Source organism: Urocampus carinirostris, chromosome 4 (assembly GCF_059441175.1).
Source record: "Urocampus carinirostris isolate Australia breed hairy pipefish chromosome 4, RoL_Ucar_1.0, whole genome shotgun sequence".
Classification (NCBI taxonomy): domain Eukaryota; kingdom Metazoa; phylum Chordata; class Actinopteri; order Syngnathiformes; family Syngnathidae; genus Urocampus; species Urocampus carinirostris.
In genome coordinates this window covers 52,000,442-52,117,817 of record NC_142352.1, presented here as the reverse complement: position 1 = coordinate 52,117,817, position 117,376 = coordinate 52,000,442, and the positions used below count along the sequence as shown (strand labels likewise).

At 41.2% G+C, this 117,376-nt stretch overlaps 4 protein-coding genes across 8 annotated transcripts; 3 read left to right on the top strand and 1 right to left on the bottom strand.

Moving 5' to 3' along the window:
• The first annotated feature begins 12,532 nt into the window (after positions 1-12,532).
• rhoua (ras homolog family member Ua) lies at positions 12,533-22,201 on the top strand. 2 transcript variants are annotated; one of them, XM_088334876.1, is made up of 4 exons: positions 12,533-13,088; positions 16,754-16,809; positions 18,663-18,851; positions 19,655-22,201. In XM_088334876.1, exons 1-4 carry the CDS (start codon positions 12,836-12,838, stop codon positions 19,937-19,939), a joined length of 783 nt encoding a protein of 260 aa, XP_088191002.1. In that variant the 5' UTR covers positions 12,533-12,835; the 3' UTR covers positions 19,940-22,201. The 2 variants fall into 2 exon arrangements, with proteins under 2 accessions (XP_088191002.1, XP_088191001.1); XM_088334875.1 differs by having other exon boundaries at positions 12,543-13,088; positions 16,751-16,809.
• Positions 22,202-34,677: 12,476 nt separating this feature from the next.
• On the bottom strand, positions 34,678-51,218 carry ppm1g (protein phosphatase, Mg2+/Mn2+ dependent, 1G). Of its 4 annotated transcripts, none has more exons than XM_088334874.1 (15): positions 51,082-51,218; positions 50,685-50,808; positions 50,432-50,501; positions 50,159-50,244; positions 49,955-50,084; positions 49,749-49,860; positions 48,010-48,218; positions 47,762-47,931; positions 47,576-47,707; positions 46,740-46,842; positions 42,653-42,813; positions 42,518-42,548; positions 41,770-41,899; positions 41,560-41,659; positions 34,678-34,934 (listed from the first exon to the last, which is right to left on the bottom strand). In XM_088334874.1, the coding sequence occupies exons 2-15, from the start codon at positions 50,793-50,795 to the stop codon at positions 34,881-34,883; spliced, it is 1,599 nt and encodes a 532-aa protein (XP_088191000.1). In that variant the 5' UTR covers positions 50,796-50,808; positions 51,082-51,218; the 3' UTR covers positions 34,678-34,880. The 4 variants fall into 4 exon arrangements, with proteins under 4 accessions (XP_088191000.1, XP_088190996.1, XP_088190997.1 ...); XM_088334870.1 differs by lacking the exon at positions 34,678-34,934 and adding an exon at positions 36,820-37,982; XM_088334871.1 differs by lacking the exon at positions 34,678-34,934 and adding an exon at positions 36,820-37,982 and having other exon boundaries at positions 47,762-47,928.
• A 10,789-nt stretch (positions 51,219-62,007) lies between these two features.
• LOC148368147 (zinc finger BED domain-containing protein 4-like) lies at positions 62,008-64,007 on the top strand. Its single transcript, XM_088333306.1, has 2 exons — positions 62,008-63,037; positions 63,243-64,007. The coding sequence occupies exons 1-2, from the start codon at positions 62,008-62,010 to the stop codon at positions 63,632-63,634; spliced, it is 1,422 nt and encodes a 473-aa protein (XP_088189432.1). The 3' UTR covers positions 63,635-64,007.
• A 2,036-nt stretch (positions 64,008-66,043) lies between these two features.
• On the top strand, positions 66,044-69,691 carry mis12 (MIS12 kinetochore complex component). The gene is made up of 2 exons (XM_088333305.1): positions 66,044-66,514; positions 68,205-69,691. Exons 1-2 carry the CDS (start codon positions 66,125-66,127, stop codon positions 68,454-68,456), a joined length of 642 nt encoding a protein of 213 aa, XP_088189431.1. The 5' UTR covers positions 66,044-66,124; the 3' UTR covers positions 68,457-69,691.
• Positions 69,692-117,376: the final 47,685 nt, after the last annotated feature.

The following is a 117,376-nucleotide window of genomic DNA, read 5'->3' as shown; positions in this document are numbered from 1 at the left end:
TCATGTTGATGAGTTATGCTCACTTATACATGCTAAAAAGTGATGCTAACGGCTAAATGCTAACTTCTTCATGCTAAAAAATTTTGGTAATGGCTATATTTTAACGACTTCATATTTATAAATTATGCTAATGGCTTCATGTTGATGAGTTATGCTAACGGATAAATGATATAAAGTGATGTTAATGGCTAAATGCTAACTTTTCAATGCTAAAAGATTTTGGTCATGGCAATATTGTTACGACTTCATATTTACAAATTATGCTAATGGACTCATGTTGATGGGTTATGCTAATAAGTACATGCTAAAAAGTGATGCTAACAGCTAAATGCTAACTTCTTCATGCTAAAAAATTTGGTAATGGCAACATTTTAACGACTTCATATTTACAAATTATGCCAATGGCCTCAGGCTGATGAGTTATGCTAACCGGTAGATGCTAAAAAGTGATGCTAACGGCTAAACCCTAACTTCTTCATGCTAAAAAATTTTGATAATGGCTATATTTTAACGACTTCATATTTACAAATTATTCTAATGTCCTCGTGTTATTGAGTTATGCTAACAGATGCATGCTAAAAAGTGATGCTAAAGGCTAAATGCTAACTGCTTCATGCTAAAACATTATGCTAATGGACACATGCTAACAAATTAGCAAAATGAATGGGCTCAATGGATTCCGGATGGGCCAACTCAAATCGAACGGCCCATTCTATTTGAACATGTATATTTTAAAAGTTTTTAAAGTGTAATAACTGTGTTATTACTATGTTTTTACCATGAATGTGAATTTTGGACCTCCTCAAGGCATATCCTTGTTGTTAACAATTATAGGCCCATCCGAAATGACCTTGCCAGTACCGGGGGGGGGTTGTGTGGGGGTGTGAAGGGGCGGAGTCCCCCCACAGAACCAGGTAAAAAAATGACAGAAACATCACTCTGGGTTAAAAAAAATTATGCTAACTCATAATCCTAACAACCGGGGTTATACATTCATGACGGGACCATCTTCCAGATCAAGCACAACTATTATAATCCCCCGAGATATTATTATTATTAGTTGTGATTGCTTCAGCAAGGCACAACTACATTGCCAAGTGCTGTAAGCACAGGGCAATGTAGTTGTGCTTGCGAAGCAGGCACAACTATTATAATCCCCGAGATCTTTTTATCATTATTTTATCTATCTTCTTCCGCCGAAATTTAACGGGTATCTCCTCCCAGAGCTTTTGGAGTAACCCAACGATTCATGTACCAAAAATTCTGGCCCGACCGGGACTCTTGTGGGTTGTCTTTTGACAGCGATGCCCATCCGCTCTAATGTATTTGAGAGTCTCCCATCCGGAATACATGGGCCCATTCAATATAATGGGGAGCCATAGTAAACAAAGCTTTTCCCAAGGGTAGTCATAGGAACCAGGGACTGTCCAGGGTGGCTCGAGGGGGCCAGACCCACAATACTTTTAACCATGGGTAAATGGTGAATTCCATAGCCAGCCCAAACATTAGCGCAAGCTAGCTGTAAACACTGTTGGTGATCAGTATTAGCGATGAGAGGTTGATGCTATGCTTACTCATGCTAGCAGTAAAAACTGTTGGTGACAAGTTTTCGCGCAAGCTAGCTGTAAACACTGTCGGCAATGCTAACTTCTTCATAGTAAAACATTTTGGTAATGGCTACATTTTAACAACTTCATATATACAAATTATGCTAATGGCCTCATGTTAATGAGATATGCTAACAGATAAATTTTAAAAAGTGATGCTAACGCCTAAATGCTAACTTCTTTATGCTAAAACATTTTGGTAATGGCATTATTTTATCGGTTTCATATTTACAAATTATGCTAATGGTTACATGTTGACGAGTTATGCTAATGGATACCTGTTAAAAAGTGATGCTAATTATTTAATGCTAACTTCTTCATGCTAAAACATTATGCTAATGGACACATGCTAACAAATTAGCAAAATGAATGGGCTCAATGGATTCCGGATGGGCCAACTCAAATCGAACGGCCCATTCTATTTGAACATGTATATTTTAAAAGTTTTTAAAGTGTAATAACAGTGTTATTACTATGTTTTTTGGGAATTTTGGACCTCCACAAGGCATATCCTTGTTGTTAAGGATTATAGGCCCATCCGAATTGAACTTTCCAGTACCGGGGGGGTGTTTGGGGGGGGGGGGGGGGTGGAGTCCCCCCACAGAATTAAGTAAAAAAAAAAACAGAAACATCTCTCTGGGTTACAAAATTTATGCTAACTCATAATGCTTACAACCGGGGTTATATATACATGACGGGATCATCTTCCAAATCAATCACGACTCTTACAATTGCCGCGGGAATTGTCTAGTTATATCTATCTTCTTCCGCCGAAATTTAACGGGGATCTCCTCCCAGAGCTTTTGGAGTAACCCAACGATTCATGTACCAAAAATTCCGGCCCGACCGGGACTCTTGTGGGTTGACTTTCGACAGCGATACAAGTCACCGGGGGCCCACAAGGGCCCCCGGAGACGAAAAAAAGTCCCTATCCGCGCTAATGTATTTTGAGAGTCACCCATCCGTAATACATGGGCCCATTCATTTCTATGGGTAGTCATGGAAACGAGGGCTTTTTTAGAGGTTAGTAGGAACTAAGCAGGGACTGTCCAAGGTGGCTTGAGGGGGCCCGACCCACAATACCTTTAACCATGGGTAAATGGTGAATTCCAAAGAGTGGATGCTTACGAGAGGAGGCTAACAGCTATGTGCGCCGCTAGCAAGTATTAGCGATGAGAGGTTAAAGCTATGCTTACTCATGCTAGCTCTAGAAACTATTGGTGACGAGCTGGGCTAGCTGTAAACACTGTCCGCAATGGGTTGGGCTGGTGCAGCCAGCACAAGTATTAGCGCAAGCTAGCTTAAAACACTGTCGACAATGGGTTGGGCTAGCGCAGCCCAAGTATTAGCGATGAGAGGTTGATGCTATGCTTACTCATTCTAGCTATAAAAACTGTTGGTGACAGTCGGCAATGGGTTTGGCTGGCGCAGCCAGCCCAAGTATTAGCGCAAGCTAGCTGTTAACACTGTTGGCAATGTGTTGGGCTGGTGTAGCCAGTCCAAGTATTAGCGCAAGCTAGCTGTAAACACTGTCGGCAATGGGTTTGGCTGGCGCAGCCAGCCCGAGTATTAGTGCAAGCTAGCTGTAAACACTGTCGGCAATGCTTACTTCTTCATACTAAAATTCTTTGATAATGGCTATATTTTAACAACTTTATGTTTACAAATCATGCTAATGGAATCATTTTAATGAGTAATGGTAATGGATACTTACTAAAAAGTGATGCTAACGGCTAAATGTTAACTTCTTCATGCTGTATTTACAATTTATGCTAATGGATTCATGTTGATGAGTTATGCTAATGAGTACATGCTAAAAAGTGATGCTAACGGCTAAATGCTAACTGTTTCATGCTAAAAATTTTTGGTAATGGCTATATTTTAACGACTTCATATTTACATGGCCTCGTGTTGATAAGTTATGCTGAATATTTTGTTTGTTTGTTTGTACATGATTCAATTGTTTGTTTGTTTGTAAATGATTCAAATTGAATCTTTTCTTCCGGCGCCGTCACGAATGGCAGCCACTCCAGCAGCTCCCGTGTTATTTTCGATTGTTCTCGATTGTTCTCAGCTCAGGGATGCTGCTGGAAATGTGAATTTCCCTTCGGGGATGAACAAAGTATCTATCTATCTATCTATCTATCTATCTATCTATCTAATAGATACATGCTAAAAAGTGATGCTAAATGCTAACTTCTTCATGCTAAAGAATTTGGGGCGCCTCAGAATCCAAGACACTGGCCAGAGTAACATTCAAATAATTCATGAGTGAGTCAATACAGCCTTTATATAAAGGAAACGGCGCAACTAAGCCTGGAAGATCAGAGAGCTCAGAAACGGCCGCTAAATCCTTTAGTTTCTTTAATACAACATTTAGCCAGCACCTCAAATGTAACTAAATAATGATCAGAAATAACATTAGTACACGGTAACACCATCACATTTGAGGTTGAAACTCCTCAATTCAGAACCAAATCCAATTTTTCCATCTTTATGAGTCGGCAAATAGATCAATCTATTAAAACCAAATGTGTCAATTGGAGACCAAAATGCAAAAGCAAGCGAAGTGAGTGGAAAATTAATGTGAATGTTAAAGTCTCCCATAATTATTATTTTGTCTGCATAGGTTACTCGGTTATAAAACAGTTCAGATAATTCATCCAAGAAAACTGAGGTTGGTCCTGGTGCGCAATAAATAGTTACTACAAATATCGACATGAAAGAGGACCGCATGACAAGAGCCTCAAATGCCTTTTAATTATTAGGGGCACAGGCAGTAAATTTGAGTATAATTTCAGAAATAAGCGCAACACCGCCACCATTCTTCAAAGAGCATGCTCACATAATTAGGGGGAGAAGCTTCATTTAGAGGTAAATACTCATCCGGTCTCAACCAGGTTTCACACAGCCCAATCAGGTTAAGTTTGTGATCACGGATAAGATAATTAACGAGTAAAGCTTTAAGAGCAAGCGTTCTAATATTTAAAAGTTATCATCATGCATCATGAGTAATTTCACATGGAAATCCAAATGAAACAAATAACTATCACATAGTCCACTGTCTTCTCTATGAACAGATATTAAATAAGGTAATTAACCTCTCAAAATGTTGTCCAAATGTGGAGACAATTCTAAAGAATATGTGATGCTGGTCAATAGAAGGCTCTTACAGCCAGTCAAAAGAGTAAAATGTTAGGTTTGTGTATCTATTCAATATTAAGTAATTATTCAGAACACATTCTAAAATTTCTTGTCATCAAGTTGCATTGGCCTATTAGTGAGCAACTTGTGTCTAATTTGGTCATGTGGCCTAATGTTTTAGGGACTGTAGAGCAAACCAAAGCCCTGATCACATTAAGGGCAGAACATGACAAAGAATTCACAAAGAAAAAAGTTCACAACGAAACAACTGTGGAAGTGAGTACCCTAACATAACAGTTCTACAATCACGTTGTGCATTAACCCACTCTAATGTCATAGGACAGCTGTCTAAGTGACGGCCTGGAGGGGAGAATAACAGGACAACAGTCAGCAAATAAATGGGAAAAATTAAAAATTAAATACAAGGTGATCCAAAATTCAATGTGATTCTTCCTAACCTGATACTTATCATTATCCTGTCTCCCCTCCTCACTCGACCCTTTTCAGTTTGCCTACCGGACAAACCGCTCCACCGGGGATGCCATCTCCTCTGCTCTTCACTTGAGCCTGACACAACTAGAGGAGAAGAACACCCATGTGCGGATGCTGTTCCTGGACTTCAGTTCAGCATTCAACACCATCATCCCACAACACCTGGAAGACAAACTGAGACTCCTGGGCTTCAACACCCCCTTGCGGAACTGGCTGCTGGACTTCCTCACTGACAGACCCCAGTCAGTGCGGCTTGGTGAGAACATCTCCGATGTCATCACCCCCGGCACGGGCTCCCCCAAGGCTGTATCCTGAGCCCCCTGCTGTTCACCCTGATGACACACGACTGCGTCCCTACGTCAGCCACAAACCACATCATGAAGTTTGCAGACGACACAACAGTGGTGGACCTCATCAGGGACGACAACGACCTGGCCTACAGAGAGGAGGTGGAGCAGCTGGTGGGCTGGTGCAGAGTCAACAGCCGGTCGTGAATGTTGTCAAAACTAAAGAGATCATTATCGACTTCAGGAAAAACCAGCCCAACCATCCCTTACTTCTCATCAACAACGAGGCTGTGGAGGTTGTCAGCAGCACCAAGTTCCTAGGGGTGCACATCACAGGCAAACTCACCTGGTCCGTGAACACTGCATCACTGGTGAAGAGGGCACAGCAGCGCCTGTACTTCCTGCGGAGGATTAGGAGAGCCCACCTGCCCCCGCCCACCCTTATCACATTCTACAGGGGCACCATAGAGAGAATCCTGACTAGCTGTATCTCTGTGTGGTGTGGAGGCTGCAGTGCCTCCGACTGGGGTAGTGGGAGTAGGGTATACACGTGTACAAGAATGACAATAAAGTACCGTATATCTGAATCTGAATCTTATTTAGATCCTGTTTCAAATACATACATAATATATTACAGTGTCATGTCACTGTGGGTGTTGTGATTGAAGAACCTAAAAATGCCAGGCACTTCTGATGGGGAACAGGCTGCATCAAACTGGCATTTTTTTAGGCCATGCATGCAGTTATCAGTGGCAGGCCATCCATTGAACCCACCATTAGTGGTGGCGTCATTCACCCCACCTGAACCCACAGAACCACGAACGGTAAGTTGAGAGGAGCAGGGATTGAACCCATCAGTAAAGTTTTCTTTATGTACAACAGTATATGACAGACCATGAACCCAATACACAGTTGTACAATACACCGGCATCAATTAGTTAACTAATTTTAACTAATTAAAACTATTTTCAAGTTGACCTAACTTTATAATGCAGGGCTTGCGCTTTGTGAGGCGAGTCGATCTCTTCTGGCATTCCCAGATGTTTCATTGGGGTCAGGAAGTTCGAGAATTGGCAGCTGCAGGCCCATATTGTCCTCCGATACATCCTGATCTGGTTCTAGGATGTCCCTGTTGTCTCTGCACACATTATGCAGAAAAGCATAGGATGCTATCACTTTAGGTGCAAATGTGGGTCTAAATTCCAGAGCCTTAAACAGTGTGGACCTGCAACGGATTTTCATGATCCCAAAAGCTCCCACTATGAATGACCGTCCTTTAGAATGGTGGGGATCTTTGTTGCATCCTGCCATTAAGTAGTTTCCTGTAAGGTGTGATGAGACAGATCGGTGTCTCTAAACATGGGTATCCTCCATCACCCAACAGGAAGTACCCGCTTGGTCGATACTTTTGAGCAGTATAATAGGAGCTGCTCTTTAAAATCCGTGTATGATTGACAGACCCTGGATATCCCATAAATTTATCCAAGAACCACCCTGAGGAGTCACATATGGCCTGCATGTTTATAGAATAGAAGACTTTGTAGTTCAGGTAGTCCAATCTATGGAGTGATGGGGGCTTAATACGAGTGTGGCATCCATCAATTGCACCGACAGCTGTCTTCAGGATGGTTGTACCACATAGTTGTCCAATCCCATGACCAACAGTGTCCATATCTGCAGGGCTTGGAAAGTGTATGGCTTTGGGCAAATTCTTACATATTGACTGTGAAACCCAATGGACAATTCTGTGTACGGTGTACCTGGGTACACTGAAGACCCGTGACACAACACGGTAGGACGGACCGTGGGCCAGCCAGTACACATAGATCAGGACCTCCATCTCATGGCCCCAGCCGTGGTCCTGTTCCCTCGTCAGCAGCTCCTGCAGGGCCTGTAAGGCCTTCTTCTTCAGCCTGAAGTCCTGGATGAGTTCTTCCTCTACATCGAGCCATAAGCGCAGGATGGGAACATTCCTGTCCAACATACAGTAGCTTAGGGGACGGCCACTCACGAACAAGATAGGTAAGACCAACTATTTAGGCATTAATGTGGGCATAGAAAAGAAAAAGACAGCTTTAACCGTTTACTGTGACTGAATGCATCTTGAGAAATGTAGAAATTATCTATGTTTAGGTCTAATGACAACTCTGTTAAGTTAATTCATTTAAGAACACAGGTGTTTGAGTGCTACAGGGAAGGTTTGGGAACAATATTACGTCAACTGTCAGGTGGACTGTTCTTGCGTTTGTTTACTTTTCATCGTGTCACACGTTAAACACCCCTACCTTATGTCTTAAAATGGCAATAAGGTACTAATGAGTTAGTTGTCATTTATTTCTACACAATCATAGGGTATTTTGTGAAGGTGGGTTGTACGTTAACCCTTACTGTATTTGACCAATCGCGCAATTTTTTTTTCATGTGTGGACGTACCTTCTAAAGATGAATCAGTGCTACATAGCGCCAAAGCCATCTTCGGTTTAGCGCATTTCTCCACCGTTGATTGAAGGGACGGAGAAAGGTGATGAGCGCCCAGGCAATCGGTAATACCACAGATGTAGTTTATTTTATCTAGTGATTATTGCTGAGGAAATTATTTGTGTCATTTTGTAAACCTCGATCCATTTTGAGAATGCGTCAACGACAATCATGAACATGTGGCCCATAAACGGCCCTGCAAAGTCAATAATAATAATAATAATAATAATTTCCTTTGTATTGTCATTCTTTGTTAGAACGAAATGTCGATACACCTGACCCTTTGTAGCGAGCCGATGCAGCCGCAGCCAACAGAGGGCGCCGCCATTTTACCAATGTTATAAGTCTTAGGTATGACTCGGCCGAGGCGCGAACCAGCGACCTCCCAGTCTCAAAGCGGGCGCCCTACCATCTAGGCTACTGAGCTGGTATGTGAAGTCTCTTCCACACATCTCCTGTAAATTCCCCGGGAAGCAATGGCTCGTGGCATGGCATGCTCTGCTCTATGAAATGAAATGAAATGAAATGAAAATGAAATGATGAAATGAAATGATCTGCATTTATATAGCGCTTTTCAAGTCAATGACTTCCCAAAGCGCTTTACATTGTGCTTCACATTTCCCAATAGCGGCCGTGATCTGTGCAGCCATGTAAGGCGCTAACCTGCTTATTGGGGGTATTGGGGGGTTCAGCGTCTTACCCAAGGACACTTCGACATGTAACACGGACAAGCCGGGATTCGAACTGGGATCCCTTAATCCTAAAACGATCGCTCTACCTCCTGAGCTACTGCCGCTCTAGCTGACATGTTTTACATCCTTTGAACATCACTTCAATATCTGCATAAATATGTGGGCACCAGACGTATAGCTGTCCAATTCCTTTCATTTTTACATGGCCAGGGTGCCCACTGTCAAGTCACATTTATTTATATAGCCCTTAATCACAAAAATGCCTCAAAGGACTGCAGAGAATTACAATTACACCATCGCCTGATCTTAAACTAACATGCGGGCAAGGAAAAACTCAAAACCTCAGCGTGAGGAAAAATGAAACCTTGAGAAGGGGCCTCACAAGTAGTAATCCCTCTTCCAGGATGACCAGGGTGGAATAGATTCAGCATTGAGTTACAGTACGCAAACGTAGGAAACATCAATAAAAGAGAACATGTTGAAATTTGTCTGTAAAGTGCTTGACAGCAACAAAACCCCGAGCCTGTAAACTAGTCCAGAAAGTCCATAAAAGCAACGACGGCAACAACGCAGCGTTGACCTGATTCAGGTCAGACGCTGGTCCGCTGACTCATCTCAAATCGTGGAACTGTAGAGTTCTTTAAGCACTGCGGTTCTGAGCTTCGCAGGTGTAATCAGTCTTGCGCCCCACAATACAAACCCCTGCTCCACAGAAAGTTCAGCATGTTTTCTGTGGTATGCTTCCAGTTCTTCAGGGGTTTCTTTTGGCCTGCCTTCCATGACGAATCTTTGCAGCTTTGAGAGTCCTGGTTACTTTGGCGATCCGCTTTGCAGTAAGCGGCACGCCCACCAGGTATTCACATATCAGTGCGTCAACGTAGGCGGAGATTGTCTCTATTCCAGCATCCTTAGTCTCAGATAATGGCACACGAGACAACCCGTCAGCATTGTCTTGCTTCTCCGACTGACAGTACACAATGTGGTAGTTGTATGCCAACAGAACGATTATCCATCTCCGGATCCGGGCTGAATTTATGCCCCCAGAGGTATTGATGAAACTTTTTAACGCCATACACAAGGCTTAGGGCCTCTTTTTCAATTTGTGAATACTTCTTCTCTGCTAGAGAGAGAGAAGGCATAGCATAGGCGATTGGATGCTCTTTTCCATCTGGTGTTGTGTGCTGGATTATAGCACCAATGTCATAAGCTGAGGCGTCCCATGCGAGGGTTCAATGACAGGCTCTGATCATAGTGCATTAGTACTTTGTCACTTGTCAGGAGTTCTTTACATTTATTAAATGCATCCTCCTCAGTATTCTTCCATTTCCATGTGACTTGTTCTTCAAGCAGATTGTATAGTGGTGCTAACACAGTACTTTGCTGTGGTAAAAAAGCGGCCGTAGTGGTTAACTAGGCCCAGGCAAGCCCGTAACCCTTTCACATTGGCAAGTGTGAGTGGATCGTGTATAGCTTTCAGCTTGTCTTCAGATTTGGGCCTTGTCAAACTCACACTTCGACTTTTTCACTCGCAGGCCATTCTCTTGCAAGTCTTGCAGGACTCCGTCGAGGTTTTTCAAAAGTTCTGCCTCATCTTTTCCCATTTTGAGGAGATCATCAAGGAAAACCACCACGTTCGGGTCCTTCATCAGGCTCTCCATCACACTCTGAAAGATGCTAACAGCAGAGTTAATACCAAAGCAAAGTCGGTTGTAAACAAACAAGGCCCTGTGAGTTTTGATTGTTGTGTATTTTTTTTGATTCCTCGTCAGGAAGCACATTTTGGTAAGTAGAGGCTGAGTGTATTTTTTAAAACAAATTGCCACCGCTCAGCGTTGCCAGCACTTCCTCAATGCGTGTCAGTGGGTAGATGTCAGTGTTGGTTACCTTGTTTACTGTCACCTTGTAATCGCTGCACAAGCGACAGAAACGACAGGAAAATCCCATTCACTGTGCTTCAAAGGACTGATGATGTTTTCATTTTCCAGTGGCTGTAAATCTTCTTCCACTTCATTGCAAATGGCAAGGGGTGGCTTTTTTGGAAGCTGGGCGTGGCATCAGTTTTGACAGAAATTCTGGCTTTGATATCCTTACATGTACCAACTCTTCTTTGAATACTTGACTGTGTTTTGCCAACACCTCGGGAATTGACTTAGGTGCTGAGGGTTGTTTTGCATTTTCACTGACCATTTTGAGTGCTTTACAATTCAACTTAATGCTGTCAAGCCAGTTCCTAACACAAAGTGCAGGTCTGTTGCCATCCAATACAAATATGGCAAATCAGCTGCCTGATCTTCAAAGGTCGCGTTGGCCACGAACTGTCTTTTTACTGAAATTGCCTGGTCAGTATAGGTCTTCAGCGAGATGTTGTTTCCTTCTAGTGGTGCGTTCAAGAATGACTCATAGTACAGCACCTCAGATATTATGCTGACTCCATCGCTGGTGTCAATTTCCATGTCAATATTTTTCCAGTTCACGGCAAACTTTGCTTTGAATGCACTTGTCTGTTTCATTTAAACAGAACACTCTTCTTCCTCTCTCCCATAATTTGCAGCCCTTTCTGAGTTTTTATTTTGCCCTCCTTCGTTCCTCGCAGCAGCCTGGCCACCTCTGCTTGCTTTCTGTATATGACCCACTTTGTCACATTTATGGCATTTAGCTGTTTTGAAGTTGCACTCATTCGGGCTATGTTTTTTTCCCTTTGCATCTATAGCACGCTGCTTGCGCTGAAGGAGAGATACTCTGCGTTTCATGTGCCTTGTGCACTGAAGAAGTTGGCTTGTTTTGTCGCGGTGAGCGGCCTCCACGTTGAGAGCAATCTCCCGGGCTCTGGCAAACGTGAGTTTGTCTGTGACAAGCAGCCTGCATTGGCATGTGTCATTGTCAATCCCACTGACAAACCCGTCGCGTAGAGCCTTTTCCAGTCGGTCTCCGAAATCACATCTTCAGTTCAGTGGCATACTAGGCTAATATTGCGCCTTGCTTCCGAACACACCGTCGAAATCTGAATTGCTCGGCTATGACCAGCAGCTTTGGTTCATAGCAATCTGACAAAATTCCCAAGATTTCATCGAAAGTCTTGTCCTTAGGTTTGAGAGGCTGAACTAAATTTCTAAGCAGTCTGTATGTGGAAGCACCAACAGAGCTTAGCAAGGTAGTTTACCGTTTCTCCTCGTCCACATCATGTGCCTCAAAAAAAGTTCCACACGCTCAACATAGCTATCCATTGTTCATTTTCAGAATTTAATTTGTCCGTTTTGGTGAAACTGGCCATCTTAACTGCACACTACAGCCGCATTTACCTCGTCGCCAATTAGTGGTGTATTGTAAATGATCACACACGTTGCACTCTGTTAACCACATTTACCGAACACTTGTCATCCGCATTACAACAAGCCAACTGGGACAAATTTTAGGCATGTGCAGAACAAGCTCAATATACCACAATGACGTCTGAATCGTGCATGTCTGACGCCATTGGATCAGATATTCAAGGAACGCAAGGCAAACACTGCCAGTTTCTTTATTCTTTGTTTTTCTTTTACATTATGTACCTTTCGTTTTATTCATATTTTGCGGTATCTAATTTTAATATGTACTTGTTTCATGCTCTAATGCTCTTTTAGGATTAATTTTTAAAAAAATCTCACTTTTGCGGGGCTTTGACCGAATTAAATTATTTGGTAAATGTACCACTGCAAAATTGTTTAACTCTCCAGATAGAGTTAACTTGTCCGCTCTTCGTGATTTTGAAAGTCCCCCCTCCTCTCATGCTCCCCGCCCCTTCTCTTCTGTTCTCTTCTCTTCTGTTCTCTTCTCTTCTCTTCTGTTCCCTTCTGTTCTCTTCTGTTCTCTTCTCTTCTCTCTCTTGCTCTCTCTTGCTCTCTCTCTCTGTCTCTCTCTCTCTCTCTCTTTCTCTCTCTCTCTCTCTCTCTCTCTCTCTCTCTCTCTCTCTCTCTCTCTCTCTCTCAATCCTATCTCACAGTGATGTCATTTGAAAGGGAGTTTTGTTCGGAACAACACTCTTATTAATGGACACTGACTTTCCAAGTAGTCAAAATGTGACTCAAAAGGAGGGGAAAACATGGGCTACGCGAAAAGTGGCCGTCGCCCCGGCACATTTTGTTAGGGCGGCTCCATGTCACCCTCGTCCCTGTGCCAGATGCCGCCGAAGACAGCGCCCGTGTCTCCCGCCCCGCCCGTGCCGCCGAGGAGGCTCTGGGATAAGGACAAAGCTTCGGGCAGGACGCGACGGGCTGCAAGAGCGGACAGGCGGGTGAAATGTGTCCTGGTAGGGGACGGGGCTGTGGGGAAAACAAGCCTGGTTGTCAGCTACACCACCAACGGGTACCCCACCGAGTACGTCCCCACTGCCTTTGACAACTTCTCGGGTAAGCTCATTACCATCTTCAGTGAAAATTTTGGCTTATAACCCACATGTTGTGTTCGGAATTGGCACCACTAAAAATTGTCATCGGGTCAATTTTGACTCTGGTCTAACTGTAACTCCTGACGACCAAAAAGGAATTAGCATCACGTTTAGCTAAAATCCTTAACTTTTAGGATTAATATACTTGTTACAGTATATTTGCTTTGACGAGTCATAAATGCACAAAACCATCAATTACTATTAATTGTATCCTTATTTTTAGCTGTATTATTTTGAATGCAAAGGAAGGATCTCCGCTATAAGTTTTTATTCTTAATTGATTTTCCAATCCAGCCAATATTTTCAGGATTTCTTGTATAAACTTAATGAATTTGCATTTTTACTGTTTGAGTAGATATGTATGACAGTAAACTGGCCAACCTCTCCTGAGATTGCGCAATCCCTCGTGAACTCTGTTCATGCTTGCAATTGGAACATTTCTGTTCCTGATTCTTCTGCTTTAATCACACGGTGTCCCTCCAAAATGTATACAGTGGGACCTCGCTTATTGCGGTTAATGGGGACCAAAACCACCCGCGATAAGTGAAAATCCGCAAAGTTGCGGCGCACCTTCAAAAAGAAAAAAAGAAAAAAGAAATAAATTAAAAAAAAAAAAAAAAAAATATATATATATATATATATATATATATATATATATATATATATATATATATATATATATATATATATATATATATATATATATATATATATATATATATATATATGGACAGCACGGCGGTGCAGTGGTTAGCGCATGTGCAGCACAGTTCATGTCTTGGGAACCCCCTGGGTGGGTTCAAATCCAACTCCAGACTTCCTGTGCGGAGTTTGTATGTTCTCCCCGTGCTTGCGTGGGTTTCCTCCGGGCACTCCGGTTTCCTCCCACATTCCAAAAACATGCATTTCAGGTGAATTGGCCGATCCAAATTGTCCCTAGGTGTAAATGAGCAAGTCAAGTCATTTTTATTTGTATAGCCCTTAATCACAAAAAGTCTCAAGTGAGTTGTCTGTCCCCGAGTGCCCTGCGATTTTATTTTTTCAATTATTATTCTTTAGACCCGGTTAATGGGGACCAAAACCACCCGCTAAAAGGGAAAATCTGTGAAGTAGCGACGCCCCTTCAAAAAAAAAATTTAAAAAAAAAATCTCATCTCATCTCATTATCTGCACCGCTTATCCTTATTATGGTCGCGGGGGGGCTGGAGCCCTTCCCAGCCATCTCCGGGCAGTGGGCAGGGGACACCCTGAACTGGTTGCCAGCCAATCGCAGCTGCAAATCACATTAGTTCTCGCAGCTAGCCGCGTTCTTCATCGACGCACGAGCCAAGTGATCCACCGCTAAGAGTCGTACAGCTGGGCGATTTTACGTGCGCCCGTTACGATCGGTGACAAATTCACGACAGGGTTTTTATTTGCGCTGCACCGCGGGTGCCGTTCGGTCGCTCCCGTGAGCGAGCCCCTAACCCGCGGTGCGGGTACTTTCGGGCGCGATACGACACCGACACAGTTACGGGAGTCCCGCGCACGTCCTCCGCCTTTCGCCCGCCGCGCACGGACGGCCGCCTGTCGTCACGCCACGCTACTGGGGTCGTCGGACGAGCGGGCTCCTCCCAGTTACGGGGGTAGCCCGATCACGCCCGCCGCCTTTTCTCGCGTCGCGCCGTGTGACGCCGCGTCCGCCGAACTCGCTCCGTCACGCGGCCCGGGTGTGACCCCCGCCGCGCCCCCGCCGCGCTGCGCATGAAAGTTGGATACTGATCATTGTTTGTGCAAAAAGCTCTGAAAAAAATATAGAAATGTGAAAATAAAGCTTAAGTGGTATGAAGTCCTCACGCAGATGCTCCAACATCCCTTTGTACTTCAGCTTTACTTTCACATTTTCTGAACATTTTGTTAGCACAAGTATAAGCCCATTTTCACTATTCTTACTCCTAACCTAATCTGATAAAAAGTCTATTGGCTATTTAAAGTTTAAGTTTTTCATCATTTTGGGACACCCTGTCAAAGGGATTTTCGCATTGCAATGCTTTACCATAACACGTGATAGTTTTCCCCTGATTTTCATAATAAAGAACCCTTAAGAAAGGTCCACAAATGTGGAAGTCCCCTTTCAAGGATGATCAGTTACAGAATGGGCTGAAAATTACACATAATTTAGACTAAACTGCATTTACAATTTAGGCCAGTCTCAAAGCACTAATTTGATAATATTTTTGCCTCTTTATTCTAACTTAGTTTTATCTTGTTCCCCTCTTTTAAGTATTTATCTCGTGTTTATCTTATCGTGGAGTGCCAGTTCTAATCTTGTTGCCAACAATGTCAAGTACGTTGTTAAAAACACCTCATGTACATATTTAATTTAAGAAGACAATAAAGCTTTTCTCCAAAGGAATGGTCAACTAGACTGTGGAGATTTTGATAACATAAACATCCACTAAATGTTTACCAGTTTTAAACAAGAGGTCCGAAAATAATGAGTTAGTTTTTTACGTCAAACACATCCTAATCAGAAAAAAAACTTCCCAAAATTGTTTGAAAAATTAAATTAGGTTGAAAAGAAAGTTTAAAAAAATAATACACTGCATTAAATACACATCTTTGAATTACTTTATTGGGACTACATACTAACATCTTTTGACATGGTAGACACAACAACATTTAGAGACCAAAATTTTGACCAAGTTGGCAGGGTTATGCACAACCCCATTTTAGACATTCATTTTTGGACTGAATCAACTTTACAACAGACCTGACCATAATTCAGCCAAAATTCAACTTCCAAAATACATCTGGTTCTGGGTGGGAACTTAAGGTAAGATCTTGGGCCTAGGCCCGAACCTGACCGGATGGTTCGGGTTTAAAATGTAGTGCATTCGGACCGGTCGGGCTTTTCTGTCGCTGTTTTCAGTTGAACTCAAAATGACTAAATCCAAATTAATTTTCCTCCTCGTTGTTGGGGTAAAAGACGCGCGGGTTCCTCCTACCACTTACCTCACGTCATATGTAATTTCTGCTTCTTGCCAAAAGTTTAAAATCTTTACAAACCTTTTTAGGCCCGATCTTACCTCTAGTGGAAACACTGTGTTTGACTCCATCCATCCATCCATTATCTGCACCGCTTATCCTCAATAGGGTCGCGGGGGTGCCGGAGCCCATCCCACCTATCTTCGGGGAGTGGGCAGGTGAGACCCTGAACTGGTTGCCAGCCAGTCGCAGGGCACACAGACAGACAACTTACTCGCTCATTCACACCTGGAGACAATTTTGGACTGGCCAATTAACCTGACATGTATGTTTTTGGAATGTGGGAGGAAACCGGAGTGCCCGGAGGAAACCCACGCAAGCACGGGGAGAACATGCAAACTCCATACCGGAAGGTTCGATCTCATGACCTCAGAACTGTGTCGCACAAGCGCTAATCACTGCGCTGTGTACTGCTGCCATGTTTGACTCCAAACTGTGTAAATCTCTTCTCAAATGTAGAAGATCCACCAGCCCTGCACTTCACTGGATTATGTTACTTTTCCCCTCTGCGCAGATACATTTTGAAGTCCCAGACTTCTGTGTGAATATGTTAAGTATTTTGTGGTGTTTTTATTCTGTGTCTGTGTTTGTGTGTAGCAGTGGTATCGGTGGACGGGCAGCCAGTCAAACTGCAACTGTGTGACACAGCTGGGCAGGTAATGGATCTAATACAAACACACACAGACACACACACACACACACACACACAAAGGCACACTTCCTGCAGCTTTATTTGTAATCAAGACAATGCCCCGACCCTGAGAGGAAAAACTCAGTCCGTCTTCCCTTTGTTTCAAAGCTATTCTCAACTCAGATGGTCATGTACTCTGCTGCCGTCTTCTATTTTTGTGCGGATATATCTGAAAAGAACTGTGCGTGCTTCGATGGTTGTAAAATGATGTTAAAAGTAGGCCATTGCAGTTGTATGTCATTGCAATAAAATATTTGTTATCAGTCAATATCAATAGTTATCACAATTATTATAACATTTCTTTCCTTCCCATTTTAAGTCTAAATTATGAAACCAGATGCAGCTTTAACTTATTTTTAATGGTAGAACAAATAAACATGGTGACACTACACACAGGATTTCACAAATACGAATAACATTAAATACAAATAAACGTTAACGAAATAAGGTAATTAATACGCAGAACCTTGTACATAATCTGAGGTAGACCTGCAATCCCCCAAAATTAAACAACCATAAATACAGACTAATTTTAATTTACACTCACCGACATATTAAATCACTTTGTGACTGCAATCTTATAGTATCTCACATTTTAAGAAAATGTTCAGTTAAAAAAAAGTTACAAATAAACAGAAAAAACAGCCATTGCTTTGAAGGTTTTAAGCCAAATGAATCAGTATCAGGCTTTAATGCTGCTCTGTGACTGGTCAGGATATCCCCACCTGTACCTTACATAGGGTAACTGGTTGCAGAGAAAAACAGGTAGCGCATTGCTAGCTAGCCATTTGTTGCTACTTGGACTTAACACTCACTGTTGCTTGTTAAACACCAGCTAGCACTCGTTTGAGACTGAATTGTTTTTTTTGTTTTTTTACTTCAATGTGTTCTAGCAAAGTATACTGTTTTAAATGGTGCAATGAATTTGTCATGTTGCCCATCTTGGTTGGGACATGTTGCCGGAAATGTTTGCAGTGCATGTCCCCACTCTGCTTTTTATCAGTAGCCAAAATACCTGCAAACAATTGAAGATGAGGGGCCTCACCTGTCTACGACTTTTAGCATGCTTTGAGTGGCTATGCTGAGTGTTGTTCTTCATCTTTTTAACGTTCTTTAGGACCGTATTGTAGTGCTTTCGCTTTCGCTTTCACTCTGTGTGAGCCGCTCTACCACTATTCCTGCCAAATCTTGGGCTTGTCCTCGTCTCCTGAATGTTGGTCTGGAATTTGTATTTTCTTGCTTTAGTGCCCCCGTTATCTGAGGTATTTGGGTGGTATAATTACAGTTAAAATTATCGACTTTTATTGAACGTTTTTATTATTCATGTTGGCAAAAATTACGTGACAATAATTACCGTGATGGTTTTATTGCCCATGCCTTATTAATAGTCAAGACAATTTAAAGGTTGGGCTTTTTTCTGGACAGCCGGCTGATTGAGTGTGCTTTTACTAGGGAGTCATTTTTTGGCTAGTGCATTTGCAGCTGTCTGCTTGACATCAAGTAAAGTATCAAATGGCACTGTAGCATGCCAAGTATTCATTGTGATTTTCTTAGAGGAACTACGTTAATCTTGATCATCCTCCCTATGAATGGGATCCAATGTGACCATTGAATGCACTAAATCAGTGGCGGAAATAAGATTTTACCGGAGTTTATGTCAATGTTCTAAAACCTAATACTAATTTGTTTACCAAAGGAGGAAACTCATCATTCATTTCCTCCATCTGTTCCTGCGTCATCCTCTCCTTGTCAAAACACTCCTTGCTGTAATTCCCCCGTCAATGATTGATGCCTTGTGGGTGTCCCCCTTCCCTGCAGGATGAGTTTGATCGGCTGCGTCCGCTCTGTTACGCTAGTGCTGATGTCTTCCTGCTGTGCTTCAGCGTGGTCAGTCCAGTCTCCTTCCAGAATGTCCCTGAGAAGTGGATCGCCGAGATACGACGGCACGCCCCCTTCGCCCCGCTCATTCTCGTTGGGACCCAGTGTGACCTCCGGGAAGATGTCAAGGTTTGACTGCTCTGTTCAATTGACTCCAGTGAGGCAAAAGTCAGAGTTTTTCACTATTACCTTTGCTAGTACAATATGTTATATAAACAAAAGGATTGAAGACACAAAATGTCCCTAAGGACCTGTAGGTGAAGGGTTTTAGTCCAATAGAGAGATGCTGAAATTGGACCCTGGACTTGGATTTTTGAAAGACTTAGGCCTATCATTTTGGAGACTTGGACTTTGACTTGTTCACATAAGGGTCAACTCATTCTTTTAATGGGACTCATGAAAAAAACTACACTCATCATGTTCATCTTTGTGCATTTGCAGGTGTTTCTTAGGGCTTCAGCTTTTATCTAAGTCAGACCCATGGAGTGAGACATGGAAGCTAAATAAGTAGACTTAGCTTAGACGTGTGTTTCAAAAACTTGAGACTTCAGACTTGACTTTGATTTTGAAGCTTGAGACTTCAGACTTGATTTGGACCTTGTCTAGAGTTGTATATCAGACACTTGAGATTTGATATTGATTTAAAAAAAACTTTATCTGCAAGCAAAACGCTTAGATTTGTTTATCCAGACCCAAGATTTGAAATGGATTAAAGACCTGGACTTGGCATACCTGTAGACTTGTGGGACTAAAATAAGACTTGCTGTAGATGTGGTTCAAAAATAAGATTTCATTTAGGCTAGGGCATAGAGACTTTTGCCTATCTCTGACTTGATGACATTCAATCATAGATAAGCACCAAGGTCTTTTTCATTCTATGAATTATTGCTTCAATTTACACGGTAAGTTATGACATTTTGTTTACTCCACAGATCTTGATAGACCTGGCTAAGTACAAAGAGAGGCCGGTGGACCCTGCACACGCTAGAGCGTGTGCGGCTGAGATTGGCGCAGTGGCCTACGTAGAGTGCTCGTCGCTGACCCAGAAGAATTTGAAGGAAATGTTTGACACCGCCATACTGGCCAGCCTTCAGAACTATAGCTCCAAAAAGCACTCACAAGGGAAACACAAACGGCATAGAAAGCAAATACAGAGGCCTGACAGGATAAAAAGCTTATGCAAGTCGTGGTGGAGAAGGTACTGCTGTGTGTCGTGAATAAGTCCAGATTACTACCTTAGGGCACTCTGAGGCAAACCTGAACACTCTTTGTTCCATCAACAAAGCCCGAGTCAAACCTTTTCAGAAATTGTAATGGAAAACCAAAGTTACATTTGTTGATCTCATTGTACATAAAGACCAAACTGCATTTTTATTTAACATTGGAAGCTAATCTAGGACTAACACAGACACTTTATAAGCTAATTTCAGCACAAACATTTGTTGGGATCTGTGTCTTGGCCTGCTGGATCAGCAAAATGAATTGGATGAGTTAAAAATTATATTCCCCAATTTCAATATAAGGAGATCTTAAAGGCTGTGTGTTTACGTGGTGTTGACCCCAAATCCAGTAGTTTGAGAAGTCAAACTGAAACCAAACCTACAGGATCTGACAGCGATCATACCAAAATGAATATAATGAAACCAAGTGGTGTCTGAACCAGAGTGTAGTTGACCAAAGTAAGTTGCATAAGTCCTGACAACCTAAAAATGATCTGTCACTGATATGTTTTGAAGAAGTTTTGAAAATGAGAAAGTACAGAAGTCTTGTGAGGCAACAAGGCGTTTCTTGTTAAAATGAGTCTGTGTCATGATTCTTCGCAATTAAGTTAATTAATCTTCTGCTTGTTGGCTGCACCTGCCTATCGGTTTTCCTATTTACATGTTTGTATTATCACAAGATCACGTCAGTTGCAAAGTGCAGACTGTTGATGCCCTACCTGTTGTATTGTTGCACACTGTATGAACAAATGTATGCAGACTTTCACAGACAGGAAATTAACCTAAAAGAAAAGGTGGTGACAATGCCACTTTGCAATTTTACCAGCAAGAAGAGATAAGGGTCTGAGCAACGTTCTATTATGGAAAGATTTAGTGTACATAATTGGGAACACTTTTAGAAAAAGCAAGCATGATACCTGAGAAAATCATTAATCTGCTCAAATTAAAATATTATGCTATAAAATAGAATTTTACTTTAGTTTATTGGGGTTGGTGTTTTTCAGCAGCAACCAAGAAAACCTTTTTCTCTGACTCAGGCTGGTCACTAGACAGAAATCAATATTGACAAAAACGAGAGTCGATTTGTAAAATGAAGCAGTGATTCTATCACTGGAATTGTTTGGTCATTCAGATTTTCCAGCTGCCACTGAATAGCTCCTTTGTGTCAATCCTGATAGTGATACATTGTTTTTCAGCAGGGAAAAGGGTGCACAAAGAGGCCTGTCTTGTAGTGTAGGTGCAGAAGCGCAGGGCAATTATGGAAATAGGCCATAGGTCTCACTCATTGATTGAGGGTTTTTAACTGCCAGCTTTTTTCCATTTTACTATTCTTGTTGATTATTTAGAGACAAGAGAACGATTCATATGGATTCTACAGTCAAATTATATCTAATTATTTCGACCATTTAATCAGCTATGCAAAGAAACACTAGGTTAATGCGACGAAGTCCAGATGTGTCAGTTAGACGGAGACAGTCCCATGGATGATACGTCTTTGCTATGTCCTGTCTTTGTGCAGGACCATTCCATTTTTCCCCAAATCCAGTTAGCAAACCAATCGTATGCCACGTGTTAGAATGATAATTTATACATCTAAACTCTGTGTAATTGCTAACAGCTTGGTTTGTGGTAAAGTGGAACTGCTTTTGTGTCGAAGAATACAGAAAATTGTAGTTGGACTGAAATGAGGTGCAGTATTGGCTAATCCATTCATTCAAAAATAAAACCATGGAAGTGACAGGTTATATGCCATGGTAGGGTTAGGACTTCTGAAAAAGACAATAAATGCTTGGACAAGATTTTACAAGAACAGAAATTAAAACTTAAGAGTATGTTGTATCAATGGAAGTCAGAGGCCCTTAATTAATTTCCTGATATAATTTATTGTATATTTGATTTTTGTTTTGTCTGTGTTTCAAAATCAGGTCATAGCTTCTTCGACATTTTATTTTATTTTATTTGACTCATCAAATGCACAAAGAACTACATTTAAAGGGGGTTGTTTATTAATGTAAGTTTATTAATAAAAATAATGGAAAATCAAGCTATCGTCCAAGTAGGGGCCCTTGTGGTGTGTGTGATTGCTCATATTTATTTTATTTTTTTGTAACTTTATTTTACAAAATCCCTGTAATCTTTGAAAGGGATTTTTTTGTCTCTCTGTTAAAAAACTATAATTCATATTTGTTAGGGCTCCAATGAAGATGGGTGTTAGTTTTGTACAAAAGTGTTGATGTAAAATACATTTGCTGCAATACATATAGTTTTGACTGTTCGATATGTGTTGCAAGTATAAATAATTATGCCTTGGAAGTGAATAACCAGCGGAAGGCCTTCTTGTTTCTGATTATTTTAGTTTACTGTAAATATAACGCTTTTGAAGCAAAGAGTTTCCCCAATCCTCACATACATGAACCCAGAACTCCGTAAGTATAATGGAGGTGATATTTCAGTTTTGTGATTAGCTATCAGTTAGACAGCCATGGTTGTAATCAGCAGATGCACAGCAATGTTTCAAAGCAGGAATGGAATAGAGAAGAGGACACATATGTTCTCCATCTCCCTGCCATATTGTAAACCTCTGCGTCTTTCAGAAACCCTCAGCGAGTTATCAAGTGCTTTATTTTCAAAGATGTCATGTAATAATCGTTTAGTTGCTTTGAGTGTGGTGTGGCAATGCACCGCAAATACAGTTTTGCCTTGGAACCAATCTGGTTCCCTCGGCTTTGCAGGAACCTTGTTCTGGTTGGATAGTGTTCATCTTTGAAGATGAACTATTACGCATTCCAAGTCACAAGATTCGGGCTGGGAAAAACACTGATAGCATGAAAATAAATCCTTCAGTGGTGACATTTGAACAATCTTACTAGAATTATTTACAGTTTTAACTATTTTACCATGGATTACGCATTGTACTGTATGTTTCTGTCACAAGGAGGGTGAGGGGGTGCCCGGACCAGAACGGAGGCAGGAGGCAGGAAGGAAGAACTCAATTGCGTGACGATCAAAAACTTTTATTTACCAAAATAAAAGTTGTCCAAAACTCAGGGACAAGACAGAACAAACAGGCTTTAACAAAAACGTGCAAACACAGGTTTCTTCCAACTCAACTAAACAGGACAAGGCATGACAGAACAGAAAAGGTATAATGAGCCAGCACCCGCAAAACCCACAATCCAGCCTTAAATAGCAGACACGCAATTAGTTGAACTGCTTCAGCTGGTGCCCAGGGGGCGGGGCAGACCGGTCGCCAAGGCAACCATAACAGAGCCCCCCTTTAAGGGACAGCTCCCGAGGTCCCAAAAAAGAAAAAATTACTACCTCGCGCCCCGGAATGGTTAGACGCTCACGATTGGGGCAACCCCGCTCCCTCCTCCGAACACGCAGGAACGGGGAGAGGCAGGCGCCATCTGCGTCGGGCGGATAGGAATCGGCGCTCGGCAGGGGGGGTCCGGCGGGCAAACTGGACAGGCGAAAACAGGACAGGCGGAGTCGGACTGGCAGGCAGCGAAGTCGGGGTCGGACTGGCAGGCAGCGGAGTCGGGGTCGGACTGGCATGCGGCGGAGTCGTAGTCGGACTGGCATGCGGCGGAGTCGTAGTCGGACTGGCATGCGGCGGAGTCGTAGTCGGACTGGCAGGCCGCGGAGTCGGACTGGCAGGCCGCGGAGTCGGAGTCGGACTGGCAGGTCGCGGAGTCGGAGTCGGACTGGCAGGACGGGGAGTTGGACCGGCAGGACGGGGAGTCGGACCGGCAGGACGGGGAGTCGGACCGGCAGGACGGGGAGTCGGACTGGCAGGACGGGGAGTCGGACTGGCAGGCGTCAAATCCTCCCGGGACCCCATTCAAGGCACAGCATAGGCCACGCCGGGCGGGGCCGTGGTTCGAACGGGCAGGGAAGGATACCTCAATGGGTGCTTGCCAAACGGCGTCCTCCAGCTCTCCCCAAATCGCGCAGGGATCGTTCGCTGAGTTCAAATGTTGGCTGGCTCATTCTGTCACGAGGCGGGTGAGGTGGTGCCCGGACCAGAATGGAGGCAGGAGGCAGGAAGGAAGAACTCAATTGCGTGACGATCAAAAACTTTTATTTACCAAAATAAAAGTTGTCCAAAACTCAGGGACAAGACAGAACAAACAGGCTTTAACAAAAACGTGCAAACACAGGTTTCTTCCAACTCAACTAAACAGGACAAGGCATGACAGAACAGAAAAGGTATAATGAGCCAGCACCCGCAAAACCCACAATCCAGCCTTAAATAGCAGACACGCAATTAGTTGAACTGCTTCAGCTGGTGCCCAGGGGGCAGGGCAGACCGGTCGCCAAGGCAACCATGACAGTTTCATAATATAGTTATTTTATAGCAGGATTAACATTTGACAGTTGTATGTCTCAAAGTTACCGCTGTTTTTTTCTTGTAATCACTTTTCAGTGGTCATTTGTTCATAATAAAACAAAACATTGGGGCACACACAATTTTCAGGATTGCACACACAAAAGACACATTGTAATCAAAGCGTGTAGTGAAAAGACGCATTGGGAAAACAAGCAGCAGCAATTGAAAAAACAGTAACATGACAGACCGCACGTGTGAACACACAAGTGTCACAAACCTTTTGAAAAGCTACCTTTTTGTTACTGGTCTTGAAGGGCTACCAATTTGATCTGTAGTTTTAAAATGGCATGTTTTGTTATTACTGAGTTGTTACTATGTTATTATTATGTTACTACCAGGTTGTAAATATAAGAAGTAGGGTTACAATAGGTTCAGTCAACCACTGCAACGTCATGCCAATATGCACATTTTCTGCAAAATCCAAATTGGCTATCGCTGGTAAGCAGATTTCCTAACTAGTCCGGAGGTGAGATAGTTGTTCTCATGTGGCTACCTGGTGTCTTTAGGCACCAATTTGGTGACCCCTATATTACGGAATATAAAGTATCCACACGGTACATATTTGATTTACAAAATACCAGAATATAATAGAATCGAAAAAAACAGAATCATCTTTCTTGACATTGATATCAACGTTGTGAAACATTGTATTTAACAAGATTAGACATGGTACTTTAGGGTAAAACATGTAATATAAAGACTTTGTAGGGAAAAGAGATAAAAGACTATCAGGATGAAAAGGCCAAAACAGTAATAATTACAACATAGAGCCTAGAAAACTGATCTAAGTAATAATAATTCTTAGTGTAGCATAATTATTTACCCAAATGTGGACAAATTGTTGAAATGTTTCTATAAACTTGGGGCGGCAGTAGCTCAGGAGGTAGAGAGCTCGTCTTGGGATCAAGGGATCCCAGTTCGAATCCCGGCTCGTCCGTGTTACATGTCGAAGTGTCCTTGGGTAAGACACTGAACCCCTAATACCCCCAATAAGCAGGTTAGCGCCTTACATGGCTGCAAGGCCGCTATTGGGAAATGTGGAGCACATTGTAAAGCACTTTGGGAAGTCATTGACTTGAAAAGCGCTATATAAAAATGCAGATAATAATAATAATAATAAATGTGTTGTTTTATAGTAGCCGTCACCAACGTGGCCCCTAAAGAATACCTGAGTAGTGCACAGACTGCTTCCGAAAATCGTGAAAATAGACAAAAAGACAACCCCCCCTCCAAATAACCAAACTTTATTTCCACTGAGAAGGAAGAAACAGATGAGAAAAATATATATTTTTGTTGTGCTGTTTATTGCTGCAAGATGTCACTTATGCTCACACGTTGCTAATTACTTTTTTAAAGTTACCTGCCCAACACTAGTCACCTGAGTCTTAGATCTACTTATCAGAACTGCTCACAGTGCATGGGAGAGTCCTTTGCTTTCCATCAGGTCACAAGTCTTTTCTCACAATCACAAGATTTTTTTCTAACGTAATGGCAATATTTTTTCAGTAACGGGGTAATCCAACGAATTATTTTTTTTCCGCCTTTACAATGCCATTTACCATTACTGCCGGTAAAAAGCGGTGCGTTACATACGTTTTTGTGCGTGTTTACATACATTTATGTGTGTTTTTACGTCCGTTTTCTTGCATGCATTCACTTCAATTTTTTCTTTGTATTTTTTGTATGTTTAATGTGTTTACATATGTTTTGTGTTTTTATGTATGTTTTTGTGTGTTTTTACGTACATTTTCGTGCATGCAGTTACGTACATTTCCTGTGTTTAAGTACGTTTTTATCTGTATTTACGTGCGTTTTATGTGTTTACGTACGTTTTTATGTGTGTATACATTTTATGTGTTTACATATATTTGGGTGTTTATGTACGTTTACGTGTGTGTCTACTTATGTTTTTTGACATGTTTACGTAAGTTTTTGTGTGTTTTTACGTACATTTTTGTGCGTGCGTTCATATTCATTTTGTGTGTATTTACATAAGTTTTTTGTTTGCGTCCAGTTTTGTGTGTGTTTACGTACATTTTGTTTACTTAAGTTTTTGTGTGTGTTTACTGTTTATTGTTGTTGCACTTCAAGCATAGGATAAATTTGTTGCTGCTGAGGTTCAATAAATATTACAACATAACACAACTACTACCTGTCTTCTCTTCATTATACAACTGACTCGAATAGTACTCAGAAAATTTCAAATTCTTTGACATACAACAACTAATTTTTAAAATAATGAAACTAGTTAGTTACTTTCCCTGGTAACTAGTTACTTTTATCAATTCAGGTATTACCTCAGTTTCTGTCAAGACCAGAACGGAGACAGGACCCACTTGCGTTACGTTTCTCTCAGTTTTATTGAAAGAAAGGAAAGGGTTGCACCCACGATCCGGTGATCGCCCTATGAGGTAAGCAGGTCGCTCTGAACGCGGAAATGGGACTTCCGTGGGGAGCGATGGCAGTGTCGGGAACGGAAAAAATGGGTCAGTAGCCAGGAGAGCAAAAATGTGGTCGGGATCGGAAGCAAGTCGAAAGCCAGGAGAAGAGAATGGACATGGTCAGGATCAAAAAACAGGTCGAAGCCGGGAAACAGACGGGAGTAAAAACAGGTGGGAGTCAGGGTCTACTAAGCTTGCCGAGAGTACACTGATGTTCGCAGACGGACTAACAACACGTGACAAATAGACGTGAGTTTGAATAGTGACAGGGAGCCAATCAGAGTCTGAGGCAGTTGGCGCTAAAGGAGCGGGAACAGGTGCATCAGATCGGTCATCATGACAGTTTCTGTTTGGAAAAAGTAGTAACTATTACTAATTACTTTTTTAAAGTATTGTATTCACCTGAGCCAAAGAGAGTTCTATCTCCTAACCAGAGGTGCTCAGGAAATGGCAGCGTCCGTCGCTTCCCATCAGGTCACAAGACATGTCTGACAATCACAGGATTTTTTCCTGACAATGGATTTCCAAACTATGTTTCTTTTCATGGATACAGTGTTACAGAGTTTAGTGAGGCAAAACTATTAAGTTGAAGACAAAAATGGATTGTGATAGGTTACATGTGACTGCAGAGCAGCTGCTCTTTCACTAGAAAGATGTCCATGCGTTGGTCACATTTTGCAGATAGTCCAAGCTATTAATGGTGTTGTGTGTGGAAGCTCCGACCATGATAGTGAAGGTTTTTTTTTGATAAACTAACAATCCTTATAGATAAAAAAATTATGCGATGTGGGTATTTATCAAGATATGGTTAATCCAAACTCAGTTGCAAAAATAAAATAAATACAAAGTGACACGAGTCAGCAGCGATGCATTCAGTACTGATGTGAAAAGAAGGAAGGGGACCTGTACACCAGTGGCCAGCAACCTTTTCTGAACCACATACCGGTTTAATGTCTGACTATATTCTCGTGGCCTGGCCCAATAGTAACATTAGTAATAATATTCATAACAATTTTATTATTAAAATTAATAATAGTAAAAGCCTAAATTTGCTTCTACTAAGACTACCAGAGATCGGAATGACAAAAGGACAGCCATTAGATTTGATCTCATCATTGAACCTTTTTTATTCACAACGTACAACTTTGTATTGGCTGAACTCTTTCCCATAACGCTCTATTACTACGTTGTAAAACGTGGTACCGTGAGTAAAAATAAGACGATGAGATGAAATCTGATGCCTTTTCCTCTGATATCAACAATCCTATTGATCTAGTAGTTGGGAGTCAGTGCTTTCATCACCACAATCCGTGTTCGATCCCCTTGCTTCTATCCATCCATCCATTATCTGTACCGCTTATCCTCAGTAGGGTCGCGGAGGTGCTGGAGCCCATCCCAGCCATCTTCGGGCAGTGGGCAGGGGACACCCTGAACTGTCAGTGTGCCAGTCGCAGGGCACACAGAGACAGACAATTCGCTCGCTCATTCACACCTAGGGGCAATTTGGACCGGCCAATTAACCTAACATGCATGTTTTTGGAATGTGGGAGGAAACCGGAGTGCCCGGAAGGAAACCCACGCAAGCACGGGGAGAACATGCAAACTCCACACAGGAGGTTCGATCTCATAACCTCAGAATTGTGGCAAACGCGCGCTAACCAATGCGCCGCTGTGCGTTACACATGACAACTGCCTGCAAATACCACCCTATAATTATTTCGGATCTCACTCCGACATCAATGGACATTCCCCTTATTAACTACAGACCTGCCAACAAATCCTGGAAATTAAACTCCCAGTTACTTTCTGAACAGAAGTTCAACGATTGTCTCAGGGAGCAAATACAGGTTGTTTTTTTTTTTAAATAAATGACAGATCTGATATTAGTAGTGGTATTCTATGGGACTGTTTCAAGGCTTATATTCGTGGACAGGTCATCTAATTTGTATCTCTTTTTAAAAAAGAAGAAAGTGCTAAATTAGGAGACATCTCAAAACAAATAAGCAGTTTAGACACAATATATGCCACCAGTCCGTCACCCAAAATGTACAAAAAAGATTGCAATTACAGTCTTATTATGATTTATTATTAACTGAAAAATCTGTAATCCAGCTTTTCAAACGAGGCAAAGTTTTTTGGAACATGGCGACAAACCGATTACCAACTGGGTTTACAGACCTTCTCTGATTACCACTTTACTCTTCTGAGATGCAGTCAAATAATTGGCAAGCACCTAATGAGCTAGAGACACCCTTTCTAGCTGCTAGACCAAGGGTGTCAAACTAGTCAAGTCACATTCATTTATATAGCGATCACTCGTAATCCACTGTTTGAATGTTGCTTGGCCCATCGAAAATATTTTCCAAAATGTGTCCATCTCAGACATGAAAAGACCTTCATTGTATTTTTGGGTTCCATTGCAAATGGCTGTCAATCAGTTCAGGGTGACCCCTGCTCACTGCCCGAAGACTGCCGGGATGTGCTTGAGCAGACCTTGCTGTTGATAAGCGGCGCAGACAATGGATGATTGGATGTCTTGTTAATTTTCCAGCTGTGTCCCCCATCACAGCACACAGTATTTTGTTCATTTCTTTCGAGAGTCCATTGACTTTCAAAAAAATGTCTTTTATTTTTGTGGAAATTAAAATCCTGCTAAATCAATCATGCTTACATACTGGGATGTGTTGTTAAATAAACTGGACTATTCAATTGCCTAAATTTTTGCTCTGAGTTAAATGACCATGTAGACATTATCTCAGTTTTTATCCATTTATTTTCCATGCAATTATATTCTTGAATTTTCATGATCTGTCTCAAGATCGATTAATCTGCTATTTAAAATTCATATGATCTTTCTCAGGCTTGAATAATCTGCTCCCCATTGTCTTTTGAAAACGCTCTCTCCATAAGATAGACAAATTGTTTTTTAATTTAACCAAACTATAAATCAACATTTAACGTATTTGTTAATCGTTTGTCAATTGTAACATGCTCGTATTCAAATTCTTAACTATCACACTGCCTAAACATGAAAAATCTCAAAAAATGCCAAATTGAACTCAACGTGAAAAACTTTTTTAATTGTAAATTTCTCTCTATAATCATAATCAACTATTTTTTCTCATTGATTCAATGTAGAATGACACCTACTTGTCACTAATAAATTGCCTTATTGACTCGCATTTCATTATCAATACTCTTATGTTTTTTTTTTTTTTTCTTTTTTTAAAGAGATCACATCTCATTCAGTGATTGAAACAGAACAGGCATGTGATTAATAATTTTCAATCCTGCCTTTCTTTTCCTCTGTTAATAAGTCGTTATTTTCATTATTTTCAAACTCATTTGAAAGTTCTGATTATTTGAAATTATTCTCGTCATATCCATTTAATATCATTCCTATTCCCATTTACTTACCTCTGTGCTGTTACCTGCTTGGATCCCTTCTCCTTCTCTTGAGTCTGACTGCCTATTGTTCTGTCAATAACTTTATCATTTTCAAACTTGATATCGCCTTAATGTCACTTACTTTATCCTACTTTATCCTACTCGTCTTGGGATCAAGGGATCCCAGTTCGAATCCCGGCTCGTCCGTGTTACATGCCGAAGTGTCCTTGGGTAAGACACTGAACCCCTAATACCCCCAATAAGCAGGTTAGCGCCTTACATGGCTGCAAGGCCGCTATTGGGAAATGTGGAGCACATTTTAAAGCGCTTTGGGAAGTGATTGACTTGAAAAGCGCTATATAAATGCAGATCATTTACTTTCATTTACTTTTCGCTTTCCTGTTCTTTCTCCAAACTCGGTATCACCTTAATGTCACTTACTTTATCCTGCTTTTCACTTTCCTGTTCTTTCTCCAAACTCGATATCACCTTAATTCCTTCTTTTTCTAAGTCCTCTATGTTGAAAAATTACTAAATTTCTCAAAAAGTGTGACTAAAGCTAAGCTGTCCCTGACAGTGTTGCGAGTCTCTCCCTGTTTCTCTTTTTCCCCTAATGTTCACTTTCTTTTGCCCTCTCTTTCTCTCTTTTGCGCTCTCTTTTTACCTTCTTATGTAATTTTTCTCTTACTTTCTTTCCTTCTTTTATGCTCCTTGCCTCTCTCTGCTCACCTTCTCTCCCTTTCTCTTATCTTCCTGTATTTGTAACTTCCCTACCTGCTCTGCCAACAATCCGGTGACCATTCTCAACATAACATTCCTTCCTCACGTGCCCTCTCACAATGGCTCTCTTTTCTTTTATATAATGGAGTGATGCATTCCTCTAACTGTAATTTGTCCTTCAACTTATTAACCGCTGGCCTTCTGAGTTTCCCATCTAACTCATACAGTTTTGATTAATTTTCTCCATTTGGTCTTCCACTAGTCTTTCCAATTTCAATGTCACAAATATATCTGCCATTTTACTACATAAATACCAATCTTTACATTCTCTATCAAATTCACCCTCCAGTTTATTCATCTAGATTTAACACAGTTCAATGTTGAAAAGTGCAATTATTTTTCCCAATCAACGGTATTAAAGTTGAACTCACTTAATTTTCTCAATTCTATGTTTGCTAATGATGTCCCCACTGTCGCCGATTGATTCACACTACGTCCGTCGTCTTCTACCATTGCCAATTATTTTTCCATTTTACCTTTCTTACTTGTATTTATTTGAATTTTTCCTTCAAAACAATTATATCTACTACTTTAGCTTCACCGATTTAATGTGAAAATTACGTATATTGGCCCGCATCGAGTCATCTTACTCATTTGTACTCCAATCAATACATTTTTCTTCGATATTTTTGAAAAATAAAGTATTTATTAACTATTTTTCAATATTTTTGTATGAAAATGCCGTTATCTCAAATTAATCTATTCCAATTCACTCAATAAAATTTTTCCTACTCCTCCCAGTCCTTAATTTTCCAATTCTGAACTAAAAACAGGAATATTTGATCTTTTTTGGTATTAATCTAGAATTATCTTGAATTAACGTATCCAAAATCACTCACTCATGTTTTTCCCTAAATTTCTCACTCCTTAATGTATCGATTCTCAACTAAAAAAGACCGAAAAAAAATTTTGGGACAACTATTTCAGTAGCAAGTAAATCCCAGATTTTACACCTTACTACCATCCACACATTTCTTATACAATATCCAAATTGCCGCCGTTTTCCTCCGTTCAATTTAGTAGTCTCCAATTGTATACTTTAAGTAACAGGTACAGTGGGACCTCGCTACTTCGTGGTTCCACGTTCGCGGGTTCAGAGCTCCGCAGGTCTAAAAAGTAATAATAATAAAATCTCATCTTATCTCATCTCATCAGCCGTACCGCTTATCCTCATTAGGGTCGCGGGGGGGCTGGAGCCCATCCCAGCCATCTTCGGGCAGTGGGCAGGGGACACCCTGAACTGGTTGCCAGCCAATCGCAGGGCACACGGGGACAGACAACTCATTCGCTCATTCACACCTAGGGACAATTTGGACCGGCCAATTCACCTGAAATGCATGTTTTTGGAATGTGGGAGGAAACCGGAGTGCCCGGAGGAAACCCACGCAAGCACGGGGAGAACATACAAACTCCGCACAGAAAGTCTGGAGCTGGATTTGAACCCACGACAGGTTCCCATGACATGAACTGTGCCGCACAAGCGCTAACCACTGCGCCGCCGTGCTGCCCAATAATAAAATAGAATTTAAAAAAATAAATAAAAATAAATAATTTTTTAAATATATTTTTATTTATGCATTTTTAAAGCGGCATCGCTACTTCGCAACTTTCACTTTGGTTTTGGTCCCCATTAACCGCGTCTAAAAAAAAATAAAAATAATAAAATAAAATAATTTATTTATTTTTTTTTAATTATTTTTCTTAAGCATTTTTGAAGGGGCGTCGCTACCTCACGGATTTTCACTTTTCGTGGGTGGATTTGGTCCCCATTAACCGGGTCTAAAAAATAATAATAATAAAATAAAATAATTTAAAAACAAAAACAAAAAAAATGTTTTTTTTAAGCATTTTTGAAAGGGCATCGCTACTTCGCGGATTTTCACTTTTCGCGGGTGGTTTTGGTTCCTATTAACAGCGATAACCGAGGGATTACTGTATTCTGCTTATCTTTCAGATGTGGCCACCAGAAGAAAAACAGGTGCAACTTGCGACGCCTTATTTAGCAGGTCATCACCTGGTTAGATGTGGACGGACGCTCAGGGATCAGAACCCTGTAATTATTTTCCTTTGGTCTTTCCCCCTCAATCACGTAGGGGTCACCATAAATTATTGGAATTTATCTATCAAAATCTATCGTTTACCAAATCGTTCAAATTAGTTATCTGACTCCGTTAACCAAACAAAACCTACATTCATCCAACAATTCTGCGCGCTCGTTAATTGAGAGAAAAAATGACCAGGAAAGCTGACATTTCACACGGGGCCCGATTTTTATTTTTCCTAACAAAAGAACTAAGTGTGCTCCATCCATGAGGTGACGTTGGAGTGTGTGCGGGAATTAAATAAAATGATCTGCATTTACATAGCACTTTTCAAGTCAATGACTACCCAAAGCGCTTTACAATGTGCTCCACATTTCCCAATAGCGGCCTTGCAGCCTGGTGCTAACCTGCTTATTGGGGGTATTAGGGGTTCAGTGTCTTACCCAAGGACACTTCGACATGTAACACAGACGAGCCAGGATTCGAACTGGATATACAGTTGCAAGTACATATTATACATGGTTACACATATTTACAAAGAAAGATGGTACACCGAGAGAGTTTCATCCCAAACGGTGCCTGTGACAGGTAGCAACACGCTAGCAACAGGCTCGCAACACAATAAACGGGTCTGTTAAAAAAACATACCGTACTTGTAAAAATCACGGTAAACCGTCCTCACCTTCCTCCTTAGAACTGAAGCCATCAAAGTTGTCTTCCTCAGTGTCGGAAAGAAACGTTGTCTTATAGACGTCCCACGCTCCCATCCACTCCTGATTCTGTGCCCTCCTCTCTGACCAGCTTTTGGGAACCCGTTGGTGATGGTGGATTTTTTGATGCTGCCCCACGCTGTCAGGATCCACAGGCAGACTTGCGAAAAAGTTGCCTTTCTCATGCGGCCAGTTTTAGTTAAAGATTTCTCGCCGCTAGTCAAGCCAAAAAGTTGCAGTCTTCCTCGGCGCATATATTCTACCGGTCTAAATCTTACCTTTTGTACTCGAGCGCCGCTGGCGGCCATTAGAAAAATTACATAAATTGGCCCCATCACTGAATAAGCCGCAGGGTTGAACATTTGGGAAAAAAGTAGCGGCTTATAGTCTGGAATTTACGGTACTATGTATAATCAAGGATCAGCCGATATGGGTTTTTCAGAAGCATTGAGAGGAAGGAGGCCAATAACAGATATTTGGAGCCAAAATGTATTTGCTGTAAAAGCTTAAAAATTGGCAAAAGATTTTTTTTTGGGTGGGGAAGTTCGGCTCTCAGTCTGTAGCATGAAGCTGGGGCTAGTAGATCCAGTAGAATGTGTTTTTACTGCTTGTTATTTGATGATTACATTGGCGATCAGACCTCATCAGTGACTGTGTGCATCTTTGACAACATGTAGGAGCAGCTTAATTGTCACCACATGTTGGGGAGTTGGCAGAGCTGTTTGCAGTGTGTGGAGTCGTAAAAAGCTTTTGCTTCAGTGGCTCGGTAACTGTTGCTTATTCAATCAGAAGGCACGGGGTGGGAGGACAGGAGAAGGGAGAAGTTGGAGTGACGGAGAGAGCTGTGCTGCTTCAGAGTGTCAGATTATAAAAATAGGTCACTGAGAATGTTGTCACTATCACAGGAGTTTTCTAGCTGTACTAAGTTTATTATTTTATCATCACATAATTACTTTGATAATCACATTATTCATTTTAGTTGTTGTAAATGCACATCATATTCATCCACATATTTTTGTGAAGTATTTACTTGTTGATCAGTAGACTGGCCTAGGACAGTTATTGTTGAGGTTTAGCCGGCTCACGTTAGCATGGTCACGTTAGCTAACCAACCTTTTGTTGTTATGTTGCTAACGCTAACGAACTGGTAGATGACAAAAAGCTGAGAATGGCCATGTGGCCTATTCATGGTGGAGTGGTCCTTTGATGATCACGGAGCAAACGGGAACAGCTGTGCATCTGAGGAGAAAAGGAGAAATGTAGTTTCATTTAGCATCAACACAGCCCGCCAAAACTGCCTCTGCACTTTCATCGCCGGAAAACGAGGGATGGGAAAGCGTGTCCCGGGATCAAGTGTCAACTGCTGCTTGTTGAGGACATCATTCAACAAGAGGTTGATTCCAAAGTATACGGGCAGAATAATCCTGGTGGGTCGATCTGGGACCAGGTAGTTTAACCCTAAGATCCTGAAGAGGCTAAACGCAATTTAGCCAAACTCATCACTGCGAAGCAGGTGCGGGATTTCTCTGCTTATCATGGCATCCTGTCACCGACTCACTTCAGCAATATTTCTTGTGTTTATTGGTGGCTTTTTCTGGCCTCTCATGGCAACTATAGCCGACCGTACATGTAGATTCATCCATGATTCTGCTACAATAACCATCTGGCTTCCCATGTATTGGGGACACTCAACAATCCATTTTTGGGATACATATGCCTACTTCACTGCAAAATCTTGTAACAATCCAATAGTTATTTATGTTCTTTGATGCCACATAGCACTAAGTTAAAGGTATGAAAAAAAACAAATGTTTTCAATCAATGTCCCACATGTTATCAATATTATCAAATAACTGCTGCCCCTCTCTATCGATTTTCAATTAATAAGGGAAAGTGTAGCATGCCATTTTTTCCTGTTTCAATTTAATATACCAGGCCCTGCCATTTGCACAGAAAGTGTCTCATCACACGCATCACGTACATGAGCAATGTTGTTATAAAAAAAACGCAATATTGATAATAGCCCAGTCAAATGAATAAAAACACTGACACCGATAACTGGCAAACTCCCATAAATCAGGGAAGAAAATCGATGGACTTCTAATATATAAGATATTGAAAGTGCTGTGAAAAAATATTTACACCCTTTCTTAACTGTGTTTTTCATATTTATCAATAAGAAATTTTTCAGATCAGCCAACCAAATTTAATACCACAGAGTCAATCCAAAGAAATACAAAATGCAGTTTTGAACTGTTGAATCCATTCATCAGGTGCAAAAAAGCAAAACCTATTTGGCTCTATGTGAAAAACTATTGACTTGATGGATTTGAAACCTTTTTGAAGAGTGGGCCAAAATGTCATTATCTTTTGTCATTAGCAATTGTAAAGATTTGATTATGTTATTGCTGCCAAGGCGGACCAACTTGCTATTAGGTTCAGTGGTAACAAAAGTTTCTTTGTCACATAGGGCCAGATAAGTTTTGATTTATTTTGTGACTTAAAACATGGAATCAACATTTCAAGCCTGCATTTTGTATGGTGTCTGTGTAATATTAAAATAGATTTGATGAAACCATTGTGATAAAAATGCAAAAAAAAAAAAAAAAAAAAACCCCACAGAAATCAGTAAGGGTGCAAATACTGTGCAGCACTGTGCAGACACACAGTTCGCGTTGACTTTACTTATGGGGCTTGTATAAACCTTTAAATGTTTTGCTACTCCAAACATGTTATTTTGTTCTAGTATGGCTCTTTCAACAATTTGGGTTGCCATCCTCTGGTCCAGGAGGTGCCTAACAGAACACAATGTCCTTTTAAATTGAGTAAAAGGTACCCACTGTTAAATGAGACATTCTTGTTCCAACAAAGACAGCAGATGCCTCAGATGCCAACGACATAATGTAAAATTAGAGATTTAAACCAAGTCGGTACACAATGCCTTGAGCTCTCATCTTTTGGAGACAACCTCATTTGATTAGGGGGTTAGGATGAACCATTTATTGTATTTAATGGTCAAAGGTCTTTGCCATTTTTTTATTATTGCTCAGTCAAAATAAAAACAAATGTCCAAAATATCTGATTAGTTTTAATGTTTCCATTCAACCCATCAATTAGGAAACACTTATTTAAAAACATTTATTTGAATGTACTTACATACTGGTGTCCAAAGAATACACACCAAAATGGTACACAGAATAACAAAGAAATTATGATTTTTCCCTTCACATATGAAGATTGGGGTCTTGAAACTATGTACAGGAGGGCAGAATAAGCATGTGGTATCCAAAGTTAGTCAAAATGAATTGCGGTGAGAAAAAAAGATCAAATGCAAAAAAAAATTGTGCCACCCAAAAACAAACTTTTGCATTATATCCACAAATGACAAAGTCTATGGAGAAAATACACTGTATAAGGAACATAGTAATGTCTCAGATTAGTGTAAGAGTTTAGGAGACAACAACTAGCTCATTTTAAACATTCAAGACAGGAAAGGGCTGATGAGGCTAAGAAAACAGTTAGGGGAGTCATGTTGAGAATTCATTCTGACGCAGCACTGAACTCATAAAACGGTCTCGTCACTGCCTGTGACAGCTAACATGTATAGCTTCTTTACCTTCTAACGGACCCAACTGTTACAAATCACAACATATATGGCATTGGCACAGGCGTTGACTGCTAAAACGGTATTGTGCAGGTGTTTGGTAAGTTGTGAACAGAAACCGGGAACATAGGATAAAACTCCCATAAAACTTGACAGTGGAAATGCCAGGTCAAGGGTAAATTAAATCTGTCGTAGGTTGGGGGGAAAAAAGGAAAGTCAACAAAATGTGGTACAAGTGTATATTGGGAAAAGATGATATATATTATATATATATCCACTGAATGGCAAAGAGAATCTTTCCAATAAGATAAATTGAAAAACCATGGCTGGCGTGAGTCTAAGGTAAGGATCCAGCTAAATAGAAAACATCGTTTAAGGGTGAAGTGAACTTTGAGTAAAGTCAGGATGTGAGTTCTAGTGACCAGCTCCTCTAGGCCTCAAACAGTTCCGCTTTAGCTCTGGTCACTTTTATGCTTTTTAATGTCATTGCCAATGTTCTCAGGCTGGTCTCCACCCTCTCTCGCCTCTTGCCCTTCCTCTTCCAGGTGCTTTCTTTTCATGGTGTCATCTGACAGTGCCAGAGAGTGGCAGCACTGTGGTCGGAAGTTGACGATCATGCAAGTCATGTTGTCACATCCTGTCCCATCCCCTGATGTGTCGGGGGCCAAACAATGGTCCAAAAGCTTAGAAGACAAACACGGAGGAATGAATACTTGCATTAAGGCTGCAACGATTAGTCAACACTGTCAACAAAAACCAATGGAATTGTCGACAATGGAATTGTTGAATATTGTCCCCAGACACGTTTTTTTTTCCAATAGAGTGAGGCATCTCTATACGATTATAATCTCTGCTGAGAGTTGCACATGCACAATAGTGTCTCTGTCGACCCCTAACCTTTATAGTTTTTGGGCATCTTGTTTCAGACTGATCATGATCTTTCTTTGATGAGTCAATTTTGAAATAGTAATATCTTAAATACATGGTGACATAGTTTAGACAACACTGCTTCTTAGCAGTCCAACGGCAGGCCAGCGGAATGTTAGGGGGGCGGCAGTAGCTCAGGAGGTAGAGCGCTCGTCTTGGGATCAAGGGATCCCAGTTTGAATCCCGGCTTGTCCGTGTTACATGTCGAAGTGTCCTTGGGTAAGACACTGAAACCCTAATAACCCCAATAAGCAGGATAGCGTCTTACATGGTTGCAATACAAGGCCGCTATTGGGAAATGTGAAGCACACTGTAAAACGCTTTGGGAAATCATTGACTTGAAAAGCGTTATATAAATGCAGATCATTTCATTTCATTTCATCATTAAGGGGCTAAGAGCATGACGGACATTTGAACAAAAGGAGTCTTACTCACCTCAGTAAGACTCAAGCCAATAGGTTTTGATGGCATACATTGTGCATTTTACATATGTATATTTCGCTATATAAAAAAAAAGACCCTCGAGTACACCAAGAAGCAGTGGCGCTCTCATTGGAAAAGTGTGTTATTCAAATTTAACCCACTCAGCGCAGTGCATACAGTATGAACATTGGGTATGAAACTCAGTGGAACAGACCTTCAAGTGACCCCGTGAAAGAAATGTTTAACACGAATGAGGAGACAGGTGAAAAAAGATGGGGTAGAAAGAAACAAGTCTCCTCCTCAAAGCTAAAACGAGGAAGTTTAACAAAGCGTATGCATTCACCGAGACCATGGTGGGAGACTAGCAAAAACCGGCGTGCTTGCCATGTTAAAAATGTTGGCAGCGGACCATATGAAGGATTTGGACTATTTGAATGAGTCCTACTCTACTTTTCAACATTTTTATAATCGAATAATTAAAAAAAAAAAAAAAAAAAAAAAAACACCAGCACAGCCATGAAATCACTCTCTATACTCCCCCCCGCTCTGTCTAGTGTAATGTGTTCCGTGGCCGAAACAGAGGTTTCAAGTAAGATACAACCAAATGGGCATGGTGTGGGAAAAAATACATAAAGGCTCTTTGAAGTCAGTTGGGCATGGTCAACACATACTTAGTGAAATATTTAATTTTACCACACAGCCCACCTTTAAAGACATTACACCCAAATCACTCTGGTAAGAGGCTTGAGTTTTGTCAGCAAGACCGTGCCGAAAAAAATGATTTGGCATGGACAATTTCTTCTTCTTAGGGGGTCCGTGACACAAACTAATTGAAGAGCACTGGTTTACAAGGATGAAATGTGTACTCAATTTAAATATATATTTTATTTGCCTGTTCCATGAAAACATTTATCAATGGAATTTTTTCTACTGACCGAGGTTTTTATTTAATTTTTCTACAAATGTTCAATAAAAAAGGTACTGTATTTATTGTGCCCATTTTTCTTGGGTTCATCATTTTTCACATAATTCAACGTCAAGCAGAACTTATGAAAAACATTTTTTTTGATTATTCGACCTACCATTTCAATAGTTGGCAACGAGTCAACTACTTAGTCGTTTTTTCCACCCTAACCTGCACTGCTAAAAATGTTTCTCCTAATGGCAAAAAAATGTTGCTCATTTTAAGTACAGTAATCCCTTGCCGTTTCAGTTTACTTTTTGCAGTTTCGCCAATAGGTGGATTATCATTGTGCATTGTGTTCCGCATCACTTTGAACCATCCGTAAAACGGCTTGAAATTGCACGACGAACGAGCAAATTCTCTTGCAATTTTATATTTGGTGAACTTAAGCAAGTAATTTAATGGTGGGAAGCCTTGATGAGCTGTTGTTTACAGTTCTCAACTTATATCGATAGCGACATGTCGGCAAGGGCGCAGATTTGACTTGAACGCAGGTGACCGGTTCCTATCAATATTGAGCAATCGTTTTATCCCTACCAATAGTATGAGATGAAAAAAGACGGATCAATCAACATCTCGTTCACCTAGTAGCACAGAAAGGGTAACATCATGTTCTCTGCTAACGCTCTGACTCATAGACCAATGTATAGGCTGTGCCTTTTCCCCATTTGATGTCAACCTATGTCCTTGCATGTTGGTGAAGGATTTTTTTTTGCCGGAAAAAAAAAAAAAAAACATCCAACAAAAAACACGACAACAATTGTCTATCCCTAGGTTTTTTCTCTTGAAAAATAGCACCTGCACCTCGGACTTGCTGCAGAAGGGAGTCAGGATGCAGTGTCTAATGATAGAGTATAATTTGACTTTAAAAAAAAAAAAAATAAATAACAGCCAAAAAGGTCATACTGTACAGTACTTTTATTGTCGTTTGTCACGATAACGTTCTTTATACCACATTCTTTATTTTTCAATAACCTTTATATGAGGGGTGACACTATAATCTGAAGCAAAAAGGTTGATAATGTCCTGAAATCATTTTAACACTGCTTAGATAAAAAAAAAAAAATGGTACAATATAACAGGGGTGGCAAACCTGGTCTTCGAGAGACGCATGTCCTGCATGTGTTAGGAGTTTCTCTTCCAATACAGGTGATTTTAATCACCTGTTTTTTCATCAAGCTCTCACAAAGCTTGCTAACAAGCTGAAAATGGGCACCACCTGTGTTGGAGTAGAGAAACCTCTAAAACATGCAGGACATGCGGCTCTCGGGGACTGCGTTGGCCACCCCTGCAATATAGCATCATGATTATCTTTAAATTTACAATTTTGACGGTACAGAAGTTAATTGGAAAAAAAAAAGTTTATAAAGTACAGTACTTATATTTATCAAACAAATACTTGAGCCAGCGAATAAGGTTGGCATGCAATCCCAACAATAAATGGGGAATTACTGTATAGATTTTTTTTCTCATTTGAAAATATTTATTCTATCCAAAATAAAATCAGAAAACAAATTGTCTTATCCAGCCTAGTTCAGATGATTTGATTTAGATAATTGACCTTTTAAATTTGCTTGGATTAGTCAAAAAAAAAAAAAAAAACCTTTAAAAAGGAAAATTGTGCAATTAAAAAAACCTACCAGTAGACAAAAAACTTGCCTAAAGTACAAATATTCTAATTAAGGAAAATGAAATGATCTGCATTTATATAGCGCTTTTCAAGTCAAGACTTCCTAACACAGTGTGCTTCACATTTCCCAATAGCGGCCATGCAGCCATGTAGGCGCTAACCTGCTTATTGGGGGCATTAGGGGCTCAGTGTCTTACCCAAGGACACTTCAACATGTAACACGGAAGAGCCGGGATTCGAACGGCAATCTCTTGATCCCAATACGAGCACTCTACCTCCTGAGCCACTGAGGTTTTTATATGATATCTTTATTCACCTCTTCCACAATGGACGAAAGAAGCCTGGCACTGCCGCTCTGGTCCGGCTTAATCCTCTCGCTGATGAAGTCGACCACCTCTTGACTGCTTAACACATTCCTGCACGTACATTTGAGAAAACTAGGCTAAGCGAAAGGTGAAAATATAAAAATGACAGAAATGCCACAAGATTATATAGCGGAGAGCGCTTGAAAAGTATCGCTTCCCACCAAATGCCGTCGCAAGCGATGACCATGAAGTCGTGGTCATCGTTGAGAGTCAGAACTTTCACGTCAGGCAGAGCCGAAATCATCTGCTCCTCAGCAGGCAAGGACTTGTTCCTCTTGTAGAAATGATCCCCTGAGATCAAACAATTTTATTCAATCATTAATTTTCATCAATCTAGAATCCACAGAGGTCGACAATGTATATTCATTAATGAGCAGTCCTTTTTATCTCGTTTATGACTACTGTGCAATGCATTATGTGGCCTTTGACCTGCCCCGGAACATCAAGTCTTTCCTTGGACACAAAACTATATTGTCAACTTCAAATGAATTGTTTTGATCTCACCCACTGAAGCACATAGTACCTAAATTCTCAAAACATTTTCAAATTTATATTATATTATATTTATATTCACAAAAGTTCAAAATTATTATAAGAAACTCACCATGTTTTTGGAAAGAGAAATGAAAAATCCAACGTGTGAACATTTTTGTTTAATATTTACAAAAAAATGAACAATTATTATTTGTCCTCCAGAGTTATGTCAGCAAGAACGTTTGCCAGCATTAATTACCTATATCTAAAATACAATACCAAATTACACCATTGTGCTTATTTTGATTACTTTCATTGGCCAAACAAAATGTGCGAAAAAAAACAAAGGTTTAGCACTCCCACCTTATAACATTTTTTTCTACTTCTCTCATCACGTGTAAAGACGAAACAAGATTAAGATAAATAATTGCTTACATAACACTTCACTGTCTGCAAGTCCACAAACCTAAAAAGCAGTAGGGAAAAAAAAAACTCAAAATAGTACAGCTTTCCATATGAAACTAGTATTATCTATCTAATTATCCTGCTGAGGTTATGGATTATTCTTACATGAGTATTTTTGACTAATAAACACACACCAATGGCTCTGGAGAGGTTCAATCCGCCGTTCACTCGTCCATCCACGGTTACTTTGCCTCCAGCCTTTTTAATGCGTGACAGCTCCAACTCATCTTCAGGCTTGTGGTCGTATGACATGTCCACAGCTTTCCCTTCAAAAATTTAAGACATAAGAGCAAAAAGTAAAAAGTAGAGTTTCTCATACAATAGGAAAATTCTGTATGCCAGGGATTATATTGCCCCGCCGGAAACTCAAACTTCTGTTGTTAAAAATGTTTTTAAATATGTATAAATGTGAATTAAAATTGAAATAACTTTTAGATTTATCATTACATAAATGATAGCAAACGCTGTGGTATTTGTGCTATGTATCTGTCATTCAGCGCCCACACTAAAGGCACTCAATCTCTGACTGTTGTTTTTGTGACCTTGACAAGCATCACATGACCCCCAAGTTGAACATTCTTCTACTCTTTGTGACCAGAAAGGTTAGCGCCTAGTGTTCCATAAAGGATCAAAACTTCACTCCTCCACCAACGTCCTCAAAGCACTGTAGATATTGCAGCAGTTCCCTCTTACCCAGCACCCTTGGGAACTTACTAACTTGGATGTTTGACTTAAAAGGCACATTTTTTGCAACTCTTTCTACCTGGCCTGCTGCAACCTGCCAGCCAGAAGAGAAATCCATGTCCCCACCCCTACAAAAATGAGAGGCTAACAGGAAGTGCAGTGCGGTGGGGACTTTATTTCCAACAACAAAAAGGACAATACCAGGAGTAATTTGTTTGGTTAAGTGGTCTGCTACTCTAGCAAAACCACAAACTTACATAACCAAAAAAACCCGCCCTGCAGAGAGCAACATGCAAAAAATGTGAAAATGTTGCTTTTTCTGGACAAAGACCTGCAAATGAGTTGACAATATGCAGTGGCGGCTTTAGGAGGCATGGGTGAGGCGGGCAGCCGCCTGGGGCGGGATTTTTACCGCAGCACATGGGGGCAGCACAAGAACTTTAATAATAATAGTAAATGTGCAGCACAACAGGGTTTTGTATTGTCCAACATATGACTTTGCATCTAGTCAAATGGGCATCCCTTCGTTGCAGCTTTGATGCACCCGCTTGCTGTGAAGACTGACTGGCTCTCTTAGAATGAACACCCAAGGGGTGTTGGGTTACAGGGAGAGGATTTACTTTATTAGTATACATAAATTAGTCAATGGCAGCTTCTGTCTTCCAAATAACACACATTATTCATAGCTTTGAAACTACAAGCCAACTGCCGTGCTTTTTTTCTGAACTGTGTGAAATGGATCAAATATGTGATAAAAAATCGTATGAATGGCTATTGCACAGGGTGTAATTTAGTGTAGAACTGCCACTGACAATACGACAATAGCGTGAATGAGAGACAATTGGCATTACTTTCAAAATATTGTGCAGTGACGCGTAATTTATTTCTCTAGGGGACATTGTTATAAAGACGGCTCCCTTACTTACGACCATTCGACTTACAATAAAGGGTAGATATGAATATTTTTTTCGGGATGTCGAACAATATCCAGACATTGCTGTAAGTTGGATTTTGTATTGTGTGCACCTTTTTCACAGTACAGGACATTACTGTAGCACTTCTTTCCACCGCGATGGGCGTGTGGCACTGTAAGAGTCGCCCAGTATCTACCGGAAAGAAAAAAAATCTGCTTCCTCTTCCTAGTTCGTGTGTAAACGCTCTATATTGTCTATACATTCTTTTACATTTTTATTGTTTAATATCTCGTGCGTCGATTTAATTTGGTTGATGTAAAGTGTAAAGAAGAGGCGAGCAGTTTTATTTAAAATGAAAGAAATATGGAAGCTTGAAGCTGTTGAGCAAATGGTTGAATCGCATTTTTTCAGCCACTTTCTACCACAAAGAAGGAAGTGGGCCTAACTGTTGAAGCTCATCTTCCAAAATAAGTTAAACTTAATTTTATTTATCTTTATATAGCATATTACTTTATGAAATGTTTACTTTTAGTACAAAAAATACAGGTTGCATAAAACTTAAACATACTTATATAAACCTTAAACATTCAAAAGATAGCACTGAAGCATCTTACGAACAAATTCAGCAGCCCTAACTTACGAACAAGACTGTTCCTAAGTTGAATTTGTTTGTAAGTTGCTCCAGTGCTATATTTTGTATGGAATGTATGCTTAAGGCTTGTATAAGTAACCTGTATTGTTTTGAAACTGGAAAATAAACGTTTAATAATATGCTCTATAACGTTACAAAGCAGACTGATTGATAAAGCATAGTACTGAAAATAGGCGTTGACATTCTGTGGTCTGTGAAGCCCTTTGATACTCCTTGTGATTAAGGGCTATACAAATAAACAAAACTTGACTATAAAGATAAGTTAAGTTTAAATGACTTTTGGAAGAGTTAGGCGACTTCCTCCTCCATGATAAAAAGTGGACGAAAAAAAGAGATCCAACCATTTTCTCAACCGCATCAAGCTTGCATATTCCACTTTCATTTCAAAATAAACTGCTCGTGTCTCCTTTAAGCTTTACACAATCATATCAAACGAATGCACAAGATATTAAACGATAAAAACGTCAAAGTTCTTAGCGTGCTAGAGATACAGAACACTTCGTGTGTTTACACACGAACTAAGAAGTAGAGGCCAAATTTCTTTTTCAGGAAGGATGCTGGGTGACCTCTCACAGCGCCACTCGGCGGAAAGAAGCACTTCAGCACTGTCCTCTACTCGTGCACACAATACAAAATCTAACTTACAGTAATGTCAGGATACTTTAAGACATCCCCCAAAAATTGTAACTCGAATGTTCGCAAGTAGGGGAGTGTCTACTGTATTTGTATTTTTGTTACATAGCTACTTTGTTTGACTCCCTTGGCTTTGGCTCTGAAATAATTGCAATAGAAATACTTGTATTAACACTGTATACTATTAAAGCTTGCAATGTAGTTATTTAAAAAAAAGACCAAAAATTTTAGTGCCTAAAATTTTTGTGCTCGGTTTATTATAATTATGAACTTACTCTAAAGGGGAGGGTTTAATTATTTAATGATCATGACGTTTTCAATCAAAATCTGGATGTATTTAATTGGACTGACACAATACAAATATTACATGTATCGCCCACCCCTACTGTAAACAATCTGAAAAGCAGCATCCTGTAATAGCAGCGGTACAGATATTTGGTACTGTGATTTACCAGATGTCCGGTGAGTATTACAATTAATCAAATTTAAAACTCCCAGAGGTGATTTGGTTTGTTTACCTGCAGATACTGCACATTATAATAGTACAGCCTCGACATGGGAGCTGCGCTACTGTTTTATCATTTTAATTCGAGGACGAGCAGACTTTTATTGCATTAAATTCCTGTCTCGTTTACCATGCTCTATGGGGGTGTGACTTGTTTGCTGTGTCATTGCCTTTCATAACAAGTGTACTTAGGATTCAAAAGTTTACTAGGACAAGCATTCATAGATTTAGCTTCTCGATTTTGCGATAGAAATGCATGAGACTGATGCATTAGAATTTAAAAATGTACAAAATTTACCTCCAGGTTGCATGCCTCCAGACACCCCCTACACTGAGCATGCACAGGGTTTCACTAAATTATATGGGGAAACACTGGAAAAGGAAGCCATGTATTCAAAAAGTTACATTGAAATGGGGGCAGCATGGCGGCGCAGTGGTTAGCGCTTGTGCGGCACAGTTCATGTCATGGGAACCTGTCGTGGGTTCAAATCCAGCTCCAGACTTTCTGTGCGGAGTTTGTATGTTCTCCCCGTGCTTGCGTGGGTTTCCTCCGGGCACTCCGGTTTCCTCCCACATTCCAAAGACATGCATTTCAGGTGAATTGGCCGGTCCAAATTGTCCCTAGGTGTGAATGAGCGAATGAGTTGTCTGTCCCTGTGTGCCCTGCGATTGGCTGGCAACCAGTTCAGGGTGTCCCCTGCCCACTGCCCGATGATTGCTGGGATGGGCTCCAGCCCCCCGCGACCCTACTGAGGATAAGCGGTACGGCTAATGAGATGAGACATTGAAATGGGTGATCATTACCTCGCTCTGAGACCACACAGCGGGAGTCACCTGCATTGGCCACAATGAGCTGCTTGCCTCGGATCAGTGCCACAACAGCAGTTGTGCCGCTGTCTGAGCCGGGCTGTAAAACCACACGCAAATCACACAAAATGACACTTGAAAACCACAACCGTTGATTTTCACTGAGAAACATTTTTCTAACTCAAGGGGAGTGTTTTTACTTTAAAACTATCCAAAACAATACAAGACACCATCTCCTTTTTAACCTCATTAGCCCGTCATCTGATCCTGCTAAAATGGAAAACGTCAGACTTACACTATGTGGATTAAATCAACCCTGCTTAGATCGAGAAAAAAATAACTTGAAGACTCTGCAAGATGGTCCAGTTTGTTTAACTTTGTGAGAAAAATGAGTTTCCCAGATATTCCAGATTGATCTACCTGTCTGGTGACTGTTCCAACCCCCTTTCTACTGCCTCATACATTTTGTGCTGCGCAAGATTAATAATCTTTTTTTATTTTTCTTACAATAATGCATTCGGGTGTGGGGAGCCACCCATTGCATCAGGTCCATTTACTCTATCTGATATTTTTAGGTTTGACGAGGTACAGGTTTGGTATTTTATGTTATATTCTAACCGTGGACTTATTATTGAACAAGCTAACTAGTCTTATGTATCACTCATGATCAAAAATCCAATTAAATGAATAAATAAAACTGAGAATTTCCCCGAAATAGGGGTTGGCAAGAATCCCCTTTCAAGAAATTAAAAATTTCCTGAATGAATCACACAATAATACAAAAAGAAAAGACTAATTGAAACGAGAATAACAACCATCTAAATATCACAAACCTCTTCCTTGCCGTCCATGCCAGGAAAACTTATTTCCTCATCTTCATCCTCAGAGTCTTCCTCCCCCTCTTCAGCATCCTCCTCCTCTAGTTCACTACTACCATCCTCCTCCTCCCCCTCTTCACTGCCATCCTAAACATCAACATTTTTTTAATCGTCTCAAATAATTGAACAGTGCTTGCACACCTCTTCGTCACTGCCATCCTCTTCTTCCCCCTCCACTTCAGACTCTTCGCTGTCGTCAAAGAATCTGGATTTTGAGTCACCTTCATTTTGAGAGGACGAAGAACACGAGGGGCCTGCGTCTGCAGCCTTTTCTTCTCCACTGGAGCCTCCTGAGCCGTCACATTCTGCTGCTGCAAAAAGTCACCAAGGTTAAAAATTCCATTGAAATGAGAAGACCCAAAGAGACAAACAGAATCAGGTTGACCTACCTGAGCCGGACGCTTCATTGCCAACTGTACGGCGGCACCCTTGTAGGTTGGAGGCCCAGCATTCGGCTCTGCCGACCACCTTCTCTGTACCATTGCTCTCTTCCTCTAACGCTCCGTTTACCATTTCTCCCTTCCTATGCCCCTCTTCACCTTCTCCCTTGTGTACAAAGGCATCCAGAGACTGGCCTAAAGCTTTATTAGCACTCATGCTGGAAGAAAACAAAGATTGAGAAAATTTGTAAATAAAAATATATCAAATACATAAACATCAAATAATTTGAGCACAAAATGTAATGCCCACATTTAAGAGAAAATATTCAATTGTTAAAGGAATTACAAAAGTCCCTTTTTCATTTAGGCACAGAATGTGTAATGTTCCTTCCCAAAATCATGCAGATAGTTTCCATAATATCCCACGCGCCATGGATCTCGAGATAATAATTCTCCAAGTTGACCGTTGGAATTCATATCCCTAGAACTGGGACATCAGCGGTCATCAAGAAATCTTAATGGCGGTCCGGTTAAAAAAAGCGATTTTAGCAATCAGTGAATGTATAGCGCTCATTTTCGCTTGGAGTAATTGGAACTTTGCTTAGGGTCGCTGCGGGGCTTCTGACTGTTTTGTCAGAGCCGTGTGCTTTGATCTCCAAAAGCTGAGCAATGATAGCAAGTGTTCCTTTTAAGCACATGCCTAATTTTAGGGATGTGATTGTGAGTTTTCCTTTCATGTTTTACGCCACGTGTCTGTCAGTTAATAGAATATTGTCCCAATAGTTCCCCGTTAGGGTAGGGGCCGGGTTCTGTTTGGTTTAGGTTAGCAGTCGGCTAGCTGGTTTGCCTATAGTGCTCATTGATTTATCTCCTGGCTGGGTTCATGTTTGTTGCTGCCATGGCTCACAGTTATCCTGGCTTCTTACAGGATGTTTTCAGTCAGATAGCCCCCCGTTTTTTTTTCTGACAGTAGGTTTTGGTTCGTCTTAATAGCATCCAGCTAGCAGCAGTAATCAAATAGTATATTAACAGCTGCGTTTCGTTGTTTGTTGCCCTAATCCTTTTATTGTTGGCTGCCTTCTGCATGCTTTTGGCCAGCCTCACATTTTTTCGTCTATGTGTCCCTGATAGCCATTTTTAGCAGCCAGCTAGCCTGCCGACTCCCCACTGGACCTGTTAGTTCTGTGTGTGTTAATTTTACCAGTTCACCACATTTGGCTGCCCGCCATTTCTTGCACCATTATCTCACCCACCTGCGACACAACGCATAGGCATTTACCACAAAAACTAGCAAAACTGAGATCATAACACTCAAAACCTTTTGGGCCAACATGTAAACCAAGATAGTGACTGGCTGGCTAGGGTGCTTCACACGACACCAGAAAGTCAAAGACGGAATAGTCTTCAAATCTCTGAAAATAATAGTATTATACCAATGGCCAGTATAGATATAATGCAAAGTTTTTTTCTCACATATAGTATGTTTTGGAATTTGGGTATCTTAAGCAGAAGATAAAAAACACTCAGATGCTATAATTTCTGAGTTGTAACCAGATGACTTGAGCAGTAATAAAATTCATTAAAGACATTACACAATTAAGAAGCTTGTTGTGCATGTTTTTAATAAGTGTGCCAATGTTTTTCAACACGGATATATAAAACATGCAGTATTACCATTTGGATGCAATAGAAATTGCTTCAGAATTGGTTCATTTCAAAGTTCAAAAGACATGAAACACCAAACTTGCCTGCTATGTGCAGCTTGCTTTTTAACATTCTTATTTTGTCCATAGCGGACAAGTAGCTCCTCGATCGTCATAGAGGCCTCCTCATGGAGCAAAGCCGCCTCATCTGTGTCGACTGGAAGAAGAGAAGTGAGGGCAGTAGAGAATGAGATTTTGCGATTGACTCAATGAACTAAGCACCACATAAAATTGAGGACATGTGCACTCACCATCGTCCTCGTCCGCCACAATTTTTGTTTGGGGCTCCTTGATAGGACGCCCGGCGATTTGCACCAGCTCCTTGATGACCTCTTCTGTTGTGATCCTGCAGTCAATAGCCAAGAAAGCATCCTCAAGTGCCTAGAAATAAGATGGACACGGCGTGATCTTAAGAGCCCCTGTACTGATGTGTTATTTTCAGAAACACGCCCAACCTTCTGTAGTTTGCCATCTTTGTAGGTTTTCTGTTCCTTAATGATGTCAGGAAGGTACTTTGAACAGTATAGAGCCACCTCCTCACCTAAAGGGGTGGGCAGTTATGCGATATGTATTATGGCAATAAGAACAAAACGAAAACAAAATACTGGCATTACAGGGAAGACATTGAACATCGCTATGATTGTAGTGCATAACTGCAATCAAACTTTTTAAGTGGTACAAGCATTAGATGGTGGTTAATTTGGATAAAAATAAATGCTTCAACTCACCTCCATGCCCATCGTACACAGAAAACATGGCAGTCTCCTCGTCAAATTCTGGGATACAATTGTGAGCATCCTGTTATACAAGCGCAACCATAAAATTAAACCAGTCTTCAATGATGTGCAGTGTTCTTCCACTATTTGCAATCAAACCGTGGTACAATAGAGTTACTTTAAAACGTGCTAAAACTGCAGTCGAAATATCATCAATCGTATCAATATGAGGAAAAATACGCTAATATAAATGCTGTAGGCTCACCTCCATGGAAACCCGCCAGCCTTGCATAGAGGAAAAGCCGTAGCTCATGGTGCTGTTGCCGCCATCTGAAGAGGTCTTGCTCGTGTTCGGTTGCGACAGATAAGCCCCCATGTTCACCAGTTTCCTGAAAAGAGGACAGCATGCAATAATCGTTACATTTGGCCTAACTGGTGCGGGTAGACACAGTCAGCGTCGCCCTTTTTTTCGGTTGCTAACCAGGTCGTTAGCGTTAGCAACGCAACAACAAAAAGTTGGCTAGCTAAGATGGCCATGCTAACGTTAGCAGGCTGAACTTAACAGCCCAATCTCTTTCCTCCCTCATACAAGCAGCTAGGCAATAAGAAAGGAAAAGCATATGATGAAATACGATCTCTATTTTTGAACTGGGAGAGCTTACACGTGGATGCAGGAGAGGGTGATTCACATAGGAAATGTTACACGTGTAAAAGCAAAAAGCCGCAAAGAAGAGTGAAGCTGGGAAATGGAGAACTGAGGGTAGACAAGGTGATACTGCGCATGTCCTGTTCCCCTCAAAATAAGGGGCGTGTGTGGTAAGTACGTCATGCCTGACAATTATAGTCTTTTTCAAAGAGGCAGCTGTGGGTCTGCCGAATCCAATTTTGTAATAAAAAGGACGAAAACCCCGTTTGTGTGTAGACATGTTTTTCTCGTTTACGGCATTCTCAGCGACAAATTTAAGATCAATTTAAAAAATACACGAACAAACAAATACACTCACAAATTAACAAAAGAAGTCAGACTATTATTACACCATCCCCTGATCTAAAACCTATATGAGGCATGGAAAAACAAATAATAAACAGATCTTGTCATCATAAAATAAAGGTTATTCATATGCTATAGAAAAGAAGAGTATTTTAAGCTTAGTTTTAAACATTTCCACTGAGGTTGCAGATTGAATCTTAGGGGGAAGAGCATTCCACAGCACCGGGGCCTGAATGGAGAACGCTGTCGAACCTGTGGATCTCTTCTTGGTTCTTGGGATCACTAGTAGACCAGAATTTTCAGAGCGAAGCCTCCGGACCGGAACATAGGGGGAAATTAAATCTGAAAGATATGAGGGAGCAAATCCATGCATGAGTTTGTATACTTCCAACGGAACCTTAAAATCACATCTTAAGCTAACAGGGAGCCAATGCAGGTTAGCAAAAATCGGGGTAATGTGATCAAACTTTCATGTCTTAGTTAAAAGCCTCGCTGCAGCGTTTTGTCCCAGCTGAAAGGCCCTTGATTTTGGACTTTGGGAGACCAGAGAGTAGTGCATTACAGTAATCGAGACGGGAGGAAAAAATGCATGAATTATAATCTCCGCATCCGACTGAGACAGCGAAGGGTGAATTTTTGCAATGTTGCGAAGATAGAAAAAAGCTGTTCTAGTAATATTCTTAACACGTGTTTAAAAGGACAGACTGGGGTCAAATATGACACCTAAATTTTTAAACTGTGTCTTTGTTTTTCTGAAACTTGGCTTAAACCATCACATCCTGATTCCTTAGTCCATCCGCCGGGATTTACGATTTTCTGTCAGGATCGGGACACAGATATCACAGGTAAATCCCGAGGAGGCGGGGTGTGTTTTTTGGTGAACGACAGCTGGTGTACTGATGCTCGGATTATATCCAGTGGATGTTCGGCTGATTTGGATTACGTGACCATTAAATACACTCCTTTCTATCTTCGTCGTGATTTCTCATCAGTGACCCTGACTGCAGTATATATATCCACCCCAGGGCCGACGTCGATGTCGCACTAAAAGGATTAGCAAGCGCCATATCCAAGTACGAAAACAAGGATCCCAACATCCTATCCATAGTATTAGGTGATTTCAACCAAGCCAATCTTTGTTCCGTACTACCAAACTATAAACAACAAGTTACATGCCCAACCCGTGGTGACAAGATCCTTGACTACTTTTATTGTTTAGTGAAGCAGGCGTACAAATCTGTCAACCGTTTAAGTCGGGAATTCCCATCACTCACGGTGCTACTCATACCCGCGTACAAACAACAGCAAGTTCCACCTACCAAACGTACCCATCTGACCTGGTCACCAGCTGATGTGGATAAACTGCATGGATGTTTGGGTCCGCGATAGGGTAGAGGTACAATTCGACACTCAGGACTCCGGAGCTCTATGGTCAACCTTGAAGCTCATAACTCGATACAAAGGACCAAAGAAGACGAATGGTAATGTACTCTACCCGATCAGCTCAATGACTTTTATGCCCGATTTGGCAAGGACAATAGTAGTACTCCAGTGCCAGCCCCGGTACCGAGGACGACAATGTCATGATTGCCGAAGTGAAGACACCTGTGGCAATCGTTTGGCACGCTGGAGCGCGCTCTCTGATTTGCTGACGTTCACTTCTTAAGCGGTCAGCGTCCAGACAAGGACGTCCGATCTTACTCCTGTGTTCCTGTGTGTTTCGCCAGATTATCAAGTACCAAAGACTACTCTCCTGTTTTGATTCCTGCCTTCGGTTCCGACCTTTTCTGCCCCGCGTTTACGAGCTACTCTCCTGCACTGGCCATCGACCTGCCCGCTAAGACGTATTGATTCTGCCTACCTGTCACGGGACTGCCGTCCGTCCAATCGCTGCGAACCTTCAGATCCCGCTAAGAGAAGTGCCACTTCCGCGTCACGAGCGACCTGCTCCCCACAGTCAACGATCACTGGATCGTGGGTGCCAGCTTACATCTCTTTTCAAATAAAACTAAGTAACTAACGCAATTGGGTTCCCGTCTCCGTTCCTGGTTCCTGACAGACAATCCTTTGATCATCAGTGAAGAGGAGGTAAGACGTGATTTCGGGAGGTTGAAAGAGAGGAAATCCCCAAGCCCCGATAAATTCTCACCCGGCCTTCTCAAAGAGTGTGCTTCTAAACTTGCCCCTGTCTTTACTGGCATTTTCAATTGGTCTTTGAGTTTAGCTACTGTACCCTCGTGTTGGAAGCGCGCCACAATTGTACCGGTCCCGAAGATGAACAATGTCTCATGTCTGAACGATTATAGACCCATAGCACTCACGTTCGTGATCATGAAAACTTTCGAGAAGATCGTATTGAAATTCATGAAGTCCTTTCTACCATCGAATCTAGATCCCTACCAATTCGCGTATCGTACTAATAGAAGTGTAGATGATGCCATTTCAATTTGTTTTCATAAGATTCCAAGTCATCTTGAGCATAGGAATTCATCCATTAGGGTTTTATTCATAGATTTTAGTTGGGCTTTTAACACTATCATTCCTTCTAAATTGCATTTTAAACTTCTTCATGACCTAAATTTTCCCGTTTTATTATCAAATTGGATTTTAGATTTCCTTCTCAATAGAGAACAGTCCGTTTGCATTGGTGAGAAAGATTCATGTTCTATTGTCCTCAACACTGGTATGCCTCAAGGCTGTCCATTGTCTCCAACTTTGTTTTCCCTATTCACTCATGATTGTCAACCTAATTCTGACCATTCACTATTCGCTAAATATGCAGACGACACCACAGTTACTGGCTTTATTTCAAATGGAGACGAAACTGAATACCGAGCAGAAATTGATTCATTTTCCACCAGGTGTCATGAGAGTAATCTGTTATTTAATGTAGGTAAAACTAAGGAGACTATAATAGATTTCCGTACTAAGCCTCCCCCGCATGTTCCACTGTCAATTAATGGTAGTGAGGTAGAACTGGTCCAGTCATTCCAGTTTCTGGGTACTTACTTGTCAGCTGACCTCACATGGACTGTCAATGCTACTGATATTCTAAAGTCAGCCAGACAAAGGCTCTACTTCCTTCGTCAACTCAAATCATTCAGAGTCCGTCAATCCATTCTAGTCAATTTTTATCCTGCTATCATTAGATCCTTTTGACAAATAAATAGGGAGGAGGTTTTGTGTATTTATTTATAGTAACTGTACTGTGGGTAAAAAACTTTTAACCGGATCATGGTGTCTGTATTTTTTTTAACTTTTTATTTCTCACACACACTTTAACATCGGTTTGATTCCTCCATCATACAGCAACACAAACAAAAAATATACACAATTGAGATACCCATAAATAACAAAAGAAACAACAACAAAAAAATGTTAATAAAATAAATATAATAAAAAGTGAGGTGTTAGACATCAAGTAAAAATTGTGTAAAAAGCTTCCTTCTTTTCTCGAATTGATCTAGTTTCAGTTGAAGTCTTGCAAGTGATTTTTTCCATAATGTACATTTGTTTTAATTTGTCTCTCCATTGTTTTATTGATTGTCCTTTTGAGTATGATATTAATAATTCCTCAACTTTAGTTGGCTCCTTACATATTTTCCCCCATTCATCATGTTTCTGGAGGTAATGCCTTAGTTGCAAATATTTGTAAAAGTCATTTCTAAGTAGGTCAAATTCTTGTTGGAGTTGTTCTAACGATTTCAATGCCTGTTCTTCGAACATTGGGTAATCAACATAATGCCTTTTTGGGCCCATTTTTCAAATCCTACATCCATAACCCCAGGTTTAAAGTCTGGGTTTATCGCTATTTTTGTAGCCCTATTCACAGACCTGGATATTTTTTTTTGTATTGTTGACCATGTTTTAATGGTTTCCTTAATCCATTCATTCTGGATTTTTAACTTCTTCCACATCACTGCTGATATGTATGGTAACGATTCCACAGGCACATTTGGACAAGACCGCTGCTCCATGTCCACCCATATTGTATCTTTGTCTGTAGTAATCCACAAAATAAGAGCTTTAATTTGAGGTGCCCAATGATAATATCTAATATTGGGTAGGTCTAGGCCCCCTTTTTTTAGAAGCTAACCGGGATTTGTATTTTATTCTTGGTTTCTTATTTTGCCAAATGAATTTTGTTATCAATTTATTTAACATTTTAAATGTGGATACCAGGATCAGAATAGGAAGCGATTAAAACAGAAATAACAGTCTTGGTAATATGTTCATTCTAATTGTTTCTACCCTCCCGATAAGGCTTAAGAGCAAAATTTCCCATCTTTCCAAATCCTTCCTTATTTCTTTCATCAACTTTCTATAATTTGCATCAAACGGCTGTGTGGAATGTGGTGTAAGAGTCACCCCCAAATGTTTAAATCCTTTATTTGTCCATTTGAAATCAAATCTTTCTATCACATCTGTTGGACATTTTTCTGATATCATTATTGATACTGATTTGCTCTCATTATTTAAATACCCAGCTACTTCTCTATATATTTTAAGGTTGTCCAGCAGTGGTGGTATTGATAAAGAGGGCTCTTTCAACATTACCAACAAGTCATCTGCAAACAGTGATATTTTATGTTCTTCTCCTCCTTCATCTAATATTCCCCTTATTTGCTCATTTTGTCTTATTGATTCCACGAGTAGTTCTATGGTATTTTTTAACAGAAAACACAAACTGTGAATGTCCATGCTGGTGCTGGGAGGCTGACCATACGCAAAATTTACACCTACGTAACAATTAGGCTAGACTTATCATATTTACAATCGATTAAATTCAGCTAAGATGAGGATTAATATCTGGTGATGATAATAAAGTCGGGCAGCACGGCGGTGCAGTGGTTAGCGCGTGTGCGGCACAGTTCAGAGGTCGTGGGAACCTCCTGAGTGGGTTCAAATCCAGCTCCCGGCCTTACTGTGCGGAGTTTGTATGTTCTCCCCGTGCTTGCGTGGATTTCCTCCGGGCACTCCGGTTTCCTCCCACATTCCAAAAACATGCATTTCAGGTGAATTGGCCGGTCCAAATTGTCCCTAGGTGTGACTGAGCGAGTGAGTTGTCTGTCCCCGTGTGCCCTGCGATTGGCTGGCAACCAGTCCAGGGTGTCCCCTGCCCAATGCCCGATGATTGCTGGGACGGGCTCCAGCATCCCCGCGACCCTACTGAGGATAAGCGGTGCAGCTGATGAGATGCGATGAGATAATAAAGTCATGGTATTGGGTTGTAAACAGTTGTTCAACACAACCACTGTACAACATACCCTCACTTTGGAATCAAATGAACAAAACCATTTCAAAGCAGTTCCCTTTTTCACATTTTATTTTTGTTTTACTTTTTTAGCATTTTTTATCTAATGTCTGTCGTATTTTTTTAGCATATACTGTCATTTGTTAAGGAAAAGAGAGTTTTAAAAATGTTATAATTTTGGGTTGATTTGGGGAGGCTTGACACACCCAAAAAGGGGCTTGTTACGTCCATGTCAGATATGTACATATCGTTTTTAGGCTGTGTTCAAACTGCACGGAAATCGGATTTCTTTGCACAGACACGACCGGAATCCGATTTGTTAAAGTCTGAACAGCACACATCGGGTTTTATTACACCAGACCCCAGGACCGTCCCAAGCCTTCATTGGGCCCTAAGCAAAATTATATTTGAGGCCCTCTATTTACTTGTTAATTTGCATCCATACTAGAACTCATTCCATGTACTACACCAGAGGTGGGCAACTATTTGGAGTCAGGGGTTGCATGTGACATGTTATATTTGTTTTTAAATCGATTGGTTTCATCAAATTGGCTTTGAAACGACCACAATTAAAGTTGTATATTAGGTCCCTGTTTCAAGCACTAGATTTGTTGTTTAGTTTGTTAAATATTACTGTAGTTTTTTTTTTCATTTTTTTTTAAATATTTCTGAAGTGGGATTTTTATTGAAGTTCTGTAGTTTTTTTGTAGTGTTACTGTAGTTTTTTTGTACTATTTTTGTAGTATTTCTGAAATATTTTTATGTAGTATTTCCATATAGTATTTATTTAGTATTTCTGTTGTACTTTTGTTGTATTTCGAAAGTAGATTTTTAGATGTATTTGTGTAGTGTTTCTGTAGTATTCTTTGGGGGTATTTTTGCACTATCTCTGTTGTATTTTGTAGTATTTCCATATAAGAATGTTTGTTGTATATCTGTAGTATTTCTGTAGTATCTTTGCAGTACAGTGTCACTGTAGTTTCATTTTTGTAGTAGTTTGTGATATTTACATAGGAGAGTTGTAGTATCGCCTTAGGTGTAATTTGCAGTATTTCTGTTGTAGTAGTATTTTTGTAGTAATATTTTATGAGTAGCTTTTTTTTTATCTCATAGCATAATGTATTGGTATGTTTTAGTACTTCAGTAAATGTATAAATGATGTATTCCCAAAGCAGTATTTTTTTACATTTTTTGTAGTATTTCAATAGTGGTATTTTTGTCACATTTCTTTAGTATTTTTGTAATATTACTGTTGTTGTCTTTTTGTAGAATATTCGGAGTAAATAATTCTACTGTAGTATTTTGTAATATGGTATTGGAAAGGTGAGATGGCACAACATTCATTTGGACAGGTAACTTAAAATTAGTTTTATCTGGTTATATCAGTATCAGAAATATTTTAACACTCCACTTATTGAAACATGAATATTTTGTTTGTTTGTTTGTACATGATTCAATTGTTTGTTTGTTTGTAAATGATTCAAATTGAATCTTTTCTTCCGGCGCCGTCACGAATGGCAGCCACTCCAGCAGCTCCCGTGTTATTTTCGATTGTTCTCGATTGTTCTCAGCTCAGGGATGCTGCTGGAAATGTGAATTTCCCTTCGGGGATGAACAAAGTATCTATCTATCTATCTATCTATCTATTACTCTAGTAGTATTTTTGTAGTAATTCTTTTCAGAATGAAAGCAAAATGATATATGAGGTTCTTGTTTTAAACCACTATATTTGATATTTAGTTTTGTAGTTATTGTGTAGTATTTTTGTTGTATTTCTGTAGAAGTATTTTTGAGTGGACACACAAAGTGACAATGGGGACAATTTTGGCACCCAAAAAGTTAACCACTCTTGGGGGCCCCCTAGTGGTTGCGGGGCCCTAAGCAGCCGCTTAGCTCGCTTGTGCCTTGACCCAGACCACTTTCATATGTGGTCCTCAGTCCTTTTGGAATGTGACTTTTGTGAATGTTCAAGGCGCAGTCATGCCACTTGCAACTAATCGGGAGGTGGGACTAATCATCAGACATGGGGACTTGAGACTTAGTGACTTGGACTCGAGTCGACTCGAGTCGCTGTTTTTATGACTTGTGACTTGACTTGGACTTGGCAATCTAAGACTCGGGACTTGACTTGACTTGAGCCACGATGACTTGAATGACTTGCGTGTTCATATATATATATATATTTCATTATTTAAATAATGTTGACAATTACAGTACGGGATGCGGGCTGAGAAACGCTCTCATGTCACGCCCACTCTGCCCATGCGCCACACACCTCCACGGCAACCACCTGAAGTCAGCATGTCTGCTCCGAGGGTAGTAACTTTTGGCTTCAAAAACTTCTGTGAAGAAGGTAAACGGCGAACAGCGCAGTGCAAATTTTGCAACGGGAAAATTTCGGACAGCCAGACCACCACCTCAAATTTCATCCGACATTTGAAGAGCCATTCTGCCCAGTAAGTGTTTGTCAGTGTTAATATCTGTTTGTCAATGTGTTAATATCTGGTGAGTTGGATGTTGGCTAATGTCTGTGAATATTGTCATTCACCCAGGTCATTTTATCCATACAGTTTAGTTGTAGGCAACTGGACTTCTAATTTGAGCTTGAGGAACTTCCATGAGGAACATCTACAGCTCAATCTCTAAAAAGTCCAGTTGCTTACTCTTTGGTTGTTAGCTAAGAGTGAGCGGCAGGGCGATTTAGCCGCTGCACAGGGGGGTTTCAGTTTATCATTGTGACATTCTTATGCAGAGACGAGAGGTTATCGTAACCTGCGTCAATGATGCTTCATTCATTTACTTTTATAAACATTGCAGTATGTTTGAGTAAAACGAATGCATTTGTGCTCATAGTGCCTCGTCTATCCTACAACGGGTAACGCAAAAGACAAGCCAGGCATATTGAGCTAGGAGCTACGGATAAACGGGCTGTCTAATTGAGAAAATAGGGTAGGCTAAGCGGTGAAGTTGAGAAGGACACGTGCACTGTACATGATCAAAAATCAGGGATGTGATTTGACCAAAGTGAAATTATCTGAAAATTAGGCGGGGGTCTGGGGGCCGCGGGCACCCAGCTAGGTCCAGGGCAGTGCCCTGGTGGGGGGAGAAGTGGGGCGAAGCCCCCCGGAGGTCATGGGTTTTCCGTGTTTTTAAGTACTTTCAATGCACTCAGATGACAAAGAAATAGACAAAACAACAGCATACATTTTCAATGTATTTTGAACTATCCCATATAAAATTACAGTTTAAGTCAACTCAAAATCAGTCACATTAAAAAACATTGGACTGCCTTTGCTATTAAAAACTATCACTGAGAATATCATCATATCTAACTCATGTGATTACTAAGTTAACACATAAATCATGTTGAAGAGTTCAAATTTCATGAACAAATAATTGTATCATGACCAAATGAAAAGTAACTCATATTAGAACATACCATAAATGTCTTTGTTATAGAAGAAGATGTTATCTATAAATGAAAGTACTGTAGTGGGTTGTACATAATTCACCCACGGAACCATTGTTTAGTTAGCGAGTTCCTAGGGGGACTCTTAATTCGGCCGGTTCTAGCCACTCTCGTGTTTGTTTTGTTATCGCCAGTTTAAATGTCATTAAAGCAGCTTTCGTTGGCACCTTTGTTTGACACTCCGCTTACGACTCCCGTCTCTGCTCGCTACATTGGATCACGTCGGGGTCACCAACATTTGTAGATAATTCCTTCTCTAACCAGTCCGATCGAAACTTGTTTTTTTACGATCTTAGCAATTTCTTTAACTCGCGGAGCATCTTTGCGTTCGATCTCGGACATCTTTCTTTAAACACTCGGCAAAAACGTGTGAGAAATGAACAATGGCATACTCCTACGCCTTTATAAGGAGCGCGTTTATTGGTCAACACGGAGACTTCAACCAATCGCAAGTACGTTTCATTTCAGTTACGGAAACACTAAAATGGAACGCTGTCGAGACGAAATCGTTTTTTTTACCATTTAAAAGAATCGGAAATTTTAAAATTTTATTTTTGGAGCGAAAGCGGAATTCCGCGAATTAGCGGAAAAATCACATCCCTGAAAAATGTGTCTTTGCCTTAATGTTATAGTCTCAATCTGCATATAATTTGGAAGTGTTGGCAAAAGGGCACCTTCCACGATTGGGGAGAGTGTGGGGTTGGCGGCAGCTGCAGGGGGATCCGCTCTTTTTCACAGGCATGCTGATCGTACATAGTCAAGTCAAAGTCAGTTTTATTTGCCAGTTCCTTCAAATGTACTTGACATAAAACGGAATCGAAATTACGTTCCACACTGTCCTATGCGTAGACATTGACAACAATAAAGTGCAATAAAAGTGCAACAATAAAGCCTGGCTATCGCGACTATTAATAAACTGTGATAAACGTGTGATAAACTCATCACACGAGTTTAGTCTGGCCAACCATCCGAGAGGCTGCGTTGATCAAATGCCTCTGTGTACTACTGGACTATGCTACAACCAATCAGACTACAACGTCATCACGCTAAAACCGCCTCAATCGTGCAGGCTAGATCAAAAGTTATGCCAGTAGTCTCCAAATCAAATAGTGACAATAATGTTAATCCAATCTTATAATTAAGACCACTAAGTCGACAATTATGGAAGTTTTTTTTGTAGTTTTTTTTTAGTAACTTTTTAGTATAAAAATAAATATTAGCTCATTATTTTCTTTAAAAAATTTGATTTCATGGTTGGAAATGTTAAATAAATTGTTTTATTTATTAACTATCACATGGTTAAGATATACCAGCTTTATGAGCATAAAAAAGTAAAAAAATGTGGTAAAAGCTTCAGTTACAGTTGATTTGATATTAAGTAATATCATCCAGAAGATAGATAAAAAAAAATACAGAAAGTTTCAAACAACTGTTTTTTTAACCATATGTCATGATTTCATGTCTGCCCAACCATACAGGACATCTCATTCTTGTTTTTGCATCTGCTTCACAGATATGCAGAGTATGAAAGGACAAGAAACGCCTGCACTGATACTACACAGCCTGCAATATCACAGTTCATCCAGTCTCGTCCTCTGGAAGCATATTCAGCAAATCATCCCAAACAGAAGTCCATAACCAATGCTATTGTTACAGATCTTGTGATTGGATGTAGCATGCCCCTTTCAATGACGGAAAATAAACATTTCAGGCACTTCATGTCTGTGGTCGACTCCAAATACCAGCCTATCTGCCGCAGAACAATAACTTCAACAATAGAATCACTTGTTGCAGACATGCAAGAAAAGATCAAAGTGATTCTTGCTGGTGTAGACCATGTGTCGGTTACCATAGACATTTGGTCAGATAGGAGGATGCGCGGCTTTTTGGGAGTCACTGGCCATGTCTTAACAACCTCAGAAGGAGTCATGCTGAAGTCATACCTGCTGGCATGCAGCAGATTCAAGGGATCTCACACAGGAGAGCGCATTGCTGAAGCCTTTGATTCCCTGTGTGAGGATTATGGCATTCGGAAAAAACTCGACTTCATAATCTGTGATAATGCTGCGAATATGAAGCGAGCATTTTCAGTCTGTTTTCCGAAGGATCAAGATGACGAAGTAACCGATGATGACAATCTGGATGATGAAGAATTGTGGGAAGACCTCTCCAGAGGTGACTGGGAGACTGTGGACCGCACAATCAACAGAGGAAGCCCTAAACGTCAGCAATGCTTTGCGCATACTCTGCAGTTAGCTGTTGGTGATGGTCTCAAGGATGCACGGATCATGAACAGTTCCTTTGCAAAATGCTCCAAGCTTAGCTCTCTCTTGCATACATCCAGCACCTTTAAAGATGCGTTTGAGGAGAAGTTTGATCAGCGAGGGATACCCGCTGCTGTAAACACACGGTGGAATTCAACTTTCCGACAAGTCAAGGCAGTGCTCTCATTCAGTCACCAGGACTTGTGCAGTGTTGTTCAGAACACGGGACACAGTGAGCTGGTCTTCTCAATTAGGGAGTGGAACTTGATGAAGGAACTTTGTGATGTGCAACAGCCATTTGCAGAGGCCACTGATCTTACTCAGGGAGAGAAGATTGTGACGATTAGCTCTGTCCTCCCCTGTGTATTGTCTCTTAACCACCACTTGGAAAGACTCAAGCCGCAAGTGCGCTTCCTGGGAAGCATGATCCATAGCCTGCAATTCTCTTTGAAGAAACGGTTCCGGGGAATCTTCGTTAATGTGAAGATGTTGTCAGCTGCATCAGGGGAAGAGCTGCCATTTGCAGACCCAGTCTACATCAGGTCAGCTGTCCTGGACCCGGCTTTCTCCATGATGTGGCTTCAGCATGATGTGCTTGTCACCGATGATGTCAAGAATAACATTGTTGACATGGTAAAAGGTCAGTGGATTTTTTTTTTTTAACGTGATGTACACTTAGGCGTGTCACCATTATCAAATTATGGAAATGTAATTCAAAACAGTTATATGAGTATTATAATCCATTTTAGAGATGATTTTGCAAGCGTATCAAACTGTGGATGTTCAATTTTGAATAATGCTCATGAGATCTTACGCTTGCCCTTTTTTTTCTTTGTTTTAATTAGATCTGATTCTACGTGAGGTGCAACCTCACACAACATCCCAGAGTCCTGAATTCCTAGAGGAGGAAAGCGAAAGCCAGCAAGAAGACAGCACTGGCCTATTCTCAGGCTACAAAAAACGCCGCAAGCAGGACCCAACCACCAACCCAGAGACACAACTAAATAACTATTTTTCTCTTTGTTGTGGGCAGCCTTGTCTGTCCTTCTGGGACGCAAACAGGGCTGTCCTCCCTGCCCTTTTTCCTGTTGCAATGAAAGCTTTGTCAGTGCCAGCCTCAAGTTCCCCAGTGGAAAGAGTCTTCAGCCATGGTGGAATCATTATGAGACCCCATCGAGCTCGGCTTGCAGATAAGACCCTGTCTAATCTTCTATTTTGCAAATGCAATACCTTGTAAAAAGGGAATGACTGATGGATATACAGTGACTGAGTGAGTGAGTTAATTTGTGTCATTGTGAGTGAGTGAGTGAGTGAGTGAGTGAGTGAGTGAGTGAGTGAGTGAGTGAGTGAGTGAGTGAGTGAGTGAGTGAGTGAGTGAGTGAGTGAGTGAGTGAGAGTGTGTGAGTGTGTGTGAGTGTGTGAGTGAGAGAGAGAGGAGAAATGTAACAAAGTTTAATAATAATAAGCTATTTGTTTTAGCTGTTATTTGTTTCCTCATAAAAAGGGATTGACTTATGGATATACTGTTTGAGTGAGTGACAGAAAGCGTGTGAGAGAGAAATCTGCAAAGAAAAGAGCAAGAGAAATGTGACAGTTTAATCCTCTGTAAGTTAGTATTTGTTTTAGCTGTTATTGTTACTTTGTAAAAGTAAAAAAAAAGTAAAAGTTTGGGTTTCGATCTACAGATCACTTTTTCTGTCAATAAATACCAAATACTGACGATATCACTGTTTGTTTGAGTCTATGATGTATTTTACTGAACATGAGTATTTAGGATACAAATATTTTATTACAGGTTAGGCACATTAGCCAAGGATGATTACTTGATTTCTTATATATTGCCTTTCACTTTATTAAGATCAGATTCTGAAGCTAAAATTACAACAGTACGCCAAAGGTGACTTGACTTGGACTTGACTTGACCTATCACAGGACTTGACTTGACTTGACTTGACACAGCCTGTGACTTGACTTGACTTGACTTGCCCAAGAAAAAAATACTTGGGACTTACTTGAGACTTGCACATGTGTGACTTGGTCCCATGTCTGCTAATCATAGAACTCAACAACCATGGTGGATGAACACACGGAAAGCATTCAATGGAGGGAAAGAGAGGTTTCATATTTAATTAATATTTGGGGGGGGGGGGGATTTTTTTAAGGGTCTTTTCACCCTCAACCTCAGCAAAATAACTTTTAAACTGCTCAATACGCTATGCCTTTAGTATCAATGTGTACTCCGTAGACACCAGGCTCTTTGCGTGTGACGTCAAGCGTTCTGCTTTGCGCATGCGGTAAACTACACACAGTAGATGTGTAAACCGTGAACACTCTCACAAAATTATCAGATTTCACAAAAAAATCTGAATTGAGCATTAAGCTATGAAGTGTGAACCTAGCCAAATTGGCCTGTGTCTGGTGTGGAAAAAAAATGATATCTGCCTTTCAGATGGACTGGTGCGTCATTTGAAAACTTAAGCCTGCAATCATGACTTTTAGCCAGGTGATAGCTCAGAGTAACACATGTTTGCGTGTATTTAGACACGTTCTGATAAACTGTTTAAGTAAGAAAACAGCACATAGGCACAATAGAAAAAAAAACATAAGAGCTCTTTGAACTCAGTTTATCACGTTTGGCGCGGTTGCCATGGCGCCCAGTTGGTCCCAGCCGAGTGGCACCTGATTCTGGCGCGGTTGCCTCGGTGCCCAGTTGGCCCCGCCCATGAACACCGGCTGAGACGCATTTGACTGATTGCTTTTGGAGTACTGTTATACTTGTTAAACTTCTGTCTGTGAGACTTCTGTTAAATCCTGTTAATCCTGCGAATCTGCCCATATTTGATCCTGTTTTGTTTTTGGTGTAATCCGTTTGTTTTTGGACATTCTTTTCTTTTGAGTGGATTTCTAATCCACTCCTACGACCATCGATTCCCGGATCGATTGTGAGCCCTCCTCCTCTTCCCCCAATAAATTGTAAGTACGTCTACGCAAAGGAGTCCTTATTTCCTGTTTCCCGCTCCGCGACACAGTTGAGCATTGCTAACACATATTCAACATTGAAATTTTTAACCGACATCACAAATTGGACACCCCACCTTTAACTTTCATTTTATAAGGACACCTCAAACTGCACAGACCACTGTTAACGGATTGAATACAGGTCGCGTTTTTGAAAAAAAAAAAAATAAAATATATATATATATATATATATATATATATATATATATATATATATATATATATATATATATATATATATTTTCCTGAAGTGTGAACCTACTAAAATGTTTTGTACCTGTAACCTGATTTGACATGTGTTTTTTTCCGTAGATTTTTTTGTCATTTAGTATTAGTTCTAAAAGAGTGTCTTTTTAATTTACACACAATCAATATTTTACGGGTATGTATAAATTTTTACAAATACAAAGCGTCTTTTTGTGGGTATGTCTTCGACAGTGATTTGTCTCCGAAGCTGTTGGTTGGTCAGTTGGACCAGGGTGTCGGTTTACCACGAGGGTGGTGTGTCTCGGACAAGGAAAGCCTGGTTGAGCCACACCCCTCCCAGGCCAACATTTGTTCCTACCTGGTACTGTACCGAATTTGAAAAGCAGCTTTCTGCTTTTAGCAGCCTTCCGCTTAGTGGCAGTAGAGCGCCGTAAAGTGTCCCGACAGCCAACATTACCTCGAAGAAAAGTTCGACGAACAGCGGGAAAAAATAAAAACAACTATGGACGCTGAAGATCACTGTGAGGGGACTGAAGTTCTCTCAGTGTCTTCTTTGCATGAATACGAGACGCAATTGTTTGGCTTTACGCCGCAGACGTTCATGTTTCGTCTCTCAAGCGCCTTTTTGGACTCTCTGTGCGACATTTTAAAGGTAGTGGAGGGAGTAAGTGTGCGACAACTGGGTAAAGGCCAGTCAGACCTGACAACCGAGGAGCAGCTTGTGGTCCAGTTTAGAAAATGTACCTTTAAACTACAAGCGTATTTGGGGGAGCGTTTCAAGCATTTGTCAGGGGAAATGGAGGAGCTGCTGGTCACCCATTGCTTCTCCGTCTCGTCAAACGTCCTGCTGGAGGAGGACCAATGTCACCGAAAACAGCCCCCGGATACACAGGCAAGTTATAGTACACATGTGTCAAACTCATAACGTTATATAGCGCTCTGATAATTTTCAAGCGTCTATAAATAAGTGGGGGCAAATAAGCACGTTGACCAAAAAATACTGTCCCCGCAATGGCTGTCCACTACAAAATCTGGTAAGTGACTGCTCAACGGCACGGCTGCGTTTTTCATATAAATGCCAATGAGCGACCTAGAGAAATTATTCAGAAAATGTCCAAGATGTTTTAATGATTGGTATATTTAGTGTAACAGTTACGTATTGAATACTGTACCTGAATGTGTAGCAACATATTTTAATGCTACTGTAGTGTTTGTGACTTGGATATGCAATCTTTTCAGAGTTTTTCTTTTACACCTGGCTCTTTGAAGGCAGCCATGGTTACGCTGATGGGGTCCTCAATCTTATGTCCATCCATCCATTTTCTGCATTGCTTATCCTTCAATACAGTCGTACCTTTACTTACTAATTTAATTCTTTCCGGGAGTCGATTTGTAACCCTGAAAAAATTAGTAAGTAGAGGCGACTTTTCAATGTGAATTCTCTAATCCGTTCCAAGAAATTCAATAGTATGTATATATTTTTTAAATAAATCTTAAAAACGCCTCCGAACATGAAACAAATACAAGTTGAAAAAACAATACTACACGAAACCTAAAAACGAGAGGCACACAATGTAAAAAAAATCAAAGAATAAAGGAATAATGAAAATATTCTCTTTTTTTGTAACTGGCCTCTTTGTTTACTGGTCCTCAGCAGTGTTTTTGCGCCCTGTTTCTTGAAGAACTGAACCAATGACGTCTGCATTTGCTGGCTTTTGACAATCCCTCGGAAATGCGCGAAGCAGACGTCATCATAATGAGCAATAGCCCAATCAGTCAAAACTTTTTCTGCTTGTAATCTGCATAATTTGATTTTCTTTTCGGTGTCCTTTTGTCCAGTTTCACTTTCGTTCGCTGAACGTTGCCGATATGCGCAAATCAGCGCTAAACTGTTCATTTAGGAACTGCACTTTCAGTGCTCATTTGATTTTAGGGACTCTGCCCCAAGTAAACCTCAAGCTGCGTGGTCTAGCCAAAATGCACAGTTTGGGGCTGAAGTACGCACGGCTGGAGTAAAGCTTCGTGTTTACTTTGGCAGTAAATACAAGCTTCGGGTTTACTTCTGGCTCGTTTATCCAACCAAGTAATTCTGTCGGGTTTATATACCCGCAACTCTGGCCGGGTTGGGCTGAATTTTTACATCTAACTCAAATGGTTAGAAAAACTAGTATATTTTTTTAAAAGATGCTTGTTTATATCATAGTTCATGTATTTTGGTTTATTTTTACATCAATATCGTTCTTTTTAATGAATGTTTTTTTTCTACCACCATACTTTAAGATTGTCAAACGATCATCATGTGGGCCGCAATTGGTCCCCGGGCTGCAAGTTTGAGTCCCTTGCCCTAGACTGTTCACCCACCGCGGGCTCACAAAATTTGATGCGAAACACTGCTCACTTTGATTAAATTCTCACCCCAAAAACACGGCACAGAAAATGCACTTTTATTTTAAAATCAAAAATCGCATGAAAATTGCAATACAGGTATTAAAAATCGCAACTAGGTTTTTTTCCAAAGTCGTGCAGTCGTAATAAATGCCCTCACCAATTCATATTATTAACTACATTCTCCTTATCTTTAGGAGTTGCTCAGACTGGAGTCTTCTTTAACAGAGCTACGCAGGGCTCATAAGGCCGAGGTGTATGCAAAACATGCTCTGCAAGCCGAGTTTGCTGAGCATGTGGCAGTACAAAAGAAGATGGATGGTGTCCTGGCCTGGCTCAGGGAAGGTTATCGTAACTACCAGGAAAGTTTCCAACCAGTGATTGTGTCTGTGGAGAAATTGCAGCAAATCATTGCGGAGGTCTGCAACAAGGCTCCAAATCTCAACTGAACCGACCGTGTACTGTATTAGGTTTAATTTGTCTGATGCAGACTCTTGCACTCTTTCAGTTAACAGAGGAAGATGTGTCCAAATTTCACGTTATTCATGTTTGTACATTGTAAGTGGCTTGAGTACCGTATTTTCTGCACTATAAGGCGCACCTAAAAGCCTTTATTTTTTTCAAAAGCTGACCATGCGCCTTATAATACAGTGCGCCTTATTTATGGATCAATTTTAAAATTGCAAAGTTTTCCAACTAACTTGCAGCCGCCGACTAGATTTTCCCCCGAACGCCAAGTAGTACGCGGTGTATGCTGAGATTTATTTACCGGCGTTTCATTGGCTAACCAATGTGTCAATCATCGTTTGAATCAATCACTATTGGCTAAAGTTATTCGGAGGTCAAGGGGCGGATCCTTTTTATCATTTACAGGCTGGCATTGGCTTAAACGGCAAACAAAGCCTGCAATTGGCCGAAAAAGATGTGTCAATCATCAGTTGAATCGATCACTATTGGCTAAAGTTATTCGGAGGTCAAGAGGCGGATCCTTTTTATCATTTACAGGCTGCCATTGGCTTAAACGGCGAAACAAAGCCTGCAATTGGCCGAAAAAGATAAATGCGTATAGCATGTGGCTGACGGCATAGAGAAAGCATTTTTTTCTATTCTGTATTTGTAGATATTGTATATTCTCCTGGATTTACTACCCTCACATTATTATGAACACAACGACTTCGGTGAGCTACTCCGGGTTTTATATTGTCCCTGTATCTTGTTTCAGACTGAACTCGATGTTTCTGTGATAAGCGGTGCAGATAATGGATGGAATGGAGTGTCTATTTTTAAATTAAACTCAATTCCAAGTGTTTATTGTCATATGCACAGTAAAGTTGCGAGCGAAAAAGAAAATAGATACTAAGGAATGGTTAGCATTTCTTGAATCCTAAGACTTTAACCTTCCGAATGATGGAACGATGCGTTTGAGTGACATCTTACGGACACCGCATCCGCACGTGTTCTCGACACGTATTTGCGTCTTTGCAAGCTTTCGGAATGTTAAGGGGGTAATAAGTTGGACTGAACTATCTGACTGTTTTGTCCATGTTCCCATTGTAGCGCCTTATAATCCGGTGCGTCTTATGTATGTCGAAAATAGGACCAAAAACTATTTTTTCGGGGTGCGCCCTAAAACCCGGTGCGTCTTATAGTGCGGAAAATACGGTACTTTTTTCTTCACAATAAACAATATTCAAGGCCTGTTCCCTATTTGTGAGCCTGGTCTTTATTAAATTTCCAAAATTGGGTGACTTAAAGGGACAGTATATAATATTTAATTCCTCCTAGTGGTCAAATAAAGACGTTCTTTCAATAAAAAGAACAACATTAATTCGAATACTAGGCAAAAATACATGAACTATCATACCAATATTAATTTTCACGCAAAATCATAGGTCGAGAGATTTTAGTTTCTTCTAAAAAGTAATCCCATGCGGAAGTCGACGCCATGTTCGTCTGAGGTCGCACTGCTACAGGTGCCCAGAACAACAAAAATGCTATGTGTCTTTAATATTACGCAAAGCTCGCCTCTGTGAATTTCCCTGCGGGGATGAATAAAGTATCTATCTATCTATCCTTAGCTTGACTTTGACATACGTAACATATTACACAGTACGTTTGGCATAATCCTACCAATGGCAAAACAAAAAATGTAGACATTCTTCCGGTCCACCCAAGTTAAAGTACAACAAATAAATATATTGGTTCTCTCTCAAAGCATTTAGAAGTCGCTCAGTATTAGATTTGGAATTTCAATCTGAAAGTCTAAAACACATTCTTAAATGGACGACTACACATATTCCCACCGCTCCCAAACTAAAGCGTCTCAATCAAAACCAGCGCAAGAGTACAAGGATTTATCTTGGAGCTGCATTTCCAAGATGAAGATATTTCAGTGGAAAACTACAGAAGTAAGGTGATGCTGCCTTCGCCAGCTATTTACTTGACCGGTAAAGTAGGATTTTTTTCTTCGTAGTTGTTGTTTATGGAGCTATACATAGTCAAAGTCAAGTCAAATTTATATAGCCCTTAATCACAAAAAATGTCTCAAAGGACTGCAAAGGATTACAATGACAATTACCTGATCTTAAACCAACATGCGGGCAAGAAACAACTCAAAACCTCAGCGTGAGGCGAAAGAGAAACCTTGAGAAGGGACCTCACAAGTGGTATCCCCGTTTCAGGATGACCAGGGTGAATTACATTTAGCATTACAGTACACAAACATAGTAAACACTAGGTAACATGTTGAAAATTTGTCCGGAAAGTGCATGACAGCAGCGACGCCCCCAGCCTGTAAACTAGTCCAGAAAGTCTATGAAGGCCACTACGCAGCTTCCCGTCTCTGCCAGCTGGTCCATGCAGGCGTTCACATGCTTCAGGTCAAACGCTGTTCCGCTGACTCATCTCAAATCGTCCTTCTCCTTCGTATCACCACCAGGTAGGCAGTTGGAAAAAGACAGGACAATACAGAATAAAAGGTGGGAATCAATCATAAACTTTGTATTAGAAGTGTGTCTTAAGCCTTGATTTACATATACATACAGTGAAGAAAATAAGTATTTGAACACCCTGCTATTTTGCTATTTCTACCACTTAGAAATCATGGAGGGGTCTGAAATTTTCATTGTAGGTGCATGTCCACTGTGAGAGAGATGAACTAAAAACAAAAATCCACAAATCAGACTTTTTAACAATTTATTTGTTTTATACAGCTGCAAATAAGTATTTGAACACCTGTATCGTCTAGAATTCTGACCCTGAAATACCTTAGTCTGCCCATCAGAAGTCCGCCTGCACTCCATGTATCATCCTAAATCAGATGCACATGTTTGAGGTCGTTAGCTGCATAAAGACACCTGTCCACCCCATAAAATCAGTTAGACTTTAACTTGTAACATGACGAAGACGAAAGAGCTAACCAAAGACACCAGAGACAAATTTGTGCACCTCCACAAGGCTGGAAAGGGCTACGGAGCAATTGCCAAGCAGCTTGGTGAAAAAAGGTCCACTGTTGGAGCAATCATTAGATAATGGAAGAAGCTAAACATGACGGTCAATCTCAATCGGAGTGGAGCCCCATGCAAGATATCACCTCTTGGGGTCTCTATGATTCTAAGAACGGCGTGGAATCAGCCCGGAACTACACGATAGGACTTGGCCAATATCCTGGAAAGAGATGGGACCACCGTATCCAAGGATACTGGAGGTAAGACGTCATGATTTGAAGTCATGCATGGCACGAAAGGTTCAGCTGCTTAAACCAGCACATGTCAAGGCCCGACTTAAGTTTGCATATGACCATTTGGATGATACAGAGGAGTCGTGGGAAAATGTTTTGTAGTCAGATGAGACCAAAAAAGAACTTTTTGGTCATAATTCCACAAAGCATGTTTGGAGGAAGAAGAATGAAGAGTACAATACGAAGAACACCATCCCTACTCTGAAGCATGGGGGTGGTAGCTTCATGCTTTGAGGGTGTTTTTCTGCATATGGGACTGGACGAGTGAACCGCATTAAAGAGAGGATGATTGGGGCCGTATACTGTATTGTGAGATTTTTGGGAACAACCTTCTGCCCTCAGTCAGAGCATTGAAGATGGGTCATGGAGTCCCGAAACACACAGCCAGGAAAACCAAGGAGCAGTTCCGTAAGAAGCATATCCAGGTTCTAGCATGGCCCAGCCAGTCTCCAAACCTGAACCCAATCTAAAATCTGGAGGGAGCTCAGAAGATCTGTGTGGAGGAGTGGGCCAAGATCCCGCCTGCAGTGTTTGCAAACCTGGTGAAAAACTACAGGAAACGTTTGACCTCTAATAGCAAACAATGGCTACTGTACCAAATATTAGCATTAATTCTCCTAGGTGTTCAAATACTTATTTGCAGCTGTATCACACGCGGTTGGCCGCGCGAAAAAGTTTTGAGCTGCTCAAAACTTTGAGCACGTGTTAACCGCGGGCGGCACACGAGGTAATGACGCGGTACGACGTGCTCTGGCCCCGGCCAGGGCGTGGTTACACATGGGTAGGACGGGAAATTTCAGCGGGTAATCGTGGGTGGAGCATGGTAATAGCATGTTCTGCGCCTGTATCACGGTGTTATTACGTGAAATTAGCGTGTTACGCGTGTGACGGTCAAACGCCTTTCTCCGCGTATATACAGCGCGATTTGCCGACCACACGTCAGTTGTGCTCGAGACGTCAAGGGGTGAACATAGATCTCCGTCACCGTAGTGACCTCATCTTAATCCATTTTTATTTCTTGACATTTCTTTTCATTTCATAACAAGATAATAAAATAAAAATGAAAAACTATTACAATAATAACATATTGGCTTCTTCGGTGCCATAGCTTGAAATCTTGATCTTCACGGGACTGTGTCTTGAGCGGTTATGATTTCTACAGCCCGGTGTTATGCCGAGAAATACATCCCTGCCGTGATTTGTATCCCCTCGCTACTACAACCACTTTTACCTAGTTTTATCTCACTTTTATATCACTTTTAGGGAATGTAATGGCGAACATATAACCAAAACCACTTCGTCTTGCATTTGTTGGGAATGTAATACAACTTAAACCATTCCGTCTTTGTTTTTGTTGTGAACGTAATCGAACGGTAATGCACACCGTATATAAAATCCTCCCCCCCTCGCGTGAACGCGCATTCTGCTGCGCTTACAACAAAAGCGATCGTATTCTATATAAAACGCTTATTAAAACAATAAAGCAAGCTAATTATAACAATTGGGAGATCGTAGTCTATATAACGCGTTTATTTAAACAAAAAAGTGTGATCGTATTCTACAAATGCGTTTGTTAACGCGGATGAAAAAGTCACCAACGTCAATGCACGCTTCCAACAAAAGCGATCGCAGCAGAATGCGTGTTCACGCGAGGGGGTGGGGGGGTAGGGGGGTTTGCGTAGGAGTCGGATTTGGGCACAACACCGGCTCGGGAGCTTTTATACCCGTGGTCCACACGAGAAAATGACGCGGAAATTACGCGATGAGGAAGCGGAACAGTCGCCGGCGTCGGTTTTGCGGGCATACCACCGCTGAACAGCGGGTTGGCCAATTTTGCGCATTTTCCATCGCGGGCAACCACGGGCAAAAAAAAAACCCAAATTTTAGCCGTGATTCAGCCGCAAACGGCTGTGTGACCGGCCCCTTAGCCTGAGTGAGCTGGCCATTGCTGAAGAAGACAATGACGAGGAGACATATTATGACCTCAGGAACAGTATGTACATAATGGTGTGTTGGACAAAATAATCTACTTACCTTTGTATGACAATTGTTTGTGTATGTGTGATAGAGAGAATGTGTTATAAATGTGGTGACATGATTCCTAAATTTAACAACGCAGTCGCGTTGTTAAATTTAGGAACGAAAAGTCAGATGATGAGTTCAACTCCCCGAAAACAACAGACACAAACTTTTGTCAAGCATTTCCAGTGGGACAGACAGGCATGCTCATTCACCTTTTTACGATAATAAAAATAAATGCACGTCTTCCCTTTCAAAGATGTCCGTCGGGGAGTTGTGAATCCTCAACTGGAAGTCCTTGAGCACACTAAAGATGCTTGTATTTGTATGTACATTAAAAGACATACCCTAATATTTTCTTCATTAGCCTGAGTGAGCTGGTCATTGCTGAAGAAGACAACGACGAGGAGACATATTATGACCTCAGGAACAGTATGTACGTAATGGTGTGTTATGGGGTTCAAACTTTATTCTCCTAAATATTATTTATTAAAATCCTGTGTCCTTCAGTATGAGCAGATGATTGTTCTGCAACACATGAGGGCATAGTCAGCTCAGATGAAGCCAATGAGCTATTGATCTCTGCAGTATGTAAATACTCAAAAACTGCTACACAGAATGGGAGGTGCAACCTCAATGGAAGTTTTTTTATTTAGATTTAAGACCCACTTCTATTCAATAGGTTACGATTGATGCGCACCTCATACTTTTCTTTTCTTGTCCTTTCTTTAGCTGCCTGGTTGGTGAAATAGGGGAGAAGAAGGACATGTCAAGATGCGCCAGCAGACCAGCACCTCGACCTGAAACATGTCATGGTCTGCATCAACCAGCTGCATTGTTGCTGTCATGGACTTTTTGGACAATTTTACAGCCTTGAGGCGTTGTTTCTGTTATGGACTTTTTGGACAATTTTACAGACTTGAGGCGTTATTTCTGTTATGCACTTTCCGGAAATTTTTTAACATATTACACATTGTTTTCTTATCTATCTATCTATCTTACACCACATCCCACACAGCTGTTTGATGCAAATCATGGAAAGTTGATGAAAGAAATAAAGAAGGATTTGGAAAGATGCAAAATTTTGCCTCAAGGCCTTATCGGAAGGGTAGAAACAATTAGAAAGAACATATTACCAAGACTATTATTTCTGTTTCAGTCTCTTCCTATTCTGATCCCGGGATCCACATCTAAAGTGTTAAATATATTGATATCAAAATTCCTTTGGCAGAATAAGAAACCTAAAATTAAATACAAAACCCTTTTAGCCTCCAAAGAAAAAGGGGGCCTGGACCTACCCAATATTAGATATTATTATTGGGCAGCTCAAATTAAAGCTCTTATTTTGTGGATTTCTAGAGACAAAGATACAATATGGGTGGACATGGAGCAGCGGTCTTGTCCAAATGTGCCCGTGGAATCATTACCATTCATATCAGTAGCGATGTGGAAGAGGTTAAAACTCCAGAATGAATGGATTAAGAGAACTATTAAAACTTGGTCAACAATACAAAAAAAAATATCCAGGTCTGTGAATAGGGCTACAAAAATAGCGATAAACCCAGACTTTAAACCTGGGGTTATGGATGTAGGATTTAAAAAATGGGCCCAAAAAGGAATTACCCAAGAGTTGACCTACCTAGAAATGATTTTAACAAATATTTGCAACTCAGGCATTACCTCCAGAAACATGTTGAATGGGGAAAAATATGTAAGGAGCCAACTAAAGTTGAGGAATTATTGATATCATACTCAAAAGGACAATTGATAAAGGGGGTTATCTCAAAATTGTATAAAGCTCTGCAAATGGATCTAAGTAATGATGAAATGGTGTTTAAGGAAAAATGGGAACAAGAAGCCAATGTAGTGATAAAAGACAACAAATGGGAGAAAACTTTGAAAGAGGGACACAAAATAAGCAGCAGTTCGACATGGAGGAAGTTTGAATGGAAAGTAAAATGGTAAACTTCTATACACACTCTGTCACTTCAAAGTATCAAAATACATCCAATCTATGTTGGCGTAAATTTCTGGAGAAGTATTCAGACAGAGATAAAATTTATTATTGGTTGGGAGTTGCGGTTTGACCCAGTGACCTATGTTTTAGGAATTTTGCCAGAAGAATTATTGACTGGTCAACATAAATATGTACCGTATTTTCCGCACTATAAGGCGCACCTAAAAGTCTTAATTTTTTTCAAAAGCTGACCATGCGCCTTATAACACGCCTTATATATGGCTCAATATTAAATTCGCAAGGTCTCGCAACTTACTCAACAGCCGCCGACTCGATTTTACCCCGAACGTGGAGTAGTCCGCGGTGTATGCTGGGATTTATATACCGGCGTTTCATTGGCTAACCAATGTGTCAATCATCATTTGAATCGATCACTATTGGCTGAAGTTATTCGGAGCCTCGGATTGGCTAGATGGCCAAAACAAACCCTGCAATCGGCCAAGTTTAGCAATGGCGTAGCAAGTCCGCGGTGTATGCTGGGATTTATATACCGGCGTTTCATTGGCTAACCAATGTGTCAATCATCATTTGAATCAATCGCTATTGGCTGAAGTTATTCGGAGCCTCGGATTGGCTAGATGGCCAAGACAAACCCTGCAATCGGCTGAGTTTAGCATTGGCGTAGCAAGCTTGCTAAAGTACCGGTACGCCATAAAGAAACATGTTTCATTAGTCTGTATTTGTAAATATTCTACTCTCCTGGATTTACTTCACTCACGGTTGTAAGAAGACCATGATTGCGTATCATTATTGAACGTGAGAACTTAGGTGAGTTATGCGGCTTTATATTTTCCCGGTATCTTGTTTTAGAACGATCTTGATGTTGCTGTGATGAGTTGAGTGAATTAAACTCAATTCCAAGTGTTTATTGTCATATGCACAGTAAAGTTGTGAGCGAAAAAGAAAATAGAAACATAGAAATGTTTGGCATATCTTGAATCCCAAGACTTCAACCTTCCGAATGATATTTGAAATGACGCATTTAAGTGACATCGTACGGACACCGCATCCGCACGTGTCTACGACACGTATTTGCTTCTTTGCAAGCTTTGGGAATGTTAAGGGGGTAATCAGTTTGACTGAATCATCTGACTGTTTTGTCGACGTTCCCATTGTAGCGCCTTATAATCCGGTGCGCCTTATCTATGGAAGATATAGGACCAAAAACTATTTTTTGGGGGTGCGCCCTATAACCCGGTGCGCCCTATAGTGCGGAAAATACGGTACTCAGGGTTATGCTTTTGGTAGCAAAGAAAATAATTACAGTTTTCTGGCTGAAACCACAACCTCCTGACATAAAACAATGAAGAGACTAAATAAATCAAAGAGACAAAATTTAAACACTATGGAAAAAAAAGACCTCAACTGAAATGAGATAAATTTGAGAAAAGAAGGAAGCTTGTCACACAATTTTTACTTAATGTCTAAACACCTCACCTTTCATTTTATTTCTTTTGTTAACATTTTTGTTTGTTTGTTATTTATGGGAATGTCAATTGTATATATTTTGTGGTTCATGTTGCTGTATGATGGGTGACCCAACCCTCTATCAAATTGTGTGTGAGAAATAAAAAGTAAAAAAAAAAAGAATTATAAATCACAATTATATCATGACACTAGAGGGCACCCTGCCATTGTAAAGCACATGTGTCAAACTCCCGGCCCACGGGCCACGTGGCCCGCCGTGTGATGTGCCCAAATCCGACTCCCGTACAAAATCCCCCCCCTCGCGTGAACGCGCATTCTGCTGCGCTTCCGACAAAAGCGATCGTATTCTATATAATACGCTTATTGAAACAATAAAGCGAGCTAATTTAAATAATTGGGCGATCGTAGTCTATATTAACGCGTTTATTTAAACAATAAAGTGCTATCGTATTCTACAAAATGTGTTTGTTAACGCGGATGAAAAAGTCACCAACGTCATTGTACGCTATGATTTCCGCGATCACAACTAATTGTGATTTGCCTTTATTTGATGTACTATAATAGCCTTATGCAATGTCTTTTTAATTGCGAATGAAACCCTGGTTGCATTGGATCCCGCGGAGTAAACAAATTGTTGTTGTTTTTTTTTCATTTAAAATCGGGCTTCCCTGCCTATACTGTTTGCAAAGTAAGACACGCTTTAAACCTATTATGTTTTTTTGGTTTTGGGATCCAGCTACAGAGAAATACCTCCACTTTGTGATGTGTTACTGAATATGTGTTCGACAAATCTAGTTTGTTTTTATTACAACTATTAATAATAATAATAGTAATATTATGAGAAACATCTGAAAGTTTTCAAATTCACTGTGCTGCCTTATTTATGCCACAGAAGGTTACTCTAGAAGTTACCAGTCTGTATCTCAAACAAAGTCTATTTTAGCAGGGGAGTCGGATTTCGCCAGGTAAAATGCCTGCCCAAATCCTCCCCCCCTGCTAACTCCTGAATAAAAACTCCAAATAACCCCAAATTCACTGTGCTGACTTATTTATGCCACAGAAGGTTACTCTAGAAGTTACAAGTCTGTATCTCAAACAGAGTCTGTTTTAGCAGGGGAGTCTGATTTTGCCAGGTAAAATGCCTGCCAAATCCTCCCCCCCTGTTAACTCCTGAATAAAAACTCCAAATAACCCTAAATTCACTGTGCTGACTTACTTATGCCACAGAAGGTTACTCTAAAAGTCACAAGTCTGTATCTCAAACAGTCTATTCTAGCAGGGGATTTTGCCAGGTAAAATGCCTGCCTAAACCCCCGGGCCCATCCCCCCCACCCCGAACTCCTGAATAAAAACTCCAAATAACCCAAAATTCACTGTGCTGACTTATTTATGCCAAAAAGGTTACTCTAGAAGTTACAAGTCTGTATCCCACACCCTTAACTTCTAAAAGAAAAGTCGGAAATACTCCAAAATCACCTAGGTGACTGATGTAAACAGAATGGTATCTTGCATCTGCTTCTGACTACCCCTTTCCGAACATGTTATGTGACATTATTTTGTTGTTGACTCATTGTTTTTGTCCTGTTTTTATTTTAATGTTCGAAATAAAAGTTTTCATTCATTCATTCATCCTAAAACAGAGATGTCAAACTTACAGCCCACGGGCCAGATATGGCCTGCCAGATGAACATGTTACATCCCTGCGTGGTATGCTCTGTTGTGATTCTGTTATTGTGTATTTGTTCTTATCAATTCCAGCTCCTGATAATGGCCCATTTGCCTCAATTTGACACCTATTGCAACAAGGCCTCGATTAGAGCTGGGCCCTTTTAAAAAGAAGATTTATAGAGGAACGTGGAAAAGGGCTGTGAAAATTACGGTTTGAGCAATTTCTGTTTTGCTACAATTTGCATCAACATTCTGTGCTCTTCCAACCAACTGTTTAGGCCAAGCCCTGTCCTTCGTTTGGCTTATTTTTTTGTGCATCAAATTAAAAAGTAACCAAGTGCCGTAGTTTTGATGTGCGTGTTTTTGTATATGAGGACATAACAAGCAATATAGAAAGTACAAAAAATTAAACATTTAAAAGTGGGTAAATCTGTAGTTTTAATGCTGTCTGCTGCGGCCACACCGTTTTCAGTTGTTACTGTAAAAAGACAATTTATTGACTATAAAGTTGTTATATTGTTCTTGGAATCTTTGAACTAATGATTCAAATTGAATCTTTTCTTCCGGCGCCGTCACAAATGGCAGCCACTCCAGCAGCTCCCGTGTTATTTTCGATTGTTCTCGATTGTTCTCAGCTCAGGGATGCTGCTGGAAATGTGAATTTCCCTTCGGGGATGAACAAAGTTATCTATCTATCTATCTATCTATCTATCTATCTATCTATCTATCTATCTATCTATCTATCTATCTATCTATCTATCTATCTATCTATCTATCTATCTATCTATCTATCTATCTATCTATCTATCTATCTATCTATCTATCTATCTATCTATCTATCTATCTAATCCTTGTAATTTTTTTAGAAAACTGCAAAAAAATTTGTGTTAGCAGGTCAGATTTGACCCGTTATTCAAATCAGCCCGAAAGTACTTTCAGATTAGTTACCTTTCAACATTTTCATTGAGATACAGACTTGTAACTTCTAGAGCAGGGGTGTCAACCTCATTTTAACCCGGGGGCCACACGATAGAACAAACATTCTGTCGGGGGCCGGACTAGTAGATTAAAGAGAAAGACAAAGAGATAAAGGAATAAGAGAAAGAGGGGGGGGGGGAGGAGAGAGCGGGACAAAGAAAGAGAGGGAGAGAGCTTGAGAAACAAAATATAAAAAGTCATGAGAGAGGGGGAAAAGAAAGGGAGAGGAAGAAAGAAATCCAAAGAGAAAAGAAAGTGCGAAGGGTATGAAGAGAGAAAGAGAAAAGAGAGAAAAGGAAAAAAGTAAGTTAGAGCAAAAGAGGTAAAAGACACAGGGAGAAAAAGAGACAAAGAGCAACAAGGAAGAGAAAAAGAGAGACACAGAGAGTGAAAGAGACAGAGACAGAGTAGGAGAAAAGGGGTGGAAGAGAAAGAGGGAAATAAATATAAGTACAGTACAGTGTCTTTGTTCGAGGCACCTGGCTTTGACAACATCAAGTTGACATATTTCAACCTGCAGCTTGTTTTTCTCTTGCGCTTCTCTGAGTGTTGTCTCGCGGGCCGGATTCAATCCCTTAGCGGGCCTGATCTGGCCCGCGGGCCGCCTGTTTGACACCTGTGTTCTAGAGTAACCTTCTGTGGCATAAATAAGTCAGCACAGTGAATTTGGTGTTATTTGGAGTTTTTATTCAGGAGTTAGCAGGGGGGGGTGAAGATTTGGGCAGGCATTTTACCTGGCAAAATCAGACTCCTCTGCTAAAATAGACTCTGTTTGAGATACAGACATGTAACTTCTAGAGTACCGGTAACCTTATTTGGCATAAATAAGTCAGCACAGTGAATTTGAAAACTTTCAGACGATTCTCATAATATTACTATTATTATTATTAATAGTAGTAATAAAAACGAACTAGATTTGTCGAACACATATTCAGTAACATATCACAAAGTGGAGGTATTCCTCTGTAGTTGGATCCCAAAACCAAAAAACATAATAGGTTTAAAGCGTCTTACTTTGCAAACAGTATAGGCAGGAAAGTCCGATTTTAAATGAAAAAAAGAACAAACCCAACAATTTGTTTACTCCGCGGGATCCAATGCAACCAGGGTTTCATTCACAATAAAAAAGACATTACATAAGGCTATTATAGTACATCAAATAAAGGCTATAGGTGTACAATTAGTTGTGATCGCGGAAATCATAGCGTACATTGACGTTGGTGACTTTTTCATCCGCGTTAACAAACGCATTTTGTAGAATACGATCGCGCTTTATTGTTTAAATAAACGCGTTATATAGACTACGATCGCCTAATTATTTAAATTAGCTCGCTCTTTTGTTTCAATAAGCGTATTATATAGAATACGATCGCTTTTGTCGGAAGCGCAGCAGAATGCGCGTTCACGCGAGGGGGGGAGGATTTTGTACGGGAGTCGGATTTGGGCACAACACTGGCCCGCAAGACCAATTTACATTATTGTTAGTAATGGCCCGTTCTCCAACATTATTGTTATCAATGGCCCGTTGTCCATCTCGTTCCAAATTTGAGCCATTAACACTGTTCAGATACACGCAAAGCCAAACCAAAACTGAATATGACAGTAGTACTTTTCAGAATATATTGGGCACGTTTTCTCTACGATTTACAGTCAAGGTGCCACACACACAAAAAAAAAACTCGTTTTGGCTGTACAACGCTAAAGAATCCTTTATATAAAAGCTCACTATATGATCCGTGTTCAGACACTTTTTGATGAATCCACGGAACAAATTTTAAATACGCCAAAACACCTGAAGAGAACTTAAATTATTTGATTGGGTGAGTGGGAGGGATGGGTGGAGCTATGCAAAAAGTGCAAGCACTCCCTCCCATCTCTCGCCCTACGCCAAAGGTAGGCACATCAGGCTCCCTGTTTGCAGAATGTTGTGACGTTTTTACAAAATAAATGCTTGTATCTGGTTTTGAAACCAATATGTATGAAAAAAAGGGTCAAAATGAGTTTAACCGATCTTGAGTAATTGCAAGAAAGAGACAAGTTTAGAGTGGTATGTTTGTTGCTTTTGGGACACGGGCTCTGGCATTATTCTCTTTTCATAATTTTTATCAAATCATCAAAAATAAATGTGCTGAAGACTAAGCTTTTGTCTGGGGCGCGGGTTTAGCAATTTAGTAAATTTGTCTCATAATATATGGTGTGGCTCTTTCCCAAAATAAAATTAATATATTTTGCTTTTATTGCTTTTTTTAAAAGGTTCCCGACCCCTGTTATATACTATATATATATATATATGTATATATATATATATATATATATATATATTATACTATACCTTTTTCGCCGCACTGAAAACACAATACTGCAAAGAACTACACAGTGTCTTGTTGCGATCAGAACAAATGACCAAATCAGAGTAATAAGAGCAAAGAAAACGAAATGATTAGAATTGTTATTTCTGAAAAATACATGTTTTATGTATATTTCCAGGTTTTGTAGCATTTTCTTATTTCTACTTTTGACAGGAGATATATTAAGGAGAACAACATCTTTTGGGATATTTATTTAAGTTTTTTTTAATATATACATTGACATAGGAGCAAAGGAATTTGAATGTTCTTTTAATGTTAAGTGGTTTAAGTTAAATTCTAAGTTCTATAATTTAACAAGCTATTTTTATTTAGAGCAAAATAATAAATACTGTATAAGTGATTTAAGGTTTAAATTTAATATTGTTGTCTGTTTTTAATTCATATTTATGTACCAAAAACATTAAGTTTAAGTGTGTCCAATAAATGTTTATCGTGGTTGGCCCGCGACCTTAAGTGTGTTTTGAATTTTGGCCCCTTATGCAATTGAGTTTGACATCCCTGTTGTAAAGGGACTGATGTCATGCGTCAACGGCTGAACTCTATTGGAAAATATGAAGCAAAATCTCTTGATAATGAGTCATGATCTTTAATTTTTGTAAATGTTGGACCAGAACTAGCTGCCAACATCCCTGAGTGCGGAATCAATCAATTCAAGTCACTGATAAAAATAAATTCAAATATGTTTTTGTGTCCAGTAATGGAATAAGAGATAATAGACGTGGTAAGCGCTTGTAGAAATAAAATATCTTCTGATTGTTTTAACATAGATATGGTATTAGTTAAGCAAATTATACATAGCATTGTGAAACCATTAACCTACATCTGCAATTTATCATTTCTAACTTTCCAAATAAAATGAAAACAGCAAAAGTGATACCAATATACAAAAATGGAAACAAACACATCTTCACAAATTACAGACTTGTATCTCTGCTTCTTCAGTTCTCCAAAATATTAGAGAAACCTTTTAGAAATAGACTAGAGACATTTATAGATGAGCATAAATTACTTAATTAGACTCGATATGGTTCTAGGGCTGACAGATCAACAAAAATGGCAGTTATTGATGCGATAGAAGAAATTACCAATAGCATAAGAAAGAAGAGATTTGCAGCTGGGATATTCATTGATTTAAAAAAGCATTTGATACTTTTAATCATAAATTACTATTCAAAAAAGCTGGAATGCTATGGCATCAGGGGAGTGGCCTTGGGATGGTTTGAAAGCTATTCAACTGGCAGGCGACAATATGTAAAAATGGGAGAGTTGACATCTTGATACTTAGACATTTATTGTGGAGTATAACAGGGCTCCGTCATGGGTCCAAAGCTTTTCAATTTATATATTAACGATATATTTTAATGTTTCCAAACTATTAAAATTAGCCATATGTGCAGATGACACTAACATTTTCTATTCCAACGATAATTATATTACTCTGGTAACAAATATTAATAGTGAATTAATTACCCTATAAACATGGTTGGATTTTAATAAATTAGCTTTTAATTTGAATAGAACTAAAGTGATATTCTTTGGTAACCACAGGGCAAATCTGGACCTGGCAGTAAAAGTGGATGGTGTTGCCATAGACATTGTATCAGAAATATTTTTTTTAGGAATTACAATAGACAGTACATTCAATTGGATAGCACATCAGACACATACAAACGAAGGTATATCAAATTATTTCAAATATTAATAAAGCCAAATTCCTTTTGAACTATAATGCACTGTATTTATTATATTGTTCTTTAGTCTTGCCATAATTAACGTATTGTGCAGAGGTTTGGGGCAATAATTACAAAAGTTCACTCCATCCCCTTTTTGCACTCCAAAACATGCAATAAGAATTATACACAAGGCAGGAAACTGTGATCATACCAATGTTTTATTTTATGCAGCCCGAATTATTAAAACTGTCTGATCTGGTGGAGTTTTCCCTTCCCAACTACTATTCAAAGTGAACAAAGACATACTGCCAGAGAAAATACAAAAATTATTCACACGAAATGACAGAAGTTATAACTTGAGGGGATGTAGTCAATTTAAGATACAACCAGTGAGAACCACGAGGAAAAGTATGTGTGTGTGTCTATATGTGGAGTTTAACTTATTGGATGGAACAAATTGGATGAGCGCAAACAATGTCCAAATATTCACCTGTTCAAATCTAGATACAAAAAAACAATATTGGCAAAGTACAGAGAGGAAGAAAATGGCGTCTGAATGATACAGCAGATGGCAGATGCAAGCAAATCAACATCTCATCTCATCTCATTAGCTTTACCGCTTATCCTTATTAGGGTCGCGGGGCAAATCAACATTGTTATTGTTATTATTATGTTATTATAATAATATTAATGATAATTATTTAACTGTCAATAATTGTTATTATTGTCATTATTGATGTCTTAAAGTGATTACTAGCATTATATGGTTAATAGATGGGCAAAACTAAACTAAATTAATCTGGTATTATTATAACTTTTATTACGATGATTATTATTATAACATTTATGTGACTATTATTGTTATTATTAGTAGTTATTGCAACGACTATCATGACTATTATGTTATTGTTATCACTATCATTATCAACTCTATGTCTATGCTTATTGCTACTGTTGAACATTGTAATTATATAACTGTCACCATCATATCATGCAAATCCATCACAATCTGGATCTATATTTATAAACAAAAAAACTATGAGTTGAATAAATTTGTGGGTGATGATGGTGAAAACTAAATCAATGGGGATACAATCACATAAATATACATCTTAAAAAGAACACAAAATTGACATACCTCCACATCTAAGAGTTGGGCAGCCATGTGGGAGCTTAATGCTGGAGGCATCTGAGGTACCTTGTCTTTTTAATGCATGGTTTAGGACACTTACGAACAGTGGTCCTGCTGCCTGGGGTTGGACCCCCTATAAGGTAGCAAAGATACTTGTATGCTGCACAACACACACCACATCGCAATCATTTTCACCATGAGCACCCAAGAGAACTACCGTATGTTATCATAATAGATACAATAGGTTCATTCCTTCATTCTGTCTCGTTAAAAGCGATGTCCGGATGAAATAGGAAAAATTTAAGTTACAATCAAACTTGTTTATTAAAGAAAAGCAAGTACATTGAAACAAGGCAAAATTGTGTTCTTGAATTGAATTACTTCCGCAGACTGAAGTGTGATCCTCCTTTTTATATGGTCTCGTGGATTCTGTTTAGGAAGATAGAAAAACCCATATGCACGTAAAAGGATTCTGATTGGACGATTTATTTGGATACATGGGGTAATATACACTGTTGGCCACTAAAGAGCACTCTAACCTAACAATAACCATGGAAAGAATTTTAGTACACTCTTCCCTTGAGGGCAAGCTAACATAACAATATACCTGAAGATTGTACCTTTTTCTAACAAATTCCTTTGAGTGATTAATGTGATACAATACAGCAGTTCATTGTTAGAGAATAGATAGGAGTCTTGAGAAAATACCCAATGGCCTTCAAGTTGTCCGTGCACCTGTTTGATAACAGATTGTTGAACATTGTTATTATATAACTGTCACTATCATGTCATGCAAATCCATCACAATCTGGATCTATATTTAGAAACAAAAAAACTTTGAGTTGAATACATTTGTGGGTGATGATGGTGAAAACTAAATCAATGGGGACCTGTTTCTGGACCCAATTCTGCCCTGTTCTGCCGTCCCGACATCCGACCTGTTTTGGCCCGCTACCTGCCTGACACCTGTTGCCGACCTTGTTTCCGAAATCGATACCGCCCTTGCTCTCCCGTCCCGGCTAACGACTATTATTCCTGCAAATCTACGACCATCCTCGCTCGACACGGAAGTGCCACTTCCGCGTTTCCAGCCACCTGCTACCCTTGTCTGTCAACCATCGGATCGTGGAAGCAAGCCCTACTCTCCCTCTTTATCAATTAAACTGAGTAAACGAACGTTACTGGGTCCTGTGTCTGTTTCTGGTCCGTGACAATATATCTTTTTTTTTTCATCCATTTCATGTTCACACCTATGTCCTATAGTCAAACGAAAATCAAGTAACGAGCCATAGGATGCAGCATAGTGCCACAGCATAGATAGAACATCCAGACTGTCAATGAAAAATTCCTAATTTTGAAAGAATGACGAATTAATCTGTTATCTTCTTTAATGACATATATATATATATATATATATATATATATGTGTGTGTGTGTGTGTGTGTGTGTGTGTGTGTGTTTCTAATGTGTAGCAAATATGGCTGGTAAGTAAATTATTCTAACAAACTATTGACCAATTGAATTAAAGAGCCGAGTTTATTCTTTCCAAAACTCGTCTCGCCTTTTTGGAGCACCACATATGTTTTTAGATCATTATGTCAGGAAAACGGATGAAAAACCTTGTTTACTTAATTTGAAGCGGGGGCGGCCAACCCAGTCCTCAAGAGCCGCATGCCCTGCATGTTTTTGGAGTTTCTCTGCTCAATTACAGGTGAGTCCAATCACCTGGGTCATTTTCAAGCTCCCACACAGCTTGCTAACGAGCTTTAAATTTGTATCCAATTAGTTGGGAAGGAAAAACCTTCAAAACATGCAGGACAAGCGGCTCTTGAGGAACGGGTTGGCCACTCTGTCACTCTGAAGGGTAGCTACACACACTTTAGGTAAATTCTTTTTACCGCTTTGATAGTTCAATATACACACACACTCTTAGATTTATGGAGTTTTTTTTTACTAATTATCTACTGAAGAAGCTTGAATAGAACACAAGACAATGATTAGAATATAAAACAAAACAAAACTAGAAGTTGAGAACTTAAACTAGTTCTATTTGGATAGATAACAACATTGGCTGGATTATTGCGTTCTTGTATTTTGATAGAGTTCCCCATTTTACATCACATCAATACCAATACCTAGCAACAATGAGCTATTCTGCTATTCTTATATCCTCGGCTGTAGAGCGATGAGCAATCCTGGTAGGCTTGAGAGCCAGTTAGGATGAGGACTACCGGATGCAGAGTGTTGAAGGAGAGGTTGACTGCTGGTGACTTGAGGCTTCTCTGAGGTCGCAGGCTTTGTCCCTCTGGTTTGGCCGTTAGCTTGATCAAGCTTGGCTGCCGACCTAGAAAGGCTCGCCGGCTGCCTGTTGAGCCTTGGTCCAGTTTTTTCCTGTTTGGACATCCGTCTTGCCCTGTGGCTGGCCAAAACCAGACTGCCCTTGCGAGGTGAGAGGTGTACCAGTTCTCGGTTCCGTTCTCCTGGGGGGGCGGACCCCCCTGTGGTGGAGTGGTCACAGCAACCTTTGATGCGCAAATGAAGCAGACGCCCACGCCCCCAACCTCACATTCCAGCACTATCAGTCAGATAACATATTATGCTACTTACTTCAAACACAGTATTCACCTCACAGGTTTTGACATTGTTTGGTCATTTTCTGACATTGCAAAACAAGATTCTGACCAAACGTTGAATACTCTACAAATGTCATGGACATATGAAACAAGAAATATATTAAATTGTTATATTTATTCAGTGTTAACGTTCTTTCTCATTTAACTTCACAATTTTAGGAATTTTCTTCTCAAAATCACTTAATTTTCACATTGAATTGTGAATATTATTAATAAAATTAGTATGTACCGTAAAATCCGGACTATAGAGTGCACCTGATTATAAGCCGCACCCACCACATTTTAAGAGGAAAACCGATTTTGTACTTACACAAGCCGCACCTGTATATGAGCCGCATACGCCCACATTGAAAAATGTAACTCAAAATTAACCCAAACCCGAATTTAGGTCCCGCGATTGAAACTGAATTTTGGTTTGAACAATTTTATTGACACTATTCACAGCAAATAAACAATGTGAGGTTTGAACAAATTTTCTCGACAATTTTAACAGCAATTAGGCACATCCACAATTTCGTTATATCTGACAATATGATGTTTTAACAATTTTTTAAGACATCGTTAACAGCAATTAAACACACAATTTCATTATATCATATCCCAACAATATGAGTTTTTATCGACACTTTTAACAGCAATTAAATACATTCACAATTTCATTATATCATATTCGAAAAATATGAGGTTTGAACAATTTTTATCGACACTTTTAACAGCAGTTAACCAATGTGTAAAGGGCAATACTATTGTGCAAGGGCATAGCTCTGTCTTCTCAAGTGGGATTCCATCCCACCCTCCCAAGCCGCATCCTCCAGTCCTCTGCCCGGGATGCTCAGATGGGTCCTCTCCCTTCTTACTTCTACCTTCCACAACCACCCGAATAACCAGGCCGTTGCTGCCGGGCCCCCCACAGTGGAGCTCCGGTTACTTCCCCCGGGTGGGTGCAGATGATTCTTCTTTATGGCTGCGTCCTAGGCTTGCCACTCGCAGATTGTATGGTATCTGCAGCCATTCGAAGCACAGCCACGGGGGGGATCTGCCTGCACCTCCTTACCAGCAGGTTTCTGGAGGTCCAGATGGCGACTCACCCCGTAAAGCACGTACTGTGCGTCAGGGACCTCCCCTGCTGGCAAGTCCGGGAATTTTCCTAGGTGGCCGGCCATTGCCCACAGGTCCTCAGCAGCGCTGCACTCACTAAAAAGGTGCTTCACCGACTCCTGGGCGCCACAGCCAGGGCATGTCGAAATTTCTGACATTCCTCGGTGGTGCATACGGCACTGACTGAGAGAACATAATGAGCCACCATCCATGACAGGTCCCGTAGTCTGTTTGGGAGGGCAGGATAATTCACGTTGCTCCAAACCGTTGTAGGCTCGCCAAACGCAAGCTCCTGTACAGGACTCACTGTTGCTCGCTTCTGCACAGTAGCAATAAGGGCCCTGTGGTTTTGTAAAGTGTGACATTCTTGTGTTTCTAAATCAAATTTCTTTAAAAAGTCCCGAATAAAGAGATGTGTTGGTGGCAAGTTAAAGGACGCTGGTATCAAATGATTGTTTGGTACAAGCTTTAGCTTCCGCAAGTACGAGCCTATCCAGAACCGGGTCATCGCTTGACTTTTCGGGTTGTTGGGTGGGCCCATAGTGTTTTGGAAGTGAAGGGAGACATATTTGCTTCCCAGGAAAAGCTGGAGGTCAGCCACTCCTTTCCCCCCTTTTTCCTTTTTCTTTTTCATTGTATCTCTTTTTATCCTTTCCCACTTTGAGCCCCAGATAAAGTGAAAGATGGCTTGGTCTAGTTGTAACAGCACGTTTCTTTTGGGCATAAAAACTAAACTGATTGATAAAAGCAGTGGGAGGATAATCGCTTTGATGATTAGGACCTTCCCCTCTATTGTCAGTTTTCTTAGTGTCCAAAAAACAAGTCTTTGCTTAACTTTCCCTGTCACATCGTCCCAGCAGGTCAGTACATAAAATATTAAAATCATCCATTGTCCCCCACTCCCTGGGATATTGATCCCTTCGACAAAAATCTATCTTTTCTTAAAATTTGTGCCAAAGGTTCAATGCAAAGAACATAGAGAAGGGGAGATAAAGGGCAACCCTGACGTACACCGCAGTTGATCTCTACTGCTTCCGATAAATTCCCGGTAATCATGAATTTGCTGTAGATGTCTCGATATAGCAGTCCCACCCACTTGATGTTTTTTTGGGGAAAACCACATTTTTGCAGTGCCCTGAAGAGGTATTGGTGCGAGACTCGATCAAAGGCTTTCACAAAGTCTAGGTTTGGGACCACTAGTCGCATGTTTCTGTCTCCCTCATAACAGATGGTGTCACGGATCAGCATGAGACTGTCGCTGATCTTCCTTCCTACGATGGCACAGGTTTGGTCCGGATCAACCAAGTCTCCCAATACTACAGACAATCGTGTTGCCAAAAGCTTGCTGAAGATTTTACAGTCCACCTTTAAAAGCGTTATGGGTCGCCAGTTTTTAAGTCAGTTTTGTCTCCTTTTTTGTGCAATAGAGTAACTATCCCAATTCTGAAACCGTCTGGCATGTTGTCTCGACTAGAAAATTCGTTAAAAACAGTAATCAGATCCAGTGCTAAAATATCCCAAAAAGTCTGATAAAATTCGAGGCTGAGCCCGTCCTCCCCGGGTGATTTGCCTTTTTTAAAAGTCTTTATGCAATCATTCATTTGGTCTTGGGTAAAGTCCGATGCTAAAAAGGGGTCTTGACGCACTGATCTCGAGATATGATCTAATACATGCCCCATTTCATTCTCATGTGTTTCTTACCTTTCATATAATTTTTTGTAGTAGTCTTTGACTAATTTGGTTATTTTACCACTTTCCTTTGTTCCTTTGAGATCCGATCTGCAACCTCAGTGGAAATGTATTAATCCAAGCTTAAAACTCACTTCTACTCTATAGCATATGAATAACCTAAACTGCTCATGTGTAATAACATGTGAAGCCCTTTGAGACTCTTTGTGATTAAGGGCTATACAAATAAAAATGACCTGACTTGACTTGACTTTCTTATTAGCCCGTTTTCGTTTTGGAGTTTAAAAAGCCCCTCACTTTTGCTCATAATTTTTTTTTAAAAATAGCGCATACATTTTTCCCCTTCTTGTATTTCTCTTTCTTTGCTTCCTGTTATGATGCCTTTGCTTTTTATTTCCGCCAAAGCGTTTAATTCTTGTTTGATCACTCTGATTTCATCATTAAAGTCCATCCCCTTTTGTGTTAGGGTAAAATAGCTTTGGAGTCTTCTTTGTAGTCCCCACGTGCGTTTCATCTCTTTAAGTTTCTTGTTTTTCCCTGCATTTATAAAAAAAATCTGCGTTCGTTTCTTTGACATCTCCCACCATTGTGCTCGTGAAATGTCCTTCATTAAAGTACACAGTCCAAAAATCCCAGCCAGCAAAATGAATGGAAAATGATATCAGTAGTTAAGGTTTGATGCAGACCTGCAGAGTCCGGGTCCCGTTGAAAGTAATCCAAGGAAAAAAGTGTATATTTACAAAGGTAAGGGTGGGAAAATATATATATTCACTATTGTCCGCCGCATACACAAACACGTCTCACCTTTACTCCACTTCCCGTCAGCCCGTATTTGCTGCTCCCCTTCTTTCTCATTTGCCCGTGCAAAACATAGCAGAATAAGTTTCTAAAATGAATACAAATAAATACATTACAAAAATATACAGTTGCAAATACATATTATACATGGTTACACATATTTACAAAGAAAGACAGTACACCGACAGAGTTTTCAAAGCTTTAATAATAATAACATAACTTTCATCCCAAACGGTGCCTGTGACAGGGCAGGTAATGGTAGCAACACGCTAGCAACACGCTCGCATCACAGTAAATGGGTCTGTTAAAAAAAACACACCGTACTTGTAAAAATCACGGTAAACCGTTCTCATCTTCCTCCTTAGAACTGAAGCCATCAAAGTCGTCTTCCTCAGTGTCGGAAAGAAACTTTGTCATATAGACGTCGTCCCACGCTCCCTTATTCCAAAACATGTTAGCAACACGCTCGCAACACAGTAAACGGGTCTGGTAAAGTTTACGTGCAGTAGCTCTGTTTCCTTCTTTATCGGACTGCTCGATTGCTTTTAGCTTGAAAGCTGCGTCATGTGCCTTTCTTTTTGCTAATTGCATGATGAGGGTATGTTTACGCTAATTTAATTTGTGCACAAGCCAAGAAGTTGCAGTCTTCCTCGGCGCATATATTCCACCGGTCTAAATCTTACCTTTTGTACTCGAGCGCCGCTGGCGGCTGTTAGAAGAATTACATAAATTGGCCGCATCACTGAAAAAGCCGCAGGGTTGAAAGTTTGGGAAAAAAGTGGCGGCTTATAGTCCGGAATTTACGGCAACTTGTTACTGTGCTGAGCGTCTACAGATGCACAATGAGGCACGCATTTTCTTGACTCTTGACAGAGGGCAATACTGAGACCAAGTATGCTGATTTGGCACCCACTTCAGCCCCAAACAATATAATTAGTAACAGTATTGGCACACTGACAGTTAGTCAAGCCATCAAGTAATTTTTTTCATAATGGAGGATTACCATCGTTGCTTTTATTTGAAAGGAACAGCACATTGACTTTATGAGTTAAGGTAAAACAATAAAACTTTTTTTTTTAAAGCTGTAGTTTATATATTGATTTCTTGCTCTCCCAATTTAATGATTAACAAGATTAGGCTAATTTATTTGTAAACCTGACTGTGTGACACCACAAAAGAACCAGGCCACACGCAACTAGATTAAAGCTAAAATTAAATTTATAAAATGATTGACCAAATTAAACACTCAATTTTTGACCCCTCTGCAATTTTCTCAACAGATTTAGAAAGAATTATATTATCAAGTCAAGCCTTTCCTGACTATGACCACAACAAACCAGCTAGGTAGCCTAGATGGTAGGGCACCCGCTCCGAGACTGGGAGGTCGCTGGTTCAAGCAAGATTGTAGACTTTGGTGCATTCTGCCCCCTAGCTGACGTTTTCTAATGCCTGCAAGAAGGCCCCTATTTTGCCAGCTCAAAATCTGATGGGCTAAACCAACAGCTTTATCAAACACTGATGTTATGTCTCACGGCCTTCAAAAGTCTTTGTGAAAGCCTCCAATCAGATTTCTGACCCTGGCAACAAGTGATCGCTGAAATATGATCGGTTAAATGCCTAAATATGAAAGCACACAACTGAAAGTAGCGCAATCGGGGTTGCAGTAAACCCCCATTCAGGATGAACATGGTGCAATAGATTTAGCATTGGGTAACAATACACAAAATGTAGTGAACATTAATAAAAAACAAAGGTATTACGTGAAAATACATCTTTTTAGAAAGTGCATGACAGCAACAACACCTCAAGCCTGTAAAATTGTCAAAAATAGTCCCTGACAGCAACGAAACCTTGAGCCTGTAAAATTGTCCAAAAAGTTTAGGATAGCAACGATGCAGCTTTCCATCTCCGCTGGCTGGTCGATGCAGACGTTGACATGCTTTAGGTCCAGATGCTGGTCCGCTGATTCATCTGGAATCGCCCTTCTCCCTCGTATCACCACCAGCCATCGGAAAGGACGGAAAAGAAAGGAATGAGATGGGCATCAATCAATAGATATTGAATAGAAGTGGGTCTTAAGTCTAGATTTTAAAACTTCCACTGAAGTTTCAGATCTTGTATCCGAAGGCAAATCATTTCACAGCACAGGGTCCCAGATGGAGAATGCTCTCAATCCTGCAGGCTTCTTCTTGGCTCTTGGAGACACAAATAGACCGGCATTTTTTTCAAGCAAAGGAAAATGGGGGAAATCAGCTCGGTAGCCTAGATGGTAGGGCGCCTGCTCCGAGACTGGGAGGCCGCTGGTTCAAGCCTCGGCCGAGTCATACCTAAGACTTACAACATTGGTAGTCATTGCCTCCCTGCTTAGTGCTCGGCATTAAGGGTTGGAATTGGGGGGTTTGGTCACCTAATGACTCCCAACACAGCAGTTGGGCCTAAAATGACGGCGCCCTGTTTGGCTGCGGCTGCATCGGCTTGCTACAGTTTAACTGTACGGGTCAGGTGTATCAACATTTCGTTCTGTGAGCATGGTTACAAAGAATGACAATAAAAGTAAATTCTTCTTCTTCTAAAAAGGCAGATTTTCAGATTTGGACAAAATGTGTTGTCAAACTATAATCTGCAGGCGAGAAGAAATTCGTGCTGAATCTGTTGGGTGAAAAATGCAAAAGTAAGGACAAAGTGCATTTCCATACAGAGTGACGTATATTAGTCCGGCATACTCATTTCAGCAATTATCTTAGATCCAGGTCAACTGTTTTGGAAGTGAATCTTAGCAACATTGTAAACAATGTATTTTATAACTGTGTAGTCTTTCGCCTTCATCTGCTATTTCCATTGGCAGAACTTGTGATTCATCTCTTTCAATGTCTGGATGCCCTAACTGTGGGATGTGTAAGCTGGGAAAGACGGGTGTGTACCTTATTGGACATGAGTGGATTCTTGTCTATGTACTCTACTGTTTAAAAGGTTGCGGTCGCTTAGAAATGTCCTGATTTATAATGAAACACACTGTGTTTTTGCAATGAAAATATCAAGAAAAAAATCTGATATACGCCCCATACACTGTAAATGTGGTAAATATATTTTACCTGAAATTTCTGTTTACAAATGCAATATATGCATAGATGTATAGAGGTCCTCTTCAGCACCAAGCACTCAAGCGATCTAGTAGCCTATTGTGTTTGCTAAATGCTACATACCAACTAGATGCTGCAGCCTGATTAAAAAAAAAATATTGTGGTCCATTGCATAATAGACAGAAGTGGTGTCCAGCAGGACTAGGTTTACAAAATATCTCGAGTCGGTTAGCCAGGAGGATATTATAGTAACCTTTAGGGCTTATTGGATAACCTCCAGAACATCATGCTCAGTCATACAATACATTAGTTGATTATATACCAAAATTTTGGAGATAAGGGGCCACTTGGAGATCGGCCTTAAGTTAACGAAAACAGTTTGGTCCAGGCCAGGTTTTTAAGGAAGTGGTTGCAATCCTGCGTGTTTGACATGCTTTTGACATGCCTTGTGTCCAAGTAAATTTTTACTTGTTTGATGTGGGGATGCCAAACCTCTTGAAATATTTATATTTATAAGGCTGAATAAAACATTCTCACGATATAACTATACAGTGATCATATAGTCATTTTGAACCCCAATGACTTGAAGGATTTTTATACATTTTACTATAAAGGATTTTATACAATCACAGAGAGGCTTGAGTTCAATGACAGGTCACGCCGTTCCAAATGCGAATATTTTGTTTAGTTCTGTTGATTATAGATTTCTGACGCAGATGGCGGGCAATGTTTCAGTGTTTCAAGCAAAGGTGCCCTTTTTTTCATGAAAATAATTTCGAGGCACTCTGTCCATGGAAAGTGTTGAGAGATTAGTTCCCTGCTCTATTTCATGTTTGTTTTTCAAAAGCTTAAATGTTTTTTTTTCATTTTGCAGTGTAATTGTACAAAGCTTCTTCAAACAAATTCAGTTATCAAATACACAGTACTAACTCATAAGCAGATAATTAATATATCAAAGGAAAAAGAAAAAGGACTGTGTTGCCAGTTACTGATATTGATGAATGTTACAGTATTTGGCTGGTCACTGGAAGAAAGCGACAATATTGAGCAATGGTATGCTTTTTTCCAAAGATAAGATTAGGCCATTTCCTGCAGCACACTCGACAAGGTCTCATGTGTCACGGCCAGTGTTTTAAAAAGATTGAAACAAGCAAATATAAATATTTTGGTGAAAATCACTGCACTGGCTTGCAACTAGTCAAGTCAAGTCATTTTTATTTGTATAGCCCTAAATCACGAAGCTTCACAGATTATTACACTATATTAAACAGACTATTTTTCAGCCGACGAGAAGAGTAGGTTATTCATATGCTATGGAGTAGAAGTGAGTTTTAAGCTTAGATTTAAACATTTCCACTGAGGTTGCAGATCGGATCTCAGGGGGAAGAGCATTCCACAGCACCGGTGCCCGGATGGAGAACGCTCTCGAACCAGCAGAACACTTCTTTGCTCTTGGGATCACCAGAAGACCGGCACTTCAGATCGTAGGCTTCGGACCGGGACATAGGGGCAAATCAGATCTGAAAGATAAGAGGGGCAAGTCCATGTATGATTTTGTATAATACTAAGAGAACCTTGAAATCACATCTAAGGCTAACTGGGAGCCAATGCAGGTTAGCCAAAATCGGTGTTATGTGATCGTACTTTTTTGTCCTAGTTAAAAGCCTCGCTGCGGCATTTTGTACCAGCTGAAGAGACTTGATTCTAGACTTCGGGAGACCAGAGAGTAGTGCATTACAGTAATCGAGACGGGAGGTAACAAACGCATGAATTATAATTTCCTCATCCGACTGAGACAGTATTGAACGGATTTTAGCAATGTTACGAAGATGGAAGAAAGCGGTGATGTGACATTTGTCAATGTTCACAGCAGTTTTTGAGAATAAGTCACGGCATTTAGATGGACGCAAGAAATTGAGTGACATCCACTCTTTTATCTCCATGAGGCAGGCCTCCAAATTTCCACAGTTTAGTGTGGGAGATTCCTCCAACGGAAGATATAGTTGAGTGTCGTCTGCGTAGCAGTGGAAGCTGATATTGTACTTGCGAATAATATCACCTAATTGAAGCATGTAAATGCTGAAAAGAAGTGGGCCAAGCACTGATCCCCGCGGAACACCACAGGTAACATTTAAGGGCTCAGATGTCATTTCACCATATTTAACACAGTGCGTCCTAGCTGAGAGGTAGGATCTGAACCACGAGAGGACGGTTCCTGAGAGACCAATCCATTTTTCCAACTATTCTAGTAGGAAATTGTGGTGCACTGTGTCAAAAGCAGCACTAAGATCCAGCAGCAGCAAAAGTGATGAAGCGCCAGAATCCATTGCCAGTAGGAGATCATTTGTTACCTTGATCAGAGCTGTCTCAGTGGAGTGGTTAGCCCTGAATCCTGATTGCATAGATTCAAAAAGGTTATTCTCGGATATGAAATCATTCAGCTGCTGTGCCACTACTTTTTCAAGTACTTTAGAAAGGAAAGGTATGTTTGACACAGGTCTATAATTACTTAAGATTTCTGGATCAAGGTTGGGTCGTTTCAGTGTGGATTTAATAACGGCGGACTTAAAAGCTGCTGGAACTACACCTGAGGAGAGTGATATGTTTATAATATTTAGAACTGAAGGTCCAAGGACGCCAAAAAGACTTTTAATAAGTGAACCTGGGAGCGGGTCGAACTGGCAAGTTGTCAGTTTGGCCGCATTCACCACCTGTTTGAGATCATCAAGTGACAGTTCACTAAAACTGGACAATTTCCCTGGACAGCCACCCTGTCGTGCATCTGTAGATTTCAGTCCTTTAATATGTGTGGTATTAATAATGTCTTTAGCAATTTCTTCCTGTATGCATTGAATCTTCTTAGTAAAGAAGACTATTAAGTCATGAGCAGAGTGCGTCAAACTATCTGCGATAGTCTGTTGCCTTGTAAGCGATGCTACAGTGTCAAAAAGGACTTTGGGATTGTTCTTTTGAGACGCAATCACCCTCGAAAGGTAGGCCGATTTTGCAGAGGCAAGGGCTGCTTTATACTTTACCAAGCTGTCACACCAGGTTTGATGGAAAACATCAAGCTTGGTAGCGCGCCATTTTCTTTCCAATTTCCTGCATTCTTGTTTAAGGGTTCTAGTTTCATCAGTAAACCAAGGCGTGCGTCTTTTAGGACGTGATTTTTGCTTTATGGGCGCTAATGAATCCAGGACACTAGTCAGGGTAGTATTGAACTCATCCATGAGTGAGTCAATCGAGCCATTGTATGAAGGAAAGGACACAATTGCTCCAGGAAGGAGTTCAAAGAGCTCAGAAACTGTGCCAGTGCTTATATTGCGTCCGCTACATCCTTCAGCTTTTTTAACACTACATTTAGCTAGCACCTCAAATGTAACTAAATAATGATCCGAGATAACGGTAGTACACGGTAACACCATAATGTTTGAGGTTAAAACTCCTTGAGTCAGAACCAAGTCTAGCGTGTTTCCATCTTTATGGGTTGGCAAATCAACCAGTTGATTAAAACCAAATGCATCAATTAGAGACCTAAACGCAATAGTAAGTGAACTGAGTGGGGAGTTCATATGAATGTTAAAGTCCCCCATAATTATAATTTTGTCTGCATAGGTTACTAGTTCAGACAAAAGTTCAGCAAATTCGTCCAAGAAAGTTGTGTATGGCCCAGGTGCACGATAGATAATTATTAAATAAATTGACAATGGAGAGGACCGCATCACAAGAGCCTCAAACGCCTTGTAATTATTAGAGGTACGAGGATTAAATTTGAGCGTTTTTTCAGAAATGAGCGCGACACCGCCACCCTTTTTCAACGTGCGTGCTACATGGCTACTCGCGTAGTCAGGGTGAAGCATAATTTAGCGCTAAATACTCATCCGTCACAAAGACCAATACAGTCAAGTTTATAATCACGAATAATGTTCTCAACAAGTAAAGCTTTAGGAGCAAGTGATCTAATATTTAAAAGACCAAATTTTAGCTTTGCTGAATCATTTGACTTAGCTGAAGTCTTTGTAGTCTTTGTAGAGATCGTCAAAAGATGTCGCCGTTCGGGCCGTTTGTGAGTGTTGATTATAAAGCGTTGGTTGTCCGGCGAGGAATGAATGGTGGAATTAGTCACATCCTCGCGTCCTTCTTGCTCCTTTGACATCGCACGCTTCACACATCTACCCGCACGGCAACCACGCTTCTGTTTTCTGTCTTTACGGCGCCGTTGTCGTCGTTTATTAGGAGGAATAGTTGTCCACAAGGATGCCGGATCTCTTTGAAGTTCGCTCGGTATATCATAGGCGGTGTAAAAAGTGCCCGAAAAGTCGAAATTTAGACGCCCACCCAACCGAATAAGTTCGTCCCTACTGTAAGTATTTTTGGCCACGCATGTGTCCAAAAAAGAAAGCAAAAAAGACAAGAGAACGGCAATAAATAGAAGATTAGCTGGAGAGCAACTAGCCGCAGCAGCATCCATGCGCGCCGCCATGTTGCAGCAACTAGTTAAGGGTGTCCGCTGCCTACTGCCCAAAGATAGCAGGGATTGGCTACAGCAACCCCCTGCGACCCTACTGAGGACAAGCGGTGCTGGTAATGGATGCATGGATGGAATGAGACAATCAGCTTGTCTTGTCTTGTGGCAGAGAGATCCATCCATTATCTGCACCGCTTACCCTCAGTAGGGTCGCGGGACTGCTGGAGCCCCTCCCAGCTATCTTTGGGCAGTGGGCAGGGGACACCCCGAACTGGTTGTCAGCCAGTCACAGGGCACACAGACAGACAACTCACTTGCTCATTCTCACCTAGGATCAATTTGGAAGGGCCAATAAACCTGAATTGCATGGTTTTGGAATGTGTGAGGAAACCGGAGTGCCCTGAGGAAACCCACACCAGCACGGGTAGAACATGCAAATTCCAGACAGAAAGGTTCGATCTAATGACCTCAGAACTGTGCCACACCCGCGGTAACCACTGCCCCGCCCTGTGGCAGAAAGTTGATTTTATATTATATCAACTTGTGACACAGTCCATTACTCTCAATACAAAAAAAAAAAAATATGAACTGGCATAAGTTGCGTTCGTATGCTGCATATTTATCAAGAATTTCATGTTTTGGAATAAGCAACAAAAAAAAAAAAACATAATTACTTCTAAAGGAATATGGAAGTTTGAATTTGGGTTTGTCTGTTGGACTGTGTTTTGTGCAAAAGTTTTCTGGAGCAGATTCTGACGTGGGGCAGCTCTCAGGCAGTGGGAGGTGACCAGCTGTCTGGGGGCCGAGGCGGAGGAGGTTGACGGGCCATTCTTCCGGGAACGGGAGACCAATGGGAGCGGGCTGCGCCGCGACAAGGCGGAGTCGACACGCCATTCTTCCGGGAACAGGAGACCAATGGGAACCAACAAAGTGGCGGAGGAGATGCTTTGCTGAGCAACCCGGAAGAAGGAGGAGAGTCGGCTTTTGGAAGGAGAGGCATGCAGAGCTGTATTGATTTGTGTGTTAGAAATAAATCCACTCGTGAGTGAAAATGCTGGCCTCTGAGAACTTTCTATGCAGAAAAGAGCGCGCAAAGTGATTGGATGAGTGGTGATTGGGAAAGGACACAAATTGGAGTCAGATTATTAATTGAAGTTTGTGTTGATTTAACAAGAAATTCCAACACTTCGCATATTAATTGAGTATAAGATAAAAAGTTTGTTTTAATATGATAGATCAATCATATTAGCTCTGACGCATAGCAAGGGTCTGGAACCTTTTTAAATTAAAAAACAATAATAGCAAAGTATTTCGATTTATTTTTGGGGGATTGCCACACCATATAATCGAAGACAAAAAAAGCAACAAAACCGCCACACTCGCTCTCCAGACAAAAGCCAAATCTTCAGCGCATTTTATTTCACTGCGTGACATTTGATGATTAAAATCAAATCTATGAAATCATAATAAAGCCAGAGCCTGTGTCCCATATCTTGTAGTTTCTTAAGATTGTTGTGATTTCCACCATCATTTTTGTTGTAAATAATGGTTTCAAAACAAGGTATGATAAAAGTTATATTGTAAAAATTTCACAAAATACTGCAAGAGAAGGATACAGATGTATTTAGGAGAGCGTGATTGCAGAAATCCGCCCACCGCTACCGCTTCTTTAATCAAATTGCTCTGGATGCTTGGCTGACATTTTCAGGGGTTTACAGTTTCTGCAGTTCTGCATGTTTAAATGCTGTTTCAACACTGAGTATAAATTGTTTAATGAGCTTCCATATACAGGGTTCCATAGAGACCTACAGCCAAAACAGGGTTGGTGTAACATAGTGACAATACACTGCAATGTGTCGCTTCTCGGGACATACAAGTCCAGCTGCCTTTCACATGCATAATCGTCGATTAGCCCCGACTGAATGAGCCTTGCCTGCCCGAAGGAGTGTGGCCCGGGCACGAGCCCAGGTTCGCCGACAGCGGCGTGTGTTCGCCGTAGCTGATGGACAGGAGACTTCCACTTCCTGGCTAGGGAACATAGGAGGTTGGTAGCCATATACGCACTGGAAAGGGGACATACCCGTGGAGGAGCTAACCAGAGAATTGTGGGCATACTCCACCCATGCCAATTGCCGAGCCCAAGACAACGGTTCACGAGAGACCATACAGCGAAGTGCTGTTTCCAGATCCTGGTTAACTCGCTCTGACTGACCGTTTGATTGAGGGTGGAACCCCGATGAGAGGATAACTGAGGCACCCAGCAGACGACAGAACTCCTTCCAAAAAACGGACGAGAATTGGGGACCCCGGTCAGAGACAACGTCCTGAGGGATGCCATGGAGGCGGAACACGTGTTGCTGAACTACCAACGCGGTTTCCTTGGCGGAGGGGAGCTTGGGTAGTGCCACGAAATGGACCATCTTACTGAACCTGTCCACGATAGTAAGTACGGTCGTCATCCCCTCAGATACTGGCAACCCCGTCACAAAGTCCAAGGCGATGTGGGACCATGGCCGGCGGGGAACCGGTAGAGGATGTAACAGACCGGCCGGACGTTGGTGGGAGGCTTTGTTCTGGGCACACACTTGACAGGCTGAGACATATTCCCTTACATCATTGGCCATGGAAGGCCACCAGAAGCGTCGGGACAAGAAACTGTGGGTCCGAGCCGACCCCGGATGGCAAGACAGGCGAGAATCGTGCCCCCATTGGAGGACCTCGACCGTAAGGGTTCGGGGACGAAAAGTCGACCCTCGGGACAGGAGCTGGGACCCGCTTGATCAGGTAGCACCTCTCTGACCCGGGATTCAATATCCCAGGAAACCGCCGCCACCATACGGGAAGCCGGAAGAACCGTCGCAGGACCCTGAGGTATCTCATTGAGATTCTGGAATTGCCGGGAGAGGGCGTCGGGCTTCACATTACGAGATCCGGGTCTGTAGGATAGAGTAAAGTTAAAACGGGTGAAGAACAGGAACCAACGTGACTGGCGGGGGTTTAGCCGCTTGGCCGATCTAATATATTCCAAATTTTTGTGGTCTGTCCAAACTATGAACGGCACTGTTACCCCCTCCAACCAATGCCGCCATTCTTCCAGGGCTAGCTTGACGGCCAACAACTCACGATCCCCCACGTCGTAGTTGCGCTCAGCCGGGGACAACCGCCGGGAAAAGAAGGCGCATGGGTGCATCTTCTGGTCCTTGTTTGACCGCTGGGACAAGACAGCACCCACTCCCACATCTGAGGCGTCCACCTCCACTACAAGTTGGCGTGCGGGGTCAGGTACCTGGAGTATGGGGGCCGTAGAGAAATGGTTCTTTAAACAGTTAAAAGCTGCATCGGCCGCGGGGGACCACCGGAATGGTTCCTTAGGGCTGGTGAGGAACGTGAGGGGAGCTGCCACCGAACTGTAGTTCCTGATGAACCTCCGGTAAAAGTTGGCAAATCCAAGGAATTGTTGGAGTTTCTTGCGAGACTCCGGGACAGGCCAAGAGGTGACAGCTGATACCTTGGCAGGATCCATCTGAAGGCTCCCCTCCGCCACGATGTAGCCCAGGAACGAAACCGTCTTGGCATGAAACTAGCACTTCTCCGCTTTAACAAATAGAGAGTTCTCCAGGAGACGACGGAGAACAAGCTGGACATGCTTTTGGTGCTCTTTGAGGGACTTCAAAAAAATCAAAATATCGTCCAGGTACACAAATACAAAGCGATTAAGCACATCTCGTAAAATGTCATTAATCAAAGATTGGAAAACGGCTGGGGCGTTGGTTAACCCGAACGGCATTACCAGGTACTCGTAGTGGCCGGTGGGTGTGTTGAATGCAGTCTTCCACTCATCTCCCTCCCGGATCCGGACTAAATGGTAGGCGTTACGCAGGTCAAGCTTAGTGAAGATCGTGGCCCCCTGTAGAAGTTCAAATGCAGAGGCAAGCAGTGGCAAGGGATAGCGATTTTTAACAGTGATGTCGTTAAGCCCTCGATAATCTATACAGGGTCGGAGTGACCCGTCCTTCTTTCCCACAAAGAAGAACCCCGCCCCCGCTGGGGAAGAGGAGGGCTGAATAATACCAGCCGCCAAGGCATCGGAAATGTACTCCTCCATGGCCTCCCTCTCGGGAATAGACAGGGAGTAGAGGCGCCCCCGAGGAGGAACGGACCCTGGCAGAAGGTCAATCGCGCAGTCGTAAGGTCTATGAGGGGGCAGGGAAGAGGCCTTAGCTTTACTGAAGACTTCCCGTAGGTGGTGGTAACAGACTGGGACCTTGGACAGATTGGGTGGAGCCCTTGTGGAAGCAGGGTGATCCGGGTAAGGAGCGGCTCGCAGACAGGTTTGGTGACAGTCCATGCCCTATTCTAGTATCGACCCAGTGCGCCAGTCGAAATGGGGGTTGTGTTGGACCAACCATGGATGACCCAGAACGAGGGGTTGGCTTGGGGAGTGAAGTAAATGGAATCGGATCTTCTTTCTATGTCCGACGAGCGTTGGCTTTTAACGGGCAATATACCACCCTATGACCCTGGCCGCCGCAGTAAAAACATAGCCGTTCGGAATGCCTTTGCTGGCGCTCTTTGACGGAGAGGGAGGTACGATCCACCTCCATCATCTCATAAGATGTGGTGGACTTGGTAGAGGGGTTCGGTACCTTACTAACTTCTTGACTTTGCCTGGTGACGAATTGGCTGGGACCTTCCCTCTCTCGGCGTCTCGCCTGGACCCTACGGTCGATCCGGGCGGTCAAGTCGATAGCTTCGTCAAGTGTTGCCGGAGGAGCGTGGGATACTAATTCATCCTTGAGATAACCGGACAAACTGTGGAGGTAGGCGTCGACCAGCGCCTCTTCGTTCCAGTGACTCTGGGCTGCTAGCGTACGAAAGTCAATAGCATAGTCGGCAATAGAACGTCTCCCCTGGCGGATGTTCATGATCGAACGGGCGGCGTCGACCGATGAGGAACCAGAGTCAAATACCTTGATCATTTCCTGGCCCAGTAGGCTAAAGGAGGTGCATGCTGTCGCCCCCCGTTCATATTCGTCCGTTCCCCAAAGGCGGGCTCTTCCAGTCAAATGATTTATTACATAAGCCACCTTCGTCTTTTCGTTCACAAAGCTGCGTGGCTGTAGGTCAAATATTAGTCGGCAATTCATGAGGAAGGGGCGGATCTGGGCGGGATCTCCACCGAATCTCTCCGGCGAACCCACTCGTGGTTCAACAATGCCGGTGCCGGACTGATCGGGAAGGGGCGGAGCCGGATTTTGTGGCCGGGCTGCTAGGGAAGTGTTGCTTTGCTGCTCGAACAATTGCTGGTGTCGCTGTACTTGCCGAACCAGGGTGGAAACGTCATGGGCTATTTGTTGTACCGCGCCTTCAGTGTGCAGTAGGCGCTGAAACGCGGATTGCTGCTCGGCATTTCCGCATTCTCCGGAGATCGGTGAAACTTCCGCTGGATCCATGTTATGGTTCGAGTGTTCTGTCATGAACCAGAACGGACACTCGGATCCAATTGCGTCAGTTTTAGGGTTTTTATTGACAAGGATCGTTGGAACAGGCTTGGGACGTCGGCTCTTGCTGGTCGAAAGCCTCTTCGGGCGGAACGGCAGCTCTGTGATGAAAAGAGTAAAATGCAACGTAGCGGGTAAGTCGGTGGCCGGGGCGGGAGAGTAGATCGTAAAACTTGTAACAGAAATAGGTCAGGCAACGAGAAGCAGGCATGAATCAGGCAAGGGAATTCGTGGGTACCTTGTATGTTGGAGTCACACTCAGAGATACGAGGAGTACACTCGAACGTCCATCTCTGGACGCTGACAGCTTAAGTGGGGAACACCATTCAATCAGGAAGCGCATTCCAGCGCGCCAGATGATTACCCCAGGTGGCTCCACTTAGGTAAGCACGAGAATTATATTAATATACTAACAAATATTAATAGTGAATTAAATAACTTAACAACATGGAGCGATATAAATAAATTATCTTTCAATTTAAACAAAGCTAATGTGATATTTTTTGGTAATCAGCAAGGAATAGATGTTTCGACTACTTTCTTGCGGTATTATAGAACAAAAAGTCAATGTAATTGGGGTAATTATAAATGGTCAGTTATATATAGTTTAATAAAGAGGCTTAACATAAATTGTAAAAAAAAAAAAAACGCAAGCCGCTAATTTCAATCACATGTAGGTTTTTTTCGCACCTGCTAACCAATGAGAATGTTTGTATTTTCAAGGATTGAATAAAGTACTTGCAAATGCTTGAAATTGATGACGTAGCTTCATGCCTAAAAATGATGCCGACACTGCTCTTCACTTTGCCAGTGCTTTTCTTCTTCCCTTGTAATTAACGGAAACTGGCATTAGTTCGTATGGTATTGTCCCATAAAGGATCATCGCCCACCGTGGGTCGCGTCCAAGAGGAGAGGTCCATGGTACACCTAAAAAGGGCCTTATGAAACGTGTATTATAGGGCAAGGGTTAGGGATCAAGTGTGGACATTATAATCGATAATGCAAAATATTAAGGTAGGGTTTACCAAAAGTCGCAGAAGAACTTCCTCCAACCGAAAATGTGAGCTACATATTACTATAATTTTTACCCAGCACCTATATGGGAGAGATTTGTCTAAAAAATATTTACACACCTATTGTTCATATCAACAAGAAGAGAGAGCCACAATCAAGAGTCTATTCAGGTTTCTTCTCACCTGTTAACCCAAGAAAATGATACCTCAAAAGGTAGACCATTCTCTTCCCTCCTTAGTGTCTTCTGTGGCAACGTCTGCTTTCTTCATTGCTCGTTCCCATTATGCAGTGGGAGTGCCCTTTGTGTTGCCTTGTGCAGGCTCATTGTTCTAGCCAATCATTGTCCCTTTCCAAGCTGTTCCCATGATGCACCACTAATGGCCAGAAGGCGCTGATAGAAGCTGGTGTCTCCAAAGCAATGACTGTCTTTGTAACAACTTTAATCCCCCAGGGAAAGATGACAATAAACAACCATTGGAGAAAAAAAAAAACAAACAACTAAGAAATAGAATCACCTCTGATGTGCCATAAATTTGAGATGCCGACAGAGCCAAAACAATTGATCGAGCCCTTCTCTGATAATATTACTTGAGTTGGTGTCAAGCAAAAAGTAAAGGTAGAGGGGTGAAGACAGAATCAGTAAGTCAACAAGAGAAATAGAGCTATGAGAAAGATCAGAGTAGAGTCCCTGGTGAAGGGCGACAGATGAAGTCGCTGAATAAGCTGTCTGTCATTGTGTGACTCGGGCTGCTGTGTTCACTTCGTTTGTTCACGAGCACGGAGAAATCTCAATTTTCCCAAAAGATTTAGCACTAAGATTGGGAATCATTGAAGCCCTGCATTGGGATTTTGACCTGGCGACGGATAATATGGTATACAGTATACTGTAGAAGTGGTCAGCAACCTTGTCTGTACCATTTTATGAAATGAAATGAAATGATCTGCATTTATATAGCGCTTTTCAAGTCAATGACTTCCCAAAGCGCTTTACAATGTGCTCCATCCATTCATTATCTGCACTGCTTATCCTCGCAGGCATGCTAGAGCCCATCCCAGTTATCTTCGGGCAGTGGGAAGGGGCCACCCTGAACTGGTTGCCAGCCAGTCGCTGGGCACACAGGGACAGACAATTCACTTGCTCATTCATACCTAAGGACAATGTGGACCTGACATACATGCTTTTGGAATGTGGGAGGAAACGGGAGTGCCCGGAGGAAACCCACCCAAGCACGGGGAGAACCTGCAAACTCCACACAGGAAGGTTTGATCCCATGACCTCAGAACTATGCCGCAGTCGCGCTACCCTCTCAGCTGCTGTGCCGCCCAGACAGGTTTAATGTCCCGCTATATTTTTGCTGCCCGGCCTAGCCCTAATAATAATACTAATACTACTACTACTAATGATAATAATAATAAGCGTAAAAATAATAATAATAATAATAATAATGATACGGACACCCCCCTACTTACCATCATTCGACTGAAGTAAAACGTTTGAACATTTTTTTCTTAAAATATTTCTGGTCATAGCTGTAAGTTACATTTTTTATTGTGTGAACATTTTTCCAAGTACAGGACATTACTGTGGTGCTTCTTTCTGCCACTACCGGCGTGTGGCGCTGTGAGAGGTCACCCAGCATCCACCTGGAAGTCAAAAAAATCAGCTTCCTCTTTCGAGTTCGTGTACTGAATCTCCAGCACGCTCAGAACATTGACGTTCTTGTTGTTTAATATCTCGTGCATCCAATCAATATGGTTGGTGTAAAGTGTGAAGAGGCGAGCCGTTTCATTTTAAATTAAAGTGGAATAAGAAAGCTTGATGCAGTCGAGAAAATGGTTGGAACGCTTTTTAGGCCACTTTTTACCACGGAGCAGGACCTCTTGAAGTACTTCTTCCAAGAGTAAGTTACACTATCTTTATCGAGCATATTCATCTCATCTCATCTCATTATCTGCACCGCTTATCCTCAGTAGGGTCGCGGGGGTGCTGGAGCCCATCCCAGCAATCATCACGCAGTGGGCAGGGGACACCCTGAACTGGTTGCCAGCCAATCGCATGGCACACAGGGACAGACAACTCGCTCGCTCATTCACACCTAGGGACAATTTGGACCGGCCAATCCACCTGAAATGCATGTCTTTGGAATGTGGGAGGAAACCGGAGTGCCCGGAGGAAACCCACGGAAGCACGGGAAGAACATACAAACTCCGCACAGGAAGTCCGGTAGCTGGATTTGAACCCACACAGGAGGTTCCCAAGACCTTAGAGCTGTGACGCACACGCGCTAACCACTGTGCCGCCGTGCTGCCATCGAGCATATTACTTTATGAAATGTTTTTTTTAGTACAAAACAATACAGGTTACTTATACAAGCCTTAATCACACTAAACCTTAAACATACAAAATATAGCACTGGAGCAAATTACGAACAGATTCAACTTACGAACAATCGTCTGGAATGACGTTCGTGTGTCGGACAGCATCTGTAGTAATAATCTATCCATCCATCTACCCTGATCGGATCCCTCGAGAGGGGTGACCGACAGCAAAAAACAAAGAAAAGATAAAGGAAAAGTAGCAAAAAACTCAAAAAAAATTGACCATGGTCTACCCAAATGCCCAAACACCCAAACAAGTTAAGCACCTTGGCACCCAAATTGGTCATGCTTTCGTCTCTCCAGATGAAATAGGACACAAGAAAGCAGCCATGTCACTTGGGTCAGGGTGACATAACACACTCTGTTCTGCAGCAGGGCCCGACAACTTTCACTGGTTTACCCCTGCTGCATTATAAAGATGTCCTGCCCATCCCTTAGAACGCCCCTAAACATTCCACTATCCTTTCACAACACCTCTCCACTCATTCCTATCACCAACAAAAGCTCTAGCTTCCACTTCATTTACATCTCTTTCCTCCAGTGCACTCATAACACCATCCAACCACGTAAATCGCAGTCTTGCTCTTGGTCTCCTTCCATTTACTTCTGCTCTGTAAATCCTCTTCAACATTTGCTCCTCATCCATCCTCTCAGTAGTTGGGGGGGGCAATAGCTCAGGCTTGTCCGTGTTACATGTCGAAGTGTCCTTGGGTAAGTCACTGAACCCCTAACACCTCCAATAAGCAGGTTAGCGCCTTACATGGCTGCAAGGCCGCTATTGGGAAATGTGGAGCACATTGTAAAGCGCTTTGGGAAGTCATTGACTTGAAAAGTGCTGTATAAATGCAGATCATTTCATTTCATTTCATTTCTCTCCATATTTCCAAACCAACCGAGTACTCTCTTATCCACACGCTTGCTCAGTTCCACTACTACTCCAGTTCTGTCTCTTACAATTTAATTTCTCAATCCATCCAATCTTGTCACTCCTAACATACTCCTCAAAAAAAATTTAATAGCCTTCTCAAATCTCTGTTCAGGCTCAAAGTCTCTGCACCATACAACACAGTCGGCACAATCACTCTCTCATACAGTCCTCTCTTAACGTCCATACTCATACTCTGGTTACTCATCACTCTCCTCAGAGCACCCAAAACCTTGCTTCCTCTATTTACTCTGTGCAATAACTCCATTCCACTAACTGCAGCCACATCACAACCCAAGTAACTAAATCTTTTAACTTCTTCGAGCACCTGTCCATCAACTTTATTTCCAACGCCATGTCCTCTCCATTTCCTAGACATTTCATCCCCTTTTTCTTGCCAACATTCACACACTACTTACACCTATCACACACTCTTCCAAACTCTATGACCAACCCTTTCAATTTCTCCTCAGAATCAGCCACAAGCGCTGTTTCATCTGCAAAAAACAACTGGCTTACCTGCCACACCATTCCACTGTTACCCATCATCTCTACACCTCTGCCAAATACTCTTGCAATCACCTCTCTCACCACACCATTCACGTACATATTAAACAGCCATGGCAACATCACACACCCCTGTCTCACACCAGTCAAGTCAAGTTAAGTCATGTTTATTTGTATAGCCCTTAATCACAAAGAGTCTCAAAGGGCTGCACGGATCAAAAACTATTGCAAACTATTATTACAGACTATTGTGACACCATCTCCTCATATAAAACCAACATGAGGGCAAATAATACACATATTATCAACACAAAATATAGATTATTCATATGCTGTAAAGTAGAAGTGTGTTTTAAGCTTAGATTCAAACAGTTCCACTGAGGTTGCAGATCGAATCTCAGGGGGCCGGGATGGAGAACGCTCTCGAACCTGTGGATCTCTTCTTGGCTCTTGGGTAGACCGATGTTTTCAGAGAAAAGCTCCTGATTTTGGACTTCGGGAGACCGGAGAATAGTGCATTACAGTAATCGAGACGGGAAGTAACAAACGCGTGAATTATAATCTCTGCATCTGACCGAGACAGCATAGGATGAATTTTAGCAATGTCGCGGAAATTGAAGAAAGCTGTTCTCGTAATATTCTTCACGTGTATTTGAAAGGACAGATCGGGGTCAAATATGACACCAAAATTTTTAACTGAGTCACTCTGGATGATATTACATTTGTCAATGTTCAGAGCATTTTTTGAGAACAAGTCACGGCATTTAGATGGACCAATAACTAGCATTTCGGTCTTTTCAGAGTTAAGGCGCAAGAAGTTGAGTGACGTCCACTCTTTTATCTCGGTGAGGCAGGCCTCCAAATTTCCACAATTTAGTGTGGCAGATTCCTCCATCGGAAGATATAGTTGAGTGTTATCTGCGTAGCAATGGAGACTGATATTATACTTTCGAATAATATCACCTAATGGAAGCATGTAAATGCTGAAAAAAAGGGGGCCAAGTACTGAATACTACAGGTAAGACTACAGGTCAGCTCAGATGTCATTTCACCATATTTAACACAGTGCGTCCTATCTGAGAGGTAAGATATGAACCATAAGAGCACGGTTCCTAAGAGACCAATCCATTTTTCCAACCGTTCTAGTAAAATATTATGGTCCACAGTGTCAAAAGCAGCACTAACGTCCAGCAGCAGCAAGAGTGATGAAGAGTCCATTGCCAGTAGAAGATCATTGGTTACCTTAATCAGGGCTGTCTCAGTAGAGTGGTTAGCCCTGAATCCTGATTGCATTGATTCAAAAAGATTGTTCTCGGATATAAAATCTTTCAGCTGCTGTGCCACAATTTTTTCAAGTACTTTAGAAAGAAACAATTGGTTTGACACGGGTTTATAATTACATAAGCTTTCTGGATCAACATCGGGTCGTTTCAGTGTAGGTTTAATAACAGCAGACTTAAAAGCGGCTGGAACTACACCTGAGGAGAGTGATATGTTTATAATATTCAGAACAGAAGGTCCAAGGACCCCAAAAAGACCTTTAATCAGCGAAACCGGAAGCGGGTCAAACAGGCAAGTAGTCGGTTTGACCGTATTCACCACCTGTTTAAGAGTATCAAGTGACAGATCACTAAATCGGGAAAAAATCCCTGCACTGCCACCATGTCGCGCATCTACAGATTTCAGCCATTTATTTTGTGATGTATTAACACTGTCTTCCCGTATGCGTTGAATCTTCTTAGTAAAGAAGACCATAAAGTCATGGGCTGAATGGGTAGAACTATCTGGGATAATCTGTTGCCTTGTTAGGAATGCTACAGTGTCGAAAAGGATTTTGGGGTTATTCTTTTGTGCCGCAATCACCTTCGAAAAATAGGCTGATTTTGCAGAGGCAAGGGCTGCTTTATACTTTAACAAGTTGTCACACCAGGTTTAACTCAGATTTCCTGCATTCTTGTTTAAGCGATCTAGTTTAATCAGGAAACCAAGGCGTGTGACTTTTAGGGCGTGATTTAAGCCGTATGGGCGCTACTGAAACCAGGACACTAGCCAGGGTCGCATTTAACTCATTCATGAGTGAGTCAATAGAGCCTTTATATAAAGGAAACGACGCAACTACTCCTAAAAGAAGATCAGAGCGCTCAGAAACTATGCCAGTACTTATATTGCATCCACTAAATCCTTCAGTTTTTTTAATACAGCATTTTAACATGCCAGCACCTCAAATGTAACTATATAATGATCAGAAATAACGGTAGTACACGGTAACACCGTCACGTTTGAGGTTGAAACCAAGAACCAAGTCTAGCGTTTTTCCATCTTTATGAGTCGGCATTTCAACCAGTTGATTAAAACCAAATGTATCAACTAGAAACGCAACAGTAAGTGAACTGGGTGGGGAGTTCATATGAATATTAAAGTCTCCCATAATTATTATTTTGTCTGCATAGGTTACTAGGTCAGACAACAGTTCAGAGAATTCTTCTAAGAAAACTGAGTATATATAAACTTTGTAATAAATGTACTCAACTGCATTGCTTCTTTCCAGCTCTATTTTTTTCAAAGTCCGAATACTCGGTCTGGTCCAGGAAAAGAAAATGCAGCGAAACATTGGAATTGTCTTTTCGCCTTCATTTGTTGACCCCGACGTTAACATCTCTGACCTCTGCGTCGGAGGACAGCTGAGACGGACAGCCGAGGAAACAGGATGTGGCCCCACATTTAAAATGGTGGAGAAAATGATTACCTTTTACAATTGCCTTCTGTTTGCTCGATTAGAGTCGAAGTAAGAGTTTTGTATTTTTATGCGCGTTCAATTGGCTCACGAGATTTTCCTGGTTGGAGAGAACAGTTGGGGTTTTGCGCAAAAGGTGACCTTATTTTGAAAAAGTTGGGGTGCCTCACCTGAATAAGTTCGCTTGGAGTACTCGTTCGGGCGTTCGAGAATTTAATCTCCACCAACACAAATCAGTGACTGAAACAGCTGAACCAGGCCATTTTGTCTACATATTTGAGACATTCACAAACAAAACATATGGACAATAGGACTGGTTGACAACATTTTCTTTTTAAAGAATATTTTGAGAATTGTAAGTTGATTTAAATCTAATTTTAGGAAACTATGTATTCATCAGCTGTGTGAAAGTATGAATGTGTAGTCCAAGTGGAGTGGTTCTTGCTTTGTTACTTTGACTGACTTATTGATTTTGTTTTTTGTTTTTTTTGACTTGACTGGACTACATGTTTGTGATTTTATGTTAACCATTCCTTCCTGCAGACACAAAGTAAAAAAGAAGGGTAAGTTATGCGCAGCGAGAACAATTCTTGGTTTTATTGTATGTTCACTTTGAATTAACCCTTAACATGATTGTAAATTAACAATTTCTTCTGGCATTTAGGTTGTGAAATGCATTTTGTTTAAGATTTTAACTGTCAGAAAGGAATTCAAAGCGTTTAAGTGTTATGCCTTTGAGATACAGGTCCAGACCCTGACATCCCATACGAACGGAAATTGGAACGTTGTCTTTTACAATGGGAACGCCAAAAAATATATAAAATGATTTGAAGCACTAAAGAATTATTGTGATATGATTTGCCTTGAGTGTTTAACTATTTCTGTTTTGTGAAAGAAATCCTGCAAAACTTGACCTGATTACACTAACCTGCTGTGATGCAAAAGGAAGAAGCAAAATATATAAAAGATAATTACACAATAATAATTGTAGAAAAATGTACAGTTCAATACTCTCCATCGGGTGCAAAAGGATCTCTGTAGGGATCATTGGAGGAGAAAGGGAGACTAAAGAAGAAAGACACACCACAGGAAATGGTGCACCTACAATCCAAACACTCACTACAAGCACCCACTACAACAACAAAAAAGGCAACAATCAAGCGACTCTAATATTTCTCCAGTGAGCTCATTTGATTTAGTGATGAAGATTGCTGAGCTGGAGGCTATTGCTCTTATCTGCACGACCTGTTGATCCATGGAGCTTTAAATCCACATTGTTGTGCAAAAAAAAACTACTGAAGGGAACTTGATTCTTTTCACTGACGGATATTGTGACTGGTCCTTTCCTTGTCACGGAGCAGACGGAGACGGCTTTGCGTCTAAGGGGAAAGGAGAGAAGGGGTTTCACCTATGATCCACATGGCCCGACAAAACCGCCTCTGGCTCTGCACTTACACTTGTCTTTCATCGACGGATGGGGAAAAAGTGTCACTGGATCAAGCATCAACTGCTGTTTATTCAGGACATCTATTCCACGGGTCAACCTGGGACAGGATGACTTTTCTGGCCTCTCATTGCATCGAGAGTACACATTGATTCATCCATGGTCCTGCTCTGGCGAAGATCTGGAGTCCCGTGTAAAAAATGCATACTGAATGCACAGTAGAGTGTTTAACACAGATGCTAGATTTCTAAAAAATGAAATCTGCCACTCTTTGAATGAGCATAATGTGCTTTGCGTACGTGGAATTGTTATGAATCATTTAATGCCACATGAGCAACACATAACATTATTTAGTGATAACATGGGAGGAGTTTGGCGAGGCCGTGGAAGCTGACTTCCGAACGGCTTCAAGGAAATTCTGGTCCACCATCCGACGTCTTAGGGGGGGAAGTGGTGTGTCATCGACACTGTGTATAGTGCCGATGGGGCGCTGCTGACCTCGACCCGGGACGTTGTGAATCGGTGGGCGGAGCACTTCGAAGACCTCCTCTATCCCACTGACAAGTCTTCCTCTGGGGAAGCAGAGCTGGAGGACTCTGAGTTGGACTCTCGCATCTCTGGGGTTGAAGTCACCGAGGTGGTCAAAAAGCTCGGAGTTCATTAAGGCTCTGGATGTTGTGGGTGTGTCATGGTTGACACGCCTCTGCAACATCGCGTGGACATCGGGGACAGTGCCTCTGGACTGGCAGACTGGGGTGGTGGTTCCCCTCTTTAAGAAGGGGGACCGGAGAGTGTGTTCCAACTACAACGGAATCACACTTCTCAGCCTCCCTGGTAAGGTCTATTCAGGGGTACTGGAGAGTAGGGTCCACCAGGAGGTCAAATCTCGGATTCAGGAGGAACAGTGTGGTTTTCGTCCTGGCCGTGGAACACTGGACCAGCTCTATACACTCTGCAGGGTCTTTGAGGGTGCATGGGAGTTTGCTTGTCTACATGTGTTTTGTGGACTTGGAGAAGGGATTCGACCGTGTTATTCGGGAGGCCCTGTGGGGGGTGCTTCGGGAGTATGGGGTACCGCACAGTCTTATCTGGGCTGTGCAGTCCCTGTATGCCCGGTGCCAGAGTCTGGTTCGCATTGCCGGCAGTAAGTCGGATTCGTTCCCGGTGAGGGTTGGACTACGCCAGGGCTGCCCTTTGTCACCGATTCTATTCATAACTTTTATGGACAGAATTTCTAGGCGCAGCCTTGGTGGGGATGGAGTCCAGTTATGGGGCCTCAGCATTGTGTCACTGCTTTTTGCAGATGACGTGGTGCTGTTGGCTTCCTCGGGCCGTGATCTTCAGCTCTAGCTGGAGCGATTCGCAGCCAAGTGTGAAGCGGCCGGGATGAGGATCTGCACCTCTCAGTCGGAAAAGGGTGGCATGCTCCCTCCGGGTTGGGGAAGAGATCTTGCCCCAAGTGGAGGAGTTCAAGTATCTTGGGGTCTTGTTCACGAGTGAGGGTAGGATGGAACGGGTCGACAGACGGGTCGGTGCAGCGTCTGCTGTCATTCGGACCCGGTCCGTGGTGGTGAAGAGGGAGCTGAGCCAAAAGGCAAAGCTCTCGATCTACCGGTCGATCTACGTTCCGACACTCACCCATGGTCATGAACTGTGGGTTAAGACAAAAAAAACACGATCACACGTGACTGAAATGAGTTTCTTCTGCAGGGTGTCTGGGTTCTCCCTTAGAGATAAGGTGAGAAGCTCAGTCAAACAGGAGGGACTCTGTGTAGAGCCACTGCTCCTCCGCTTTGAGAGGAGCCAGTTGAGGTGGCTCGGGCATCTGATAAGGATGCCTCCTGGACGTCTCCCTCCCGAGGTGTTCCGGGCATATCCCACCGGCAGGAGGCCCCGGGGGCGACTCAGGACACGCTGGAGAGACTATGTCTCTGGACTGGCCTGGGAACGCCTCGGGATCCCGTTGGATGAGCTGGAGGAGGTGGCTGGGGATAGGGACGTCTGGGCTTCCCTTTTAAGGCTGCTGCCCCCACGACACAACCTCGGATAAGCGAAAGATAATAGATGGATGGATGGATGAGATATTTTATGTCATTATATGTTTTTAGTCTATCAGTAGTGCTATTATTTCTGTTCAATTTTGAGGATGTCTTTGTATTCCGCGTTGATTACCTCATGTGTGATTCCTTTTCTCGGTTTCTTCATTTTCCTCATGCTGAGGTTTTGAAGTTTTCCCTTTCCCTTATGTAGGTTTCAGATCAGCGGATGGATGGCTGGTGCAATGGTGGTCTGTGCAGCCCTTTAAGATTTTTATAATACCGTGTTCAATTAATAGGAGGATAATGTAATTTCTCTTTGAATTTGATTTGTTCACATTGATATCTTTAAATTGTAAACTTTAATGAACAATCTGATTTAATTGTGGTTCTTCGAGTCAAACTCTAGAAGAGTTCAAGAGAGGTAAATGAAAATTGGACAAAGTTTCCCTTAAAGTATATTAAGCATTAAATTTTGTGTTCTTTAAAGAGAGAGATTACTAAAATAGGTCACTACAGCTATACATTATTAGGTTTATTATTCAAAAATCACAGCATTACTTCAATGATTTTATTTTTATTTTATTTACATACCAGAGCCATGTCCCCCTAGTGGGAGGTGGCTAGAGTTTTTTTCTGACTCTTTCTTGGAAATTGATACAGAGGAGGGGCCCCCTCACCCAACCCCCCAATGCCAACCCCTAATGGTGAGCGCCAAGCAGGGAGGCAATGAGTTCCAATGTTGTAAGTCTTAGGTATGACTCGGCCGAGGCTTGAACCAGCGACCTCCCAGTCTCAGGGTGGGCGCCCTACCACAAGGCCACCGTGCTGGTTCAATAATAACATCACAAATTTAGTTGCTATAAATCACACCTGTCAACCTCCACGGCTCCATGGCCGTACAAACTGTCATGTTTTCCCCTTACAAAATACAAAATAATCGTACACCATTTTATTTATTTTTTCGGAATGATGCATGATGGGAAATCCCCAGGCAGCAGATGCATGCGCACATTAGCATTGCAACGAAAAAAACCATACCGAGATAGAGGCTTCCGCGGCAAACTCCTTTGACTTGATTGATTTGCCGTCTCGTGATAGTCAGTGTATACCGGATGGTACACATCATTGACAAATTTGCGTTTTCCGTACAGATTTCCTTGTACGTCGTACTCGTCTTAAAATGCATAAAAAAACGTACTTTGTACGGCAAAACCGTACAAGTTGACAGGTATGCAGTCAGAAATGTCGCTTAGCAATACTGACTATGAAAACACAGAAGAGGAGGAGCACCCCTGGCCTCACATTAATAACAGGCTCTCCTTCAAAAGGGTGCAAAATGCAATGTCTTCTTTGTTGAAGTTCATGGGCTAGCTTGTTGGGCCTGTAAATAAAAAGTACCAGGGCTTTAAATGTGCTAGTTGGTGCATGTATACATTTGATTTATAATATTTTTCTTTTACTTTTTATTAAAGCACTTGAATTTACATTGATTATTTTAATCTACTTTTAAATTAAATGTTTTTTTTAATGGACTTTGATCATTTGATGATTTGATTGGTTGTTTAAAAAACACGTTTCTACAGTTACTCAGTACTTGAGTAATTTTTTTCACCAAGTACTCTTTTACTTTTACATAAGTAAGTATTTAAATGACTACTTTTACTTCTCCTTGAGTAATATTATTGTCAAGTAACAGTATTTTTATTTGAGTAAAATTTTTGGCTACTCTGCCCACCTCTGCCTGAAAGGCAGAACCCGATCTGCCAAAAACCCAAACATGGTCAACTAAGTTCTAAACCTAATACAAAAGTATTCCAGCTTACAACGAGCACTGATAATAAAAATAGGACACAATGTGTCTAACACTATGAAAGCAATACGTGTGTGTGTGTGTGTGTGTGTGTGTGTATGTGTGTGTGTGCGTGTACACTTTTGGATACTGACTTTTGACTCCCAAGAGTCAAAAATAAAAGCAATCTTACTGTGACTTGATAAGATTTGCAGAAAAGCAAAACAAGATCCAAATATGAGTTTTCA

Excerpts from the sequence above, each read along its gene's own strand:
- rhoua (XM_088334875.1), top strand. The coding sequence starts at position 12,836 with ATGTCACCCTCGTCCCTGTGCCAGATGCCGCCGAAGACAGCGCCCGTG. Across the intron at positions 16,810-18,662 it reads TGTGTGACACAGCTGGGCAG|GATGAGTTTGATCGGCTGCG; the intron begins GTAATGGATCTA and ends CCTTCCCTGCAG. Across the intron at positions 18,852-19,654 it reads ACCTCCGGGAAGATGTCAAG|ATCTTGATAGACCTGGCTAA; the intron begins GTTTGACTGCTC and ends TTTACTCCACAG.
- ppm1g (XM_088334870.1), bottom strand. The coding sequence starts at position 50,795 with ATGGGGGCTTATCTGTCGCAACCGAACACGAGCAAGACCTCTTCAGAT. Across the intron at positions 42,549-42,652 it reads TATTAGTCAAAAATACTCAT|GTTTGTGGACTTGCAGACAG; the intron begins GTAAGAATAATC and ends ACTGCTTTTTAG. Across the intron at positions 41,660-41,769 it reads ATCGCTTGCGACGGCATTTG|GAATGTGTTAAGCAGTCAAG; the intron begins GTGGGAAGCGAT and ends ATGTACGTGCAG.
- LOC148368147 (XM_088333306.1), top strand. The coding sequence starts at position 62,008 with ATGCGCGGCTTTTTGGGAGTCACTGGCCATGTCTTAACAACCTCAGAA. Across the intron at positions 63,038-63,242 it reads CATTGTTGACATGGTAAAAG|ATCTGATTCTACGTGAGGTG; the intron begins GTCAGTGGATTT and ends TGTTTTAATTAG.
- mis12 (XM_088333305.1), top strand. The coding sequence starts at position 66,125 with ATGGACGCTGAAGATCACTGTGAGGGGACTGAAGTTCTCTCAGTGTCT. Across the intron at positions 66,515-68,204 it reads AACAGCCCCCGGATACACAG|GAGTTGCTCAGACTGGAGTC; the intron begins GCAAGTTATAGT and ends CCTTATCTTTAG.